At 49.5% G+C, this 118,089-nt stretch overlaps 1 protein-coding gene across 1 annotated transcript; it reads left to right on the forward strand.

Moving 5' to 3' along the window:
• The first annotated feature begins 16,648 nt into the window (after nucleotides 1-16,648).
• Nucleotides 16,649-108,925, forward strand: MAST1 (microtubule associated serine/threonine kinase 1). Its single transcript, XM_048488372.1, has 26 exons — nucleotides 16,649-16,875; nucleotides 33,070-33,158; nucleotides 35,576-35,651; nucleotides 44,048-44,126; nucleotides 48,223-48,383; nucleotides 50,561-50,636; nucleotides 53,077-53,286; nucleotides 55,920-56,021; nucleotides 64,858-64,990; nucleotides 69,686-69,753; nucleotides 81,172-81,257; nucleotides 83,984-84,192; nucleotides 85,491-85,629; nucleotides 85,803-85,935; nucleotides 89,283-89,448; nucleotides 91,389-91,490; nucleotides 92,231-92,353; nucleotides 94,980-95,089; nucleotides 98,077-98,240; nucleotides 99,162-99,430; nucleotides 101,588-101,791; nucleotides 103,341-103,570; nucleotides 104,451-104,573; nucleotides 104,695-104,831; nucleotides 105,581-105,768; nucleotides 105,861-108,925. Exons 1-26 carry the CDS (start codon nucleotides 16,793-16,795, stop codon nucleotides 106,961-106,963), a joined length of 4,563 nt encoding a protein of 1,520 aa, XP_048344329.1. The 5' UTR covers nucleotides 16,649-16,792; the 3' UTR covers nucleotides 106,964-108,925.
• The last annotated feature ends 9,164 nt before the right edge of the window (nucleotides 108,926-118,089 follow it).

A 118,089-nucleotide genomic window follows, 5' to 3' on the forward strand; every position in this document is an offset into this window, starting at 1 on the left:
ACAAGGACGAAAGAGCCGCATGCGGCTCCGGAGCTGCAGGTTGCAGACCCCTGATTTAGGGCTTTGAATGTTAATACAAGAACCTTGAATCTAATTTGGTGCTCTACCTGGGGCTAGTGCAGCTGACGGAGCGCAGGTTGTGTGTGCATCCGCCAAGAGGATACTGTAAGAACCCTTGGTGCCACATTCTGGATCAGTTGGAGCTTCTGAAGTAGACTCTAGCCGGGGGTAGAGCAAATTGCAGTAGTATAGCCTAGAAGTGGCCATTGTGTGGATCACTATGGCTAGATCAGTTTATGGAAAGGTAGGGCGCCAACTACTTCACCTAGCATGGATGAAAGAAAGCTACTCGAGCAGTATGTGCTATCTAGCGACTCCATATTCAAATAACTTCTGTTTTTGGTTGTGGTGGGTTTTCCGGGCTGTGTGGCTGTGGTCTGGTGGATCTTGTTCCTAACGTTTCGCCCGCATCTGTGGCTGGCATCTTCAGAGGTGCATCACAGAGGGAGGTCTGTCACACACTGTGTCCATGAGATTGGCAGACGGCTCGATCTCTCCCCCACCTAGGGAAAATGGATCCCGGGATGGGGGGGGCTCAGATTTTACCCCGGGCTCCATTTTCCACAGGTGCGCCTCTGCCCCACTGTGTAGCTAAGAGCCCCGAGGTAAGCGTTTCATGCGTAATGAGCCATAATTCAGGGACTCAGTGTGTCTTAATCCAGCTCTGCACCTCATGGTTCTGGGTCGAGCACTTCTGCATTTGCCTGATAATGTGGATGTAGCTGTCCCCCTCTTTAAGCTGAAGTCTCAGGGCTGCCCTTCTCCGGAGAGGCACAGCAGTTACCGAGCATCATCTGAAGGATGCCCTTCGCACGACACACTCTGCTGCCCCAGTTTTCACTGCAAGCTGACGGCTGGTTTGATTTTCTCAGTTTTCATATGCACAACTGATAGAGTGTTGAATTGGTGCCTGTGTCTTTTTGGGTGTTATGTCAGGTTCTGGGGCGGGGGAAAGGTCAGTACGCCAACAGGGATGGTCTGGGCTAGCCTGATCTTGTCAGATCTGGGAAGCTAAGCAGGGTTAGTCCTTGGACGGGGGACCACGATGGAGTAAGCTAAGAATCACCACACAGAGACTGGCCAAGACGAACCACCCCTGAATGTCACATGCTTTGAAAACCCTACAGCACAGGTGCCAAACTCGCGGCCCTCCAGATGTTACGGACTACAGCTCCCATCATCCCCTGCCAGCATGATGCTGGCAGGGGATGATGGGAACTGTAGTCCGTAACATCTGGAGGGCCGCGAGTTTGACACCTGTGCCCTAGAGGGTTGCTGGAAGTCAGTTGCGACTTGATGGCTCTTCCACCACCACTGAGTGGAACTTTCCAGGCCCTTTCATTTGCGCCTTGAGAACTGGTGCTCGGAAGAATCGTGCACGTGCCATCCACTTGTGCAGGGCCGCTTATGTGATGTGACATGGATAACAGGAGGCTATTGATCTGGAGGGAGATCAACCGGGGAAAGGGCAAACCTTTTTTGCAAAAAGGATAAAAAACACTTTCACGGCTGGAATCAACTGGATGCCGTGGGTTTTCCAGGCTGCGTGGCCGTGGTCTAGTAATTTTATCTCCTAAGGAGCAGCAGTGGCGTAGGAGGTTAAGAGCTCGTGTATCTAATCTGGAGGAACCGGGTTTGATTCCCCGCTCTGCCGCCTGAGCTGTGGAGGCTTTTCTGGGGAATTCAGATTAGCCTGGGCACTCCCACACATGCCAGCTGGATGACCTTGGGCTAGTCACAGCTTCTCGGAGCTCTCTCAGCCCCACTTACCTCACAGGGTGTTTATTGTGAGGGGGGAAGGGCAAGGAGATTGTAAGCCCCTTTGAGTCTCCTGCAGGAGAGAAAGGGGGGATATAAATCCAAACTCCTCCTCCTCCTGCTCCTGCTCCTCCTGCTCCTGCTCCTGCTCCTGCTCCTGCTCCTCCTCCTCCTCCTCTTCTTCTTCTTCTTCTTCTTCTTCTTCTTCTTCTTCTTCTTCTTCTTCTTCTTCTTCTTCTTCTTCTTCTTCTTCTTCTTCTTCTTCTTCTTCTTCTTCTTCTTCTTCTTCTTCTTCTTCTTCTTCTTCTTCTTCTTCTTCTTCTTCTTCTTCTTCTTCTTCTTCTAATGTTTCATCTGCATCTGTGGGTGGCATCTTAGAGGCATGTCGCAGGAAGATGTGTTTTCTGTGCCGTGGAGAGAAACACATCTTACCAGACCACAGCCCAGAAAACTCACAACAGCCAGATAAAAAATATTGTTGGGGAAGGGTTGGGATTATACAGTCTCAGTGCTCTTTACTTGAATGGGAGCGTCTCTGGTGTAATTAGAGAAACGTGAATTGAGGAGTGCTGAATGAAACTTCCGTTGCGCCACGACGCGCTGCCAGAGAAACGTTACAACGTTGTTGGGGCCCATTATTACCAAATATTGTTTTTGTTACCAAGTTGACATGGAAATTAGCGGAAGAAATGCTTGGTTGAATTGGGCGCTTGTTGTTAGGGAAGCTGCTTTGGAGAAGATGGTTATTGGAGCTAACCAGGGGTCGAGTGCTAACAGATTAGTTGAGCTTGATTTAACTGGAATGGCAAATGGAGCTTGAACTGCCGACGGAAGTATTTTGAGATGCTAAGAAGGTTAATAGACACATTAGCGTAAGGGTCCGGCGCTCTTGAGCACTCAACGGCAGCTAAAATGTCTTTCCGTCAACTATGCCTGGATTAACAACCACTTCTGTACCAAGGATAATTGCAAAGGGGTAGCCATGTTAGCAAAGTAAAACCACCATCCGTTGGCACCTGAAAGGCTAGCAACATTCATTTCAATATGAATTTTCGTGAATCACAGCTCATTTCTTCAGGTGCTGAGAAACGTATCTGGAGAAGTGAGCCGTGGCAAAATATTCCAATAAATGTTGTTCGTCTTTTAGAATGCTACTGGGTTTGGGGTTTTTATTTTCCATCCCTAGGACAATTCTCAACTTATCGAGTGCGCTGTGTTGAAAGGGATGATTTTGGAGGGGTCCCAACATGGAAGAGCCTTTTATGAAAGGATCACGGATCAATTACACACGAGGTGTTCGCCGCGTGTTGGAGGCGAATGTCGGCCGCGGCAAGATTTCTTGTGCGGATGTATTTCCTGTAGCCCCGCTTTCACTTTGCACTTACTCCATGGCAAGCAAATCCACTTATAGCACAATTTTAATTTTGCTTTGCTGCCAGGGCAGCTTTGCCCTGGACCTCTTCCCTCTACCTGCCTGGTCTCTCTCTCTCCCCCCCGCCAACTCCCTTGCACTGCTTTGCACATTTCCCCCTTGCCCTCTTCCCTGTTACCGACCTCTTCCCACATCTTGTCCTGCTGCATCACTTCTATTGCCCATGGCCTCCCTGCCCCTGCACATCTTTAGATCTTTAGAATTTTTAAAAAATTGATAAATTGATATTAATACTGAAAAAGTAAAAATAATAAGACTAGTCAATCAATCCAAACACCCTGCATTTGATCAACAAACGGGTGTTTCCAGCCTTGTAGTTTTATACACAAGCTGTCAGTAATAACAAACCCCACTGGGAAAAGCCTGTCTGTCTTGATGCTTGGGAAATGGACAGTTGGGAATCTGGGGGCCTGTGCAAACGGCAGCTCATATTGTCCTTTTCTGATTTTTGCTGTTTGCACACTGCCGTCACTTCTCCCTCACTTCCCGCCCTAAAAGACAATCGGTGTTCAGGCAAAATGTCCAGACGCCAAATTTGAGACTTTGTTTGGATAATTCCCCTTTTTGGATCTATCAGTAGATATAGACCTGTCAGTAGATTGATACATGGATACATTGATCTATTGATAAGATTAAAGACGAAAATTAAAGATTACATTAAAAATTAAAGCATGAAGGAGGGATAGAGAACCCATGTAACACACACAGACACACGCAGAGGTGGGATCCAGCAGGTTCTCACAGGTTCCCGAGAGTAGGTTACTAATTGTTTGTGTGTGCCGAGAGGGGGTTACTAATGGGTGATTTTGCCACGTGATTTTTGCCTTAGTTACGCCCCTCCTCTCAGCAGTAGCGTGCAGAACTTGAAGCCGTCTAGCAGGAGGTGCACCGGCGTGCGTGGCAGCCTGCGCCTGCGTGCATTCGTTTCCCGTCCAAGGACCGGCGCAGCGGCTGCATCCTTGCCACAGCCCCGCCCAGGAATGCCCCGCCCCGGAATGCCCGGCCACGCCCCCATTGTGCCCCGCCCAGCCCCATTGGCGCTACGCCACAGTTTGAATCCCACCACCATGGGAACCTGTTACTAAAATTTTTGGATCCCACCACTGCACACACCTCGGACCCAAATAAAAACCCAACTGACAGGTAATGCCAGCCCCAGTGCAAACAGGGCAGTGGGTAATAATGCCAAACACGCCCCAAAACAAAGACTTCTCAGGCAATTCCCTTTGAAGTTGTGGGAACTTTGCCATGCGTAATTGGCCGTAGATTTATCCTCACCCATCAGCCGAAGGTGGAACAAGGCCCAAGTGGCTCTGTGCATGCTGTGTTGCCAATCGTGTTGAGCCTATGGGTACCTTTGGTATTCTGATGTACTATGGTGGACGCAGCCACAAAATGGTTGCTGGAGGAGGCGGAGCCAGGCACCAAATGGCTGCTGCAGTTCTACCATCAGAAATTGAAGATCCGTGTGGTGTAGCGGAAGCTGCTACAGAAGCAATATTTTTTTTAAAAAAATTGTACAGTCGATCAGATCTCCAATGGCCAATTAAGAAGCATTGCTGGGAAAAAATCCTGTGTGCCCCGATCCACTTCTTAAAGACAGTTCGCATGTTTGGTGGGCACTGTGTTCACTACCTTTGACGCCACACAGTTTAGGCACAATCACCCAAGGGGAGTCCAAGTGGCACAGGAGAAAGTGTTGGAAGGGCTGAGTTTGAATTCTCGTCATTCTCAAAAAGCTCACTCGTGCTCGGATTAGAAGAAAAGGTGGCTCTTGTGAGTTCTCTGCAAGGTGCTCCCCTTTGTTTCCCTTTCCTTCTGGTGAACTATTCACACTGGTAGCCTGCTTCTTTAAAGTATGGTGTAGTGGTTATGAGCAGGTGGACTCTAATATGGAGAACCAGGTTTGATTCTCCACACCTCCCCGTGAGTGGCAGAGTCTTATCTGGGGAATTGGATTGGTTTCCCCGCTCCTCCGCATGAAGCCTGCTGGGTGACCTTGGATCAGTCGCAGTTTTCTCTCTGAACTCTCTCAGCCCCACCTGCCTCACCAGGTGTCTGTTGTGGAGAGAGGAAGGGAAAGGAGTTTGTAAACCGCTTTGGGACTCCTTACAGGACAGAAAAGCGGGCTATAAATCCAAACTCTTCTTCTTTCATCCAGTTTTACATTACTTTCTTTGGCTGCCCAAATTAATCTCCCTGGCTTAAGCATCTAACAGATAACGCCTTTCCTTATGCACCTGGCTCAGTTTCTGTTAGAAGAAGTGTTAGATTTATATCCCCCCTTTCTCTCCCGCAGGAGACTCAAAGGGGCTGACAATCTCCTTGCCCTTCCCCCCTCACAACAAACACCCTGTGAGGTAGGTGGGGCTGAGAGTGCTCCGAAGGACTGTGACTAGCCCAAGGTCACCCAGTGTCAAACTCTCAGTTCATAGAGCAACTCCCTTGATGGGTTCAAGGATTTTATTCATGATAGCAGAGTAACAGCAAAAGGCAGCGCTGGCCAGAAGGCGCCGAAGCTGTTGATAATATAATATAATATAATTTCATTTCATTTATTTGATTTATACCCCACCCTCCCCCGAAGGGCTCAGCGCGGCTTAACAACAGGCAAATCAAACAGCAAACAACATCAGTCATAACATGTCAAAAGTAAACAATATTACAAGACATCATAGCAAATTAGCAAAATAACAATCGCATCTTAACAACAAGAAGCAGCATTGTAACATCTCAAGCCTGACAATTTGCTAAAGCAATAACAGCAGCGCTAAGAACAAATCCACACCCATCCATACTAAACCTATCAATAGCAATAAATCAACAATACATTAACAGAGCGTATACATATCAAAAGGGGCAGTATCAAAATATTAACACTAAATCAGTATCAATACATTTACAACAATACGTCAATATATCAATGCATAACACTAGATCAATACACAACATTAAACTAAAACTACTGTAATTATGGCTGCTGCAAGGATAACCTAAAAATATTCCTAATTTCTCCAACAAGGCTACACCTGACCAGCCTACCTACTCTAACAGTATACAGAAAAACTAATTACAGTTCTTAACAGTATGGAAAGAGAAACTAACTAACCGTATACAGCATAGGTGTCAAACTCATGGCCCTCCAGATGTTATGGACTACAGTTCCCATCATCCCAGATGTTATGGACTACAGTTCCCATCACCAGCATGATGCTGGCAGGGGATGATGGGAACTGTAGTCCATAACATCTGCAGGGCCACGAGTTTGACACCTGTGGTATACAGGAAACTCCTACTCCTCCGTAGAAGTTGGCAACCAAAGTTCTTAGAAGGTTGGATGGATTGGAAGGCACAGCTTCTGTGCTGGTTTGGCCATTGAGGCCTGGTGTGGAATGGTATACCGTGTTGACTCCTGTGGACCCATTTCTGCAGCCAAGAGGCATGTTCTCCAGCATCTGGTGAAGGTACCTGGCTCTGGGGGAGGGGCCACCCTTTGCAGGACATACCCATGGGGACCAACACTGACTGAACAGATGGTAATGTTGCAGCGGGAACTTGGTATGGGCTTATGCCCCTTTTGATATGTTTTTCCAAGAGGACATGTGTGGCAGCTGCGTGCTTCCTGCCCTGACGTTGATGGCCCAGGCTAGCCTGATGTCAGAAACTAAGTGGAGTTGCTCCTGGGCCATCAGAATTTGCATGGAAGAACCCCAAGGAAGTCCGCAGTTGCTATGCAGAGGCAGACAAAAGGAAACCACCTCTTTATGTCTCTTGCTTTGACCTGGAAGGCCCTGGCATATCCCCTTCTCATCAGATCTTTGCGTTTATTCGTTTGTCTGTTTGTTTGTTTGTTTGTTTGTTTGTTTGGTTTGATTTGTACACCACTCTCTCCACAAGGGCTCAGAGCGGCTCACAGCAATAAGCAATACATAAAATCTGTTTAATAAACAATAAAAACAATTAAACAATAAAAACAGTCAAACAGTTAAAACAAGTAAAGCAATTCACAGTTGTAATTGTTAAAACCTAATCCAATCTAGTTAACATACATTTAAATGAAAATCGAATAAAAGCTGATTTCAGATCAAAGTTAAAATAAGGCTGGCAACAGATGCTATTAGAGCAGATAGGGAATTCAGATTTGAGCAGGCAACCAGTGCAATTGAGAATAGACAATTACAATTTTGACTTCAGTTTCTCGTTTTCAGCCTCAACCAAAAGCCTGGCGGAACAGCTCTGCCTTGCAGGCCCTGCAGAATTGCATCAAATCCCGCAGGGCCCTGATGTTCGGTGGCAGAGCGTTCCACCACATGGGAGCCAGGGTTGAAAAAGCCCTGGTTCTGGTTGAGGCCAGTTTGACAGAAGTAGGACCGGGGACCACCAAAAGGTTCCCAGTTGCTGACTTCAAGTTTGCTTGGGGGACATAATGCGGTTTCGAGGGTATGCAGGTCCCAGTCCGCTTATGGCCTTAAAGGTCAAAACCAATACCTTAAACCTGATCTGGATAAAGTTGGTCCTGGTTGGTGTGTGGATGAGAGGCCACCGGTGAAGTCCAGGGATGCTACACAGTGGCAAACCACCTCCTGTTCACCTCATTCCTTGACTTGGGTGACCCAGGCTATCCATGGTCAGTCAGGGCAAACAATCCGATGTAACTGCACCAAGGCAGACTTGTATATTCATAAGCAAGCTCCAAGTTCAGCAGCAACTTAGAGCCCTACAAAATGTTGGGGGCAAGGCCTTCAGGGAGTCAAAGCTCTCTTCATCAGATACAAGTCGGGATGAAAGATCCCTCAGGCCTTATTTCCCAGTAAGAAGGCGGGAGAAATGTTCCAAAGAAGGGGCTCAGGATAAAAAGGTACCAAGCAAAATGCAGCCATCTTGATTAGAAACGCCCTCCCGGCTTCTCACATGAATTTAGGGGTCGGGAATCTCCATTCCGACTTGTATCTGAGGAAGGGAACTTTGACTTTCAGAAGCTTAGACCCTGGGAGTCTTGGCCTTTTAAGATGCTTCCGGGCTTGGATCTTACTCGTTCACTCCGGACCAATATGGCTGCCAGCCTTCTTTGTTCATGTGGTCTGGCTCCCTGCAGACATGACCTCGCTCTCATTTGACACACCTCAATAATAGAATCTGTCTTTGTCTTTTGTTTTGCAGAAGGACCTCCCTCTGCCCAGAAAAAGCAGCAGGTAAGTATAGGATTTTTTTAAAAAAATGTGTCAGTTCTGGAGGCAAAACAGAGACTCACTTTTCCCTGGGGCATGCAGTAATGGTTAAGAGCAGACTTTAATCTGGAGAACTGAGTTCGATTCTCTCCTCCTCCATGTGAGCAATGGACTCTGACTTGGAGAACCAGGTTTGTTTCCTCCCTTCTTCTCATAAAGCGTTCTGGGTGACCGTGGGCCAGTCACAGTTCTCTCAGAACTCTCTCAGCTCCACCTGCCTCACACGGCGTCTGTTGCGGGGAGAGGAAGGGAAAAGGAGTTTGTAAGTTGCCGTTGAGTCAACTTACAGGACCGAAAGGCAGGATATAAGTCCAAACTCTTCCAACTCTTCTTCCACATAATTTATACCCCACCTTGCTCCTCAAGGGGGATCCCAGGTGGCTTGCATCAGTCTCCTGTCCTCTGTTTTATCCTCACAACAACCCTACAAGGTAGATTAGGCTGAGAGTGTGTGACTGGCTCAAGGCCACTTAGCGAGGTTCCATGGCAGAACCGGAATTTGAACCCAGGCCTCCAAGATCCTAGTCTCACACTTGAGCCAGTACTGGCTCTTAATGGTATTTGTTAAATTCATGTTGCTGTTTCCCAGCTTAAGAGTCAGTATAGATCAGTGGTGGCGAACCTATGGCACGGGTGCCAGAGGTGGCACTCAGAGCCCTCTCTGGGGGCACGCGCAAACAGAGTCGCCCCCACCCCCACATCTAGGCTGGCCTGGGCCGCTGGGCTCGATTATTACCATTAAACCTAAGACCTAGTTTTGGGGAAGTAGGTAACCCTGTTAAACACTGTTAAACCCCACTGATTTTCATGCGAAGAATTAAAGCGCTATTCTTTACCTGGGAGTAACGTATTACCAACGGGTGCCTTGGTTGCTGGCAATGGGGCTTGCTTCTGAGGATCGTGATTCACCCATTGGAAGAGTTGCATGGTTGCTTCAAAGCAAAGCTACTGACAACCACCAAGCTTATTCCCGAGTAACACACGCCTCGGAGCCAACCGTTTTTTCCATACTAAAACCTGAGTATTCAGGCTAAATTGCCATGTTGGCACTTTGCAATAAATAAGTGGGTTTTGGGTTGCAATTGGGGCACTCCGTCTCGAAAAGGTTCGCCATCACTGGTATAGATCGTGGAGAGTGCCAGAAAGCTCTCCTTGTTCGTTTGGCCGAGATACTGTTGAAAAGCTCCTTCCTATAAGCCCGGGCTCCATTTGCATGCTGGGTGTCTCTGGTGGAGGCAGAACTGGTACACAGACATTGTAGATGATTGGCGTGTGAGTGCGGACCTTTCAAAACGTAACCCCTGTTGTGTAAAGCACTCCTGTGGGAGAGAGCCTTCTGGCAGTTTCCAAGAGGAGGACGTCATCAGGTGTCAGGGGTCCCCATGGGCCCCATAACAGCTACCTTTCCTAGTGCCAAGTACTTTTAGAAAGTGGGAGGGGCTAGGTGGGGCATTTGCCCAGCAGGGCTTCGGATTGGCTGTGCCAATTAAAAGGCACTCTGTTAGACAGAACTTCTGCTTGAAGGTTTACTATTAGAATTGTATATAAGCTCAACCCTGACAATTTGCAGTTGGCTCCGCCTCTTGTGGCAGCCATGTTGTGGTTTCGCCCACCACCCTGTGTCAAAAATCCAGAAGCGCCCACAGGCACATAAAGGCGGGGGACCTTTGGACCATAAAATTTTTTAATTGGACCATAAAAATTGCTTTTAATTTTACTGTTCTTGAAATATTCACTGTTTATATCTTAGTAGGATGGATTCCATTTTCAAACGCCCGCAAATTTATTTATTATTATTATTATTTATTTGATTTAATATACCGCCCTATCCCCAAAGGGCTCAAATGCCAGTTCTAACTGTCGTTCTGCGTTTTGGACAAAGATTCCTTTTTGGCTTATTTTTTTTCCTAATTAATAAGCTTGTCCTAATTGGCAGATTATACGCTTTGCCCCAAATGTCTCAAGTTACTGACCCTTATACTGGAAGCTTTGTAGTTTATCTGTAACTGTCATAAGAACATAAGAACATAAGAACAAGCCAGCTGGATCAGACCAGAGTCCATCTAGTCCAGCTCTCTGCTACTCGCAGTGGCCCACCAGGTGCCTTTGGGAGCTCACATGTAGGATGTGAAAGCAAGGGCCTTCTGCGGCTGTTGCTCCCGAGCACCTGGTCTGTTTGAGGCATTTGCAATCTCAGATCAAAGAGGATCAAGATTGGTAGCCATAAATTGACTTCTCCTCCATAAATCTGTCCAAGCCCCTTTTAAAGCTATCCAGGTTTTGGACTTATATCCATGTCAGCATAGGGCAGGGGCGTAATGAGGCAAACTGTAGCCCTGGGCAAAACCTGAGTTGGATGCCCCCCCCCCCCCCCCATGGGCGGCCACTCCACCACGACCAAATTTTTTTTTGCACCAGGACATTGGTGCCTGCAGGCCAAAAATGGAAAACCACTAAAAATACCCCCAAATGAACCCTGCATTTTGATGCCCCCCACAAGGTGGTGCCCTGGGCAGCTGCCCACCTTGCCCAATGGGCATTACGCCCCTGGCATAGTGATAGTCCAGAACTGGAGTAAGAGAAGATTGTTCCGTTAACCAGCTGTGTTGAATCGTTTTTCATTTCTTGCACAGGCTCAAAATACTTTGCCAACTACAACTGAAACTTCCCATATAACCAGAGACTTGTTAATTGCATGTTTTTATTTAGCATTTCAGAGGTCTGACAGTGTTTTTTTTAATTTTTAGACTCTGCTGCTTGAGCAGGGTGGCCCGGCTAGCCCAGACTTGTCAGAACTTGGAAGTTAAGCAGTGTGGGTCCCGGTTAGCATCCAGATGGGAGACCACTGAGGAAGTTCTGTGTAGAGCCAGGCAATGGCTAACCACCTCTGCTTGTGTGTCGCCTTCATCTGGATGGCCCAGGCTAGGCTGATCTTGTCAGATCTTGGAAACTAAGCAGAGTTGGCGCTAGTCAGTACATGGATGGGAGACTACCAGTGAGCTGATGTGGTGTAGTGGTAAGGAGAGGTGAACTCTAATCTAGTGAACTGGGTTTGTTTCTATCATGTGATTTGTATTTATGTGCTCAAGATGCATTCCTACCTCAATGTAACTGCTTAAAGCTACAAATCAATGCTGCTAAAAGATATATGTAACCAGCCTGCTATGTGTTACCACTGCCATCTGGGCCATTCTTTCCTTGATGTTTACTTTATGGTTTCACATGCTTTGTAGATAACTAGGCTTCCCCCTGACACCCTGGTCCCATGAGAGGCAGAGCTACATCCAGTGGTGGGATCCAAAAATTTTAGTAACAGGTTCCCATGGTGGTGGGATTCAAACTGTGGCGTAGCGCCAATGGGGCGGGGCATTCCTGGGCAGGGCTGTGGCAGTTTCCCGCCAGTCCTTGGGCGGGAAACGAATGCACACAGGCGCAGGCTGCCACGCACTCTGGTGCACCTCCTGCTAGACTTCTTCAAGCTCTGTGCGCTACTGCTGAGAGGAGGGGTGTAACTAAGGCAAAAATCACGTGGCAAAATCACCAATGAGTAACCCCCTCTCGGCACACACAAATAATGAGCAACCTACTCTCAGGAACCTGTGAGAACCTGCTGGATCCCACCTCTGGCTACATCCATTATCTCGTGGGGGCAGGAAGCCAGATGGCTTTCTCTTAGTATCTGCCCCTGACTTTGGGGCGCCTTAGCTCAGGGGACTTTTTTCACAAATTCTTGGGAAAGTGGGAGGGGAGCTTGCAGTGCGATTAAAAGGATGGCTAAGGGCAGGCTTGTCATACCTGGCTTTGCCAAGGTTTGGTGCTTCGTTGTCTCAACAATAAATGCTGCTGATCAGCAACACAGAGTCCGTTTATTGGCTGAAGGTTCGAGACCAAACAATTTCCCCACACACACATACATGAAGCCTGCTAGGTGATCTTGGGCTGGTCACCGTCCTCACCGTCCTCTCTCAGCTCCACCAGCCTCACAAGGTGTCTGTTGTGGGCAGGGGAAGGGAAGGTGGTTGTAAGCCAGTTTGAAACTCCATACATGGAAGAGGCTGTAATAGTTATGAGTCACCATCCGTATGTTGTTTTATCTATTGTTTAACTGGTTATGTTGATTGTTATAACCCATATATATTGATATTTATTGGGGTTTTATAGTGTTATATGGAAAATTATTTGTACACCACCCAGAGTCCTATGGGGGTGGACGGTATATCAAACCAAACAAACAACTGAACAAATACTAAGTAAGTGGATGGATGGATGGATGGATGGATGGATGGATGGATGGATGGATGGATGGATGGATGGATGGATGGATGGATGGATGGATGGATGGATGGATGGATGGATGGATGGATGGATGGATGGATGGATGGATGGATGGATGGATGGATGGATGGGTGGGTGGGTGGGTGGGTGGGTGGGTAGGTAGGTAGGTAGGTGGGTAGGTATATCAAACCAAACAAACAACTGAACAAATACTAAGTAAGTAGATAGATAGGCACGTAGGTAGTAGGTAGGTAGGCAGGTAGGTTTATCAAACCAAACAAAGAACTGAACAAATACCGGGCGGGCGGGCGGGCGGGCGGGCAGGCAGATAGACAGATAGACAGATAGACAGATAGATAGAAGCAGGGTATAAAAACCAATTAAAAACATAAGAGCCTGCTGGATCAGACCAGAGTCCATCTAGTCCAGCACTCTGCTACTTGCAGTGACCCACCAGGTGCCTTTGGGAGCTCACATGCAGGATGTGAAAGCAAGGGCCTTCTGCTGCTGCTTGTGCTGCTGCTGCTGCTCCTGAGCACCTGGTCTGCTAAGGCATTTGCAATCTCAGATCAAGGATCAAGGTAGCCGTAGATTGACTTTTCCTCCATAAATCTGTCCAATCCCCTTTTAAAGCTATCCAGGTTAGTGGCCATCACCACCTTCTGTGGCAGCATATTCCGAACACCAATCCCGTGTTGCGTGAAGAAATGTTTCCTTTTATTTGTCCTAATTCTTCCCCCCAGCATTTTCAATGTATGCCCCCTGGTTTTAGTATTGTGAGAAAGAGAGAAAAATTTCTCTCTGTCGACATTTTCTATGACATAGTTTTATAGATTTCAATTATATCCCCCTTCAGACGTCTCCTCTCCAAACTAAAGAGTCCCAAATGCTGCAGCCTCTCCTCATAAGGAAGGTGCTCCAGTCCCTCAATCATCCTCGTTGCCCTTCTCTGCACTTTTTCTATCTCTCCGATATCCTTTTTGAGATGTGGCGACCAGAACTGAACACAGTACTCCAAGTGCGGTCGCACCACTGCTTTATATAAGGGCATGACAATCTTTGCAGTTTTATTCTCAATTCCTTTCCTAATGATCCCCAGCATAGAGTTTGCCTTTTTCACAGCTGCCATGCATTGAGTTGACATTCCCATGGAACTATCAACTAAGACACCCAAGTCCCTTTCCTGGTCTGTGACTGATAGCACTGACCCCTTTAGTGTTTATGTGAAGTTTGGATTTTTTGCCCCTATGTGGATCACTTTACATTTTGCTACATTGAACTGCATTTGCCATTTCTTTGCCCACTCACCTAATTTATCAAGGTCTGCTTGGAGCTCTTCGCAATCCTTAGCGATTCTCACTACCCCTACGTAATTTGCTGTCATCCGCAAACTTGGCCACCATGCTACCCACTGCTACTTCCAGGTCATTTATGAATAGGTTAAAGAGCACTGCCCCCAAAACAGATCCTTGGGGGACACCACTCTCTACATCTCTCCATTGTGAGAACTTCCCATTTATACCCACCCTTTGCTTCCTGTTTCTCAACCAGTTTTTAATCTATAGGAGGACTTCCCCTCTTATTCCCTAATTGTTGAGTTTTCTAAATAGTCTCTGGTGAGGAACTTTCTCTTCGATATTCTTTTTAGATGTGGTGTCCAAAATTGAACACAGTACTCCCAAGTGCGGTCGCACTACTGCTTTACATAAGGGCATGACAATCTTTGCATTTATTATCAGTTCCTAATTCTTCTTCTTCTTCTTCTTCTTCTTCTTCTTCTTCTTCTTCTTCTTCTTCTTCTTCTTCTTCTTCTTCTTCTTCTTCTTCTTCTTCTTCTTCTTCTTCTTCTTCTTCTTTCTTCTCCTCCTCCTCCTCCTCCTCCTCCTCCTCCTCCTCCTTCTTTTTCTTCTTCTTTTTCTTCCTCTTCCTCTTCCTCTTCTTCCTCTCATGAGTAAGATTCACCCTGGAGGAAGAAAATCATGGAGTAGGTATCGTTTTATTTTTTTGTGCACAACCAACTATCCAGTAGTTCCTTAATGTTCCTGAAGAGATAAGCCCCTGTTCAGTCTAGAACAGGGGTCTGCAACCTGTGGCTCTCCAGATGTTCATGAACTACATGGAATTGTAGTCCATGAACATCTGGAGAGCCACAGGTTGCAGACCCCTAGTCTAGAAAGTGTCTGGTCTCTTCAGGCCTTTTTGTGGCTGCAGAGAAAACGCTTAAAATGGCAGCCGGCTCAGACTGTGTTGTGGTTCCTTTGTTGTGCTTGTCCATTTTTCTTTGGCTTCGTGGCAGTCCTAAGTCTCTACAGCGGAATGTCCAGAAAAAATGTGTGTGAAAAATTCTGGAATGACAAATCTATGTGGATTTTCCAGGAAATGCTGACTCCTGGCAGCGCTGTCCCTGAAATTAATATGTGTCAAGCAAATGCAGGAATGAGGGGTTTTCTGTGCTTCCCGTCTTCTTGTTTCTGCTCGCCCACGTGTAGTCTTGATCCAGTCTTATTAAACATAGCAGTCATTGATGTGTGTTGGTTGCTAAGTGGACAGATAGGTCTGGAAGGGAGGCAGGGATTGGAGTAATGGCTGTTGATGTCGCAAAGGACGTTGGAGAAAGAGTGGTCATCTGTCATTCAGATCCTTGGGGACTTGAGATGTCTGCCTTAAAAAAAAAAAGTTAAAAGATTTTAGGTTCCACTAAAGCAGACAGTGAAGAAGCTAACCCAGAGCCTGAACCAGAGTCCCGGTCTTTGATTCATCTCTTGGTTTCTCGGTGACAAACCTGTGATGACTCCATATATTTCTAGATGGTCCTCCATATAGATACAAATATGCCTGCGTGTTCCTGTGAAGCAGGATGCCCCCTGGTTCTAGTATTGTCAGAAAGAGAGAAAAATTTCTCTCTGTCGACATTGTCTACCCCATGCATAATTGTATAGACTTCAATCATATCCCCCCTCAGACGTCTCCTCTCCCAACGAAAGAGTCCCAAACGCTGCAGCCTCTCCTCATAAGGAAGATGCTCCAGTCCCTCAATCATCCTCGTTGCCCTTCTCTGCACTTTTTCTATCTCTTCGATGTCCTTTTTGAGATGTGGCGACCAGAACTGAACACAGGACTCCAAGTGTGGTCGCACCACGGCAGTACAACTTAGCATCTGAAGTTGTGCTCTTCTCCACTTGTGGCACATGGGCTCGAAGATTTGCTCACCAGAGCAGGGAAATGCCACGAGTGCGCAGCTTCCCTTCACATTGCTCGTAGCAATTGGGTCATGTGTCTTGTTTCCGTTATCCCCCATTCATACCTTGGAAGCTTGTTGTGTGAACTTGGTCTGGTCGCAGTCAGCTTAACCTACCTTGCAGGGTTGTTGTGAGGATAAAATGGAGATTAAGGCTATTCAAGCCGCCCCTAGTAGGGGACCACGGCCTCGCCATTTAATTTGGGGCAGCTTTGGGAGGGCGAATTCCCCGCTGAGTTTCCTCCCCTCCTCTGATTGCACCTCCAAACCTCCAGGAATCTCCCACCTGGAGTTGGCAACCTTGCGCATAGCACTGCATCCTCCTAGGAAGCAGGCACCCTGTTGACATCAACAGCACACGGTCTGGCCTCAGGAAATGGTGTGCTTGCACATGTATTTGTATATACACAGCCATACACACACACGCCCGTGTGCAGCCAGCGCCCACAGGTGTATGCGCCCAGCCTTTTTGAAACACAAATGCGCTCCCGCTGAGCGGCGCGGTGGTATTCCTGACTTGCGTTGGCGCACGCCCTGGCCCAGGGACAGCGCCGCCCCCTCCCGCCTCCCCCCTCCCTGCTCTGCCTTTCTCCGTCTCTCTCTCTCTCTCTCTCTCTCTCTCTCTCTCTCTCTCCCCTCCACTCCAGTCCTCCTTTCTTCTCCAAAAGGGAAGGATCACCGCAGATCTCCCATTCTCTCCCACCTCCCCCCCCCCCCAGTCACATACACCTTTTCCCAAGGAGGGGCTTTGGCAGCCTGCGGCAACCCCCTTGGTCGCCACCATGACCCCCCAGGGGGATAATGTCTGAGTCCCTGTGGACGGCGCTCTCCAATTTCTCTATGCCCGATTTCCTTGACTGCAGCATGTTTCGTCGCACCAAAAGGTACCAAGACGGGGAGCATCTCTGCCTCCATCTTCTCTCCTTCCCTGTCCCTCTCTGGCCCCTCCCCTACTCCATTCTTCGCCCCTCGTCCCTCCTGCCTGCCTCTTTTCCTCCTTGCCTTCCCTCGCCTCCATCCATCCATCCATCCTTCCTCCCACCCCAACCCTGCTTTCTCCCTCCTGATGGATACGTGGCAAAAGGGTTCTCGTGTGCCTGGGGGGGCTGCAAGACCGAGGCGTGATCCTCCCCAGTTGTGGGCTGGCGACTCAGAATCTCTGGGGGGGGGAGGTGTCTGGAGGGGGGGCTGTTTGCAGCGGCTGGAAGGGTTGTGGCGCAGTTGGGGGAAGGGGAGAAAGATTCACGGGCAGCGGAGGGTGCCATGGAAACAAACAGGAGCAATGGCTGTCTAGGGAGAAAGTGGTACCCGGCTGAGGCTCCGGCTGGTCCTTGGGTTTGGATGCTGCTGCTGGGAGGGGGGGAGCCCCTCCCTCTGGGGCTGTTCTTTCGCCCAGCCTTTGACTGACAAGGCAGCAGCTGCGCTGGAGGGACAGGCAGGCGGTTGAGCGGAGAGCATGGAGAGTGAGCATCGGATGGGGACCGGGCGCATAGGATGCGGAGGAGCGAGCGCATGGCTGCATGTTAGTGAATGCAGACCCAGAGGTGGGAGACTGCGGATGGAGGCTGGACTCTAGAAGGACAGAGATGCCCGTGGGCTGGACCAAAGGGAGCCTGGCGGACCGGGCTGCATGCACCCTGGAAATGGGCTATCAGGTTGTGGTGCTCTGTTTTGTGCCCGGGCGATGCACGCAGCCGTTGAGTCGTTGGCACGCCTGCGAGCTTAAACCTCCGGGCTTGCACTGGATATCTTTTTTCTAGCCAAGGAGGCAAGTGAATGAAAACCAGAGAACACAAGGAATCCTACAGCGTTGCAGTAAACGGCTGCTCCGCGCATAACCGGTCCCAGCCGCCTCCTTGGTCAGCTCCCTCCCAGCCATTCCTGCCATGTTCCTAATGTCTGAAGCCCTCCCAGCCCGACACGTCTTTCCTTTCCCAGCCTTCCCAGCTCATCTGCATTTCAAAGTCAGGCTAAAAGACATGCCCAGAGAGGGGGGGGGGGGCAGAGCTGGCCGTTGGAAAATCAGCTCTCCCTGGCAGGTAGGCTCGTCAAAAAGACTGTTTGGGTTGGCTCAGTTTGAGAGGTTCGGCTCAGCTGTGTGGTTCGCAATGTTCCCGTGTACACCCCCAGTCCTTGACTTTGAATAGTGGTAGATGTAAAGTGAAGGGAAGAGAGCGGTTCATATGAGAAGGGTCGTGTGTATGAGGCACGGGTCGGTGCAGGTCTTTTTCAAGGATTGTGCATTGAATTTTCCTCGCTGGAAGACACCACGACATGTGCGGATTTACAGCAGGCTCTCTTCAAAAACCCCGAGAATGTTCCTAACAGAGAAGGGCAATTGCTGAGCCAACAGTGGAGGGAAACTAAGAACGGGGCTGTTTTGGCCCTGTTTCTCCATCGACGGGAAATGTGTGTTTGTCGTCCCCTCCATTTTAACCGTCCCTCCCTTCCTCCCTCCCAGGGGCTCAGATTAGAGGGGTCCTCCATTTTATCCACACAGCAACCCTCTGAGGAAGATTAGGATCTCTGGCGCCTTGGCATTCAGGTGATTTTTGTGGCAGAGCGGAGAATATAGGGAGTCTTTTAAGAGCGTGGATCTCGCGACTTGTTTTCAGGAAACCTACTACTTTCCCACTGTTGGCCGTGGTTTTTCTGAAGCGCTTTAGGAGGAATCGCTTCACTGTGAAAAGAGAGACGGGTCTGGGGGTGTATACCTGAACAAAAGTCAATACGAATAAACAAACATGGCTGCCCCATCCATGTTGAGCTTGGCCATAACGCTGAACCAGAATGGGACTTTTGTGACCGGGTTAGCTCAGCCCTGTGGGCAGGAGTCTCCCCTTTTTCTGAACATCTCACAAATCCATGCACATTTTGTCCATGTGGAAGATCTTTGGTCACACTTGTTTTAAGTTACATCCCATAAACTATCCCTTGTGAAATGTTCTTACCTGGTTCATTAGGCCACACTTAATTTACTTCACTGACAATTTAGTCAATTGGGCACCTTTTCCCCCATGGGGACCTAAAACGGCTTTCCTTCTCCTCCTCCCCTCTGTTTTATCTTCTCAAAACAACCCTGTGAGGTAGGTTAGGCTAAGAACGTGTGACTGGCCCAAGGTGACCCCGTCAAGCTTCCATGGTAGAACAGAGATTCAGACTTGGATCTCTGAGATCAGGGGTGGCCAACCTATGGTGCTCCAGATGTTCATGGACTGCAATTCCCATCAGCCCCTGCCAGCATGGCCATAGGTTGGCCACATGTGTCCTAGATCCTTGTGTTACACTCTAACCGCTACGCTATGCTGGATTGAGATCCTAACAGATCTGAGTTCCAGAATTCCCAGTCAGACCTCGGGCTGGTCTCCTGCAAATGTCTTGAAGCTTCATGAATGTTCAAAGGAGTACACTGTTTTTTATTTGTGTTTTGTGGATATGCGTGGCAAAGAATGTGGAATTCCTTCTGTTTCACTTCTGCTTCAGGGCTGCATCATCATTGGCATTTTCATGCGCCTGTATAAGAAGACATTTTCATGCGCCTGTATAAGAAGACATGCGCATGTATAAGAAGACAAGAGCCCTTCGAGGATAGGGCGGTATAAAAACCTCAAAAATAAATAAATAAATAAATAAATAAATAAATAAATAAATAAATAAATAAATAAATAAATAAATAAATGTGCATAAACATAAATCACAATTGGTTCTGGTGGGTTTTCCGGGCTATGTGGCCGTGGTCTGGTGGATCTCACGAGCTCCACCAGACCACGGCCACATAGCCCGGAAAACCCACCAGAACCAGTTGAATCCGGCTGTGAAAGCCTTCGACAAGACATAAATCACAATGTTTACATCAACTACATGCAGGTACAGAGAATGCGCAAATGTGTGTGCCAGGGAGCCAAAATTATCTATACCCAACACATTCACACAAAGGCAGTTGTGCTTGTAATCAGGTATTTAATGTTGGTAGTAATCACGTGCGTTTCTTCCAGCCTGTGGTTGCTTCCCCTGTAGCAGGCGACCTGGCTCCGACAGAGCTTGACTGTGCACGGATGCTGTGGTAATATTCCCATCCTGTGCACATGAAGAATGCATGCAGACTGTAGTGCTGGGTGCAGAATTTTGGAAGAGCTCTTTCGTTAAGCAAGGTTTTTTTAACCCATATGACTGCACAGATATGCCTAAAACTTGCAGGGAAATTCACAGTACATTTCTGGCGCGGGAGGACTTACTGGTCCCTGACAGTCAAAAAGCGTGACGTCAGACTCATTCCTTGCTTCTTGCCCCTCCCTGTGGTTAGCAGAGCATAAAATAATGTACGGTGCAGAATAAATTATGCAAAACAGGAGAAAGTCTGCAAATGGATTTAATTTGCATAATTTATACAGGTCGCCGTACAGGGCTCCTTGTCCCTGAATTATTTTTGCCTGTAGTGTGCTATAATGGCCCTTGATTAGAATGATGTCCATTATGCCTTATTCTCTAATAATACCCATCACGGACAGACCGAATGCCGTCTGCCGGCAGCTGGTGGTTCAAAAGTGGGGCATGACCTTTGTTCCTTCTCAGTACAAGGTCAGCGTTCAGTTCAGCGAGGTGGGCGCATGTTGCAGGCAGTGTTTTTAAGAACCCACACCTGGGAAGAGGTTTCTAATGGCAGAAGCTGCCTTGGGATTCATGACCTTTTTGCATTGCTTCTGGTCACAGAACCTGGTTCATAAATGGGCTCTCTCTCCCTCAAAGTTCTGGTGCAGAGTGCCATCCATCCTGAATTGCTTGTACAAACTGAGCAATCTTTATCTATTTGTTGTTGAAGAAGAAGAAGAAGAAGAAGAGGAGGAGGAGGAGGAGGAGGAGGAGGAGTTTGGATTTATATCCCCCCTTTCTCTCCTGCAGGAGACTCAAAGGGGCTGACAATCTCCTTGCCCTTCCTCCCTCACAACAAACACCCTGTGAGGTGGGTGGGGCTGAGAGAGCTCCGAGAAGCTGTGACTAGCCCAAGGTCACCCAGCTGGCGTGTGTGGGAGTGTACAGGCTAACCTGAATTCCCCAGATAAGCCTCCACAGCTCAGGCGGCAGAGCCGGGAATCAAACCTGGTTCCTCCAGATTAGATACACGAGTTCTTAACCTCCTACGCCACTGCTGCTCCTATGTTTACTATGTTTATTAGCCACCTTTCATCCCTACAGAGCTCAAGGTGGCTTCAAACGTGAATGAAATATACAGAATAAGAGAACATAAAAGCGTGTGAAACCAACATTTAGAAAAATTTAAATCACAAATTAGGACCTCTGTAATCAAACGCAGCTCCGAATAAAACTGTGTATATCTGCCTCCTAACTAAAGGTGCCAAGCGCACCTCCCTGGGGAGGTAGTTCCATAATGGTGGGGCTGCCACTAAAAAGGCCCCATCTTGTGCCCCACTGAACGAGCATCTTTGATTGATGGGAGGCCCCTTTGGTGGGTGGAGCTGGCCACAGAAGGAGGAGGATGGATTCATATCCCCTCTTTCTCTCCTGCAAGGAAACTCAAAAGGGCTTACAAACTCCTTTCCCTTCCTGCCTCACAACAAACACCCTGTGAGGTTGGTGGGGCTGAGAGAGCTCCGAAGAACTGTGACTAGCCCAAGGTCACCCAGCAGGCATGTGTTGGAGTGCACAAACTAATCTGGTTCACCAGGTAAGCCTCCACAGCTGAAGTGGCAGAGCGGGGAATCAAACCCGGTTCCCCAGATTAAGAGTGCTCTTAACCACTACGCCACTGCTGCTGCTCATCATGGTAGATGTCTGGTTCTCCACGGCACCAGACCACGGCCACATAGCCCGGAAAACGTTTCGCCTGCATCTGCGGCTGGCATCTTCAGAGAATCCTCTGAGGATGCCAGCCACAGATGCAGATGAAACGTCAGGAGACGACTGGAACACGGCCATACAGCCCGGAAACCCCACAACATCCCCCCCCCCTTTTTCAGTTTGTGCTTTGTAGGAATTTTAATTTGCACTGCGAGTTGTAAGGATACTGCCAAGCAACAGTGCACTACAAAAGGGTGCAATCTGGCTGCGATTGAATCCTCACTGAGAGCTGCTCTTTGGACAAGCAACTTGGTCACAGAGGTTTTTATCAGGGGGGCTCTGGGGGCCTAGGTAGATCCCCCCCTTTCACTGTCTCTCCATCTCCCTTTTGTAAGCTCGGGACTGCACCCACTGATGGGTGTGAATAAACCCTTTCCATGCTGCATCTCTTGCAAACACAATGGAGACAGACACAAGTCATGAGAAACTAAGCATTCAAGAGGAGAAGAAGAATTTTGGATTTATATCCCCCTTTCTCTCCTGTAGGAGACTCAAAGGGGCTTACAATCTCCTTCTCCTCCCCCCCCCTCAACAAATACCCTATGAGGTGGGTGGGGCTGAGAGAGCTCAGAAGAACAGTGACTCGCCCAAGGTCACCCAGCCAGCATGTGTGGGAGTGCACAGGCTAATCTGAATTCCCCAGATAAGCCTCCACAGCTCAGGCGGCAGAGCGGGGAATCAAACCCGGTTCCTCCAGATTAGAATGCACCTGCTCTTAACCACTACCCCACTGCTCCTCAAGGTGTCTGTTGTGGGGAGAGGAAGGGAAAGGAGCTTGTCAGCTGCCTTGAATCTCTTTACAGGAGAGAGAGGTGGGGTATAAATCCAAACAACTCCTCCTCCTCCTTCTGTGAACCAATCCATAAATATGCTATTGGTTCTTCACGACACCATGTCATCCGGGAATGACTCAGTTTGCCTTTGTCTGTGTCCTGTGCATAACAGAAGAATATTTGGTATTCCTTCTCTGGTGCTGACAACAGTGCCCTGTTTTTATGCCAACTCCACAATGAGAAATACTTAAGTGGATCTTGAAGGCGCAGGGCTCATCTGGGAGTTCGAAGGGTGGGCCAGTTTAGTTCTGTTGGGCCCATTGAAACTGGCCCCAGCTGTCGTGTGGCTCTTCAAATTACCAGTGTGGGGCGGCGTTTAAGAGCGTTGGACCAGTATCTGGGAGACCTGGGTTCGAAATCCCCCCTCCCCACTCCTGCCGTGGAGGCTTATTGGATGACCTTAGGCCGGTCACATTCTCCCAGCCTAACCCACCTCGCAGGGTTGTTGTGAGGATAAAGTGGAGGCGTGAAGAAAGATGTAATCTGCTTCGGGGTCCCATTGGGGAGAAAAGTAGGCTAAAAATTAAGTAAGTAGATAAAAACCTGTCTGGCTTTCTGGAACAGTGAACTGTCCCCCCCACACCCAACATTGGTGGTGCATGTTAAAGTTATTTTGGATCTGAGTGGCATTTTTGTCAGCCGGATGGCTAAAGAAATCCACAATAATCTTATGTTTGCCTGACTGGCATGAACCTCAGTCACGGCTTCCACGTCCTGATGGCTCAGTCAATAGGTGGGAGTTTGTGATTCCCTAGTTTAATTGAGCTGTCTGTAGACGTGACAGTCACATCCTATTCTGTTCACTGGTAGCCTGCCATCTATGCATATCAGAAATCTGGTAGCCTGCCATCTATGCATATCAGAAGCTCGTAGGTTGCTGTGATGAACCTGATATGTGCAGGTCACCTTCTTGCCTGAACTGGGCAACATGTGGATTTTCCAAACACATCCGATTCCTCTCCTTGCAAACCAGAACTCACAAAAAGGCAGGGTTCGGTTTGCATGAATTGACACTTTACCTGTGTGGGAAATCCACACATTGCCCTATTTGTATGCCAACTCCAGGATGAGAAATACCTGGAGATTTTTGGGGTGGATCTTGAGATTTGGAGAGCTGACGGCCTCAGTGGGGTATAATGCCATAGCCCCCACCTCCCAAAGTGTCCACGTTCTACAGCTGAACTAATCTCTGTTGCCCGGAGATCACATGTCTTAGCAGGGGATCTCCACCCATCTCCTGGCAGCCTTGTTCTTATGAGATGGAGGTTATGGCAGCTGATGGGTTTCTGCAGAGGCGCAGCGTGGGAAAGTGGCACCCGGGGCAAAATGGTGGCCCTGCACCCCCCCGCACCCCATGGAGCTATGGCCCCCGCTCCCCACTTAGCTGAGCCGGTGGCGGTCCCAGCAGCCTGGCAGGGTGGGGCCGAGGGGTGCCCTGCTGCGGCCCTGCTGGGCCACTCCTTCAGCCTCCACCGGCAAGCAGGTGCAAAAAGTACAGCACAAGCACGTCAGAAAACATGCAGCAACCTAGAAGTAGGTCCCATTTCAAGCAGTTCGAGAAACTCTGGCATAATATTTGTAGTGTATGTGATCAAAGCCCTGATCTAGTGGCCCAGGCTAGTTCAATCTCATCATAACTCAGAAGATAAACTGGGCTGTTCCTGGTTAGTACTTGGATGGGAGACCACCAGGCCCAGCATTTCTATGCAGATGGCAAACCACCTCCGTTCACCTCTCATCTTGACCAAGGATGTAGGTAAGGGGGGGTTCCCGGGTCCAACCCCCCATTACATGTCCGAAGCTCTGCCTCCGTTTGTGTTTTTTTGTATTTTTAGTGTTTTTTCAGTTTTTGGCCTGCAGGGGGCACAATTTTTAGGCTAGCAGCACTACAATTTCAGGGATTTGTTGGGAGACACTCCTGATGATATCAACCAGGTTTGGTGAGGTTTGGTTCAGGGAGTCCAAAGTTAAGGACTCCCAAAGAGGGTGCCCCATCCCCCATTGTTTCCAATGGGAGCCAATAGAAGATGAGGGCTACACATTTGAGGGTCCATAACTTTGGACCCCCTGAACCAAACCTCACCAAACCTGGGTGGTATCATCAGGAGAGTCTCCTAAAGATACCCTGAAAGTTTGGTGCTGCTAGCTTAACAATTGCACCCCTGACAGCAGGTACCCGCCAAATTTCCCCAGATTCTCCTTTTAAATCCACTTCCTTCGGCATGGATTTAAAGGGAGAATCTGAGGTCCCCAGTTTAAACATTGAAAGTGATGCTGTTTAAGGGTGGGGGAGAATCCACCCCCAAACAGCATCACTTTCAATGTTGTTTTAACTGGGGACCCCAGATTCTCCCTTTAAGATGGATTTCAAAGGAGAATCTGGGCTCCCTAGTTTAAACACCATTGAAAGTGATGCTGTTTGGGGGTGGATTCCAGCATCACAGTGGCTGCCCAATGGGGGGGGTGCAAAACAGATTTTGCACCAGGCTCCATTTTCCCTCTATGCCTCTGCCCAGAGGGGAGGGGCAGGGGACGGCAGGGCAGGGGAGTCTGTCATCCCCGACCTCGGACAGCTGCTTTTATAAGCGCTAGGCCAGGGGCGGGGCTTGGGGAGGCGTGGCCATGCCCTAGGGGCAGGTGGGGGTTTGGACCCACCCCCGAACCCCCCCATAAAAAATTTATACCTACGTCCCTGCAGGGCAGGGAAAGGAAATCTCCTCCTCCTCCTCCTCTTCGAACCCTTATGCTGTTCTTCAGTGGTTTCTGGTGGCTCCAGACTACTACATTCCTAATACATTGGTTATTGAATGTCTGTGGTTATTGGTTATTGAATGTCTGTGAGCAAGGCCGACAATAAATAACAAACAAAATAAAATAAGGCATGCTTTAGTGTGTCGTCTGAATAGAAAGTTACAGACTATCAGTGTTCAGGGCCTTGTTTTGAGATTATCATCACCATGAAGAATACACGTGACGCCGGAAATGTGATGCCAGAAATGTCAGAAGCTGTGGGTCACATGGGGAAGATCTTGGATGTGGTTCCAGCCCACATCCATATTACCCTGGCTAGAAATTATGGCAGTACCGATGTGGTAAGGAGCAGTGACACAGGCCTCTACTATGTCACCCAGGTTTTCACTGTGCAATATAGAAAGGGGGTCACACTGGAGCAGGTCCCGCAACATGAACATAGCACTGCATTCTGGCTGGAGATTCAGCTGCAATAGCCTACCATTTCAGCCCAGTGGCTGTGAAGTACAAACTCTGGTCACCAGGGGCGTACCTAGGCAATCTGGCACCCAGGGACAAAACCTGAGTTTGGCGCCCCCCCCCCCCGCCTGGCGTATGGGCGGCCACCCTCCCCCACCATGACCAAACAATGATTTTTTTGTACCAGCTCACAAAACACCTCCCACTCCCATCAAAACATACATGGCTCTCTCCCCACCAACTCTTTTCCTAATTTCCTAATCACAACAATCCTATGAGGTAGGTTGTTAGCCTGAGAAACAACTCCAAGCCAGTGCAAGTGGGTATTAAGCATGTCAATCTCTCACAAATCACCCCCAGCAAAACATTTACCAAACAAATGTCAGCATCATCTCTCACAAAAGGGGGCGCCCGGGGACATAGGGTACCCCCTGTCCCTAGGCAGGAACGCCACTGCTGGTCACAGTATATCCAGCATGGAGAGGAAAGATTCCAGCACATGAACTATGAGTTAAAGGCAAAACCCCTACTCTTAGGCACCAGGTTTTGGGTTTTTTAAAAAATCCATCTTGGACTGTTCATAGTTCCTTTTTTTTCAATTTGCACGCATGAAACTGCCTTCTTCTGAATCAGCCGCTCTGCATGGGCCAGTCAAGTAGATATAAGGGTTTTAGTGAAGCACTTTAGCACAGTGCGAGAAATGGGACCCGCTCGTTTTTTTGTCCGAGATCCTGCAGAGACCACAGCAAAGGATCCCAGAGTGTGCCTCTTAGATGGTGCAGTATCTTCATGGACCAGCCCTAAGAACAAAGGCTGCTAATGACAGCTTGCAATAGTTTGATTTTTAAAGTTTTTCTTTCATTGATGCACCAGGCCATTCCGGACACTAGGATGGGGTGGGGGGTGGGGGGAGGTTATGGATCTGTCTCTGATCTAAAGTGTCACTTCGGAAGTCACAAGAAGGGAAGGAAACGCACTGTTGACAAGGACTCAGAATATTCATGCAAATGGAAAATGGCACTTCTACCCCTGGGAATCGCAAACACTACATCAGGGGTGTCCAACTCTGGTGGCGCTTCAGATATTCATGGACTACAGTTCCCATCAGCCAATTGGCCATTGCTGACAGGGGGTGATGGGAATTGTAGTCCATGAACATCTGAAATGCCAGCGTTGGACACCTCTGTGCTACATTTTATGGTTATTTTTGTGTAAGTAACATGAGCCAGATCTAACACCCAGTTTGAATGCCTCTCCTGTCACCACTGTACACTTCTCTTTATGGGGATTTTTTGTCAATGTGATCTAGTGGTTGAGACAGTGTCAGGCTAGGATCTGGGAGGCCCAGGTTCGAAGACCCACGCAAGCCATGGGAACTCACTGGGGGAGCGTGGGTCAGTCACATTCTCTCAGTCTAACTTACCTCACAGGGCTGTTGTGAGGATAAAACGAAGGAGAGAAGAATACTGTAAGTTGCAGTGGCGTAGCCGCCATGGGACAGGGGGGCACCACACCCCAGGCATATGCCATAGGGGTCACATGGGGGTTAGGGGTTTGGATTTATACCCCAACTTTCTCTCCTGTAAGGAGACTCAAGGGGGCTTACAAGCTCCTTTCCCTTCCTCTCCCCACACCAGACACCTTGTGAGATCAGTGGGGCTGAGAGAGTTCTGAGATAACTGTGACTAGCCCAAGGTCATCCAGCAGGAATGTAGGAGTGCGGAAACACATCTGTTGGAGGAGCGGGGAATCAAACCCGGTTCTCTAGATTAGAATCCGCCTGCTCTTAACCACTACACCATGCTGGTTCTCTTGTCGTCCTGCATGCCTTCTATGTGGGGGGCAAATTATGGCAAAATGGGTAGGCCTCCAATGGCAACTGAGGCCTTACCTGAAGCAACGAGACCATTTATACACAGAAACAGCCCAATTAGGGTTGCCAACTCTGGGTTAGGACATTCCTGACGCCTTTGGGGAAGATCCTGGGTTAGGTGGGCTTGGGGACTTTGGGGCGTATAATGCCATAGAGCTCACTGTCCAGAGCAGCCATTTTCTCCAGAGGGACTGATCTCTGTTGGCTGGAGATAAGTCGTGATTCCAAGGGATCACTAGAAGAAGAAGAAGAGTTTGGATTTATATCCCCCCTTTCTCTCCTGCAGGAGACTCAAAGGGGCTGACAATCTCCTTGCCCTTCCCCCCTCACAACAAACACCCTCTGAGGTGGGTGGGGCTGAGAGAGCTCCGAGAAGCTGTGACTAGCCCCAGGTCACCCAGCTGGCGTGTGTGGGAGTGCCCAGGCTAATCTGAATTCCCCAGATAAGCCTCCACAGCTCAGGCGGCAGAGCAGGGAATCAAACCCGGTTCCTCCAGATTAGATACACAAGCTCTTAACCTCCTACGCCACTGCTGCTCTCTCAGGGCACATTTGGAGGCTGACGCTTCTAATAGGTCTGATTTCGGAGCACATGGCAAGACATAGGTGGCACAGGTGAGATCCAAGTCCAAGAAAGCATGGCGCATCGAAGGCTGACAAAACGAGAGCAGCATCAGCGTTGAAAATAAAGTAACGTTCAGGCTATACTTGCAGTGGTGGCGAACCTATGGAACTCCAGATGTTATGGACTACAATTCCCATCAGCCCCTGCCAGCATGGCCAATTGGCCATGCTGGCAGGGGCTGATGGGAATTGTAGTCCATAACATCTGGAGTGCCAAAGGTTCGCCACCACGGGGCTATAGTTTGGGATAGCAAGCGCTTCCCACTTTAAAACAATTCCATCCCTAGAAAGGCTGGATTCTGTGGCGTGCATAAATTATGCAAATCAAGCAAAAATTGCCCGTAGTTGTTTATTTTGCATAATATTTATGTTAATCATGCGGAGTGAGAATGAGGATGCAGGAGATGAAATCCTCCACTCCCTGATCTAAGAAAATTTTATTCAGCTCCCCTCTGTCTTTTTCTAATTCACAATTTCATATCTACCCGCATCTATGAGAGCCAGACATATGCATTGATTTTTTAATTAGTTCACAAGACATTTTGCCTTGCATTTAGAGGAAGAAGAAGAGTTTGGATTTATACCCCCCCCCTTTCTCTCCTACAAGGAGACTTAAAGGGACTTACAGTCTCCTTTCCCTTCCCCCCCCCCCCAAAAACACCCTGTGAGGTAGGTGGGGCTGAGAGAGCTCTGAAGAACTGCAACTAGCCCAAGGTCACCCAGCTGTCTTGTGTTGGAGTGTACAAGCTAATCTGGTTTCCCAGATAAGCCTCCACAGTTGAAGTGGCAGAGCGGGGAATCAAACCCGGTTCTCCAGATTAGAATGCTCCTGCTCTTAACCACTACACCACGCTGGCTCTAAGGCACACTTGGGCAAATATGTTTCTGTCTTTTACAGTTGTAATATTTAAACAAATGGGGACCTGCAAGAAACTTGTGGGAGCAGCTGTCCCATTCACCCCCTTCCTTTAGCTTCCTCCCCTCTCCCCCTATTTCTCTTAGGCCCCTTCCACACATGCAGAATAATGCACTTTCAGTCCACTTTCTCAATTGTTTGCAAGTGGATTTTGCTATTCTGCACAGTAAAATCCAGCTGCAAAGGACATTGAAAGTGGATTGAAAGTGCATTATTCTGTAGATGCGGAAGGTGCCTTAGTCCCTCACTCTTTCTTTCTCCTTCCACCCCTTTTCTTACTCTTTCCTCCAATCCTGTCACTTCCTCTTTCTGCCCCTCCCACCCCCTCACTCTCTTTCTGTCCCCATCACCTGCTGGGTTCCCACCTGTGTTCTCTCCCCACCAGAGGCGGGGCCACCAGGGGGGGGGTGCACCACGCACCGGGCGCACAATTTTGGGTCACGGGGTGCCACCCCTCCCCAGGTATTCCTGCCCTTCATTCTCCCCACGCACCTTTCCACCTCATTCAACACTTCTAGTTCCTTTCCTAGAACTTTTTCAAGCTGAAAAAAAAAGGCCTGTTCACAGTACAGGCTAAAAACGGCCTGAGGAACTGCAGTTCCCAGGAGACCTTGGGGCTCACAGTGTCTCCTGGGAAGTATAGTTCCCATCAGGCCATTTTTAAGCCTGAACTGTGAATAGGCCTTTTTTTCAGCCTGAAAAAGTTCTAGGAAAAGGAAAGGAACTAAGGGAAGTGTGGGAAGGGGGGCGGCGCGGGGGGCCATGGGGGGCAGAAAATATAGACTGCGCACCAGGCACAGTTTGGCCCAGCTACGCCTTTGCTCCTCACCCTCAGCAGCTGCTCTCCTGGAACCATAACAGATCACTCAGCTCCAGAGATCAATTCCCCTGAAGGTTGCCAGCTCCAGGTTGGGAAATTTCTGGAGGTTTGGGGGGGAGGGGGCCTGGGGGGGGGGTCAGGTTTTGGGGAAGGATGCAGCCTCAACACAAGATAACGCCAGAAACTCCACCCTCCAAAACAGCCATTTTCTCTAGGGAAATTGATCTCTGTCATCTGGAGATCAGTTGTAATTCTGGCTGATCTGAGGCCTTCACCTGGAAGTTGGCTACCATGGTTCGCCTGGAGGAAATGGCTGTTTTCATTAGTCTCGTACAACAACCCTATGAGGTAGGTTAGGCTGAAAGTGTGTGACTGGTCTGAAATGACTTCAATGAGCTACCACAGCAAGACAGGGGGGTTGAACCAGATTCTCCCAGACTCTGCTGTGAAACTGTAACCGCTCAACCATGCTGGCTTTGATTGGGTGGTTGCTGTGAAAGAGTCGAATAATGCGAGTCAGGCTTCTGCCTGGATTGGGAGCCCTCACGGGAGGTCTGGAGATCCCCTGGAATTACAGTTGAATTCCAAATGACAGAGGGTTTCCCCCCTGCTTTGGATAAGGTGACCAAATTTTTACTATTGAAAAGCGGGGGGCGCGCACCCTCAGGAGCACACTGCCTTTTGCGGCGGCGCTCCCCACTCGAACAGGGAATTTCAGAGTGGCAGTGCATGGCAGCGCTGAGGCGACGCCATCACAGGAACACATTGCCTAATCGGGACAATTTTAAAGCTCCGCGGGACACATTGCACAAAAGCGTGAGTGTCCCGCGAAAAGCGGGACGGCTGGTCACCTTAGCTTTGGAGAGTGGACTCTGCCATTATATTTGTCTGAGGCCTCTCCCCTTCTCAAATACTGTCCTTCTCAGACTGCTCCACAAAGTCTCCAGGAATCTCCCAACCTGGAGGTGGCAACCCTAGTCAAGCCTGGCCTCAACATGTCCTCCCTCAAAGGCCAAACTAGGCCTGGAAAGGGCTCTGCCCCCCTTCCCTGCCTTTTACTCACAGAAACTGAAGCCAAATTCTGTGGTTGCCTAGCAATAGCCACCGAGTAGATCTGTTGCTTAAAACTACAGATGCTCCTTTTATCATTTTCATTTTTTAACTACACTGTGTGTGTGTGTGGTGTTTAGATTTCACATTTTTCTACAAACCTGGGTCCCTTTTCATGTTTGTAGAAAGATCTGTCTTGGCCATTCACAGCTCCAGTCATTGGATTTAAGCATCCAAAGATTTGTCCAACCACTGTTAGAATATAAGATGTTAACAAGGCCTGTGTGTCTAGTCCACCACTCTTTGGCAGTGTCGCCAACTCTGAATTGCCTGTGAGCTTCCACAGTGGAGTGGTGATTCAAACCTGGGACTCCTAGATCCTAATCTGAAACTCTAACCACTACACAACACTAGCTTTTCTGGCAGCTGTTGAACAGTAGCAAGCGAGGAGGCTTGAGTGAGTCATGCCAAGAGGCTGTGCCCCTCTCCTCCCTTTTACTGATAGCAAACAAGGCTTGAAGCCTGGCACTGTTTTTTTGTGGGCGCCTAGCAACCATAATGGAGAGCATTTATCTCTTAAAGCTACAGCTTCTTTTATTTTAAGAAGTATTAATCCTTCAGTCAGTGCAGCTCAGTCAGAGTGGGGAATGAAACCCAGGTCTCCTGAATCCTAATTCAATACTCCCAACGGTTACACCAAGGTGGCTGTTTGTGGCCTCGCTTCTTTTTGGTTTCTGTGGAGGCGCACATAGTTCTGGTGTCTGCGCAAAACATACCATGAGAACTCCCAGAGCCCCAGCCAGGGTGCTGGGGAGGCAGAATGTGTGCATGATCCATTCTCTTTCAGAGTAGCAGGTTGGATCTGGTCAACTTTTACAGTTCTCTTCTGCCCTGTAGCCATTGTGGCTTTAGTCCACACAAGTCCCACAAACAATAACATAGTTCAGTGATGGCGACCCTTTGGGACTCCAGATGTTATGGACTACAATTCCCATCAGCCCCTGCCAGCATGGCTGATGGGAATTGTAGTCCTTAACATCTGGAGTGCCAAAGGTTCGCCACCGCGGGTATATGAGTAATACGACCTGATCACAAAGTGAAGAAGATCCAGGGTTTGGAGCCAAACGGCCAGTCTCTGGTTCCAGGGGTGGGTGTGGGTGTCGCACTCGTAGGCACAGCAACAAAGACGGAAAGGTGTCAGTGGTGGTGGCAAAAATGGTCCGTTTGGGTAAAGATCCGCCTCTGGGGGTGTCAGGACAACCTCTGGGGGGGTGTCCAGGTGGATTGTTGGAGAAACAATGGAGTGCACTGTAAGGCGGTCGAAAGAAGTTAGTTACAGAAGGGAGTATCTGGGTTAAGATAACCGGGGAGGCAGTGACATCAAGAGTCTTCTTTGTGGCTGAAAATAAGTATTCAGTAAGGCTATTGTGTCATAGTGAGAACATATTCTTCTTTGGCTGTACTGCTAAAAATGTGCTGACATGACAAGCAGGATGAAAGCATGAGAACCGGCTTCTCATCTCTGCAATGCCAACATCGTCCTTCTCAGGTTGGCAAGTGGGCAGGGGTACCTGAGGAGCACCCCCCCTCCCCCCTGCTATGCCAGGTTGGTATGGTAACTGGCCGGTGATTGAGTAGAAGCTGAGACTTTCTGCTGCTGGACAGTTTGGGTCCTTGAGTCACGCCCGAGGCAGAGGGGAACTGGATTAGAAAAGGCAAACAAAATCTTTGGCTGTGATTTGAAGTAGTCCATGTTGACATGGGAAAGCAGGTTCCGCTGCAGAGAGATTGATCGGCCAGACTTTCCAGCTCCGATCAATTAGGAGCAATCTGGACTCCTGTGTCTTTGTAGACCCCTGACTTAGGCCTATCTTCTTTTCCCCTCTTTCCTTACAGCTGCCGAACCAGTAACAGGAAGTCTCTCATCCTGACGAGTACGTCGCCGACGCTGCCACGACCTCATTCTCCACTTCCCGGTCATATCGGTGAGTTCAGCTCTTTACCTGTTTTCTTCTTCTTCCAAGCATCTCATCTTGATTGAGCCCCAGCCAACACTGCATGTAGTTTTGGGCCCTGCCTCTGTTTCCCTGTCCAAGGGGTGGCCTTCAAGTTCTTCAGAGAAGGCTTAGTGGCCAGTTAGACTGCCTTTGAGAAAGCACGGGCGCTCAGTCCCAGTAATCAGGACTTGTAGGCCTTTCTGATTCCTAACCAGGTCACTCCAGTAGAAGTCCTCCATTCTTGATTTCCCCCTACCTTTTGAAATGTTGAAGTTCCTCCACAACTGACCCAAGATTGCTTGAACACTGAGGGATGTTTCAAGGCTAGTCACTCACATCTATGTTTTCGACAGTGGGGCAGTGCCACCACATAAATCCAAAGAGAAATCCTGCTGTCCTAGTTTCAGGGTTCTTGTACACCCAGTCACCATCATGGACAAGCTCCAGGCCACGTCACACTGGGCTCCTCCAGAATCAAGTTGGCCCTGTCGAGGTTCATCCATCTTCCAGTCAACTTCTGGGGAGGAGTTGTGGTCATTGGTACAGCATCTACTTGACATCCGGAAGGTCCTGGGCTCAGTCCCCGGCATCTCCAATTGAAAGAACCAGACATTAACAACACAAGCCTTTATTGGCATATAAAAGAGGACAAAATTTTAAAACAAAACAAGGTTAAGAAATACAGTTAAGATTGCTAAAATTACTAATTTCCAGTATAAAATTTGCAACAGTTTCACAAAAGAGCACATCAGAGCTGTTCAGGAGATTGGGTATCTTATAACACTCATGCCACTGAGAACATTGCAAGAAAATGGAATTCGTGTATTTCATGCGTATCTTATTGTATTTAGGGCATACAAACAGAGAATGGTCAAATGTTTCAACCGTAATCAGATCACATGAACAAACTCTCTTTAGAACTGCTCCATATTCTTTTTAAACCTTTCCCTCCAGCAGAGCTGATGGCGGCACATTACATCTTGCAGTAGCCAAGGCTCCTCCTCTTGGCGGTGGGATTAATCAGCAGATCTAAGATATGTTGTTATAATCTCCACGCCTCGCGTGGGATTAATAATGTAGCTCGGAGAACAAGTTGTTCCCATGCAAGAGTCAAATTATGAAAAATCAAGATCCAAGAACCTATTCTTTAATCTCAGTCTGAAGGCTTCCACCCTTTGTGAGCATAAGGGAGTGATTCCAAGGGGAAACCAATAGCTTCAACCTTTCTTAAAGATCAAAGTATACCATTCTTGAAATAAAGTGGATCTGATAGCAGAGAGGGGAATATAGCTATTGGATCCCACTAGAAAATGTATGTGCAGCCAATATTTTATGGCCCTTATCCATGCCAAGGTTTCTAGAGTTGTTTGGCCAATCTCAATGCACAAAGCAGCATAAGGCACACATCTAGGGAAGTCCCCATTAGTTTCCTCAAGGGAATTTGGAATGTAATAAATTAAATGATTTATTTATTGTCAAATCCAAAATGGGGAACCGCATTAGTAGCAAGAACCAGACATTAGATGATGTGAAAGATCTCCCACGAGCATGTGGCGTAGCGAGGAGGTTAAAAAAGCTCGTGGTGGCCCAATCTTGGAGGAACTGGTTCTGATTCCCTGGCTTCCGTCACTTCCGAGTTGTGGGAGGCTTATCTGGGGGATTCAGATTAGCCTGTGCACTCCCACACACGCCAGCTGGCTGACCTTGGGCTAAGTCACAAAGCATCTTGGAGCTCTCTCAGCTCCCACCTCCACCTCACAGGGTGTTTGTTGTGAGGGGAAGGGCAAGGTTGGAGATTGTCAGCCCCTCTTGAGTCTCCTGCCTGGGAGAGAAAGGGGGGATATAAATCCAAAGTCTTCTTCTTCTTCTGCCCAAGACTCTGGAGAACCATTGCCAAACTGACCAGATGATCCTGACTTTGATGGGCAGATGGCCCTGTGTGGCAGAGGGCAGCTTCATGTATTCTTCATCCAATCTGTCTTTTCTCCACTGATCTGTCTTTTTGTTTGCCTGTGCATCTCAGCCATCCTTCTTTCCATCTGCGCATTCAGCAGTTATAACATTAAAACCACTCTCTTCTCTTCCCATCTTTTTATCCATCTGTGTGGTCATTTGTGTAACTCCTCATCTTTTCCTCTGGGTGATTAGCTAATTGATCATCAACCAACCTATTGTGGTCTATCCATCTTTCCCACTTTTCCCCCAGCTCTTTTTACCTGCCTTACCTGGGTCTCTCTCTCTCCACCCAGCATCCTGTTTCTTAGCATCTTTGTGTCTTCTGTTTCGAGATTTAACGTGCTCCTTTGTATCTCTGGTCCGAAGGGCTTTTTGTTAAGGTTGCTATGACAACTTGAACCTGCAATATGTGATTTCTTCTGTGTCTCCTTTTCCTGCCCTGTTCACAGGTAGCAGCCCTCTCGACAGCCCTCGGAATTTTTCCCCAAATACGCCAGCCCATTTTTCCTTCGCCTCTTCCCGCAGGTAAGATCAGCTTCTGAGCCCTTAGGGGGAGGGCGGTCTATAAACCGAATATATAAATAAATAAATAAATAAATAAATTCTTAGGGACTCAGACATGAAATGGGTTTTGTGGATTTGGCATCTGGACACCTTTGGATCTCCTTTAGCAGCAGGAGGGTCTCCTTGGGATTCTCCAAGTTATGTGGACTACAATTCCCATCAGCCCCTTGCCAGCATGGCCAATTGGGAATTGTAGTCCATAACATCTGGAGTTGCCAAAGGTTCGCCACCACTGTCCTAAAGACTAACAAAGGGAACTTTTATTCTCTTGAAAGCTGATTCCCACCCCCACCCCCAAAAAATCTTGTTGGTCTCTACCAGACTGGAATCTAGCCCGTTTCCCCAAAAATAAGACAGAGTCTTATATTAATTTTTGCTCCAAAAGATCCGGTAGGGCTGATTTTCAGGGGATCTTATTTTTCCCGTGATTTTGCAACCCCCACATGACCAGATCAGCTGCGCCGGAGAATCTGTAACTAGGGCTTATTTTCGGGGTAGGTCTTATTTTTGGGGAAACAGGGTACATGGTATTCCACCAAGGATAGAAATTGGGGTCAGAATTCGGGTGAGCGAATATCTGTCTGCAGGGGCTTGATCAGCAATAAACATGCATTTTTAAAAAGGAGAGAGAAAATAAGGATTTTTCAAGTTCCTACAAAATAAGTAAATATTCCAGCTGTCAGGTCTAGGATTCATTCAATCGCAGACGCTGGGATTTATCCTGCAGTCGCCTATTGAAAAGAACACTGAACTCCTGGCTTTTGCAAAGCCAGTTCTAAAGCACCCCCCAGATGCCCATAGCTTTATTACCTCTGTGGTTCACTCCCTCCCCTGCCCCCAACTACGTAAAAGGAAAGTGGGAAAAGTGAGGGGAAAGCAAAAGTCCTTTCCCAGGGGTCAGGGGAAGATATGGAGCCATCTGGTCACCCCTCCCTTTGCGGAGAAGGCCAGCCTCTGTTATCTACTGTTGCCAGCAAAGGGAGTACAAAGGAATGAAGGAAGACTCAGAAACCCCAAAGAGGCCCCAGACATTTAGCGCACCCTGACACCAGCTCCCTTACCTTATCTACACCAGTCAGATGAAAGACAATAGATATGCCATTTTTTCACGCTTGACTCCAAATAAAAATATTGAGAATGATTTCCTCTCCCTTGTATCTGACGAAGGGAACTCTGACTCGCAAGAGGCCATCTTGTTGGTTTTTAAGAGAGCCGCTGGACTTCTATTTCCTTTTCTCACAGCAAACTAATAGCCCCATCCAGAGGGTGGGGTGGGGGAAGGACTCGAGGGAGTAGCAGGGCCACCCACCCCTCAGCCCCGCCGCTGAAAAACCCAGAAGTCTGGACCATGGCGGGGTTGTGCTGGCAACCCAACCAGATGCCCGTGTATGTGTGCGCGTGCATTCCCAAGGTCGGGGCCAATGTTAATCAGCTCCTGCTCAGACTGTCCTGTAATCCATATGGAGGGCTTTCTGGTGGTGGGAGAGGTTTTTTTGGCCTTTTCTGCCCCCCATGCTGCCAGAAAGCCCCCCTGGAAGGGGTGGGGTGCCACCACGGCAGTGCCCCATCCCATCATCGAGGGCTTTGGATGGGGCTGCCAAAGACAACCTCTCTCTAATTTCCATACATATGGGCTTTGCCCAGGGTCTACAAGAGCAAACACGTAGCAACCACATCAGTTGTGTTAGAAGAAGAAGAAGAAGAGTTTGGATTTATATCCCCCCTTTCTCTCCTGTAGGAGACTCAAAGGGGCTCACAATCTCCTTGCCCTTCCCCCCTCACAACAAACACCCTGTGAGGTGGGTGGGGCTGAGAGATCTCCGAAGAATGGTGACTCGCCCAAGGTCACCCAGCTGGCATGTGATGGAGTGCACAAGCTAATCTGGTTCACCAGATAAGCCTCCACAGCTCAAGTGGCAGAGCAGGGAATCAAACCTGGTTCTCCAGATTAGAGTGCACCTGCTCTTAACCACTACACCACACTGCTCTCAAGGAAGGAGGCCGACCCACACCCCCATCCCGTTTGCCTCCTTCCCATCTCCTGCACAAACCGTGGCAAGATCACGTTCTTCTCATGGACACGGGAGATATGTGGGATTCTGGCTGTCAGTCTGCAGTTGGTTAGCTGTGCCAGGACCCACGGACAGAATGTGGCGGCTCAGGAACATGTAAGTGGGTGGTAGCATTTACAGCTGCCACCCCCCCACTCCCCATCTGCTCCCTGTTCTTTTTATAGACGTCCGTGTCCCACATGTCCCTCCCACCTTGGCCCCACAGAAGCAAGGGAACAAACTGTGAAGTTACACCTTGCATTGATAAAGTGCCAATTAGATCTACTCGAAGCTGTTTACATCTTTCTGTTCTGTGATATAAGGAGAGGGTGATTGCAAATTACTTGGTGCCAGGGAGGCTCCTGCTATCCTGTGTGCGTGCGTGCGTGCGTGTCTGTGTGTGTGGGGTAGGGTTAAGTGGACAAACAAAACTTACCTGTTACAAAACTTACCTGTTACAAAACTTACTTACCCAGTTGCTGTGCATACAGTGGAAGCACTCTAGTGATCCAACATAATTTAATGTTTTAGAGTTGCAGGAAGGTTCTTATAATTCCAGATGTTATGGATGCCCCGCCAGCATGGCCAATTGGCCATGCTGGCAGGGGCTGATGGGAATTGTAGTCCATAACATCTGGAGTGCCAAAGGTTCGCCACCTCTGTTTTAGAGTGTTTTAATCCTGTTGTAACCCGCCCTGAGCCCCTCGGGGAAAGGGAGGGATACAAATATGAAAAATAAATAAATACATACATATGCATACCCTAAACAGGCATTATGTTGCCATGCTTACAATCACACATGTACACTCCAAGTTGTACATCCTGCAACATCGCACAAGTCTTGCCAGCATCATGTTTGAAGTGGCTTTTATTTTCAGGGCTAGCTGAGAACTATTTGGGAGTGAACAGGCTCTTTGTAACCAATGGTGGGAGAAGGCGGCAGTATTCCAGCAGTCACTGTCATTTCTTAATGGCACGTTATACATTCCTGTTTCCTGTGCAGAGATTAATCGGCATATGTGAAAGTTCCATGCGATTGCAACAGGGAATCCTGGGATCCAGACGTGCATTGCGAGTTGCAGCGCCCGTGGGTTTATGAGAGCCAGCGTGGTGTAGTGGCTGAGAGCAGGTGCACTCTGATCTGGAGAACCGGGCTTGATTCCCCGCTCTGCCACTTGAGCCGTAGAGGCTTATCTGAGGAGCCGGATTAGCTTGTGCACTCCAACACATGCCAGCTGGGTGACCTTGGGCGGGTCACAGTTCTTCGGAGCTTGCTCAGCCCCACCCACCTCACAGGGTGTTCGTTGGGTGGGTGGGTGGGTGGGGAGATTGTAAGCCCCTTTGAGTTTTCTTATAGAAGAGAAAGGGGGGATATAAATCCAAACACCACCACCACTTCCTCTTCCTCCTCCTCCTCCTCTTCCTCCTCCTCCTCCTCCTCCTCTTCTTCTTCTTCTTCTTCTTCCTCCTCCTCCTCCTCTTCCTCTCCTTCTCCTTCTCCTTCTTCTCCTCCTCCTCCTCCTCCTCCTCCTCCTCCTCCTCCTCCTCCTCCTCCTCCTCCTCCTCCTTCTTCTTCTTCTTGGGGGACAGGGTACCAGTCTTGCGTAGCAGCTTGCCAAAGTAATTCCAGACTCAGTTTATTAAGCATTAGATGCCCAGTTTGACGGGAGGTGCTGCTGGAGCCTTTGAAATTCAACCCAGTGCTCCGTGTCACATCCTACATGTTGTAATCTTAGTCAGTGACAGAGATCACACTGAACTTTTTGAAAACGTTTTGAGCTTGTTGGCATATTTGGAATTCTGACACGGCGTGGTGAGCACAGCCACAAAATGGCGGCCACAGCTTATCTTCAGACTCATGGTAAAGATTCCCGTAATGTGGTAGCGATTACTGCCAAAGCAACACGTTTTAAAATTTGCTCAGCCAATCAAATCTCCCGAGGCCAAGACAGTTGATGCCAGAACAGCTGGCACCAGGAACAGTCTTGGCAGACCCAGGGTCCGATTCAGTAGAAGGTAACTTTGTGTGTGTTGGTTGATGACACTGAGTCCCTGGTCTTCTTCTCAGAACAACTAACACTTGGCTTCCAACCGGTTTCCTGGGGAGAGGCCATGGCTCAGTGAAAGAGCATCAGCACTCTCACACGGAAGGTCCCCAGGTTCAAACCCCACCAAAATTAGTTAAAAGGATTGAGTAGCTGGTGATGAGAAAGAACTCACGGAGAGATTCTCCCAGGCAGAAGAGATGGTAAAGAACTTGACCTTGAATGAGAAGGGTCACCAATTTTAGATTTGAGAAATTCCTGGGAATTTGGGTTGGAACCCGAGGAAGGATCTCAGCTGACTATAATGCCCAAGACTTTACCTTCCAAAGGAGCCATTTTCTAGAGGGAAACTGATCTATGATGGGGTGTTGCGGGGTTTCCGGTCTGTATGGCTGTGTTCCAGTAGCATTTTCTCCTGTTTCGCCTGCATCTGTGGCTAGCATCTTCAGGCGGTAGTAAAGCAAGTGGAGTATATATACCTGTGGAATGTAGATATCTACATAAAACCTCCAATCATCACCAGGAGAAAATGCTACTGGAACACGGCCATACAGCCCGGAAACCCCACAACACCCCAGTGATTCTGGCCATAAGAAAGCCTTTGACAATACATTGATCTATGTTGCTTGGAGATCTGCTATAATTGTGGGAGATTTCCAGCCCCCACTCGGAGTTTGGCAACCTTATATGATCCAGTGGTGGCGAACCTATGGCATGGGTGCCAGAGGTGGCACTCAGAGCCCTCTGTGGGCACGCACAAACAGAGTTCGTCATGTGTGGGGGAAATCCCCCCCCACACACACATCTTGGCTGGCCTGGGCCGCTGGACTCGATTATTAGCATTAAACCTAAGACCTAGTTTTGGGGAAGCAGTGTAGGTAACCCTGTTAAGCGCTGTTAAACCCCACTGATTTTCATGCGAAGAACTAAAGCGCGACCTGGGAGTAAGCTCGGTTGCTGGCAATGCTTCTGAGTAAACCCTCCCAGGGTCGTGATTCACCCGTTCGAAGAGTTGCATGGTTGCTTCAAAGCAAAGCCACCGACTACTTACTCCCGAGTAACGCATGCCTTGGAGCCAACCATTTTTTCTAAACTAAAACCTCAGTGTATTGTCGAAGGCTTTCACGGCCGGAATCACTGGGGTGCTGTGTGGTTTCCGGGCTGTATGTTCTAGCAGCATTCTCTCCTGACGTTTCGCCTGCATCCGTGGCTGGCATCTTCAGAGGATCTGATAGTGGGAATGGAAAGCAAGTGGAGTATATATACTGTGAGGTCAAAAGGTGAGGCCATCTGAATAGAGTAGCCTGGCATGTGAGTCACAGAGAAGTCTGTAGCATGTGAGTAACAATGAAGATAGCAAGGTCAATAGGTGAATGCATCTGAATAGAAGTATCCTGGTCTTTGTTCCCTTTGATTGGTCCAGAATTTCTGTGTTTTCAAACCCGAGAACCCCCCCTACCTACATCCATGGAGCCCACCCCCTCCAAAGCAGCCATTTTGTCCAAAGGAACTGATCTTGGTTGTCTGGAGATCAGTTATAATAGCCGGAGATCTCCAAGTCACACCTAGAGGTTGGCAATCCTATCCACTGCTGGTGAGTTCCCCCCCCCCCAGCCAGTTGCCACGGGATACTTGGCAACCATAGCTACCATTCTAATGTTTCTGTCCTTCTGTGATGTCATTAGTTGACATAGTGAACTCATGCAGTTGGTCAATTAGTTTCAGTCCAGGTTTGAGAGAGGATGAATCTCTTATTTCTGGTTTATCAGAAACATGTTGATTAACTGGTCATTGTTGAATGCTTTGATACAGAAAGTTTTGCCTCTGTAAGTATGTGCGGGTGTGTGTGTGTGTGTGTGGGGGGGGGGGGTTGGTTAAGACTGCCCCTGTGGGTGGTTTCCAGCTTGCTAACTTGGAGATCGCCCCAAATTACAACTGAGCTTAAGATGACCGAGATCAGCTCCCATAGATCAGGGGTGTCCAACTCTGGTGCTTCAGATGTTCATGGACTACAATTCCCATCAGCCCCGCTGGCATGGCCAATGGGGAGTTGGACACCCCTGCCCTGGAGAAAATGGCTGCTTTGGGGGGTGGGCGAGCTCCCCTCCCCACTCCCCAAATGCTGCCTTTCCAAGTCTTCGCCCCCAAACCTCCAGGAATTTTCCAGCCTGGAGTTGGCAACGCTGAGTTATGATATATGACCAAAAGTCAGAGAAGTTGAAACCTGTTCTCTGTGTGGAAAGGTTAAGAAGTTGGGAGCATTTTAGTGGGGGGGCTTTTTGTGGGGGGGGGCTTTTTGTTGGGGGGCAGAAGGAGACACCAAAGAAGTTTATTTCCTTGCTGTTGTGGGTTTTCTGGATTGTGTGGCTAGTTTTGTGTGGCTGGATTGTGTGGTAGTTTTCGCCCGCATATGCGGCTGGCACCTTCAGAGGCATGCCTTTAAAGACACCAGTCAGAGACGCGGGCCAAACTTTAGGAGCAAAAGCTGCCAGACCACGGCCATACAACCTGGAAAACCCACAACAGCCAGTTGCTTGCAGCCGGCTTTGACAGTACACTGAAGTTTGTAAAGCTGTAATAGGTGTTGAGTGCTCGGTTTCTTTCCCCTCCCCTCCCCAGACCCGAAAAAAGCGGAAAGGATGTAGATTTATGACAGACAGGAGGAAGTACTTTTATGCAGCACTTAATGTAGTTAAGTTTGGAATTCCCAGCTTGAACACACCTTGGTCACAAGGCGAGATTGTTGCTTTTTTAAAATCTTACATCATCATCATCATCATCATCATCATCATCATCATCATCATCATCATCATCATCATTATTATTATTATTATTATTATTATTATTATGATTATTAATTGGGTTTATAGACCGCCCTCCCCCGAAGGGCTCAGATTCATCACATTCATGATGGGATAACCCTAATAGTTATTAGCAGCAGAGTCCTGGGGTTGGAAGGGACCGTAGAGGGCATTGAGTTCAACTCTCTGCAGAAAATCTGAAGCCAGAGCTGTGTTAGTTCAAACTTCAGACCTTTTAGCTTTTTCTTCACCTTGAACCCATCTAAACATGGCTATCATGTCACCTCTTAACCTACTCTTCACTAATGCTTTTGTGTACCCCCATATGTGGAAGCAGTGTACCTTTGGAACATAATTTCAGCCTGTAATTGGATGCGTAATATAGCTTTAGCATTAAAAGCTTTACAGAGGTGTAGCAGGGGGAAATCATGCCCTCGCCCCGTGCCCCGCAGTGTGGCGGGGCCTGGCGGGGCGGGGGTCATTGGGTGCCTGGCTGCAGCCTCCCCCAGGCCTGGCAGGGCCAGCCGAGAGGGGGAGTGGGATTTTCTGCCCTCACGTGACCTAATGGGGCCCCGCCTGGGGCATTTGTCCCCATCTGGTCCTGTGGAAGCTACGCCACTGTCTCTCGGACACTAATAAACGGCTCGGTGTGTCTAGAGAAGCTGTGTTTGAGATGTAATACGGAATTTGGCGTTCAGTGATATCTGTGTGTTCTACATCTTTTCTTCCTCGGGTCTCAGCACGGGCTTATTTTCCGCACGGTGCATTTCTCAAAAAAGACAACAAATATTGGATTTTTGTTGGAACTTCCTCTGCCTTTCTCAGGGGTCTGCAACTTGTGGCTCTCCAATTGGCCATGTTGGCAGGGTCTGATGGGAATTGTAGTCCACGAACATCTGGAGAGCCACAGGTTGCAGACCCCTGCTCTGAGCCAACAGTTTCAGGTGAGTGCCCACATTGGTCTGCAGTAGAAGAGCCAGATTCAAGTCCAGGAGCACCTGAGAAACCAATAAGATTCTGGGGGCGTAAGTTTTCGAGAATCAAAGGCTGCCTGTCTCCATCTTTTTATTTTGGTTGGGAATGATCCACAGATAACATCGCGGGCCCTACCTATCTCCTCCCTTCCTTGGCTTTGGTTCGGGTGCCTGTTTTAAACAATTTTTGTTTTAAAATACTTTTGCTGTTTTAATTTATTGCTGCATAGGTTTTAAGGGATTACGTTTTTATGTTGCTGATTTGTTGATTTGCTGATTTGCTGTTCGTTGGAACAGCCATATGCCAGGAGCAGCCCTGAAATTCTCGGGATGAGGCGGCCTATAAGTTTGTTTGTTTGTTTGTTTGTTTGTTCGTTTAATAAATAAATAAATAAATAAATAAATAAATAAATAAATAAATGAATGAATGAATGATCTCTTCATCACAAAAGCTTGGAGGCTCTGAAAGTTTGTTTCGATTTTCAGGGCAGACGGTCGGCGCTGGTCTTTGGCTTCCCTGCCGTCGTCCGGATATGGAACCAACACTCCCAGTTCCACTGTCTCGGTAAGATCTTTGTTGGAGGGAGTAGACCACTCAATCAAGGAACTGTCCACGGCAGCACCAGGGTAGAAGGACTGGCTTGGATCCAGGCTAAATTTTCCACAAATGGAAGGAGCAGGGTAGCTTCCGCCAGTTCTCTCTTCCTGATTCTGATTCCCAGGTGGCATTTTGTGCCTTTTCTGTACCCCAGGGGCTCTATTTTGGGGAGATCAGTGGGTCTGCAGTGGAGGGTGTGGGGGAGAGACAGGAATGTCTTGTTTTACTGACAGGTATCGTAGAATCATAGAGTTGGAAGAGACCTGAAGGGCCACCAAGTCCAACCCCCTGTAATGCAGGAACACAAAATCAAAGCACTCCCGACAGATGGCCATCCAGCCTCTCTTTAAAAACCTCCGAAGAAAGAGACTCCACCATACTCCGAGGCAGTGAATTCCACTGTCGAACAGCCCTGACTGTCAGGAAGTTCGTCCTAATGTTTAGGTGGAATCTCTTTTTCTTCACCTTGAACCCATCTAAACATGGCTATCATGTCACTTCTTAACCTTCTCTTCACCAAGCTAAACATCCCCAGCTCCCCATGTCTCTCCTCATAGGGCATGGATTCCACACCTTTTACCATTTTGGTTGCCCTCCTCTGGACCTGTTCCAGCTTGTCAATATCCTTCTTGAATTGTGGTGCCTAGAACTGTACACAACATTCCAGGTGAGGTCTAACCAATGCAGAATAGAGAGGTACAATTACATCCCTCGCTCTAGACACTATGCTCCTATTGTTACAGGCCAGAATCGCATTGGCTTTCTTGGCTGCTGCATTACACTGCTGACTCATGTTCAGTTTGTGGTCTACTAAGACTCCCAGATCCCTTTCGCATGTAGTGTTGTCATAAGAACATAAGAACATAAGAACAAGCCAGCTGGATCAGACCAAAGTCCATCTAGTCCAGCTCTCTGCTACTCTGCTACTGTAGGATGTGAACGCAATGGCCTTCTGCGGCTGTTGCTCCCGATCACCTGGTCTGTTAAGGCATTTGCAATCTCAGATCAAAGAGGATCAAGATTGGTAGCCATAAATCGACTTCTCCTCCATCAATCTGTCCAAGCCCCTTTAAAGCTATCCAGGTGAGTGGCCATCACCACCTCCTGTGGCAGCATATTCCAAACACCAATCACACGTTCCGTGAAGAAGTGTTTCCTTTTATTAGTCCTAATTCTTCCCCCCAGCATTTTCAATGAATGCCCCCTGGTTCTAGTATTGTGAGAAAGAGAGAAAAAATTCTCTCTTCTGTCAACATTTTCTACCCCATGCATAATTTTGTAGACTTCAATCATATCCCCCCTCAGCCGCCTCCTCTCCAAACTAAAGAGTCCCAAACGCTGCAGCCTCTCCTCATAGGGAAGGTGCTCCAGTCCCTCAATCATCCTTGTTGCCCTTCTCTGCATTTTTTCTATCTCCCTCAATATCCTTTTTTGAGATGCATGACCAGAACTGGACACAGTACTCCAAGCGGTCAGCACTCACTGCTTTATATAAGGGCATGACAATCTTTGCAGTTTTATTATCAATTCCTTTTCTAATGATCCCCAGCATAGAGTTTGCCTTTTCACAGCTGCTATGCATTGAGTTGACATTCCCATGGAACTATCAACTAAGACTTCTTAAATCCCTTTCCCTGGTCTGTGACTGATAGCACTGACTCTCTGTAGCTTGTATGTGAAGTTTGGATTTTTGCCCCTATGTGCATCACTTTTACATTTTGCTACATTGAACTGCATTTGCCATTTCTGAGCCCACTCACCTAATTTATCATCAAGGTCCGCTTGGAGCTTCAAGAATCCTTGTGGTTCTCACCACCCTACATAATTTGGTATCATCTGCAAACTTGGCCACCACGCTTACCCACCCCTACTTCCAGGTCATTTATGAATAGGTTAAAGAGCACTGGTCCCAAAGCGGATCGCTTGGGGACCACCACTCGACATCTCTCCATTGTGAGAACTTCCCACATTACACCCACTCTTTGTTTCCTGTTTCTCAACCAGTTTTAATCCATAGGAGGACTTCCCTCCTCTTATTCCTTCATTGCTGAGTTTTCTCAACAGTCTCTGGTGAGGAACTTTGTCAAAAGCCTTTTGGAAATCCAAGTAGACAATGGCCACTGGTTCACCCCTGTCCACATGCCTGTTTACACCCTCAAAGAACTCTAGTAAGTTTGTAAGACAGGATTTGCCTCTGCAAAAGCCATGCTGACTCTTTCTCAGCAGGTCTTGCTTTTCTACATGTTTTATAATTTTATCTTTAATGATAGATTCTACTAATTTACCAGGAACAGATGTCAAACTGACTGGCCTGTAATTTCCCGGGTCCCCCCTAGATCCTTTCTTAAAGATTGGTGTGACATTGGCCATCTTCCAGTCTTCAGGGATGGAGCCTGATTTCAGGGATAAGTTGCATATTAAAGTGAGAAGATCAGCAATTTCATGTTTGAGCTCTTTAAGAACTCTTGGGTGAATGCAATCTGGGCCAGGGGATTTGGTAGCATTTAGTTTATCAGGTTGTCAAGCCAGGTGTCACCTATCCTATATCTATTCATTTAATTGTGCCTGGTGCAAGTGGAGAATTCAGTTTGTATCTGGCCTGTTCAGATCAGCTGCACCATGCAACTGTGAGATATAGGAGTGAATAAATAGATAAACTTCTGCACAGTTCAATGGATCACCTGCCCAAAGTGACTTTATTTAGCAGAGAAGGGAAAGGGTTTGGGTTTATAAACCGCTTTTCTCTCCTGCAAGCAGTCTCAAAGCTGTGACCTGGATATGAGTAGCCAGACTCCTTCCCTTCCGCACTCCACAACGGACCCCTTGTGAGGTCGGTGGGGCTGAGAGAGTTCTGAGAGGACTGTGATTGATCCAAGGTCACTCAGCAGGCTTCATGCAGAGGAGTGGGGAATCGACCTGGTTCTCCAGACCTGGTCCTCCACTGCTCTTAACTGCTATGCCCTGCTGTCTCTCCAGCATGGACTGCTTTGGATTAATGTAGGTTTTTAAAAAAACCCTCCACCCCTCATTGTAATTTTAAATTGTGGGGTTTTTGTATTTTTTGTTTTATTTACATTGTATGCTGCCTTGAGTGCCGCGAGGCAGAAAGGCCGCTAATAAATCTTTTAAATAAATCTTTTAAATAAATCCCTTGATTGCACTCATTCAGGTTTATTCACCTCACACACACACACACACCAATAGACCCCTGAGTTTTCACTGGCCAGAGCTGGGGGAGAAGGATCTTTGAAGAAGAAGAAGAAGAAGAAGAAGAAGAAGAGTTTGGATTTATATCCCCCCTTTCTCTCCTTTAAGGAGACTCAAAGGGGCTGACAATCTCCTTTCCCTTCCCCCCTCACAACAAACACCCTGTGAGATGGGTGGGGCTGAGAGAGCTCCGAGAAGCTGTGACTAGTCTGAGACATGTGTTGGAGTGCACAAACTAATCTGGTTCACCAGATAAGCCTCCACAGCTCAAGTGGCAGAGCAGGGAATCAAACCCGGTTCTCCAGATTACAGTGTACCTGCTCTTAAGGCCAGCACATTTTCTTGCTTTCCGGCTGCTGTGAAAGAGAGACCTACATGACTTGTCACTGAGATGATGCCAAATTTTGAGCCATAGCTCTTCACCACAGCCTTTTAGGAAGCTGTCCCATAAAGCAGGGAATTGTGGTGTATGTGTGGGGGGATTATGGGGGCAGCATGCAAGTCCTGTGGACTCCTGTGGAGTGGGTTTCCTTCTTTGACACCACTACATTTAACGGACCATTTAAGTTACAGTTTATTTTCTGCATTGGAAGACTTCTTAGTCCACACAACAAAGTTGGGCCGCACGCCGGCACTGCTGTTAGTGCCAGACGTGCAGTGGTAGGGGTGCCCCATTGGCAGCTGTGTGAGCTCCCAAAGGCACCTGGTGGGCCACTGGGAGTAGCAGAGTGCTGGACTAGATGGACTCTGGTCTGATCCAGCAGGCTCGTTCTTATGTTCTTACTGGAGCTGGTGGCCCCTCAGCGTCAGGGAAGGTGTGGCAGAGTGGTAATGACCGTCCTTCTGTTCTCCTCAGTCCTCCTGCTCTTCCCAAGAGCGCCTTCACCAGCTGCCTTATCAGCCCACTGTGGATGAGCTGCATTTCCTGTCCAAGCATTTTGGGAGCACAGAGAGCATCACTGATGATGATGGGGGCCGGCGGTCCCCGGCAGTGCGGCCCCGCTCCCGGAGCCTCAGGTGAGTACAGTACAGCTGAGAATCCTGCAACCACAATTCCATTGTTGTGAACCTGATTATGAGTAGCCGTGTTGATCTGCAGTAGAAGAAGAGTTGGATTTATGTCCCCCCTTTCTCTCCCGTAAGGAGACTCAAAGGGACTGACAATCTCCTTTCCCTTCCCCCCTCACCACAAACACCCTGTGAGGTGGGTGGGGCTGAGAGAGCTCCGAAGAACTGTGACTAGCCCAAGGTCACCCATCTGGCATATGTTGCAGTGCACAAGCTAATCCGGCTCACCAGATAAGCCTCCACGGCTGAAGTGGCAGAGCGGGGAATCAAAAGAGCTAGGTTCGAGCCCAGTAGCACCTGAAGAGACTGACCAAATGGTGGGGGCATTTGAAGGCTCTCGGTAGCTCATACCCCAAAAATCAGGCTGGTCTGTAAGGTGTGAGTGGACTTGAAACTAGCTCTGTATTTTTGCATGGAAATCATTATGCTAGACTCCAGTCCCATGGTGCCTTGCCTCTCATTCTGGAAACAGAAAAAAAAAAAGGGAGAGGCTTAACCACAGGTGAGCCATCGGAAACTCCTTAGTGGAGGATCTGCTCCTAACTTCCAGATCCTATTGGGAGCTCGTCAAGCTATTCTTTTTTTTTTTTTAAAGGCTTTAATTTAGTTAAGAGAAATACCCCGACTGTTATATAGGAAAATGATAGATAATGTTGCCTATAACCTGCCTATGATAGATAATATTGCCTATAAGCTACTCATATCCCTTTGTTTCACTCTGTGGCTAACTGACAGTCCTTCAGTCATAAGAATAAGAAGAGTTTGGATTTATTCCCTGCTTTTCTCAGGTGTAAGGAGCCTCCAAGCAGCTTACAAACTTCTTTTCCCTTCCTCTCCCCACAACAGACACCTTGTGTGGCAGGTGGGGCTGAGAGAGTTCTGAGAGAACTGTGACTAGACTGAGGCTGCATGCGGAGGAGTGGGGAATAAACCCAGTTCTCCATATTAAAGTTTGCCGCTCTTAACCACTAAGGCGGTGTCTAACAGCCAATCTTCAGTCAAAAGGACAAAAAGAAAAGCCCTGTTCGATTAGACAAAGGCCTATCAACTCCAGCTGTCTGTTCACACAGTGGCCAACCACGTACCTCTACGAAACCCACAAAGAAGGCCATTGTGGCAGCTTTCTCCAGCCTGTGTTCCACCACACCTGCCATCTTGCTCCTCTGATATAGGTGTCAGGTCTAGGATTCATTCAATTCCGGACTCTGGGATTTATCACGCAGTCGCCTTTATTGAAATGATTACTGAAAAGCCGGTTCTCATGCACTCCTCAAATACCCGTCAGAGGCTTTATGGTCATTCTACTGTCCACTCTCCTCCCTCTGCCTCCCCCAACTCACGTAAAGCAAAAGTGGGAAAAGTGAGGAGAAAGCGAAAGTCCTTTTCCAAAGGCTAGGGAAAGATAGGGAGCCATCTGGGTACTCCTCCCTTCGTGGAGAAGGCCAGAGATGCATCTGTTATTTAGTGTTGCCAGGAAAAGGAGTAAGAAGGAAGGAAGGAAGGAAGGAAGGAAGGAGAAGGAAGGAAGGAAGGAAGGAAGGAAGGAAGGAAGGAAGGAAGGAAGGAAGGAAGGAAGGAAGGAAGGAAGGAAGGAAGGAAGGAAGGAAGGAAGGAAGGAAGGAAGACTCAGAAACCCAAAGAAGCCCCAGTCATTAAGCACACACTGACAACAGGAAAGGCTCCCCCCCCCCCAAAAAAAAACCCCCATCAGGCCCATCTAAGGTAAATCAGGGCAAGTTCTGTACAACATCTAACAATAAATACATATTTAAATAAAAATAATGAGAAGAATTCACCTGTATGGGATTGAGGACCAAAGAGGGTGAGAGGGATCTGGAAGTTGATTTAAGCTACTGAGGCAATTGATCGTTAGTATTCTGTGTAGGTTTTCCGGCTGTGTGACTGTAGTCTGGTGGATCTTTGTTACACACAGTGTGTAACAACAGACTTCCCTCTATGATACACCTCTGAAGATGCCAGCCACAGATGCAGAAGCGAAACGTTAGGAATAAAGATCCCACCAGACCCACTGCCACACAGCCCGAAAACCCACAACAAATCCAGTTGAATCCGGGCCGCGGAAAACCTTTCTAACAATAAATTGATGCCTTTTTCTTCCATTACAGCCCGGGCCGGTCTCCCTCTTCCCATGACAATGAGATAGTGATGATGAATCATGTTTACAAGGAACGATTTCCCAAGGTAAGAGCTTTTGTATCAAAGCCCCGGGACGACTGGGGGGGGGGGCTGCCTGGAAACCTGAGAAATGGCCGAGCGCCTTGCTAGTGGGACAGCAGGAGGTGAGACAGGTACTGCCCGGAACCGCTGTCTATTGGCAAGACCAAGAGAGAGGTTTCAAAATGGTGAATTCCGTTGCCATGGAGACAGCACCTCATTTTCTTTGTCTCATTCTCTTATAACTATATCAATATTTTGCAAAAAAAAAAAGAGAGTTCAGAATGGTTAAAAAGGGGAAAAAAGTCAGGACCGAGTCTGAATCAGTTCCTCAACAGGTGAACTCATAATTGAATGCAAAATGATTATTACTTGTATCAGGGGTTCCCCAACGTAGTGCCCGTGAGCGCTGAAACACCTGCACGCACCTTTCTCATGGCCTGCCCATTGCTGGGGTTTTTGCCTCACAAGGCTTTTTTTTCAACACTCAGAATTTGATTGGCCTTGTTTTGGCTGCCACCTAATCATAAGGATCTTTGCTGTGGCCATTCTGTGGCTAGTTCCACCTCCCATGGCCACCATTTTGTGGCAGTCCTTTTAATGGCTGTGCCCCAGAGGCGTATGGGGGGGAGTGGAGCCTGGGGACAAAACGTCCTCCAGGTGCCCCCCCCCCCCCGCGGGTACCTGCTGCCGCCTTCTCTTCCCAGGGCCTGGGGAGGGCAGAAGGCTGCCTGCACAGACCCCGAGAGAGTGGAGCAGAGGCATATCTAGGGAAAATGGAGCCCGGGGCATAATCTGAGTTTTTCGCTGCTCCCCCCCGCCCCACTCCATTTTCCCTAGATGCAGTGGAGGGGGGAGAGAAATTAAGCCGTCTGCTGATCTCACGGAGGAGTGCCCAGGTTTACCGCTAGGCAGGCAGGAAGGGTTTGAGTCAATGTGCTGACACGGGCTCTTGCTTTGGAGGGTCAGTGCCCTCCCTCGACCTTGTAGTGCCCACCTTAAAAGGAGAATCTGGGCTCCCTAGTTTAAACTTACCACATTGAAGTGATGCTGTTTGGGTGTATCCTCTCAAAAAAAAAAAAAAACTGCATCACTTTCATCAAAGAGTTTAACTGGGGACCCCAGATTCTCTCTTTAAGGTGGATTTAAAAGGAGCATCTGGGCTCCCTAGTTGAAACACCATTGAAATAGATTCTGAAATCCAACCCCAAACAGCATCACTTTCAATTGTGTTTAAACTAGGGAGCCCAGATTCTCGTCCTATGAAATCCAATTCCAAAGTTGGAGACCTGGGGTCCCTAGGTTGAGTCAACAACATGTGAAAGTGATGCAGTTTTTTGGGGTGGATTCTCCCTCACCCTTAAACAGCATCACTTTCAATGTTTAAACTGGGGACCTCAGATCTCTCCCACTTTAACTACATGCCCTAAGGGGGGTGGATTCTAAAAAGGAGAATCCTGGGGAGGGCTCTGGGGAGTGCCACTGCTTTCAGAGGTGCAATTGTTAAAGCTAGCAGCACCAAAATTTCAGGGCATCTTTAGGAGACTCTCCTGATGATACCACCCAGGTTTGGTGAAGTTTAGTTTATGAGGTCCAAAGTTATGGACCCTCGAAGGTGTAGCCCCCATCTCCTATTGACTCCCATTGGAAACAATGGGGGATGGGGGCACCCCTTTTGGGAGTCCATAACTTTGGACCCCCTGAACCAAACTGAACCAAACCCTGGTGGTATCATCTGGAGAGTCTCCCCAAATTTTTTGGTGCTGCTAGCCGAAAACCTTTGCCCCCTTGCAGGCCAAAAATGGAAAAAAGACTACAAAATAAAACACACACACAAATGAATCTGATTTTTGTGCGCCTCCCACGTGACTAAATGCCTGGGAACATTTGACTCCCTGTGTTCCCACGGCAGATACGCCCCTGCTGTGCCCAGTTGTTGTCCCAATTCCAGAGGGGCCCACATGCTCAAAATGTTTGGGGACCTCTGACTTTTACGAATGAATATGACGGATAAAGAGGGTTTTCCTCCAAAAAAACAGAAGAACATCTGAGCCTGGATGCTCACTGTAGGATGCTTTAGAGCAGGGGTATCCAACTCTGGCCCTCCAGATGTTAATGGATCATTTATCTCCCACTTGCCTCCTTGCTAGCATCCAGGGATAAGTTCACATGGGATTCACATTCCCAGCAAGCTGATTTAGAGCCAGAAAGAGGACTTCATAAAGCTAGATGATCTATTGATGTTTTCATCTGGACTGAGGAGCAGTTGTGACCTATTGAGTGTTTTACTTTAACACAAAGGCTCTCATGAATCAGATTTTCATTTTTTTAAAAAATTGAGGAGCGTAGAGGGTACAGAGGATTGTTTGGAGTCTGCGTTCCCTGGCTCTTATGGGATTGGAAAGGGAACTTGCTTGAACAAATCCTGTTTTCTCCCAACACAGACCTTCCTTTCTTACCCAAACAGGCCACGGCTCAAATGGAAGAGAAGCTGAAAGACTTCACCAAGACCTACGAGCCAGACAGTGTGTTGCCTTTGGCCGACGGGGCCCTCAGTTTTATACATCACCAGGTCATTGAGTTGGCCCGAGACTGTTTGGCCAAGTCTCAGGAAGGCCTCATCACCACTGTCTATTTCTACGAGCTGCAGGAGAACATGGAGAAGCTCCTGAAAAGAGCGTGGAGTGTAAGGAACATTTCCCATGGAAGGGGTGGGAGGGCTCTGTAACAGTGGGTAAGTCCTCGTGAAGCACACCCCACTGATGCAAGCCATTGAGGCTAGGCTTGGAGGGATGTTTCTTTGGAGGGAATGTTGTTGGATTTAGGAGTGGGTGGGATCATAGAGTTGGAAGGGGCCATGCAGTGGTGGGATTCAGCCGGTTGTTGAAATGGTGCTCGTAAACAACCAGTTGTGAAGTTATTTGAATCCCACCATTGGGGCCATGCAGGCCATCTAGTCCAGATCTTGCATCATCCCAGGCAAGTGTTAAGAGGCGTATCTAGGGAAAATGGAGCCAGGAGCAAAATCTGAGTTTTCTGGCCCCTCCCCGGGCTCCATTTTCCCTGGATATGGGGGGCGGGAGAGATCGAGCCATCTGCTGATCTCACGGAGGAGCGCCCGGTTGTCGACAGCACCCCAGGTTCACCGGGCCGAGAATCTGAATTCGTGAGGGCTTCCAGGTCTACCTCCTTAAACTCCAGCCAGGTGCCCAGGTCTACCTCCCAAACCCAGCTGCAGGAGGTGCTCCAGGAGTCTACTCCTCCAGGGAAACTCCAGCTTAGGTGCCCAGGTCTACCTCCCGAAACCCAGCGAGGTGCCCAGGTCTACCTCCCGAAACCCAGCGAGGTGCCCAGGTCTACCTCCCGAAACCCGGCGAGACACCCAGGTCTACCTCCTGAAACCTGGCGAGACACCCAGGTCTGCCTCCTGAAACCCGCAGAGGCACCAGGGTCTACCACTCAAAGCCGGTGACAGTGGCCAGGTCTACTGCCCAAAGCTGGCGAGCATGGCCTGGGCACGGAGGGAGCTGCTGCGTGCCGTGCCACAGGAGAGCCTGGGCGCAAGGACCCAGCCAGCGGCCCCCTATGTGATTAGATGGCGTGCGCCTGGGAACAGGTGACACCACATGTCCCCCTGCAAGGGTTTGTCCAGCCCCTGCTTAAAGACTGCCGGAGCGGGGGAGCTACACCACCTGTTGCACGGCTGCACAACTCTTACTGTAAAATCCCTCCCTGATACCCAGTTGGCACCTCTTCCCATCATTTAAACACATTATTGGGAGTCTGACCCTCTGTTGCTAACAGGAACAGCTCCCCAGCTCCCTCCCACCCAAGTGACGCCCAGCCTCTTCCAAACACCTCTTCCTGAGCAGCCATATCTCCCTTCCATCCACTCTTCTCCAGATTAAGCATTCCCAAGTCCCTCGCCCCAGTGTGGCCTAGTGCTTAAGAGCAGGTGGACTGTGGAGAACTGAGTTCAATTCCCCACTCCTACCAGGGGCGGAACGAGGCAAACTGTAGCCCTGGGCAAAACCTGAGTTGGATGCCCCCCCCCCCCCGGGCGGCCACTCCACCACAACCAGGACATTGGTGCCTGCAGGGGGTGCATTTTTAGACATATCAGCACCAAAATTTTAGAGTATCATCAGGAGACTGTTCTTATGCGACCCCCCAGGTTTGGTGAGGTTTGGTTCAAGACATCCAAAGTTATGGACCCTCAAAGGCGGTGCCCCATCCCTCATTCTTTGCTAAGGTGATGGGGGCTACCCTTTTGCCAGCACCCAGGTTATGGGACTTCCTGAACCAAGCTGCACTCGCACCAAGCTTGGGGAGTCCCATCAGGACAGTCTCCATATATGGTATCCTGAAAGTTTGTTGTTGATGATATGTCCAAAAAACGAACCCCCTGCAGGAACTTATCCTAGAAATTTGCCTTAAGAATCTGTTCTTTGGTGCATTTTCATTGCAGGTTTTCTGCATTGCTGTCAATGGAATGCAGGCTGTATATGGGGACTTAACATGTCAAGGCACAATCTCAAAACTTTCATAGTCTCATCAGGAGACTGCCCTGATGATACTGAGTCCCAATTTGCTTGCGTAGTTTGGGCAGGGGCCTGTCTGTGGACCATCAAAGTTATGGGACCGCAAACTGTAGCCCCCATCTCCTATTAGCTCCCATTGGAAACAATAACAATGGGGGGGATAGGGGCACCCGCTTTGGGAGTCCATAACTTTGGACCCCCTGGACCAAACCTCACCAAACTTGGGGGGTAGCATAAGGACAGTCTCCCGATGATACGCTGAAATTTTAGTGGTGATATGTCTAAAAATGCACCCCTTGCAGGCCAAAAATGGAAAACCACTAAAAATACCCAAAAACGAACCCTGCATTGTGATGCCCCCCACAAGGTGGTGCCCTGGGCAGCTGCCCACCTTGCCCAGTGGGCATTACGCCCCTGACTCCTACACATTCCTGCTGGGTGACCTTGGGCTAGTCACAGATCTCTCCGAACTCTCTCAGCCCCACCTACCTCACAAGGGGTCTGTTGTGGAGAGAGGAAGGGAAAGGAGTTTGCAAGCCCCTTTGAGTCTCCTTACAGGAGGGAAAGGTGGGGTATGATTCCAAACTCTTCCTCTTCTCTTCTTCAAAGGTCTCCATGATGGTGGAAAACTTGTAAGAAAGAAGCCATAGCGATGCAAATGAAGCATCTGGGATGCCAGGGACTTTCATTCAGAGGGCCGTGGAGGGAGGGGCCTGGCAGATCCGGGGAAACTCCTTCTCTAACCAGCTGCCGCTTCTGTTGCTTGCAGGCCTACGAACGATCCGAGAGCGAGGAGGTGACCTTTGTCACTCAACTGGTGAAGAAGCTGCTGATTATCATCTCCCGTCCAGCTCGGCTACTCGAGTGCCTGGTGAGCCATTGGAAGATGCTGGTGGGGCAGGGATGGGAGGAACAGGCGGAACCAGAGGCGTAGCTACAAGGGGGCCGGGGGGTGCATGTCACACCGGGCTCCCACATGGGGGGGCACAACATTTTCAGGTTTGTTTTTTGTATTTTTTAGTGTTTTTCAGTTTTTGGCCTGCAGGGGGTGCAGTTTTTAGGCTAGCAGCACCAGAATTTCAGGGAGTTTTCGGGGGACTCTCCTGATAATACCACTCAAGTTAGGTGAGGTTTGGTTCAGGGGGTCCAAAAGTATGGACTCCCAAAGGGGGTGCCCCCATCCCCCATTGTTTCCAATGGGAGCTAATAGGAGATGGGGGCTACACCTTTGAGAGTCCATAACTTTGGACCCCCTAAACCAAACTTCACCAAACCTGGCTGGTTTCATTAGGAGAGTCTCCTAAAGATGCCCTGAAATTTCCCTAGCTATGTTTCTGGGCAGAACAGCTCAGAAGGATCCACTCCACTAGCAGAATGGCTAGATTCAAGTCCATTAGCACCTTAGAGACCAACAAAGCTGGGGGTGGGGGTGGTTATGAGCTTTTTAGAGAGTCAAAGCTCCCTTCATCTGATACAAGTTGGAATGGAGATCCCCGAGTCCTTATAACCCCATTTGAAGGCAGAAGTGTTGCAAAAAACAAGAAGCTTGGGGTGCAACTAGGTATGTTTTTTCCAACACCTGTGGACCCTGCCGTTCCCCCCTCCCTCTTCCTCCCCCCTTTCTTAGGGGACCATGAGTAGGACTCCATCAGTAATTCTGATATTAAGATGCTGCATTTAATTGGGAGTTGATTTTAACATATAGAGCCATATTTAATGATTATCTATAACTTGTTTTTATTGTGCTCTATCTATTTGTTTGTTCACCGCCCTGAGCCCTCTGGGGGAGGGCGGTTTATAAATACAATAAATAATAATGATAATGATAATGATAATGATAATGATAATGATGATAATAATAATAATAATAATAATAATAATAATAATAATAATAATAATAATAATAATAATAATAATAATAATAATAATAATAATAATAAGCTAGATTAGAGCAAAGGAGAAATGCTTAGGGGCAGAATATTAGCATCTGTAGTAAGAAAAGAATGGTTCTGAACTAGTGAATAAACTCACATTCTGCAATTTCACAATGTAATCTCCCCTTGAAGCTTTTCTAAAGACTACCCCTAGTAAAGATGCATCCCTTCTGAGAGTCTTGCGTCAAGGAAGGTTCCTTCTGCCGTAGGAAAATGCCTGCACCAGCAGAACCCGTACGCAGAATCAAACCCCGAGTCCACAGACTGATTGCTTCTCAGGATTTTTTCCCAGGCTCCCCACACTGACCATGTCACAGACATGTTTTCCCGATAGCACACCTCTCCCACAAGCGACATCAGTGGGCAGACCTGTGGTGGAATTAATGAGGGGGGGGGAGAGTTCTTCTTTTGTCCTAATCTATGGTTGGCATCTTCAGAAGCAGGTCATAGTAAGCTGTGTTTCTCTGCCACCAAAAGAACTTGCCGTGACATGCCTCCGAAAATGCCAGTCATAGATGCAAATCTACCATAGTAATAAGAACATAAGAACAAGCCAGCTGGATCAGACCAGAGTCCATCTAGTCCAGCTCTCTGCCACTCGCAGTGGCCCACCAGGTGCCTTTGGGAGCTCACGTGCAGGAGGTGAAAGCAATGGTCTTCTGCTGCTGCTGCTGCTCCCGAGCACCTGGTCTGCTAAGGCATTTGCAATCTCAGATCAAGGAGGATCAAGATTGGGAGCCATAGATCGACTTCTCCTCCATCAATCTGTCCAAACCCTTTTTAAAGCTATCCAGGTTAGTGGCCATCACCACCTCCTGTGGCAGCATATCCCAAACACCAATCCCACGTTGCGTGAAGAAGTGTTTCCTTTTATTCGTCCTAATTCTTCCCCCCAGCATTTCCAATGGATGCCCCCTGGTTCCAGTATTGTGAGAAAGAGAGAAAAATTTCTCTCTGCTCAGAGCATTTTTTCTACCTCCCATGCATAGTTTTATAGACTTCCCAATCATTATCCCCTCAGACGTCTCCTCTCCAAATTGAAGGGTCCCCAAATGCTGCAGCCTCTCCTCAAAAGGAAGGTGCTCCAATCCCTCAATCATCCTCATTGCCCTTCTCTGCATATTTTCTATCTCTCTGATATCCTTTTTGAGATGTGGCGACCAGAACTGAACACAGTACTCCAAGTGCGGTCGCACCACGGCTTTATATAAGGGCATGACAATCCTTGCAGTTTTATTATCAACCCCTTTCCTAATGATCCCCAGCATAGAGTTCGCCTTTTTCACAGCTGCCATGCATTGAGTTGACATTCCCATGGAAATATCAACTAAGACACCCAAGTCCCTTTCCTGGTCTGTGACTGATAGCACTGACCCTTGTAGCTTGTATGTGAAGTTTGGATTTTTTGCAGGTGTTGTGGTTAAGAGCAGGTGGATTCTAATATGGAGAACTGGGTTTGAATCCCCACTCCTCCGCCTGGGTGGCGGAGGCTTATCTGGTGAACCAGACGTGTTTCCACACTCCTACCTTCCTGCTGGGTAACCTTGGGCTAGTCACAGATCTCTCTGGACTCTCTCAGCCCCACCTCCCTCACAAGGTGTCTGTTGTAGGGAGAGGAAAGCAAAGGAGCTTGTAAGCCACCTTGAGTCTCCTTACAGGAGAGAAAGGTGGGGTATAAATCCAAACTCTCCACCTCCTCCTCCTCCTCCTCTTCTGAGTTCATGCAAGATCAGGCTAGCCTGGGCCATCTAGCTCAGGGTAGAAACGAGCCCCTGGCATGTGCAGGAGTGCACAAGCTAATCTGGTTCACCAGATATGCCTCCACAGCTCAAGTGGCAGAGCGGGGACTCAAACCCGGTTCTCCAGATTAGAATGCACCTACTTTTAACCACTACACCACGCTGGCACAACAGTTTTAACTCTGAATGGGAACCGCCGGAACCTTTTCCCTTTATTAATGACCTTCCCAGCAATGGACCGCAGGAGATGCCAGCCCCTTTTATCCCCAGCTTCTGCACCGTTCCCAGCATAACCCTTCCCTTGTAAAGGCAGAAAGGTGAGATAGAAATTTTGTAAATACAAACAATAAACAGTTACCCTTTTCATTGAATTGTGAGCTGTACCAGCCCTGACCTGAATAGCCCAAGCTAGCCTGGTCTCATCAGATTGCAGAAGTTGAACGGGGGTGAGTGAACCCTGATTAGTACTTGCACTGGCGTAATGCCCATCGGGCAAGGTGGGCAGCTGCCCAGGGCACCACCTTGTGGGGGGCATCAAAATGCTGAGTTCGTTTTTAGGTATTTTTAGTGGTTTTCCATTTTTGGCCTGCAGGGGGCGCAGTTCTTAGGCTCATCAGGAGACTGCCCTAATGATACCCCCCAGGTTTGGTGCAGTTGGTTCAGGGGGGCCAAAGTTATGGACCCTCAAAACTGTAGCCCCCATCTCCTATTAGCTCCCATTGGAAACAATGGGGGATGGGGCACCCCTTTTGGGAGTCCATAACTTCGGGGGGAAGCATAAGGGCAGTCTCCTGATGATACACTGAAGTTTTAGTGGTGATATGTCTAAAAATGCACCCCCTGCATGCACCAATGTCCTGGTGCAAAAAAAATTTTGGTCATGGTGGAGTGGAGTGACCATGGTGGGGGGGGGCATCCAACTCAGGTTTTGCCCAGGGCTACAGTTTGCCTCCTGAGTACTTGGATGGGGGTCCACCAAAGAAGTCCCGGGTTGCTGCACAACGGCGGACAATAGAGCCCTTCGGGGACGGGGCGGGATAGAAATTTGAAGCATAAATAAATAAATAAATAAATAGCAAAGCCCCTCTAGGCATTGCTTGCTCTGGGTGGCTCAGGCTAACCTCATGCCATCAGAGCTTGGAAGCTACGCAGGATTGGCATTGGTGAGTTCTTAGATGGGAGACTCTGCCCCCAAATCTCCAAAAATTTCCCGTACTAGAGTTGGTAACCCTGTTCCTGCCCCATGCTGAGTGAATAGAGGTGTGTTTCATCCTTTAGGGTGCCCAGTTCGCCCACATTCTTAGCTGGTACAAGGGCCAGTATGCCACCCCTGGTATTTAGGGAATGGATTCTGACCCCAAAATAGCTATAGCTGCCATTCTCCCTTCTGGAATTGAGAAGGCATTCTCTCTCTGTCTCTGCCTGTTTCGCGGATTCGGTCCCCACCTGCCCCTTCATGTTCTCTCAAAGTCCTGGAGACAAACTGTGGCCCAGGAAAAGCACTCAGTTCATGCTCAGAGGTCCCTCCTCTCCCCAAACCACAACCTCCCCAGGATCCAAACCCCACCCCCAGCCTCCAGGAATTTTCCCAGCAGGAGTTTGCAGTCGGAGGCTTTCACAGCTGGATTCAGCTGGTTGTTGTGGGCTTTCCGGGCTGTGCGGCCGTGGTCTGGTAGATCTTGTCCCTAATGTTTTGCCTGCATCTGTGGCTGGCATCTTCAGAGGTGTATTCTGTCTGTGATACACCTCTGAAAATACCGGCCACAGACGCAGGCAAAACATTAGGAACAAGCTCTACCAGACCACGGCCACACAGCCCGGAAAACCCACAACAACCAGTTATCCTGTACCGTTTGATTGCATATTGTACATCTGGGCTATCACGCTGGGAGCAGAACATACACTCCCCCCTCTCCAGTACTTCGCACAGAGAAAGCCCCGTACTGGCTCTCCATCAGGTCCCTCTACCTGCACCAGTCAGCTTTGAAGGTGCCTGCTGGTTTCCCTAACAACCCTCCAGCCAACCACAAGGCATGCTCGCTTCCTTGGCCCTGCCAATCACCGTCCAGCTTGAGGATACATTGCATTGGCCCGGCTAAGGGAATGGCTGTTGCTGTGCTTGCAGGCATCGCTTGCAAATGAATGAGGCGGGTAGCAGAGAAAAAGAGATTGGAGCAACCCCTAGCTCCCAATTGCCTTTGCCTTCCCTTCCCCGCTGAAGGGTGATGGGATGGGAGGGAGGGAGGGATGGATCCAGGAATGTATTTTGAACATCTTTAGCTGTCAAATGTTTCTTCCCAAATGAATAAAGGAAGTACTTCCACCTTCCCTGTTTGCATTGTCAGCACCCTTAATAATTGTTAAACTATTTCTCAACCCTAACTATTTCTCAACAGCCTCATCCCTGGCGGATTTGTCCTTTTATCTTCTGAAACTTTCCATCCTTCCACTATTTATCCACTCCATTTCCTCAAATTCCACCTACCTCTGTCAACTCCAGTCTTGCATTAAAATCACCAGTAATAATTATATTGGTCTTCAGGAATTCATTATGGAAACTGTCAATGTAGTTTTTCAGGGCCTCCCATTTTTATTTCGTTAGGTGATGGCGGGGGATGGTGGAATACAGACTGATTGTAATGTTTATATGCTATAGTTTTGCATTGTAGTAAATCCAGAGGTGATAGCTCCTGTAGACTGTTGCAATGCTTTGGGGCACCTTAAAGGTGTAAACATCCAAAATATACATAAAATAATGGCATGCTGAGGCATAAAATAATGGCATGCTCATCGTATCAAAGTGGGCAATGCATACTTTTGCTGAAATAAAGACCTACGGCTCTTTGTTTTGGGTGACTGAATCTCTCCTCTCTCTCTCTCTCTCTCTCTCTCTCTCTCTCTCTCTCTCTCTCTGCCTGCTGTTAGTTTACAACTCATTACTCAATGCAGTTAGCCCTGGATTTGAGGGAAATGACTTTAGGTGGTTAGTGGTATGAGAATTTTCCACATTGATTATCCTTGGAGATCAGTCTTGGAGAACCTGGTGGCAGCTTCCAGTAATAAATGATAATGGATTACCACATTGCATCTATCTGTCCATCTGTCTGTCTGTTATATGATTGCATTTGCATTTCCGCATTCCTGCAAAAAAGTTTAGGCAGAGTTCCCCAAGTTGGTGCCTGCAGGTTTCATGGCGCCTGGCGTTACTCCCCGCCAAGCTTTTCAGGAAGTGGCCAGGGCCGTTGAAGGTGCGATCATTATTGCCTGACCTCATTCAAATAAAAGGGTTTCCCACTGAAGGATCAGGAGAACCGGTGAGCACTTGAGCTCTCCTTTGTCAATATGTGGTTCTCGTTTTCCTTGAGGTTTTCCTTCTTCCCGGAAGGAGGGAGAAGAGAGGAGTTTGCTTTTGCCTAAGGTTGGCTGGTGCATCTGCTGTGTCATTTTGTGGGTCAGTCAGATCTAGCCCCAGCGATCCATGCCTTAGTTATGTCTAGGTTGGACTACTACAATGCGCTCTACTTGGGTCTACCCTTGAAGAGTTTTCAGAACCTGCAGCTAGTGCAACAGCAGAACACTGCGATTAGATTGCTAATTGGGGCCAATATCAAGAAGATGTTACCCTGATATTACGGCAATTACGCTGGCTACTGATCTGCTCCCTAGACCAGTTCAAGATGTTGGTGTTGACCTTTAAAGCCCTTCATGTCTTGAAGGGTATCAGAAGAAGGAGTTTGGATTTATATCCCACCTTTCTCTCCTGTAAGGAGACTCAAGATGACTTACCCGCTCCTTTCGCTTCCTCTCCCCACAACAGACACCTTGTGAGGTAGGTGGGGCTGAGAGAGTTCTGAGAGAGAACTGTGACTGGCCCAAGGTCACCCAGCAGGAACGTAGGAGTGCGGAAACACATCTGGTTCACCAGATAAGCCTCTGCCCCTCAGGTGGAGGCGTGGGGAATCAAACCTGGTTCTCCAGATTAGAATCCACCTGCTCTTAACCACTACACCATTCTGTCTTCTCTCATACGTTGCTGCCTGGGAGGTAAGATCTCTGCCCCATCCATCAGGTATATCTTTTGGGTGAAAACAAGGCCTTCTCAACAGTTGCCCCAAGATAATGGAACAGCCACTCTCAAGAGGCACGCCTCCCTTTTGATCTTTAGGAGTCTGCTGAAGAGTGTTTAATTTAGGACTGTGCTTAATTAATACAGTCCTGAATTGTGATTTTCAATGTTTGGTTATATGATTTTCAGTGTATTTCATTAACATTATCAGCAGACCTGAGATCTGTAGGAAGAAATGCAGCTAACACATATTTTAAATAAATACATAAACATGGCTTGGGACCCACGTACCTGCGGGACCGTCTTACCCCATATGTCCCGAATCGGTCTCTGCGTTCGGCAGAGGCCAACCTACTGGTGATTCCTGGCCCCTCAATGATACGGCTTGGGACCCACGTACCTGCTTGGGACCCAAATACATGGCTTTACAGCTCTGGCCCCCGCCTGGTGGAACGCTCTCCCACCAGTTGTTCGGGCTCTGCGGGATCTGGTTGAGTTCTGCAGGGCCTGCAAGACAGAGGTGTTCCACCGGGCCTTTGGGGAGCCTAGCCGTCGATAGGGGCCCCCTCCCTCTCCTCCCTCTCCTTTATTATAACATCAAGTGGATCCACCGCCTCATCCCCCCTCTGGGGCTCTGGGTGAACTGAAGCTGGCGCCATCTTGTTTTAATGTTAGTTTAATGCTAAGCTTAATAATGTTGTATTTTTAATAAGATAGGGTTTATTATTAGAGCCATATTAACTTATATTTATTGGATTTTAATTTATTATTGTGCTCTGTTATATGTTGTTCACCGCCCTGAGCCCTTCGGGGGAGGGCGGTTTATAAACCAAATAAATAAATAAATAATAATAATAATAATAATAATAATAATAATAATAATAATAATAATAATAATAATAATAATAATAATAATAATAATAATAATAATAATAATAATAATATTCTGTTTTAGATTTTCCTCCGCCTCCTGCAACAGCCATTTAGGAATGGGGCTCACGCCCCCCCCTTAAAACTCCAAATGTGCCTGCAGACTCAGAAAGGTTGGGGTACCCGTGAGCCCTAAATAATTGCATGAGTTCTGGGGGTGGAGGGTGTTTTTTGCAATACTAGGCAAGGGTCAAATGCTGGTAGGGGAAACATTTTGATGTTCCTGGCTTTATTATTTTATTTGTATGATTAATACAGTTAAATCAGTTGGGGGGGGGATACCCCAAACATTCTCAAACTATTATATATTCATAAGACATTTGTTCTTTCTTCAGTAGTGTGATAACCCAGCGGTCTTGGATAGACAAAAGACATTTTAGAAAATAAATGTTCAGGTTTTGTTATCCAAAATGCATTTGGATTGTGTGATGAACATTTATAGTTGGTTTGGCCCAAAAGGTAGAAGAAAAACTTGCCCGAAATTAATTTATGCCAGTTTCTCATTTTAATGCTAGTGCCACCTTGCATTTTATTTTTTGACAAATGAAGCTGTAAATAATTTAGGTGTTCCTTGGTTGTTTCCTAACATGTGAAAAGTTTGTTAACCTGTGTTAAGAATTCGGAGGTTTTTTACACTTGTTTTGGAGGGATATGCGCAATTGACTACCATTAAAGACTTTTAAAGAAATAAAATCTTGGGGGAGGGGGGCAGAGAAGACAGGTTGGGGCCCCCTGCTTCAGACAGTGCACACAGAGAGAATCCTGTTTAATCCTCAGTTACCCTGTGAGATGATGAATTGGACTGAGAGAATGACCAGGCCAGGCTTACCTGGTGAGCTTCACAGCTAAGCGGGGTTTTGAACTCGGTTCTTTTCCAAGTGCGACTGTCAGAGGACGACACCCACATAGCTTCTCTTCTCGATTGCTTCCCCAAAGGAGCCGCTACTTCTGCAAAGGGGAAAAGTGTTCTGTCGCTACCGTGCCATCTTGATGGAACAGCCCTGAATTCTAATCCTGACCACTCCGTTGCATTTTTAGGAGTTCAACCCTGAGGAGTTTTACCATTTGTTGGAAGCCGCTGAGGACCACGCCAAAGAGGGACACCTGGTGAAAACGGACATTCCCCGCTACATCATCAGCCAGCTGGGCCTCACCCGAGACCCTTTCCCAGGTAGCACAGCAAACCCCGCAAAAACCCCTCTAGGCAAGCAAGCAGCCTTATATGAACATGTCTGGGCCACAACGTGTGTTAAGCGGTACATTGTCCATGTTTCCATGCATGTTTCAGCATGCGTGCCTTGTGACTTCTGTGAGTACACGCAAGCTGTCCTTCATTCTGGCTGTTGAGTGTGGTGTGTCGTTGATTCTGAAAACTGCAAACTCTCCCCCCTCCCTGGCCCATTCTTCCTCCGGAGGGTGTCCTTATTGTCCCAGCGGTGCTCAGAAGTACAGTTGCCAACCTCCAGGTGGGGCCTGGAGAACTGGAATTACAACTGAGCTCCAGATGACAACGATTATCTCCCCTGGAGGAATGGCTACTTCGGAGGGTGGGATCTCATGACGTTATACCCTGCCGAGGCCCCTTCCTTCCTCACACCCCGCCCCCTTAGACTCCACCCCCTAAATATCCAGAAATTTGTAACTCAAAGTTGGCAACCCTAGCTTGGGACAATATATAAGAACATAAGAACTACCCTGCTGGATCAGACCAGAGTCCATCTAGTCCAGCATTCTGCTACTCGCAGTGGCCCACCAGGTGCCTTTGGGAGCTCACGTGCAGGAGGTGAAAGCAATGGCCTGCTGCTGCTGCTGCTGCTGCTCCCGAGCACCTGGTCTGTTAAGGCATTTGCAATCTCAGATCAAGGAGGATCAAGATTGGTGGCCATAGATCGACTTCTCCTCCATAAATCTGTCCAAGCCCCTTTTAAAGCTATCCAGGTTAGTGGCCATCACCACCTCCTGTGGCAGCATATTCCAAACACCAATCACACGTTGCGTGTGATATGACTGATTCCGCACAGCAAATGTATAATGGGTTGCGGTCATTATAAAGGAACTCATTTTCCTGTTTTCCCATTCACATGTGCACCTTGAAGGCAACAACAGTCCCGAGTTGCTTTCGCGCCTTCGCACAGAGACGCCTCTCTTCTGTTTTTAAATTTCTAGCAACACACGTGTAGCTGTGCAGGCAGGCAGAAATGAACCCTCACAGCCATACCGATCGTCCCGCAATACAGCCAGCTGCAACTGCACAGCTACACAGATGCAACCCACAAAATTAAAAAAGGGGAGCCAGGTGAATTTTCCTTGACCGTGGAGGATGGGGTGGAAGGGAGGGAAATGAATCGCCTCCCGCCTGGCTGTTCCAACTCCAACCAAGGATTTTTCAAAAGGACCGCTGGTTTAGCGATTTCCGGAAAACTTGGATTGGGGGTAAGGAAATGGGGAAGGCTCGTTTTGGGGGTGGGACCTGTGCAAAGTGTCCCCCCCCCAAACTCATACAGCGTCCTGCACCCCTTATATTTGCCTTGTGTGGCATTGATCGATAACTTTGTTTCTTAACAGAAATCCAAACAGAGAAGCGCGAAAGGGTTGGGTGTCAAAACAGAGCTTCAGAGTCATCGGATATTTCCGAGGCCTTAATGAAGAAATGACTCCAATGGGGGCCTAGTTATAAGCGGGGAAGAATGCAAATGACAGGGACTTGGCGTCTTTTGCAAAAGGAACAAGTTCTGTAGAGCAGGATCTTCCTTGAGGTATCGCCCACTCCCCAAACATGCACAGATGCACGCACATACAACACAGCAGGTGTTAGGCGAGGACTGTTACACTTCCACTACCGGTATCTCCCAGCACAACTTTGCTTGGCTCCCAGACAACCCAATCCCATGATTAAAAAACAAACAAACTCCCGGCCCCTTCCTCTCAGCAACTCAGCCACGGTGAATTGGACACCGTGCTGGATCTAACTGGCTACGAGTGCTTCTCTTCTCATGACGCTAGTTCTCAATGGAGTGAAGCCACCAAGTGGAAGCACATATTGCCGATTGTTTCTCTACAGATATACGTAGAGCTGCACGCACAGAAACAGTAGTAGAAGAAGAGTTTGGATTTATACCCCACCCTCTCCTGTAGTATACTCAAAGGAGCTTACAATCTCCTTTCCCTTTCCCCCCTCACAACAAACACTCTGTGAGGTGGGTGAGGCTGAGAGAGCTCCAAAGAACTGTGACTAGCCCAAGGTCACCCAGCTGGTGTGTGTTGGAGTGCACAGACTAATCTAGTTCCCCAGATAAGCTTCCACAGCCCAAGCGGCAGAGCAGAGAGAGAGCGCCTGCTTTTATCACTACGCCACTGCTGCCCCTAGTAGAATATTAGGGAGAAGGTTTCTAGTTGAGCGTTCTCCCAGGAATACAAGATATATTGTTGGGACGGTCTGGAGATGTACGCGATGATACGAGCCCCAACCTGCACCCTAAAATGGTTTTGCCAAGATGGAGGTTTGCCACCTCAGTGAGGACTAGAGGCCCCCCTGGTGGCTAGCGCAGGAGCCAAACTAGACATTCACTCAGATTTGGGTTCAGGTTCCCTGCAGCTATGCAGCAGCTGTGGGCAGTGGCCATTAAGCAATAACGCAGGAGCCCATTTCGGCTCGGAACACCATTGCGGGAGGAGGAAGGGTTCCTGCTCTCTCTCTCCCCCCACCTCAGCCATTTTCCAGGCTAAAACAGTACTGGGTGGAAGGAGTTATTTCCCTATTTGTGCAGCTCCACGGAGCACACCAGAGATTATTCCGGGAAACCGGCACCCAAGCTGTTGAAGCAAACGTCTAGTTTGGCCCTCAGCTGACGCCTGCGTGCCACAGTTTTCCTCTTCGATTCTGTGAAGCTAAAAGGGTGCTGAGGCACCCACCTTCCAGGTGACTGAAAGCACGGAAATCGGTGGCCAAGCATCAGGGACCGTCTTCCTGTGTTTACATCGAATCCACCCTTGCCTCTGCCTCGTGCCTCGAGATTTCTTTTCCCTCAATAACCTTCATGCTGGCTGACCTCTAAACCAGGCTCAAGTGGCTGCATGATAAGCAGAAAGAGTTAGCTTTGGGGATGCTTTCATTCAGGTGATGGTGCAGACCCCATATAGCAGTGATGGCGAACCTTTTTGGGACCGAGTGCCCAAATTGCAACCCAAACCCCAGTTATTTATCGCAAAGTGCCAACCCGGCAATTTAACCTGAATGCTGAGGTTTTAGTTTAGAAAAAACCGGTTGGCTCCCTCTTCCTCCACCCCACCTGCTTGAGCAGGGATCACTCTGCTCTAGCCTCCAGCAAGTCCTTCCAGCGGCAGCGACCGGGCTTCATGGCGCCCCCAGCATCTTCTGCCTTCGCTGCCCCTTTGGCAGGGTAGCAGCCACCCGGAGCACAGGCACCAGGCCCGCCAGCTGGTGTCCTCCCTGCTCACCGAGGTGCACGCATGCCGTGCTCAGTGGCCCAGACCAGCCTAGATGTGTGTGTGGGGGGGTGATTTTCCACCCCCCACATGTCGAACTCTGTGTGTGCGTGCCCACAGAGAGGGCTCCGAGTGCCACCTCTGGCACCCATGCCATAGGTTCACCATCACTGCCATACAGGGTGCCACTCAAGATTCGGACGTGCTGCTTCCTGCTTCCTCTGGGCCAAGCTATGCATGATGAGCAAAATCACTGGGGTGCTTCTGGCTTGGTTTCGTCAAGGTGGAAAGCCCCAAATCTGGTCAGAGCACTGGCATGGTGGGGGCGGATACCTTGCGTGGTGGAAATCAACACTCCCAGCTCCTTTTCTGTCTGTGGAAGAAGGAAAATGTGTACCTCTCCTGTCATGTACAGGAGATCAGACTACTGTTATGTCAGGAAACATTTGCCTGAAATCAGGATTCTGACCTTCAGGGAAGTAGAGGTCTGGTTTTGGGGGTGTTGAGGGTCTTCCAGGGCGGATCCCAAAACTGCACATTGAAATAGTAAATGTAAACGAACCACTATGCCAATCTGCCGATATAAATTTCTGGCTGTGTTTGTAAGTGTGCGTGTTTGCATTTACGGGCCCGCAATTTCTTTTTTTTTTTTAATTGTTTTTTTAATGATAGTTATTTCATACGGGCCCCGTGAATTTCTTTTTTTTTTTTTTTAATTGTTTTTTTAATGATAGTTATCATTACGGGCCCGCAATTCCTTTTTTTTTTTTTTTTTTTTTTTTTTTTTACCCTTGGTTTCAATGATAGTTACTCCGGCTACGGGCCCTCGCGAATTCTCACGGGCGCTGTGTCTGTGTTCCAGCGTGAGTGAAATGGCCGTGACATGAGCTAGGTTCGAGCCCAGGAGCACCTTAGAAGTCAACTTGATTTTCAAGGTGTGAGCTTTCAAAAACCAGGAGCCCTGTCATCAGGTGCAGACTCTTGAAAGCTGGCTGGTCTCTAAAGCGCTGCCGGACTTGAAACTAGATCTCTTGCCCACAAACTCTGAAACTCGGCCATTATATGAACACTTGCACACGGAGCTAATTGATACTTCTTACACTGTGTCAGCATGCACAAGAGCATGTTTTGCCCAGGGTTGTGTGTCCGCAAGCGCATGAATTGCTTCTCCCGATTTACCAGCTAAATTTACCAGTAGCACGCCGGTTGGCAGCATGTGTGCGTCTCTTGCCCGCTCGTATTAGCATGCTGAGTATAAAAAGCGCGGTATCGACCACATGCATACGCATTCGTGCGCATGCATGGCTGCGCACAGGTCTCGGTTTCGCCCTTTCTGTGCTTTCATGAATGACAACGGGGATGCTAAAGTCTTGTTCCCTTGGCTCTCCCCTTGGCTCTTTCCAAACCCTGTTGTCGTCAGATGTCCTGTATGTGGAGGAGAACGATAGCGGAGGATCCAACACTCCAGAGACAGAGGAATTCACGGAGGTCAGTACGCTGGGCTCAGTCCTGGCAGCTCCGCTGCAGCCCTGCGCCATCCACTCCAGCCTTTCACACGTAACACAGCTTGTGGAGTCGCATTCACCTTCATCCCTGTTTACTGTTTCCAGCTTTGCTGTTGCAAACAGACCCATTTGGGGAAGAGGGCGGGCGGAGTGCAAGCAAGAAGAAGAGTTTGGATTTATATCCCCCCTTTCTCTCCTGCAAGGAGACTCAAAGGGGTTTACAGTCTCCTTTCCCTTCCGCCCCTCCCCACAACAAACACCCTGTGAGGTGGGTGGGGTTGAGACAGCTCTGAAGAACTGTAACTAGCCCAAGGTCACCCAGCTGGCATGTGTTGGAGTGCACAAGCTAATCTGGTTTGCCAGATAAGCCTCCACAGCTCAAGTGGCAGAGCGGGGAATCCAACCTGGTTCTCCAGATTAGAGTGCACCTGCTCTTAACCACTACACCACGCTGGCTCAAGTGCCCAGGCTGTTCCTCAGACATACACCTCATTTGGCCAATCATGTGCTCTGGCCCAGGAAGATCACAGGGAACCAGACTCCAGGAAATAGGTTGCAGAAATTGTCCATTTCCCTGTGATTTCGTCTTTGAATGTGGAGCGTTTATCTTACAACCACCACCACCCGCCAAAAAAATAAGGTGGAAGAAAGAATGAAATCTGTTGCAATAACATATGCAAATCCTAGAAAAACAACAGTGCTTTAATAAATACACTTGTAGGAACGTAAGTTAAAAAGCATACCAAAATAAAAATGTCATAGGGACCACAGCAGGGAAAAATTTTGAAAAAGATCACGTGGACCAGTGGACACCCCTGATGTAGACCAACTACGTATCGACTACCAAGTCTTCCTCAGCGGTCTCTTAAAAAAGGGTATTGACTCAAAACATTTACTTATTATTTCACTGATACCCCAGCTTTTTCCTCAGTAGGGACCCATGGTAGCTTACATCATTCTCCTTTCCTTCACCTTATCCTCACAACAGCCCTGCAGTGTAGGTTAGTCAGAGAGTGTGTGACTGGCCTGCATCCACCCAGCTAGCTTCCATTTTCCATGTGGTTTTCCCCCATTGGGCCACCAAGGGGCTTTTTAAAAAAAATCAGTAATTGGTACTGTGTTACAGCACTCTGTGACCATGATTATTTTTCAGCGTATGAAAGCTGATGATTCAATGGTCCTAGCAGATTGCACCAATAGATTGGTTTAATGGGGTGCTGTGTGGTTTCTGGGCTGTATGGCCACATTATAGCAGCATTCTCTCCTGACGTTTCGCCACTGGCGTAAGGCCCATTGGGCAAGGTGGGCAGCTGCCCAGGGCATCACTTTGTGGGGGGCATCAAAATGCTGGGTTCGTTTTTGGGTATTTTAGTGGTTTTCCATTTTTGGCCTGCAGGGGGCGCAGTTTTTAGTCTAGTGGCACCATAATTTCAGCGTATCATCAGGGGACTGTCCTTATGCTACCCCCCCCCCCCAGTTTGGTGAAGTTTGGTTCAGGGAGTCCAAAGTTATGGACTCCCAAAGGGGGTGCCCCTATCCCCCATTGTTTCCAATGGGAGCTAATAGGAGATAGGGGCTACAGATTTGAGGGTCCATAACTTTGGCCCCCCTGAACCAAACTGCACCAAACCTGGGGGGTATCATTAGGGCAGTCTCCTGATGATATGCTGAAATTTTGGTGCTGATATGTCTAAAAGTGCACCCCCTGCAGGCACTAATGTCCTGGTGCAAAACAAATTTTGGGTCGTAAGTGGAGTGGGTCACCATGGGGCATCCAACTTCAGCGGTTTCTTGCCCAGGGCTACAGTTCTGGCTCCAGCAGGGCTTTGCTTCTGCTATTTCAAGCTGCGCTTGGCTTCTCTCTCTTCTGCATCTGTGGTATTTCTTCGGCATCTAAGCTTTCCTTGTCCTCTCGAACATGAGAGAGGACATTGATTAGATCTTTCTGGAAAGAACGCAGTCGAAACACAGAGTCTAGATTGGTGGTGCTGGCGGTGCAAACCACTGTCAAGTTGAAGCTGGATTATGGTGACCCCACCATAGCTTTCTCTCTGGGTAAACCGCTGCCACCACCTGGCCGATTTGAGGAACTGCCCACTGGGGAAGGCCAGGATTCCCCAACTTCCTTTCCAACCGGGAGGCCTTGCCTCAGTTTCCCTTGGTTCCCTTCTCCTGGGTTCCACAGGGCAGATTGGAGGTCGTGGAGGAAAAGCTGCTCACCAGCTTCCAGCCTTCCTCCCCCCTCATATTTAAATAGCGCATCCAAGACAGCGGGGCATTTGTGGTACAGAAAAGTGTTCTCCACATCTAAGGCTTTAAAAGCATTTGTTAAAAATGAAATGGTTACCAGTATATTTTAGCACTGCACCAGATTGAGCAAGGGTTTCCAAAGCAAAGGAGATACAAATGCAAATCCTCTGTCCCTCTCCCTAAACAGACCCTTGCAGTTGTTGAAAATAGGGTAGGCCCTTAAAGCTCAGAAGGTTGCAATTCTCAAAGAGTTCTCATTACCTGGCAGGCTGAGGGAGCTCCCTGGATGAGCGCGTGGTCCAAAACATGGCTGCTGCCTGCACAGCCCCGACAAAAGGTCTGTTCCCTTCTGTGACCCAGCAGAAAGAGCCAGAGAAAGAGACCTCGCCCCTCTCTTCCCAGAGTTTTATCAGATCCCAGACCCCACCCTCTTTTGACCTGGTCACGCTGGGTCAAGATATCTTTTCCCCTTAGGTCAGATAGCTCTTCCTGATGTCCCTCTGGCATTGTTTTTAAGTCCTCCAAATCTATGGCCGTTTCCGCACGGCGGCGGAAGGAGTCGGGTTGGCGTAGATGACGCCTACCCGACCCCTCTGGGACGTTCACTCCGGAGTCGCAGGGCAGAGGGGGCGTGTCCCCAGGCCTCGGCGACGCACCGGAGGGCCGCAGGACAGGTAGGTCGACGGGACATGGGGGGAGGGAAGGCGCCTCGGAGCTGCTGTTTTCCATAAACCTCGCTTGGCAAGCGAGGTTGGAAAATGGCGGCTTCGCGCCTCTCGGGCGGAGCAGCTGCACCCCCTGTGCAAACGGCTCCCTGGGGACGGCGTTTTTGCCGTCCCCAGGGCCCCGTATTCCGCCCGTGCGGAAGGGGCCTATGATACCTGATGGAAGAAGGGGAGGGAAAAAGAAAAGGGGAGGAGGAGCTATTTCTCCATAAGAAGTTTTTTAAAAATACAAAAATAAAGCATAGCAAACTAAAAACACATTGCAATGCATAAATCAAAACGAACTATATATCGAAATTGGATATTGAATGGATCTGTTTTCATAATTAACAAAAAGAGGGATAACATTCATTTTTATTTACTATTTATAACATTCTGCGATAAGTTCTTCCGTCCATTTTATCTTAAAACTGCAGATATTTTATTCGAAGTGAAGGTATTTTAAGTAAAAATAAATATAGCATTATAAATCATTATAACTCCTTCCCATTTTCATGATGAAAAGCAAAAAATCCAGGAAGGGCAGTAGGTGAAGAAGAAATATCCATATAGAGAGGATCTGAGAGCAAGGAGAAAAGCAGGGCACCCCATGAAGGAAGGCAGAAGGACTTGGAAGAAGCATGGGAGAAGGGTTAGGAATGTGAGAGGCGAGCAGAGTGGAGGGAGAAAGGTTTGATAAGGCATGCAAATGGGGGCAGAGAATGGCCATTTCCACACTGTCCAAATATCCTGGGTTGAGCAGGAAAAATACCCCGTTCTGTACAAGAATATCGCACGGTTCCTGGTCCTCAAGTGGGTTTGCCCCGCGATATTTCCCTCGTTCCAAGGTATTCAAAAATCGCCAAATTGGCAATCCTTTTCCAAAATCCTGGTGTTACCCCACTACCGTGCGAACACCACGAACCAGAACCAATTTATTTTTCCCACCCAGCTGCCTGATCTCCCCACCCCTCCGCCCGCCCCCCCTGACGTTCATTCAAGCTGCCACTCAAAAACAACAGCCAATCAGAATGTGGGACACCGGGCATGGGCAGATATGCTTGTGGCATAAATACAAAAGATCTGGGCTCGTGCAAAACAAACTGGAGTATTCCCTCTCAGTCATCACTCGATTCCTTAACAGAAACAGGCAGCCATGCGAAGGGAGAAACTGGGATGTAACAGACTCAGATAGTAAGAAACTGGTTGTAACCAGGTATGATTGTGCTGTGCGGAAACAGCCAATGTTGTGGCACAGAAAATGAAGGTAGTAGGGCACTAGGCTGAAAGTCAAGATTGGGTTGGGATAACCAAAGATACCCTTTCATCTTAAATCCCTATCATTAGAAAGTTCCTGAATGCTAGCAGTGGACTGCATAGATTTGCTGAATTTTTAGGTATATGTTCCACTTTCCAACCATGAGTTCCTCCAAGCCGCTTACAGTATGAAGCCCACCAGCCCAACTTGTCTCTCGTTTCGCTTATTAAATTGCTGCTTAGAACATTTCTGTGCCACCCCTCCGGGATCCTACCCAAGGCATCTCACAAAAAAACTATAATAAAATATTAAAAGCTATCTGTGACATCCAGCATTAGAAAACAGCCTATAACATAGACCCCAAAAACAGATCACAGGCCACTTAAAATGAGTTTCCAGAATAAAATGGTATTTTAAAAAGTTCTCAATTGAAAGTCTGGCTGAACATTTTGACCTGGTGCCTTAAAGGGTAGCGGTGTCGGCAACATGAAGGAATCCAAGAGAAAAGGCATTCCACAAGTCAGTTTCCACTACTTCAAGGGCCCTGTCTCTTACCATTTGGGGCTGGCTTGTTTATGAATGGAATGAAAATCTCCTTGAATAATAAGTGAACAGGCCCTAATGGCCCTTTCTGCACCTGCCCCTGAAAACATTTTGCAAACATTTTCAAAAATGCTTCCTCACAGCCATTTTGTGGTCATTCCATTTTTAAAACTTGTTCTTAGATCCATGGCTATGAAGCTTCAAAGCCTCATTGCTCCTATTCTCTAGGGCAGTGATGGCGAACCTTTTCGAGACCGAGTGCAGCCCAAATTGCAACCCAAAACCCACTTATTTATTGCAAAGTGCCAACAGGGCAATTTAACCTGAATACTGAGGTTTTAGTTTAGAAAAAACGGTTGCCTCCAAGGCACGCGTTACTCGGGAGTAAGCTTAAAGAAGCAACTGTGCAACGCTTCCAAAGGGTGAATCACGATCCTAGGAAGGTTTACTCAGAATCAAGTCCCATTGCCAACAACCGAGCTTACTCCCAGGTAAAGAATCATGCCCAGGCCAGCCTAGATGTGTGTGTGGGGGGGCGGTGTGATTTTCCACCCCCTCCCAAATAATGAACTCTGTGCACGAGTGCCCACAGAGAGGGCTCTGAGTGCCACCTCTGGCACCCGTGCCATAGGTTCGCCACCACTGCTCTAGGGGTTGTGTCAAATAGCTACATAGACCTGACCCCCCCCCCCCCAATTTTTATTTTTAAACTAGACAGAAGTGTAGTATGGATGGCGGGCACAACTCAGAAATTGGTGCCGGCAAGAAAGTCCAGGGACTGCAGAGAGGCATGGGGGAAACGTTTTCAAGTTATTTTCACAAAAAGAATACCTAGGGAACGGCATGCAAATAAAATGTTTTCAGGTAGGAACTAAAACATTTTTGAGATAAAAACTATGCGGAACTCCATGGTGGAAATGTTTATTACCTATCTGAAAACATGTTATTTGTGTTGTGCGGAGAGGGCCAATATGGGCCATTATTGCAACCCAGAACCTTGAATAGTTGTACAGTTATTTCTACCACAATATTCTACAGAAAGTGGGCACTTAAAGTAGTGCATTTAAAAGTTAGGTAGAACAGCTAAGGAGCGATGGTTAGTCTGAATCAGGGGTCCCTACACTTTTTGAGCCTGCAGGCATCTTTGGAACTCTGACACAGCGTGGAGGGTGCAGCCACAAAATGGCCGCCACAGAGGACAGAGCCAGCCACAAAATGGCTGCCCGTGCTTACCTGCAGTCACACAGGGAAGATCCTCTAGCGACCATATTTAGTTTTAAATCTGCACAGCCAAACACATTTCCAGTGGCCAGTGAGAAGCCTTGCCATGCAAAAGCCACGCCTAGCTCATCCACTCCCGAAAAACGCGGCAGACACCAGGAAAGTCTCTACCCCCTGAAGATTAAAGAGGAGAGTTTATGCATGGGGGTACACAGAAAGATGTTCTTAGTACCCATTCTGCAACAAAGGAGTTTCCTCTACTTTCTCCCTCTTCAAAACTCAGCAAGGCTTGGAAACATCTTAAGATCCATTCGGCACTAAGTTAGAAATGGTTTGGGGCTTTTTAGTGTCGTTTCCATGTGCCGGTTTTAGCGGTTCTTGCTGTATGCAAACGGCATATTTTACACAGGCTTTTCAAGCTGTTGTCACTCGTGGGGAGCTTTTGGCATGGTTGCAGGTAGAGGTCAAGAGGGCCAAAATTTAAAAGGAAGAAACAAAATGGCCTCGGGGAGCCATCCGTACGTGCCAGGCTTTTGGGCTGTTTGACCACAGAAGCAGAGAACTTGGGCAACGTCCCTCTTGGGCCATCTTGAACACGGGCTGCTGCATTTTATCGTTGGGAAAGGGGGCAAATTCTTCAGGGGCAGCCAGAACTGTACAGTTCTTCATAATTTGTGTGAAGAGTGGGTGGTCCAGCTGCAGCTGTTTACAATGTAAATATGTGCCTGACTGTCTAGCTCAGGGGTAGGGAACCTGCGGCTCCCCAGATGTTCAGGAACTACAATTCCCATCAGCCCCTGCCAGCATGGCCAATTGGCCATGCTGACAGGGGTTGATGGGAATTGTAGTTCCTGAACATCTGGAGAGCCGCAGGTTCCCTACCCCTGGGCTGGTCTAGCTAGCCCTAGAGGAGAATGTTTGGAGGGTGCATGTATGGAGCTGCTTGTTTGCTCACCCTCCCCAACACTCCAAGAAACTCAGTTGCTGAGGATGAGCTGAAGACCTCTCCTCATCCAATCTTTTCGTCAAAGGGTTCATAAACAGGGACTTTTGCAAACACAATCGTAGCTCCAAACACAGTTGTCCAGACGAAGTTCGGAGATTTATTGGCAAAAGTTCCCGAGGTTGAATCATCAGCTCCCCGTACATTATATCAAATTTTGAAAGAGCTAACGAATACAAAATTAACAGTCCAAGCCACGGAGGCTTAGGGAGCTTAAAAAACAACCACCACTACTCCCAGTTAAAACACAGCCTCCTCCCTCATACTTCCCAGCTCTTTAAAAGTCAGATTACTCCCTCAAGGAAAGACCCTCCCATCACTACAGCCAGTGATAACCATTTTCAGGTGCCATTAGGCAAGGAGCAAGGTTGCAGGAGACAGTTCACCAGGTAAAGTCAACTCCCATACAGTGTGCCTGTGTGGAATTCCCTCCACCCATGCCCCCACGGAACATCTTTCGTTTAGAAAAGAGTTGACTTAAGAGGGTGCACGATAGAAGTTTATAAAATAACGCCCAAGGTGGAGAGAAGTGGACAGAGAGGTTTTGGGCCTCTCCCAAAATAGTAGAACTTGGAGGCATCGGATGAAGCCGATGGGCGGTAGATTCAAGACAGACCCAAGGAAAGGCTGCTTTTCACGCAGCAGTTTAAATGTGGAATCCGCTCCCAGAAGATGGCCGCAGGCCTAGATGGCTGTAAAAGGGGGATCAGACGGATTCGTGGAGGAGAGAGGTCTGTCTGCGGCTACTGTCCACGGTGACCTCTGCATTCAAAGACAGTGAACCTTAGGCCCCTTCCGCACACACAAAATAATGCATTTTCAAACCACTTTCACAACTGTTTCCAAGTGGATTTTGCCATTCCACACAGCTTCAAAGAGCACTGAAAGCAGTTTGAAAGTGCATTATTCTGCATGTGCGGAATGAGCCTCTGAATCCCAACGCCCGACGCAGCATCCCAGAAAGGCGCCTATGCGCCATTCCAGATCCTTCAGAGGAACTGGTTGGCCATTTTGTGAGGGAACCACGGCCCAATTCCCCTATACCTCATTAGAACTTCTCAACAGCCCGGCAGGATGGGAACGAGGGAGCCAGAGACGATCCTTGTGGAATAGAAGAAAGCCAGTAGGAGAAAGTCCCTTCTCTTCTAAGTGGCTTCTTACAAGTGTGATAAGAATTCTTAATGAAAAGCGATCACGATCTTTTAAAGAAGAGTTTGGATTTATACCCCACTTTTCTCTCCCATAAGGAGACTCAAAGGGGCTTACGAGCTCCTTTCCCTTCCTCTCCCCACAACAGACACCATGTGAGGCAGGTGGGGCTGAGAGAGTCCTGAGAGAACTCTGACTAGCCCAAGGTCACCCAGGAGGAATGTAGGAGTGCGGAAACACATCTAGTTCACCAGATAAGCCTCTGCCACTCAGGTGGAGGAGTGGGAAATCAAACCCGGTTCTCCAGATTAGAATCCATCTGCTCTTAACCACTACCCCACGCTGGCATGGAGTGCATTTGTGCTCCTGAAATCAACCCACAAGAGACCAGCAAGATTTATGGGGTAAAAACGTTCAATAGTCAAGCTTCCCCTTGCCAGGGATTTGATGAAGAGAGCTTTGAAGAGAGCTGATAATTTTGTTAGTCCTGAGGTGCTTCTGGACTCGAATACAGCCCTTTCCCCTCCTAAGGGCACATGGGGGATGGACTGGCCTACTTTTTGGGCAAACACAGTAAGTGTCGAAACAGGGTTTTTGTGTTTATTAGGAGCTAATATCTTATTGTTGCCTCAGAAAGCTCACAGGGCTTTCAGTGGCCTCCTGTCCAGATACCAACTAGAAGACACAAGCACCATCCTTCTCTAATGGGGAAAGCTGCTGTGACATGGGCAAGTGGCGTACAGGGCCTAGATGGGCATGACTGGCTCCCCACACGCTCCACCCTGCTCATCTCCCTGCGCCCCACTTACGGGGGTTTGGGGGGCAGCTCAGACGGGTGCTCCTGGGCCACCCTGCCGTGCCAGCACCCACCTAGGCCCCCTATTGAGCCCCAGCCTCCCTGCAGGCTGGCTCCTGCCCTCCCCAGAGCCTGCAGAGGTGAGGCTTGGCGGCCCAGGCAGGCACCATGGTGGCAGGTTGGCTCCTGCCCTCTCCGGCCTCCCTGGGGTGGGGCAGGAGCCAGCCTGCAGCCATGGCAACCTGCTCAACCAGCAAGTGGTGCCCCTGCATGGGGGAAGCTGCCTGGCACCGGCCGGGTCACCGCACTACAGGAGAAGCTGGGCACGGGGACCTGGCTAGCGCCTGGTGCCACCCCCACCCCCCACATAATGAAGCAGTGTGTGCCCGGGGACATGGGATACCCCATGTGTCCCCATGGGCGGTATGCCCGTGGTCATGGGAGTTTTCCCCATTCCTGGTGGGTGCTCACAAAGCACCCATGCTATCGGACGGCCACAATGCAACATGCTTCCACATCGGTTGTGCTTTCAGTTCAATAGTACTATGATCAGATCTGCTTCCCGACCGTTTACATTCTGCCCGCATGTAGTGGTTAAGAGCAGGTGCACTCTAATCTGGAGAACCGGATTTGATTCCCTGCTTTGCCACTTGAGCTGTGGAAGCTTATCTGGTGAACTAGATTAGTTTGTGCACTCCAACACACGCCAGCTGGGTGACCTTGGGCTGGTCACAGTTCTTCAGCGCTCTCTCAGTCCCATCTACCTTATAGGGCAGTGGTGGCGAACCTTTGGCACTCCAGAATTGTAGTCCATAACATCTGGAGTGTCAAAGGTTCGCCACCACTGCACTATGCTGTGGTGGCGAACCTTTGGCACTCCAGATGCTATGGACTGTACTTATCCGTAGCCCCCTGCCAACATGGCCAATTGGCCATGCTGGCAGGGGCTGATGGGAATTGTAGTCCATAACATCTGGAGCGCCAAAGGTTCGCCACCACGGTTATAGGGTGTGAGGGGGGAAGGGAAAGGAGTTTGTAAGCCCCTTTGAGTCTCCTTACAGGAGAGAAAGGGGGGATATAAATCCAACTATTCTTCTCCACCTCCTTCTTCTTTCTTCTTCTTCATCTTCTCCTCCTCCCCCTTTTCATCCTTCTTGGGGACATTGCTGTATAGCATTGTCAGATTCACATAGCCTAGGCAGGAAGACCATCCCTTCATTGAAGCAGCCAAGAATAAAGCATGGACGGTCCAGACTGGCAGGTCTCTGTCTGCCAGTCAAGAGTCTTCTTTTGCTGATTGCAAAGTTTCTCTTATCAATTAAGGAGTCATCATAGTAATACTTATTTAATCAGAGTCCCTAACCTTTTTTCAGCCTGTGGATAACTTTGCAGTTCTGCCAAAAAAAATAATAATAATAATGTGGGGCGCAACCACAAAATGGCTGCCATGGAAGGTGCAACCAACCACAAAATGGCTGCCATGGAAGGTGCAACCAACCACAAAATGGCTGCCATGGAAGGTTCAACCAACCACAAAATGGCTGCCATGAGTAGGCTTGCCAACCTCCAGATTGTGGCTGGATATCTCCCAAAGTTATAACTGGTCTGCAGCCAACAGAGATCCGTTCCCCTGGAGAAAAGAGCTGCTTTGGAAGTTGGTCTGTATGGTATTATTCTCTGCTGAAGCCCCTTCCTGGCCCAAAGCCCTCCCCTCCCAGATTCCACCACCACCCCCTCCCCAAATCTCCAGGAATTTTCCAACCCAGAGCTGGTCACTTGAGCAGGGAGACGCAGAGCTAAACACAAAGGAAGCCCATCAGCAGAGGGGAGGAGTAATTTTAAAATATATGTTCAGAAAGTTCAATGATCCTATTCTATCTGGGCCTCCTGTGGGCCTAGTTGGGGGAGGGAGGTGGGGGGTTTTATTGCCATCTGTCTGATGCAGTTCCTATTTATAGTTTTATATTTATAGTTTTATTGGCTGTTATGGGTTTTAATGTTGCTTAACTATTATATTGTTAGTATTTTTATGTTGTTCGCCACCCTGAGCCCCTCGGGAGAGACGGCCTACAAGTTTAAAGTATAAATAAATGAGAGAGAGAATAAAACCTACACTGTAGAAGCAGCTGCCGCCAAAATATTCAGGCAATCAGATCTCCCTGGGCCAGTCAGAAATCCAACTGGGTAAGAGCCCAACCTGGCCCAATCCTGTTTCCAAAAACCCTCGATAGGTTCCGGGATTCAGCAGGTGTCCACGGGCAGTGTTAGAGACCCCTGACTTGCCGTGTGTCGGTAGCCATTGCATTGCATTTACAAGCATTCCAAATGCCTTCCCGGAGAGTTGTCTTGTTTGTGTGTTGTGCCCTGTAAGGTAGCTGTGCGTTGTCACCCCAGATCACAACGGCCGCAAGATCCGACTCTGTGTCTGCCTGATGAAGTGCTTATATCTTCTGACCCAACACGCTTGCTTATTACAGAGCCGAGGGACAGCTCCGAAGCCGAAGAAGCCACCTGGAGAAGGGGACTTTGAAACCATTAAATTAATCAGCAATGGGGCATATGGGTAAGTCTGGGAGACCAAACTGCTTGGTCATGTTCACACCTGAGGTTCCCCTGGTTTTTGGTTCAGCTCCAAGACCGTGCCGAATATCCTGTCGCCAGGTAGGAAAGCTGCAGTACTGTTTTCACCATGTACCATGTGATACCAGAAGAAGAGTTGGATTTATATCCCCCTTTTCTCTCCTGCAAGGAGACTCAAAGGGGCTTACAATCTCCTTTCCCTCTCCCCCTCACAACAAACACCCTGTGGGGTGGGTGGGGCTGAGAGAGCTCCGAAGAACTGTGACTCGCCCAAGGTCACCCAGCTGGCGTGTGTTGGGAGTGCACAGGCTAATCTGAATTCTTTATCTTTATCTTTATTAACCTTTAATAGGCATAGATAGGTCAAGATTTACACAGACACATTCTGCAGTCTCAAGTATAGTTCAATAGCAAGAAAATAGTCCACATAACTTGATGGTTGACTTCAAGGGATTCAGATCACTTCAGATTTTTTTTAAAGAAATAGCCAGAGCAAATGACAGTAAATACCCCTACACATCAATGTAAAAATACAATATAATATAAAATTGCAATATAAATAGATCTGTTTAGCAAGTTAAAAGCAAAATAATACAGCAATAGGTATCCTACCATGCCTAAATATTAGACAGTGTGTATCAGTTAGATTGGAGAAGATACCTATCTTTTATAAGAAGTTCTACGTTTGTTTTATGTATCATATTTGATATTTAAAAATTTGATTCTGTGCCAAATAATAATGAACCAATTTGGTTTAGTGTACTGGTATAGTATATTTTTAAGAAATACAGTTAAAAGTAATAAAATGGGAATAAGTTAGCACTTTAAAATGGTTGTCAGGTATAAAGCTACCATACGTGTTGTATGAGCATTGTAATCTCCAAGAAGAAAACGAATGGCATCAGTAGGGTTAGAAATTTTCCTCGCCACTAATAAAGGGTGGATTAATTTAAGACGCGCTTCTGCATTTATTTGGCACTCTAGGAGGACATCTGAATTCCCTAGATAAACCTCCACAGCTCAAGTGGCAGAGCAGGGAATCAAACCCGGTTCCTCCAGATTAGAGTGCACCTGCTCTTAACCACTACGCCACTGCAGCTCCTTGTAGACACCCAACTCATGTGGACTACAAGAGGTTCTTGTAGACACCCAACTCCCCGTCTCCCAGTCTGAGGTGAAAGAATCCGGAGATTTGGATGTCTGTGTGAAGCAGCCACATCACACATTAGGTTGTGGGGTAACGAAGGTGGAAGGTGCATGAAATCCACTGCTCCACTGTGGAAACCCGGCCTGTTTTATTCATAGTCCCCCTTTCTCGCTGAGAGTCAAGGTGAATTACACAGCGTAAGTCAAATTCAATCAACAGGAGAGGACATCCTATGAACAGTGCAACTGGGTCTGGTCTACAGAAAGCTGAAAGTGAACAGACGCCGAAAACTGAAATGAAACAATCCTGGAACAAAGCATTAGCATGATACGTGAAATAATGCTGGCAGGGGATGATGGGAACTGTAGTCCATAACATCTGGAGGGCCGCGAGTTTGACACCTATGGTCTACTTGGACTGCCACCTGCTCTTCAAGGCATCGAGCAAGCTCTTTCACATCCCTGACCACCAGATCCTTTCAATGAAGCCAGAATCGTGGTGTAATTGGGAGCAGGGAGTGCAGACACGAAAGGGATGTCACAAAATGGCTGACAGAGGAAGTGCAGCTCGCCACGAAATGGCTGCCATAGTGTACCTTTAGCCACTCAATGAAGATCTTTGGGCTGTGCAGCAGCTGCCAAAGTAACATTTTTTTAAAAAATCTGCACAGTCAATCAAATATACAATGGCCAATCAAAAGCCCTGCTGGGCAAAAGCCTCACTGGGCCTCACCCACTTACTAAAAACATTTGGCAGGCTCCCATGGGCACCATACTGGGGTTAAGAATTCCAGACTAGGATCTGGGAGAGCCTGGTTGGAATTCCTACTCTGCCAAGGAGGCTTGCTAGGTGACCTTGGGCGAGGCCAGGGGTGCCCAGCTCTGGCGCTTCAGATGTTCATGGACTACAATTCCCGTCAGCCGTTTGCCCATGCCAGCAGGGGCTGATGGGAATTGTAGTCCATGAACATCTGAAGCGCCAGAGCTGGGCACCCCTGGGCTAGGCACACATTTTCAGCTGACCTACATCGGAACGATTAACTGGAGAAGAGGAGAGCTGCCGTGCGTGAGCTGCTTTGGACCCCCATTGTGCAGAAGGGCAGGGTGCAAATGAAGTAAATATTGATAAAGAGGTGGCATTACTGAGGCACAGCTGTGCACGAAGACTCTGAGCCAGCGTGGTGTCGTGGTTAAGAGAAGGTGGATTCTAATCTGGAGAACTGGGTTTGATTCCCCACGCCTCCACCTGAGGGGCAGAGGCTTATCTGGTGAACCAGGTGTGTTTCCACACTCCTACATTCCTGCTGGGCGGCCTTGGGCCAGTCACAGTTCTCTCAGAACTCTCTCAGCCCCACCTGCCTCACAAGGTGACAGTTGTCAGGAGAGGAAGGGAAAGGAGCTTGTAAGCCCCTTTGAGTCTCCTTACAGGAGAGAAAGGTGGGATATAAATCCAAACTCTTCTTGTTGTTGTTGTGATTTCGGGAGGAGCTGTAGAGTCTGATTGGCATGAGCCCAGGGAGCCATGCCTGCTGACCACGTCTCCTTTGCTTCTTCCTCTCTCAGAGCCGTGTACCTCGTGCGGCACAAAGAGACCCGCCAGCGCTTTGCCATGAAGAAGATTAACAAGCAGAATCTCATTCTGCGGAACCAGATCCAGCAGGCCTTTGTGGAGCGGGATATCCTGACGTTTGCTGAGAACCCTTTTGTGGTCAGCATGTTCTGCTCTTTTGAGACCAAGCGCTACCTCTGTATGGTCATGGAGTACGTCGAAGGTATGGATTGGAATGCTCTAGTGTCAGGAACTATTTGTGATTGTCTTTTCTTAGGGGTTTTCCACATTCTCATTTTCCTAGCTTGCGTGTTCCTATAACTTCCCAGGGGAGTTTTTTTTCCTGCATATGTTTTCCTCCCTCTAGTGGTTGATTTGGTGTTACACCAATTTATATGTAGCCTATCTCTCTGTAGATTAAAACTGTAGGTTTCTATGCTGGATATAAAGCAACGTAATATCAAATCAACCACTAGAAGGAGCAAAACACATGCAGAAAAGAAAAAAAGAAGATGACACAGAAACACAAAAGTAAGGAAAATGAGAATGCGGAAAAGTCCCAAGATTGTCCCAGGGCAGTGATGGCGAACCTTTTCAAGACCGAGTGCCCAAATTGCAACCCAAAACCCACTTATGTCTCCCAAAGTGCCAACGCGGCAATTTAACCTGAATGACCCCCTCGAGCAGGGGCCAGCCTGCTGTAGCCTCCAGCAAGTTCCACATGTGCCGTTCTGCGCCTCTCTAGCATCTCTGCCCACCCCCACCCCCCGGGCAGCAGCCACCTAGAGCACAGGCACCAGGCCCACCAGCCGAGTCCTCCCTGCTCACTGAGGTGCATGCACATCAAGTCCAGGGGCCCAGGACAGCCTAGATGTGTGTGTGTGTGGGGGGGGGGTGATTTCCCCGCCACATGATGAACTCTGTGCACGCGTGCCCACAGAGAGGGCTCTGAGTGCCACCTCTGGCACCCGTGCCATAGGTTCGCCACCACTGTCCCAGGGGGACAGTGGCGAAGGTTCAAGGAGCCGTTGCCTTGGGCTGGATCCAGAAAGTTGTTGGGGTGCAGGATTTCACAAAGTAATTTCAACATCACCTTACAAAAAACTTCCCTTTTTAAAAATCAAACATCAACTACATTTTTTTCATTTATTTTTTTATCTACGCTATGAATAGTCTGCCTTTCTCTGTGGGACTGAGCGTGGATTACCAGAGTGAGTCTAATCCAATCAGAAAAGAAGGGGCATTCAGTAAAAAAATGCAATAGGATTAGGGCTGTAGAACCAATCAGAAATCTAATAAACAGAATTGAATTTGCCATTCCACGTATCTGGCCCTAGGACCTGCTTAAATTAATGTTATCGCAATCTCACTCGCACCTACAGAAACATCATTTTATTGTATGTCGAATACATTTGTGCTTCAAGCAAAGTCCAGAACTGCAGGCCCACGCCCACTGCGCCCATTTGCACAAAACACCAGCCCTGGTCCTCTTCCCTAACCACTGGGCCTTCCTTCCGGCAGGTGGGGATTGTGCCACGCTGCTGAAGAATATTGGGGCCCTTCCTGTCGAGATGGCCCGCATGTACTTTGCTGAGACCGTCCTTGCCTTGGAGTATTTACATAACTATGGGATCGTTCATCGGGACCTGAAGCCAGACAAGTACGAGGCGGAGTGGCACCCCCCCCCCCCAGTTCTGTTCCTTAAGGGGAGGCAGCACTGCTATGTGCTGGGGCGTTTGGATCCCCTCTCCCCCATTCCTCTGTCACTCCTTGGCCGAGGGGCTGGTCATGATGTGTTCTCTGCCTTCTCTGATTCTTCCGTTTCCTCCCCAGCCTCCTCATCACTTCCATGGGACACATCAAGCTGACAGACTTCGGTCTCTCCAAGATGGGTCTCATGAGCCTCACGACCAACCTCTATGAAGGCCACATTGAAAAGGACGCCCGGGAGTTCCTGGATAAACAGGTGGGGGACCCTCGGGGTGAACATGGGATTGTGACTGTATACGTCTCTAGAGCAGAAATTCTGCTGCAAGGTTTTGTGGGGCAGTCCAAAGAAGGGGTACTCAGTAACCTACACAGTAACCTACACAGGTCTAGTGCACCTTACTCTGAGAAAAGTGTTTGTAGGATTGCACTGCTAATTACGGGCAATACAAGAAGAAGAAGAGTTTGGATTCATATCCCCCCTTTCTCTCCTGCAGGAGACTCAAAGGGGCTGACAATCTCCTTGCCCTTCCCCCCTCACAACAAACACCCTGTGAGGTAGAAGAAGAAGAGGAGTTTGGATTTATATCCCCCCTTTCTCTCCTGCGGGAGACTCAAATGGGCTGACAATCTCCTTGCCCTTCCCCCCTCACAACAAACACCCTGTGAGGTGGGTGGGGCTGAGAGAGCTCCGAGAAGCTGTGACTAGCCCAAGGTCACCCAGCTGGCGTGTGTGGGAGTGCACAGGCTAATCTGAATTCCCCAGATAAGCCTCCACAGCTCAGGCGGCAGAGCTGCGAATCAAACCCGGTTCCTCCAGATTAGATACACGAGCTCTTAACCTCCTACGCCACTGCTGCTCATTCACAAATGAACGAAGTAAATTCTTTAATAAGAGACGTGGAATCTGGAGTTAATCAGGGGGATTTCTGTGGCTGAAGAAACCTGTGCGCTCTCCTCTCCTTCTGTGCATATCTTATTTTATTTGTCTGTGTTTGTGCGGATCCTCCATTTGCAGAACTGGGAAGAACTGACATGTGGTTCTAGATTCCCTTCCACCCTAGTAAGGCTGCTGCGCTGCTTGTTTAGGCGTGACACCGGGTATGGAATGAGATGTTTTGCTCCTACCTCCAAACAGAGAATCTGGAATAATTCGTCTATAAGAATTACAGCCCAATCCAGGGGGGTGGGAATGAATCTCGCTCTGAAGCCAGCGCGCCCCTGCACCAGCAAACCCTTTGGAGCAAGTGGAGTGGTGCTAAGCATTGTTGTCCCCGCAGTGGCGTAGGGGGAGAAAATGGCGCCCAGGGCAAAATGGCGCCCTCCCCCCCTCCCCCCCGTGCCTCCCCATGGCGCCCCCCTTGCCCCCGCCCCCCCCCTTAGTTCAGGCTGAAAAAGCGACCTAGTGGGATCTACACTTCCCAGGAGATTCCAATGACACGCCCCCGGGGCACAATACCCACCACCCCGATGTAGCCCCACCTTTCTGAATTGGGCTGTTAATCTGTTAAAATATGTACCCTGTTTCCTCGAATATAAGACATCTCCTAAAAATAAGACATAGTAGAGGTTTTGCTGAAGTGCGAAATATAGGGCATCCCCCGAAAGTAAGACGTAGCAAAGTTTTTGTTTGGAAGCATGCCTGACGAACAGAACACAGAAAAATAAGACATCCCCTGAAAATAAGACATAGCGCATCTTTGGGAGCGAAAATTGATATAAGACAGTGTCTTATAATATAAGACACTGTCTTATAATATAAGACACTGTCTTATATAAGACACTGTCTTATATTCGGGGAAACACGGTAGCCTCAGATATCCCCAGGATCTATCAAATAAAAGTTGTCTTGCAACCTTTACTTTTTTAGTACCGCGAATGAGTGAGATGTGAATTCTGTTCATAGAACTGACACCAGCAAACTAGACAGAAAACCTTCAGAGAGGTTTATCTTGTACTGGGAAAAAATATTATTAGATGTTAAGAAGTAAAATACAAACATGTGAAAATTAACCCTACAGCTACTGCAAAAACTCTGTGCCAAATTTATCAAAGCTGTTACAATTTCTCAACCAGATTAAAATGTAAACAAACCAGCTTTCGGGTTATTGTCTCACACAGCTTTGAGGAATTTATTGTCGAAGGCTTTCACAGATTCAAGTGGTTCTGGTGGGTTTTCCGGGCTGTGTGGCCATGGTCTGGTGGGTCTTGTGTCACAGTGCGTAGCAGACTTCTCTCTGTGATACACCTCTGAAGATGCCAGCCACAGATGCAGGCGAAACCCTAGGAACAAGATCCACCAGACCACGGCCACACAGCCCGGAAAACCCACCAGAACCAGCTTTGAGGAAATTTTGTATAACCCAAGTTACAGACATGCAAATCTTAACTAAAGTCTTCTAGGAGTTCCAGCCACAGAAATCTGATCTGCCACTCACATCAACACATTTTTAGAGAAAAATAGCAGTCATCTGTTATGCTAAATCTCTTCTAACTTCAGCATGTGATGATTGCGTAAACAGATTCTTGGTTCTTAACAATTGATGTGATAATCAAATAGGTGCACTTAAGAATACATCTGATACGTGCTCGTCAACTGAAGCAAGATCAGGAGGCCAAACATAAGTCATAACTCTTGGCCTAATTTACTGTTAACAACTCTTGGCCTGCTGCCTTTTAGTAAAGGCAATCTCTAATATGGCCCTAACTTTTAATTCGCTGTCAAAGATAAAAGCAAACCCTTGTGCAATCAGAGTTCACCAATAGTTGAATCTGGTATGAGCTCACGCTACAGGAGAGCAGGCATGATCAGCAAAGAAAGCAACGATATCATCAAAATATTGGTTTTACGCCCAGTGGCATAGCTATGGAAAATGGAGCCCGGGGCAGACTCTGATAATTCCGCCTTCGGCGCCCCACTCACCTTAGGTGGCAGTTGGGCCTGGCGGGGCGAGGGGGGGAAGGAGGAAGAAGGAGAAGAGTTTGGATTTATATCCCCCCTTTCTCTCCTGCAGGAGACTCAAAGGGGCTGACAATCTCCTTGCCCTTCCCCCCTCACAACAAACACCCTGTGAGGTAGGTGGGGCTGAGAGAGCTCTGAGAAGCTGTGACTAGCCCAAGGTCACCCAGCTGGCGTGTGTGGGAGTGCCCAGGCTAATCTGAATTCCCCAGAGAAGCCTCCACAACTCAAGCGGCAGAGCTGGGAATCAAACCCGGTTCCTCCAGATTAGATACACGAGCTCTTAACCTCCTACGCCACTGCGTGACGTCGGCCAGCCTGGTGGGCTGTGGGTGTGCTCCCCGAAACGGAGAGCACGCCGTCGGCCCACCAGGCCACCCAACAGGCGCAGGTTTTGTCCCTGGTGGCATACTCACGGCACACCCAGGCCCAGCCACGCCCCTCCTTCCCGAAAGTGTGGGGGGATTTTCCACCCCCCCATGACGCAACGGGGGCCGCCTGGTGCAAATGTCCTCACATGTCCCCATTGCAGCTACCTGGAGGCTGTATAGACCTGAAGTCTCATATTTGCCAGAGAGTTCAGTAGAATTGCCCCAGAATTGAGCACGAGATCTGAGCGAGCCAAACGAACACTGGCCTTTTGACAGGTTTGTGGCACTCCGGAGTACATTGCCCCTGAAGTAATCCTTCGCCAAGGCTACGGGAAGCCGGTGGATTGGTGGGCGATGGGCATCATCCTATACGAATTCCTGGTGGGCTGCGTACCCTTTTTCGGAGACACGCCCGAAGAACTGTTTGGCCAAGTCATCACCGGTAGGTGGAAGGCGGACGTTAGTCCCATTACTCATTTCGGTGCAGCCAAGAGCAGGGGTCTGCAACCTGCGGCTCTCCAGATGTTCATGGACTACAAATCCCATCAGCCCCTGGCCGTGCTGGCAGGGGCTGATGAGATTTGTAGTCCATGAACATCTGGAGAGCCGCAGGTTGCAGACCCCAGGCCAAGAGCAACTAACCAGTCTTAGAATTGGCTTGAGGTGTGGCTGAGGGGGCGAGGGAGCCCTTGTGCTTTTCTGGTTGTGAACAAGGGATTGAGCCAGGACAGAGATGTGGTTGTACCAAACTGGAGAAAAGAAAGAAGGGAAACGGGGTGTGGACTGTTGGGATGGGGGCGTCTTTTGACTGGCATGCCCTCCTGTTTCCTCCTGGGATATCGGTATAACATTTAGGCTGCACCAATAAGTATTTATTTCTCAATTGATTGGAAGCCTTTATAAAATTGCTGTCAAGCCTCGGATCTGTTACCAATGACGAACTCCGCGATTTCGGTCAGAAGCTTTATTGACAGGCAACGCTTTGGCCATACAGAGTGAAAGCCAGTACTAAGGCACTGGCTTTCCACATCCCCAACATATGGTCGTTTCCCCACTTCTCTTTTGTTGCGCGCTACTCGCGGCAAGTAACGCGGGGTCCTGCTGCACTCCCCACTGTGCCAGTGGCGACAGCGCAGCAACCCCGAATCTTCCGCTCTCCTTCCCCCTCAGCGTTCAGAATTTCTGTTCCTGGATGGAACAGCACCTTTTTGAACACCCCGCGCAGAGGGGGGAAGCCCGGGGGTGTGACTGCCGGTTTCAAGACGGAAGCTTCGGAGGCTGCCCCCAAACGCTCCCTTCCCTCCCTCTGCCCTTGCGCCCTGCTGCAAAATGGGGACAGAAAAGGGTTTTTAAAAAAGAAGACAGGAGGTGCGTTCCTGCGGTGGGGAGTAAGACTTTGCGCTCAAAAGCGGTGATTCAAAGAAGAGCGGTTTGCCTCAGCATTTTTTTTTAAGTGGAGAATCGGCCTATGTTTACCACTCTGCCCCTCCTTCTTCCCTCCTTTCCAAATGCCCAGGCAGAGCTTTGCGCGGGAATGCACTAGCTGTTGTGCTTCAAGACCAGAAGTACTGGTAAGAGGGCATTCTAAACCACCACGTAGTATAGGCATGGAGACAGTGGGAAAATGAAAGAGAGGTGAGCACCGTTAGCAAAACACAAGCCAGATCTCAGTTAATGCCAGGCTCCTGTCATAAGAACATAAGAACATAAGAAAGAGCCTGCTGGATCAGAGCAGAGTCCATCTAGTCCAGCACTCTGCTCCTCGCAGTGGCCCACCAGGTGCCTTTGGGAGCTCACGTGCAGGATGTGAAAGCAGTGGCCTTCTGCTGCTGCTGCTGCTGCTCCTCCTGAGCACATGATAGCAGAGAGTTGGTTGGTTGTCAATTGCCTTGCCCCAAAAATGGTGCTTCGGCCCATCGATGCAATAAAAATTGGTTTAAACACACCAAAATGGAAACCACTGCATCAACACTGATTTAAAACAAAACAAAACACTGGAACCCAACTGACCGATTGTAAAAGTTCTTTGTGACAAAGCGGTTCTGCACCCCTTGTGGAAAATAGCTGGGGGGGGGGGGGGCGCACTGCATATCTTCCAGTGACAGACAAAGACCTGCAGACAGTGAGGAGAAACTCTGGCGAAGGGCATCACTGTCAGATGGGCACCTAGTGAGAAAGACAGTCCCTCTGATTAAAAATCGAACGCAGTCTCTCCCTTGGCGAAGTCACCTGTTGCAGAAAACCCGCATACCACAAGAACACCGGATTAGCTGTTCCTGACGGGGCTCTTCTCTCAGCTGGAGCTGGGCAAGACGCCACTTTCCGGGCTCCTGCCACATGTGAACTCTCCCAAGAGTCTTCTCTTTGCTCTGCCACTTTCAGATGACATCCTGTGGCCGGAAGGCGAAGAGGCACTTCCTGCTGATTCCCAACATCTCATCTCCTGCCTCCTGCAGACCAGCCCCCTTCTGCGTCTGGGTGCAGGTAAGGACTGGTAGTGATAGATGGACTATTGTAGGCAGAGGCGTAGCTGGGCCATACTGCGCCCGGTGCGCACTCTGTGTGTGTGTGTGTGTCCCCCTGGCGGCGCCCCTCCCCCACCCACACACTTACCCTAGTTCAGCCTGAAAGTGCAGGCTGGAAAAAGCGGCCTGTTCACTTGAGGCTGAAAACAGCCTGGTGGGAACTACACTTCCCAGGAGACCTTGGGGGCTCGCAAGGTCTCCTGGGAAGCGTAATTCCCACCAGGCTGTTTTCAGCCTCAAGTGAACAGGCCGCTTTTTCCAGCCTGCACTTTCAGGCTGAACTAGGGTAAGTGGGGGGGGATGGGGCGGGCGGGGGGGGGAGCCGTGGGGGGGATTTTCCACCACCCCTTGCCCCCAGGCATGCGCCCGGTGCAGTGTGCACCCTCTGCCCCCTGGTAGTTCTGCCTCTGATTGTAGGAGATGACCCTTGTAGGGACTCCCTAGTTTTCTATGTATGAAATTTCTCAACGTAAGACACCAAACTATTGACCAACTGGGTTTGAAAAGCTCCCAAAGCACTTGGGACATGCCATATTTTCACTGTTTAGGAGGTGTATCACTGTTTTCCAGGCAAGAGTACCCTGTCGCTACACACCCTTGCCTGTCTGTCCTGTCCCCAGTGGTCACACACACACACACACACACACAAGTTTGACACACACACACCCAGAGAGGACAGCAGTGTTGATTATTTTGCAGGTGGAGCCTTTGAAGTGAAACAGCACTCCTTCTTCAAAGATCTCGATTGGAACGGGCTGCTGAGACAGAAGGCCGAGTTCATCCCCCACCTGGAGTCGGAGGAAGATACCAGCTACTTTGACAGCAAGTATCACAGGGGGTAGCCGTGTTGGCAAAAGGGAATTTAAACAAAACAGGAGTCCTGTAACTCCATAAAACAGGGTTCCCCAACACGAGGCCATCCAGTATTTCCCTTGGGGTCCCCTGAGTTTTTCAGGCAATGGGTGGGGCCATTGTTCATTTCTGACTTCCTTCATTCAAATGAAATTGTTCCCTTATGCCTAATAAAGGTTTTATGTATGTATGAAATTGTACCAGTGCTGGTTCCATTCCCTCTTTAGGATTTCCTTCTTCCTGGGGTATGTGAGGAGGGAGTTATTCCATTTGGCTCTGCCTCCTGAAATGTCCATTTTGAATTTGGCTCGGCTTCCGTGGCTGCCGTTTTGGGATGTCACTCACCATCCTGTCCAAATTGCAAAGGTGCCCGCAGCCTTTAAAAAGTTGGGGAACTTTGCCTTAAAGGCTATCCTGACTCTAGTCCCGTGGTGGCGAACCTTTGGCACTCCAGATGTTATGGACTACAATTCCCATCAGCCCCTTCCAGCATAGCCAATTGCCATGCTGGAAGGGGCTGATGGGAATTGTAGTCCATAACATCTGGAGTGCCAAAGGTTCGCCACCACTGCTATAGTCCTTGAGACCTTGGCAGTCTTTAGGCTGCATTCCTACACTCTGAAGGAGAAAGGTCCCACTGCAAAGGAAAAAAGTCAACAAAAAACTAGTTAGTGTTCAGGGTACCAGCAGACTCCTGTGGCATTTTGACAGCAAGCGCCGCCCCTTTTGGCTTCCAAGTACTCCATTAACTGATGGAGCAAGGTTGGTGATGATCTTCCACCATTTATTTATTTATTTGTTTACATCTGTATCCCACCATATTTCCGAAGATTCAAGGCAGCTCACAACAATAATAAATATAATAAACGTATAACACATTTTCAAACATCGTAAATAACATAGTTTTAAAAGAACAGTTACAAAACAGATGGTGTAAAAACGGAGCCTAACGGGGTAGCGTAGAAAGAAACGGATGCACGTGCCGTAATCAAATGATTTAGTCAGAAAAGGGATGTCCGGCTGGCTCGGCAGAGAAGGCCCGGCGGAACAACTCTGCTTTACAGGCCGTCTGCTGCCTCTGTGCCTCCCTTCCCCACGGCCACCTCTTTACCTTCTTAGAGACATTCACCAGCGGCTTGCAGAGCCTGTATATTTTCCGTGGCAATGGTAAGCAGGGAAAATAGCCTCAATGGGACTCACTGCCCCAGGAAATTCACCAAAGGACAAGACCCGTTGGTTCTCTGGAGGAACAACATTACCCAGAATATCTGTCCAGCCAGTGGCATTATTGCTATTTGGACATTCTCTTTGCCAGGGGATTGAGCTGAAACCCTTTTCAGAGGGCCGCTGTGTTGATCTGCAGTAGAAGAGGTCAGTTCAAATCCAGTATTATTATTTTATTATTATTTATTTATTTATTTAATATACCGCCCCATCCCCGAAGGGCTCTGGGCAGTGTACAGCATAAAAACCACACATAAAATCATCAAATCCGACTTCCATAAATATAATAAAACAGGAATTGTATCCTAAAAAGGCATCTCACCTGACCTAATCCCCTTAGAAGGAGGGGGGGGCAGATGGTCTTGATGGCATTAGAGCCCCATATGTCCCAATAGTGGGTCCCAATGTCTTTGGGGACCCATGGACTGGGGGGGGGGGGGGCACACTCAGCGGCTGGTTTCTCCAAAGGCCCGGAGGAACAACTCAGTCTTACAGGCCCTGCGGAAATCACCAAGGTCCCGCAGGGCCTGGGCAGCTGGTGGTAGAGTGTTCCACCAGGCAGGGGCCAGAGCCGTAAAGGCCCTGGCCCGAGTGGAGGCCAGCCGCATCATTGAGGGGCCAGGGATCTCCAGTAGATTGGCCTCTGCTGAGCGCAGAGGTCAAGCTGGGACGTGTGGGGTAATGCGGTCCTGAAGGTAGCACCACAGAGACCAACAAATCCCAGGGTATTTCAAGGATCAAAATCTGCTTGTGTCAGATTCATTGTGCCTGACAAAGGGAATTTTGATTCTTGAAGATTTATATCCTGGGAATCTTGGTGGGCTCCTGGTTTCCAATATTGCTTTTTTAGAAGAAGAGTTTGGATTTATATCCCCCCCTTTCTCTCCTGAAAGTAGACTCAAAGAGGCTTACAATCTCCTTTCCCTTCTCCCTCCCCCCCCCATCAACAAACACCCTGTGAGGTAGGTGGGGTTGAGAGAGCTCCGAAGAACTGTGACTAGCCCAAGGTCACCCAGCTGGCATGTGCTGGAGTGCACAAGCTAAACTGGTTCCCCAGATAAGCCTCCACAGCTCAAGTGGCAGAGCGGGGAATCAAACCCGGTTCTCTAGATTAGAGTTCACCTGCTCTTAACCACTACACCACGCTGGCTCTTATATGTTGCCTTCCGATTTGAAATGGGATTGTTGCCCCCAGTACATGAATACAGCAGTTTGCTGACTTATTTAAAAGGCCGAGAAGCCCACTTCTTTCTGGACCCATTCAGGGGTTCCTGCTTCCGCAGCTTGGGCCAGGCTTAGCTGGGATGGAGAGAGACACCCAACACAATGCCAAGGGATTCTGTGAGCTTCAGAGGGTTTTTCTCTTCCTCAGCCCGCTCTGACCGCTACCACCACACCACCTCCTACGATGACGAGGACACCACAGAAGATGAACCGGTGGAGATCCGGCAGTTCTCATCTTGCTCTCCCCGATTCAGCAAGGTGGGGTCCTCGCTTGTTGCAACTGGTTTTAATGTTGTGGTTTAGTCTTGCAAACGAGAGTAGGGGTAGTAGCCACAGAGCAGGAGCTGGAAGGTCCCTGCTTCTAATTTCGCTTCATTTAAGAAGGGGCAGTTCTTTTTTTTTAACTTTTTTCAAGCTTCGGATGATAACTGTGTAGAAAAACTAGATTTGAGAAGAAGAAGAAAAGTTTGGATTTATATCCCCTCTTTCTCTCCTGTAAGGAGACTCAAAGGGGCTTGCAATCTCCTTTCCCTCCCCCCGCCCCCCAAGAAACACCCTGTGAGGAGGGTGGGGCTCAGAGAGCTCTGAAGAACTGTGACTAACCCAAGGTCACCCAGCTGGCATGTGTTGGAGTGCACAGGCTAATCTAGTTCCCCAGATAAGCCTGCACAGCTCAAGTGGCAGAGCGGGGAATCAAACCAGGTTCTCCAGATTAGAGTACATCTGATCTTAACCCTGCCAGCATGGCCAAGTGGTCAGGCTCATGGGAATTGTAGTCTATGAACATCTGGAGGGTCAGAGTTTGAAGACCCCTGCAGTAGCATCTTAGAATTTGACAAGATTTAGGGGTTATAAGTTTTTAAGAGTCAAAACTCCCTTCATCAATTCCCCCCTCTCCCCCCAGTGTATTATGTATCATAGAATTATAGAGTTGGAAGAGACCCCAAGGGCCATCCAGTCCAACCCCCTGCAATGCAAGAAGACACAATCAAAGCACTCCTGACAGATGGCCATCCAGCCTCTGTTTAAAAACCTCCAAAGAGGGAGGCTCCACCACTCTGTGAGGTAGTGCATTCCACTGTCAGGAAGTTTTTTCCTGATGTTTAGTATCTATTTAGATGAGTTTACCCCCACTTTTCTCCCCAGGGAGAATCCAAAGGAACTTACCACATTTCTCTCCTCTCTTGCATTCTATCCTCTGCGGAGTAGGGTGGGCGGTGAGAACATAAGAACATAAGAACTAGCCTGCTGGATCAGACCAGAGTCCATCTAGTCCAGCACTCTGTTACTCAGTGGCCCACCAGGTGCCTTTGGGAGCTCACAGGCAGGATGTGAAAGCAATGGCCTTCTGCTGCTGCTGCTGCTCCCGAGCACCTGGTCTGCTAAGGCATTTGCAATCTCAGATCAAGGAGGATCAAGATTGGTAGCCATAAATCGACTTCTCCATAAATCTGTCCAAGCCCCTTTTAAAGCTATCCAGGTTAGTGGCCATCGCCACCTCCTGGGGCAGCATATTCCAAACACCAATCACACGTTGCGTGAAGAAGTGTTTATTTTTATTAGTCTTAATTCTTCCCCCCAGCATTTTCAATGAATGCCCCCTGGTTCTAGTATTGTGAGAAAGAGAGAAAAATGTCTCTCTGTCAACATTTTCTACCCCATGCATAATTTTGCATACATTTTGCATAAATTAATGCATAATGAGGGAGTGCCTGGGCCAGAGGTGCCCAGTGGGCTTCCAAGGCAGAATGGGAATTCACACATCCTGGTCTGATGCTCTAACTACTGTACCACACTGCCTGTCAACCACTCTGCACATACAAAGATAAATGCTGGGGTGTTGTGGGGTTTCCGGGCTGTATGGCGGCCACAGATGCAGGCGAAACGTCAGGAGAAAATGCTACCGGAACACGACCATACAGCCCGGAATCCCCGCAACACCCCAGTGATTCCGGCCGTGAACGCCTTCGACAATACAAAGATGAAGGCATTTGCATGTACAAATGGGCAGCAGATTTAGAGAACAGTAGTGCCTCAAGTTAATTTGCCATTTACCGTGTTTCCCTGAAAATAAGACCTACCCCGAAAATAAGCCCTAGCATGATTTTTGGGGATTTTTTGGAGGATGTTCCATGGGAATGTCAACTCAATGCATGGCAGCTGTAAAAAAGGCAAACTCTATGCTGGGGATCATTAGGAAAGGAACTGAGAATAAAACTGCAAAGATTGTCATGCCCTTATATAAAGCCGTGGTGCGACTGCACTTGGAGTCCTGTGTCCAGTTCTGGTCGCCGCATCTCAAAAAGGATATTGAGGAGATAGAAAAAGGGCAGAGAAGGGCAACGAGGATGATTGAGGGACTGGAGCACCTTCCCTATGAGGAGAGGCTGCAGCGTTTGGGACTCTTTAGTTTGGAGAGGAGGCGGCTGAGGAGGGATATGATTGAAGTCTACAAAATTATGCATGGGGTAGAAAATGTTGACAGAGAGAAATTTTTCTCTCTTTCTCACAATACGAGAACCAGGGGTCATCCATTGAAAATGCTGGGGGGAAGAATTAGGACTAATAAAAGGAAACACTTCTTCACGCAAGGTGTGATTGGTGTTTGGAATACGCTGCCACAGGAGGTGGTGATGGCCACTAACCTGGATAGCTTTAAAAAGGGTTTGGACAGATTTATGGAGGGGAAGTTGATCTATGGCTCCCAATCTTGATCCTTCTTGATCTGAGATTGCAAATGCCTTAGCAGACCAGGTGATCGGGAGCAACAGCCGCAGCAGGCCCTTGCTTTCACCTCCTGCACGTGAGCTCCCAAAGGCACCTGGTGGGCCACTGCGAGTAGCAGAGAGCTGGACTAGATGGACTTTGGTCTGATCCAGCTGGCTTGTTCTTATGTTCTTATGTTCTTATGATGCTTGAAATATAAGCCCTACTCCAAAAATAAGCCCTAGTTACAGATTCCCCGGAGCAGCTGATCTGGTCATGTGGGGGTCGCAAAATCATGGAAAAAAATAAGGCATCCCCTGAAAATAAGCCCTAACGCATCTTTTGGAGCAAAAAGTAATATAAGACCCTGTCTTATTTTTGGAGAAACACAGTAGTTGTGGCCGTTGAAAACGTCGTTTCCGGAATCCATAGTATCGTAAAAGATGGTTTCAGAGGGCAGCCGCGTTCTGTGCGGGCGAAGACCTAGACTCGAGTCCGGTCGCTCGAGTCTCTTTTTACCTGTCCCGTCCTGCTCCCAGGTGTACAGCAGTATGGAGCACCTGTCCCAACATGAGCAGAAGGCGCCCGTGGTCACAAAGCGAGACCAGAGCAACAAGCACAAGGACGAGAAGATGGGGAAGCGAGAGAGCTTGGGCAGCTTCACGCTTCGGGACAAAAGCTGGCGCACGAACTCGCCGGAGATGTGAGTCTCCCTCTGTGGATTCCTGCCACGGCAGCTTCTTTCCTAGAGACGGAGGAAGTGGTCTTCCGTCCGAGAGATAAACACGGGGTTTCTGAGATGTTGAAGGGATGCAGCCGCACCTTCCGTCTCTCCGCTCAGAAAGCCCCCTCCGTAACATTAATTCACATGCCCACGGGGAGGTTTATCCATGTCGGCTGATTTTTAAAGGCCTGATTAATTTGTCGTCTTTAAAGCCTTGATTAATGCATTTGTTTTGATCCAGTTATTAATGTTTAAAGAACTGGGCATTTTACAAAACCATCAGAGCTTTGCTGAGGCATTGAAGGAGATGTGACATTATCCAGATTGACAAATGAAAGCTTTTGGGTGTGTGGGGGGGGGGGGGATGGAACTGTCTTTCTCCATCTATTATTTTCTTTTTCATTCATTTTTACAGTAACACGTCGGACAGAGGAAAGCCTCAAAAATAGCTTCAGCTCCCGCTGAAAATTTGAATTCTCCAAGCCTGTTTTTCAGGGGTGTCAAAACCTCTTTGAGTCTGTGGGTGTCACAAAATGGCGGCTTCAGGGGGCGGAGCTGGCTGCAAAATGGCTGCCCCACCTTGCCTTCAGTTGCACAGTGAAGATCCTTGTTCTGCGATGGCTGTAGCTTATGTTTTAGACTACCTGCACAGCCAATCAAAGCTCCAGGGGCCGAGCAGATGCCTCGCTGGGCCAAAGGCACACCTGGCCCTGCCTATTTTCTAAAAACATTTGGTGGGGGCCCAGAGAGGAGCCCCCAAGTGCCATGAAGTACCATATTGGGGACCACCGCTGTAGTTGATTGGACAACAGATCTCAATTGAGCCCCAGCCAAGAGTTTGGCTCAGGTTTGGGCCTTGGGGTGGCTTTTGAGTTTTAGCTGCTTGCTTCTGTCTTGCAGGAAACGCCTCTCTGCCTCCGAGTCGTCCTACCCGGAGAGCGACTCCAGCCCCCCTCTTGGCGCACGGCGGCGCTTCTCCGCCTTGATGGACACCAACCGCTTTGCTGTGCCCCTGGAAACGGATAGTGAGACGCTGGCCAAGGGGCCCGTGAAGGCTCCTGCCGAAAATGTGGCTTCAGGGGCCACCCTGCAGGCCGAAAACAAGGAGAGCAAGGAAGGAGCGACTGCCAATCTGGGGCAGGGTCCTGTCGCTGGGGAGGTTGAGGCAGGTGAGCAGTGCCGAAGGTCAGGTGAGAGAGCCTCTTAGGAAAAGCTGCCACGCTGGCAGGTCGAGGGAGTGACGGTCAGAGACTGTGATAGGAAAAGTGGGCAATGCCCTAAGTGCGGGTAAGAAGAAAAAAATCCTTCTGCCCCTCCCGCCTCCTTTGTGGGGATCTTCATTTGGGCCCGGAAGGAAACTTCACACCTCTTGGGGGGAGAGAGAGAAGAAGAGGGCGCGACACGCCCTGAAGCATTAAGATTTCTACCGAAAGGTTCCAACATCCCAGGCTCCCTTTTAATTTTATTGTGAACCTCAAGCAGACGTTCGACTCACAAAGGCCTTCCGGTAGACGCGCCATCACGAAATCCTTGCCAGCTGGTGCTGGGGACTCTTGGTTCAGCTGACAGCGGCAGGGGAATTCCGTTTTCCTAGCACTTGCGGCAGCCAGGTTTTGGTGCCTCGAAGATGCTCGCTCGCTCTCTTTCTCTTCTCTCTCTTTCTGTCGTTTCCTTGGGGGCAACACCTCTTGCCGTTGTGTTCTGCGCTGCCTGGTTGGTTCGGTGTCAGGAGCAAACATTGGGTACGGGCCTGGGCCATAAATATTTTTGTTGTATGAGGCAGGAGATCAAAATGTGGAGTCCCTCCCCACTAATCCTGCCACTCGTGCAGGGTCCAGTCTTCACTGTGGACCGTCAGCTGCAGATCTTCCCAGTCAGTGGGATGTTCCGTGGGTCAGATCTCTCCGTCTCCTGTTTGGGGCTACCTTTGCTTCCTTTTACTTTGTGCTTTGCATTCGAGTGGAGGGGTCCCCCTGTGCACTAAAGCATGTGCGGAGCTCTCTCCAGTAACGGGTAGTCATCTCGCTGACTATTTTCTTTTATCAGGGTTTGTGTGTGTGTTTGGGGGGGGGGGGGCAGTTATAACCAGAGGCATATCTAAGGAAAATGTAGCCTGACGCAAAATCTGAGCCCCCCTTCCAAATGGGTGGCCGTTCTCCCCCACCATGACCAAACAATTTTTTTTGCACCAGGTCTTGAAGTCAGTGTATGGGGGGGGCGGGGGGGGGCGGGGAGGAGAAGGGGGGGCAATTTACTGTGACTAAATGGCTGCAGCTTGTGGACATTTGCCCCCTGGTTATAACTGTTCTTTGGGGGTCGTACCCCATTACCCTCCACCGATGTTTGGAGGATGCTTATTTCTTCCTTGAGAAAAGAAAGTGGCAGGAAGATCCCTTTCTCCCATCTGCATTCTGTAGGGTTGGGATTTGGGTGCTGCCGGCACGGGGCTGAGGTCAGAAGCAGTCCTGTTATGCTCAGAATATAGCCGTGTGAGATTGTTTCCAAGTTTTGTTGGGGGTGTCGTAGCTGCAGATGTCACGAAACGCCTAAAATGTGCAAGGTGTGTAACAACACAGCTTTGTGCAATAGAGCTATGCTCTCAGGAGAACAAAGGGTGAAGCAGTCGGGTTCTCGTATTCGTGGCACACGGGCCCCGCAGTGGACAGCATAGAGCCACTAGCCCCTTGCCTCCCCCATAGCCTTTTCAGAGGGAGGGGGATGAAGATGGGGCTCATGGCCTCTTTTGCCTGGCTCCCTGCCAGCTCGCTGGTTTTGGCTACGAAGGTAGGGGGTAGCCATCTCCCAGGCGACACGGCCTGACCTGACATCCTGGATGCCCCAGCTGTGTCGCTTCAATCCCCCAACCCCCAAGGGTGCCCCAGTGCTGCTTTACTGATCCGTGGGCTCGGATCGCCAGTCACAAGAACGGGTAACTTGGCATTAGCGATCTCAGGTTTGCCGGGCCCATTCAGCTTGCAGGGCGCTGGGTAGCCATACTTTCCGTTTTCCTTTTCCCGCTGTACTTGTGAGGTTCTTGGCCAAATCGGGATTTGAGCCCGTGGTCTCTGACCTCCTGCCAGGGTACACGAAACGACCCCCGCCCCGCACACATTCTCTCCATGTTGAGAAGGTACGGCCAGGTCGAGTTCCCCTGAGAGGCGAGACGTCTGGCAGCTGTTTGAGAAGGAAAGGGGCCGCGTGGGCAGAGCCCTTGAGAGGTCTTGGGGCGGGCGGGCAGTGCCTGAGGTGGATCCCGAGGGTCCCCGGCGGGGGCTCCTGTGATGCAGGGCTGGCGTCATCACCCCTCTCTCTCCACTCCCCACTAGGCAATAAATCAAAAGCGGGTGAGCTGCAGCCCCCAAAGGAGCTGGACCCATCAGCCCCCAAAGCTACCAATGACTTGGTGCTGCGTCGGGCCCGGCACCAACAGTTCTCAGGGGACTCTACGGCTGAGAAGCGCAGCCCCCGCACTGGGGGCAAGGTCATCAAATCCGCCTCAGCTACTGCGCTGTCCGTCATTATCCCCACAGGTACGGGCCTCCTCCTCTTGCCCCCCCCACCACCGTACATCTGCCCCCCAGGCTGACAAGCAAAGCAGCCATCCCGTCACGCTTTGAGTTTGACCTCCAGAAAGACTGCCCTCCCAGCCCCCTCCCACCCCCCTCTTTTCCCACAGTGTCCTCCCCGTGTTTCACGCACCATGCACAGAACTCCACCCCCTCCTCCTGACCAGCCTGATTCCAAGGGGGCATTCTGATGGACACTGTCCAGCCCCGCAAGGGCGTTTTATCCCCACACTCTCTGTCCCGACAGGCTTTTTCCTCCTCCCCTAAACAGGCCTTCTAGCAGATCGATGCCTCGTTACCCCGCATGCTGCAACCCCCCTCCCCCCACTATAAGTCACATAGCTGCTGGGGGCTATGTGTATTCTGCTGTGAAGACCCTGCCGCCAGAAAAAGAGGGAATTCCGCAATCCGCATAAATTATGCAAACGATGCGCCTTTGCACAATATCTTTTGTTTTGCATGACTGTTGTGCGGATCCTGCCGTTTTGCATAATTTGTTCTACTTCTTCTACTTTTGCGAAAAGAAAGGAGTTAACCAGGGCACTGAACATTCCCCTCCCCCCCGCCCCCCGTGCAGCCATTCCCGCTGGCTTCTGGGATTTCACCCGCTCTTGTCCGTGCTTTTCGAAGCATCTCTTCAAAACTGGAAAGGACTAGAACCTTCCTTTTCATTTCACATGAAATGTGAGATTCTGGGGAAGCCAGATTTTGTGCCACATTCCATGGCTTAGAGTCGCTGGATGGATGTGGACAGTTGGTGCTGTGCGCCTAAAGAGAGCCAACATGGTGTACTGGTTCGGAGCAGGTGGATTCTAATCTGGAGAACCGGGTTTGATTCCCCACTCCTCCACCTGAGTGGCGGAGGCTTATCTGGTGAACCAGGTGTGTTTCCGCACTCCTACATTCCTGCTGGGTGACCTTGGGCTAGTCACAGTTCTCTCAGAACTCTGTCAGCCCCTACCTCACCGGGTGTGTCTGTTGTGGGGAGAGGGAGGGAAAGGAGCTTGTCAGCCACCTTGAGTCTCCCTACAAGAGAGAAAGGTGGGGAATAAATCCAAACTCTTCTTCTTGTTCTAAAACTGAGCTGGGGAAGGTCCTGCGGAGGCGCCGTAGCCAGGCACCGATTTCCCTCTTCAGCTCAAAACATATCCACAGCCTCACTTGCCTTCGGGACAACCAGGAAAGCTCATTCCTGCTTTGCTGGACACTCGCCCCAAAGTATTGCTCTCAAAACTGCAGGCCCAGCACCCTCTTTTGGCCCCGAAACAAGCCCTCTCTGGCGTGGCCTTGCTGTCAACAGGCTGGGGAGCAGCCGAGTCCTCCGAGTTCAGAGGCCTCCCCTAGTCTGGCTGTGGGGACCAGAGAGCAGCAGTGGGCTAGAGCAGGGAAGCGCAGGAGGCTGGACTCCCGAGTTCTTTCGTCCTTCCGGGGAGGCCAGAGGGGCCAGTCAGTGTTTATGCCGTGCACCTGCGGAGGTCTTCCTACTGACTCCTCATCCTTTTTTCCCCAACAGTGGAACAGCACAGCAGCTCTCCGCTGGCTAGCCCCATGTCTCCCCGGTCACTTTCCTCCAACCCGTCCTCTCGAGATTCCTCACCGTCCCGAGACTATTCGCCAGCGGTCACCAGCCTTCGCTCGCCCATCACCATCCAGCGCTCTGGGAAGAAGTATGGCTTCACGCTGCGCGCCATCCGAGTGTACATGGGGGACAGTGACGTCTACAGCGTGCATCATATTGTCTGGGTAAGCATGCCTGGTATGAGAAACCTCTGGGCAGGTGGCGCTCAAGCAGCGCCGTGGGGGGGACTGTACAGGTAAAGAAGAAGAGCAGAAGAGTTTGGATTTATCCCCCGTCTTTCTCTCCTGTAAGGAGACTCAAGGTGGCCTACAAACTCCTTTTCCTTCTCCTCTCACAACACCCTGTGAGGAGGGTGGGGCTGTGAGAGCTCCAAAGAACTGTGACTAGCCCAAGGTCACCCAGCTGGCATGTGTTGGAGTGTACAGAAGAAGAAGAGGAGGAGGAGGAGGGGGGGGAGGGGGGAGGAGGGGGGGAGGAGGAGTAGTAGTTTGGATTTATACCTCATCTTTCTCTCCTGTAAGGAGACTCAAGGTGGCCTGCAAACTCCTTTTCCTTCTTCTCCCCACAACAGACACCTTGCGAGGTAGTTGGGGTTGAGAGAGTTCCGAAGAAACAGGATCAGGAAATGAGCATTTAGACCAGAGGCGGAGCTACCAGGGGGGCGCAAGGCACCGGGCGCATGCCTGGGGGGCAGGAAATCCCCTTCCTCACAGCTCCCCCGCCCCATCACCCCACACTTGCCTTCGTTCAGCCTGAAAGTGCAGGCTGGAAAAGCGGCCTGTTCAATTGAGGCTTAAAACGGCCTGGTGGGAACTACACTTCCCAGGAGACCTTGTGAGCCCCACCTGGGTCAAAACAAGCTACATTCCACATGGAGGAGGGAGCTGCAATAGCAGGTGCCTCAGGAGCTGATAACAGGACTGAGAAATGGGGAAGAAGGGGTGGCTTGGACAGGAGCAGGTGCCCAGGTCCCCGGCGGGAGGGGACACATGGCAGGATCGAACCGTGGCTGATCATGACAAGCTCTGTGTCTTTTCCCGGCAGCACGTGGAGGAAGGCGGTCCGGCTCACGAGGCGGGTCTGTGCGCAGGGGACCTCATCACCCACGTCAACGGCGAGCCCGTGCACGGGCTGGTGCACACAGAAGTGGTGGAACTCATCCTGAAGGTATGTGCCCGTGGGCGGGGCGGTGGGTGCTCTACCCGGGGGGGCTTGTTCATGCTCTGCCACCTGCCCCGGGGGGGCTTGTTCTTCAGTCTCACAGCCCCGTCCCTCTCCCCTTCTCCAGAGCGGGAATAAGGTGCTGGTGACCACCACCCCCTTTGAGAACACCTCCATCCGGATCGGGCCGGCCCGCAAGAGCAGCTACAAGTCCAAGATGGCCAGGCGGAACAAGAGGAGTGCCAGCAAAGAAGGACAGGAGAGGTGAGGGGGGGGCGGCGAAAGGGAGGCGGGGCCGTATCTCACAGGTGGAGCATCTGAGTCGCATACCAAAGGTGCCAGGTTCAAATCCCGGCGTTCCATCCTGGTCGAAAGGACCAGATGATGTGAAAGACTGCTGCCAGTCAGAGTAGGCAATACTGACCCTGGTGGGTCAAGGGCTTGATTCAGTAGAAAGCTGCTTTGGGGGTGCGGGTGGGGGTGGCTCAGTGGCTTAGCCTCTGCTCGGCAGGCAGAAGGCCCCGGGTTCTATCTTCAGTGCCGAAAATTAGCAGGACCAGGGAGGAGGAGACAGAAAGCGCCACTGCCTGAAACCCTGGAGAGCAGCTGCCAGTCTGAGTAGACAATGCTGATCTTGGTGGGCTGAGGGTCTAAATCTGCAGAAGGTGGCTACATGTGAGAGTTCCTTTCAGGGGAGGGTCCGTGGCTTAGTGGCAGAGCATCTGCTTGGAATGGGCACGGTCCTAAGTTTGATCCTCAGCATCTCCGGCGTGAAAAACCTCCGCCGGAGACCCTGGAGCGCAGCTGCTGGCCAGAGTAGGCAATACTGACCTTGATGGACCCCAATGGTCTGATTTGGTACACGGCAGCTTTGCGTGTGTCCAAGGGAAATGCAGGAGGGAGGGGGGCTCGGAGGCAGGGGGCCATTCTAGTCATGGAGCAAAGCACGCTGAGAGAATGGACGCCTCTGACTAAAGCCCCGCCCCCCATTCTTTTCCTTCCTTCTCCAGCAGCAAGAAGCGCAGCTCCTTGTTCCGCAAGATCACCAAGCAGTCGAACTTGCTGCACACCAGCCGCAGTTTGTCATCACTGAACCGCTCGTTGTCCTCCAGCGACAGTCTGCCGGGCTCGCCCACCCACGGCTTGGGTGCCCGCTCGCCCACCCAGAGCCTGCGCTCCACTCCTGACTCTGCCTATCTCGGTAGGGAGCCCGGGACGGTGGGAGGCGGCGGAGGGGCCGTCTGCTTCCATGGGGAGGAGCGGCAACCGTTCTTCTCTTTGTCCCCCGCACAGGTGCTTCTTCGCAGAGCAGCTCCCCTGCCTCCAGCACCCCCAACTCGCCGGCCACGTCGTCGCACCACATGCGCCCCAGCACTCTACACGGCCTCTCCCCAAAGCTGCACCGGCAGTACCGCTCTGCCCGCTGCAAGTCAGCCGGGAACATCCCTCTCTCCCCTCTGGCGCACACCCCCTCCCCTACGCAGTCCTCACCGCCACCCCTGCCCGGCCACACCGTGGGCAGCTCCAACACCACCCAGAGCTTCCCGGCCAAGCTGCACTCCTCGCCACCCGTGGTGCGGCCCCGCCCCAAGAGCGCCGAGCCCCCTCGCTCGCCCCTCCTGAAGCGGGTGCAGTCGGCAGAGAAGCTCGGCTCCCCGCTGGGCTCGGAGAAGAAGGTGGTGGTGCGGAAGCACAGCCTGGAGGTGGTGCACTCGGAATACCGCAAAGACTTCTACGGCGAGCCCGGCCTCCACAGCCTGGCTGAGTCGGATGGGGAGAGCCCCAGCGAGTCCGGCGCTCCCAAGCCGCTGGCCACCCGGCGCCTCGGCCGGCAGGAATCCCCGCTGAATTTCGGGGCGGCCGAAGGGGACATCATCATGGAGACCAGCAGCAAAGCTAGGGGGTCGGAAGCTCTGCTCGGAGACTGCCGAAGGAGCCAAGCTGTGCAAACGGAGGAGGCGTTTGCAGGAGCAAATCGGACCCTCGCGAAAGCCCTGAGCCCCGTTCAGGAGCACGAGCAAGGCCGGAAGGGCAGTGTCGAGGCTGAAGTGGCCCCACGGGGGCCCGTCCCGATCGTCCTGGAGCCCAAGGAGAGCCAGGAGTGCGGTCCGCCGGGTGAGCTTGCCTTGGACCCTTCCCAAGACAAGGCCGGGTCCCCCAAGGAGAAGTGGATCTTGGAGGTGGTGGAAGAGCACACCACCCTGGGGATCTGCGCCAAGACCCCCAGCTGCCTGTGCCCGGAGGGGACCAAGAACGGACTGAAGCGGACCTCGCCGGAGGTGAAGGGGAAGCGGGGCAAAGAAGAGGTGCCTGTGTTGGGGTCAGGGGGCAAATGTGCCGGAGACGCCCCCCGGCCCTCGCCCCCTGCGCTGGAAAAAAAGGGGGCCGCGCACTGAAGGATCGGGGGGTCGCCTTTCTAATCGTACCAGCCGCCCGCACTGCATCCCTCAAACCCCTTCCGACTCTTTGCCTTCCAGCTCAGTGCTCGTAGGGTTGCCCTGGGCCACGTGGTTTGCGCTGGAAGGCTCGGCCTTGACCGATTTGTACATACGAAGAGCAGAGGCAGTAACACCCCCTCCCTCCCCCCCACACACTCACACAAACATCCCCTCCCATAGCCATCTCCCTGTGAATGGCATGTCCTGTGTTAGGCCTTGTAAAGTACCTATACATATCTCTCTATATATATATTATATTATATTATTTATATAAATATAAATATATATATATATTATATATATATATATGAACAAGACTATGCTATACATGAAAAGGTTAATACTGTGATCACTCCCCCCCCCCCTTCCCACCGATTATTCAGGGTCCTCGTTCAAGGGAATGGATCCGTAGGAAAACAATATTAAGCGTTTAGAAGATGTTTAGAAAACCTAAGGTTGGACGGAGAAGATTTTTAACTTCGCAAACGTGCAAAAACCAACATCCCGTTCTTCTCGCATCGGGATCTTGGCGTGCAAAGCCGGCCGTGCCCAGCTCTTCGGGTGAATTTATTGTGGATTCATTGGGCTTTTGGCGCGGCAGAGTGCCCCGGGGCCGAGGCAGCATCACTATGTAGGCGAACGAGAGAAAGCACCGTCCTTCGCAACCGGAGCGAGCGTGTGCCGAACCGGGGAGTTGAGAGAACGGCAGAAGCCGTGAATCTGTTGTTTTGCTTTCCCAGTGACCCCCGAGGAAATGAGGTGGCAGTTGTGACATCCTGCTAAAATGGGCCACTGAAATATCAGAGTGGCACTTCTAGCCAAACCGGTTGGGCCGTCCGTCAGCTCCCGAGCTTGTAATCGTGTTCCAAAGACAACGAGAGCTAGGATTTGGATCTGAGGGAAACAGCTACCTTGCTTCCAGCCTTTGAAAAGTCCCCGACAAGCCATCCCATGAGGATAGAAAGGTCCGGCAGTGCTTTGCAGGTCCCAAGAAAGGCAGGATGGGGGGGGGGGGGACGACGACAGACATGACCCATGAGGAACAACCGGCTCATCCAAGGAATTCATACCAGTGGGCCTCAGATTCCAACTGAAGCCGTGGGCGGGGATGCTTTCTTGATGTTCACAGCAGCCAAAGTGTTCTGTGCTGGCCTCAGTGATCCCTGAAAGAACGTGTACCGCCTCCCCAGATGTTGTCCTCTCCTGACGGCTGCCCCCCTTCCTCGCAGGCCTCTTTGTGAGCCCCATATTTTCCATTTGAGCTCAGCGAATCATGCTCGCCAGCGAAGCTTGGGACCGTGAGTTCAACCGCTTCCCGAAACCTTCATGATTAAAGTTGATTTGAAGAAGAGGTCTCCAATGTTGCCTTCTGAGCTCCTGGTGGTAAAGGAGCAAGCCCATTTTTTTTTGGGGGGGGGGGGGGGGTTTCCAAACTGCTGCTTATTTATTATTTGACTGTTGTTGTCCTTGTGTGTAGCCTATCTAGGAAACTCCAGAACAGTTTAGATGTGTGTGTGGGGGGGTGTTTCCTAGCAGTCCAGCGATTGATCTGACCCACCCCGCACTTAGCTTCAAAAACGCTAGAGCAGCAGGTGCCCCGAAGCTGTTCTTCAGACCGGCCATAAACATGGTTTGAAAGAGAAGTATGAATGAATGAGCAAGTGAGCGAATTGGCCCACAACTGGGTTGTCAGTCAGCTTTTTGGTATTTAGGAGCCCGGCAGCAGTGAAACATGGTTCAGTTAACAATTTAGGGTTATTGGGACACCCGAACAAATTTCAAGTCCAGGTCAACCTTGCAGTGGAACCTCGGTTTTCGTTGGTAATCTGTCCGAAAAGAATCGATGAAAACCGAAACCGATGAAAACCAAGGCCAACTTTTCCATAGGAATCAATGTACATCCAATTAATCTGTTCTAGGCACTCAAAAAAACATACCAAAGACACATTTTTGGTGAACAAACATAGTGTTTAATGCTGAAAACAGTAACAAACAATAACACTAGGACCAGCTTCAGAGCCAGTGGACCAATGTCGCACCAGAAAGCTGTCCAAAGAGGTCTGTTTCTGACGCCTCTTTAAGATTTGTCTGAAATGTGGCAAGACTTTGTCATTAAACAAGTTGCAGACACGGCCTGTGAAAGCTTTGTCCGGGTGATTTTTCTCCACAACCCCTGCACCTGACTGCAAATTGATGAAAACCGAGGCAAATCGATGAAAACTGAGACAAATTTTCACTGAAAAAAATCAATGAAAACCGAAACCGATGAAAACCAAAGGCAATGAAAACCAAGGTTCCACTGTATTTTCCTTAGAGACCAACATTTTCCAAGGGATAAACTTTGTGAGTCAAAGCAAGCTGAGCTCACAAAAGCTTACCCCCCTGAGAAATGTTGCTAGTCTGTAAGGTGCTGAAGGCCTCGAAATTCATTCTGCTAGTGCTCTACCTGAAGAACCCCAGCTTGGCCTGGTTTTGTCAGATCTTGGACGCTAAACAGGGTCAGTCCTGGCTAGATTCTGGAAGGGAGGTCTCCAAGGAATACTGGAGTTGTGACGTTGGGGCAGGCAGTGGCAAACCACCTCTGAAGGCCTCTTGCCTTCAAGACCCCAAGGGTCGCTGTAAGTCAGCTATGACTTCATGGCAACCCCCCCCCCCCAAAGCTAAACTAGTAGAGTGACTCGGTTTGCCACCTGAAATTGTCTTTCAGGGTCCTGACAGAGGGAGGTGAAGCCTAGCAAGAGGAAAACAACGGAAGATTTGGGGGGTGGAGCCTGGGGGAAGGCGGAGTTTGAGGAGTGACCTCAGCCAGATATGATGCCACAGAGCCCCCACTATGCAGCATCCGTTTTCTCCAGGGGATCTGGTCTCTTTGATCTAGAGATCAGTGCAGTGGCTTACCGGGCAAAAATGACATCCAGGACATGACCGGCTCCCTGCGCCGCCGCCACCCCCCCGCCGGTGACCAATTGGCGTGTGCCCAGGGGCATGGGTTACCCAGGGATACTCCTGGATCAGTGGTTATTCTGGGATATCTCCAGGCATCATCTAAAAATCAACAGTTCTCATATCCAGCTCTGCTGGCACATCTATCTTGTAGATGTGTGTTTGTGTGTGTTTGTGTGTGTGTGTATGTACCTGGTGCCTCTGGTTCTTGAAGATCAGAGAGAGGAAGCCGTGGTCGGGGGTTTGGGCTACGAGAACTCATAGCTTTTCCTCCTTTTGCTTATGACCCTTTTCCTGGAGACCTTGGGAAAGCAGGTAACTTTGAGTCAAAGCCTACAACTGGACAGTCCCGCCCAAATGTGACCACAGCGTGCCCATTAGGACGGCACCAAATGCGGTCCAGACGGTAACTTTACTGCACTGTTGCTACTTCTGCCTGGTCCATCTCTCACAGCTTTTCCTGATGGCGTTCTCCCATTCCCGTTCCCTCTAAAGGGAGAGAGAGTCTATGCAATTCCAAGCCAATGGCAAATGCCTCCCGCAAATATGGTTCCTCTTGTCCCTACAACAGCTGACCTGCCCAGCTTGGTTTCCTACAGAGAGCCGGACCCAGAGATGTTGGATTTGCTTGCTGCTTCTGGGCAGGGTGAGCCTTCATGGAGAATTTCAGGGCAAAGTCAGCTCTTCCTCCGAACTCTCCGAACCAATGTGGTGTTTCATCTCAAACATGTCCTTCCACGCAGGGGCCCAAGTGAAGCTTGGACAACCGGCCGCCTGCTTGCCACGGATTGAAGCATACAGGTTTCTGTGTGTGCGCGTGCATGAGTGTGTGTGTCCAATACTTGAAAAAGTCACAGTAGGTGGGCTGCGGTGGGTGCACCGGGAATTGCTGGGACAAATGGTGCAGCTCCACGTGCATTCTCTCCCCAAATTCCTCCCGTGTGATGCTGCAGCTGCTGCGGAAGAGCAAACTGGGTGGGTGAGTCTACAAGATGAAAAGGAGGAGTTTGGATTTATACCCTTCCTTTCTCTCTTGTAGGAGCCCCAAAGTGGCTTACAAACTCCTTTCCCTTCCTCTCCCCACAACAGACCTGTGATGGGCCCAAGGTCACCCAGCAGGCTTCATGTGCAGGAGCAGGGGAACAAATCCAGTTTGCCGGATAAGCGCCTGCCACTCATGTGGAGGAGTGGGGAATCAAACCCAGTTCTCTAGATTAGAGTCCATCTACTCTTAACCACACAGGCTTTCAGATGTAGCGTCATCTGAAAACCGAAGGGAGCGCAACTCTTCACCTGGAAAGGAGAGGCCACGGAAAGATTTATCCTTAAGATAAAGATATTAAGACCTTCTTTCCCAATCTGGAGCCTTGTGCAAGATGCTGCGCTTCTCAAGATCCAACTTGTGCCAGAGCTGGATGAGGGACCCCCACCGGATTGACATCTGTTGTGTATTGTGGTCATCAGCCTGTCACCCGCTGCCCGCACCAGGAGATCAGAAGCGAGCAGCCGCCATTTTCTTGTCTGCAGGTGTGACCTGTGGCCTTTGTAACTCCTTGCCAGCCGACTAAGGCGGGCACGTCATGTTAATAAACCAACCTGTACAGCTTGCCTGGTTCTTCGCTTTTCTGTGTCTTTAGTGTTGTTTCTTGAGCCAGAGTTGATCTGGGAGCCACTGACCGTGGCACAGTTGGCTGACTCGCCTTCGCTCACCCCACTCAGATGGTAGCCTGTCCCTCAGATGTGATGCGTGGGTGTCAGGACCACCGGCAGCCACCCAAAAGGTGAAGTTGGGAGCCAAAAGAGTCAGGAGTTTCTGATCCCATCACAGGAATTCCAGAAAAAGAAGCCAAGAAGAGCAGGATTGGGAGGAAGGGTAGGGAATCCTGATAGAATCCTAGAGTTGGAAGAGACGCCAACGGTCATCCAGTCCAACCCCCTTCCATGCAGGAACACACAATCAAAGCACTCCCTAACTCCGTGGTGGCGAACCTTTGGCACTCCAGATGTTATGGACTGCAATTCCTATCAGCCCCTGCCAGCATGGCCAATCCAGTCTCTGTTTAAAAACCTCCAAAGAAGGAGACTCTGCCACCCTCCGAGGCAGCGTACTCCACTGCCAAATAGCCTTGACTGTCAGGAAGGCCTCGATCCAGTTGATGCTATAAAATATGATTATAAGAGTTGCCCCTGCTAAGCATAAGTGGAGGACTGCCTGGGGAAACAGGTTTGTTAGCGGCCTTTCTTCTAGCTAGAGTTGAGTCCAGGGGCACTTTAGAAACCAACAAGATTCGGGGGGGGGGGGGATGAGCTTTCGACAGTAAAAGCTCCCTTCATTGGTATCAGACAAAGGCCCTTTCCCCACTTACCGTTTGCTGTGCCTACTGCCCCCAAATAGCGCGTGGTCCAGCGGTGCTCCCCACGAGTCCGGGCGGCAACAACGCAGCCGCCCCGACTCTGCTCTCCAACGTCCCTTCAGCGCGCGTCATTTCTGACGCTGAAGAAACGGCACCTTCTTTCTGCCCCGCGCAGAGCAGAAATTGCTCACGCTCAGAGTAGTGTGCTGCAAAACGTACGTGGGGAAAGGCCCCAAGTGAGTTTGACACTCAAAAGCTCCCCCCCCCCCCAATATGTGCACAGGTCTCTAGAGTGCCACTGGACCCCAGAACCACCTGCTTAGACCAGCAGCTGGCTAAACTCTAGAGCTTCTTCCTTATGGAGCATGAAGTGCCTTCCAGGGCAGATAAAGAAGACGAAGAGTTTGGATTTATTCCCCACCTTTCTCACCTGTAAGGAGTATCAAGGTGGCTTACAAGCTTCTTTCCCTTCCTCTCCCCACAACAGACACCTGGTGAGGCAGCTGGGGCTGAGAGAGTCCGGAGAGACTAGTCCCGTGGTGGCGAACCTTTGGCACTCCAGATGTTATGGACTACAATTCCCATCAGCCCCTGCCAGCAGGGCCAATTGGCCATGCTGGAAGGGGCTGATGGGAATTGTAGTCCATAACATCTGGAGTGCCAAAGGTTTGCCACCACGGGACTAGGCCAAGGTCACCCAGCAGGAATGTAGGAGTGCGGAAACACATCTGGTTCACCAGATAAGCCTCTGCCACTCAAGTGGAGGAGTGGGGGATCAAACCCGGTTCTCCAGATTAAAATACATTTAATACATTCTCCAGATTTAAAATAAATTTTTAAAAAATTCAGTTCACAATTTAGGGCTTTTAGATAAGAATCCAGCAGCACCTGAACAGATGCACAAGATTTGTGAGAGTCGGCATTCCTTTCATCAGAGACCTTCCTATCTGACGAAGGGCACGGTCACCCTTGAAAGTTCAAACCGCAAAAATCTTGTTTATCTCTCGGGTGCTCCGGGACTCGCACCGAGCTGTTCTGCAGACCTACACGACCGCTCTCTGAAACTGCCTTCAGCTCAGGCCTGCTACCAAATTGAATCCAATGAGACCCTAAATCACAGCACAGTGCAGGGGGGGATGATGGGGAGCTGTAGTCCTGTGCTTGCATCTGGAGGCCCCTTGGGTTTGTACACCTATGCCCTAAATGATAGAGCAAGCCTTGTTTGGGGGGACTTCCCGGTGCAGAGTTCCTTCTCCTTGTGTGTGCCTCCCAAGTCACACGGCTGCCTGCACACACGTCATCCTGTCCCGGGGCCTCCTTCCCACTTAGAGAGGTCTGGAATCCTTCCAGCAGCCTCCCGCCTGGTGCTTACATAACAGCATGGGCCCGGTGCCAGGAGGTTAGTGTTACGAACAAGGCAGCCGTGGCACACGTGAAGCCCGTCTCACACTGCCCCTGTGGCAGGACAAGGAAACCAGAGCAAAGCCGTGTCCGCTGGGGCAAAGGCACACCCACAGCCCCGCTTCCTTGCCGTCGGTATGCAGCTGGGGCTTAGTCAACATGCTGACTTGATAAGCATACGAAGCCAGGCTTTGGTGTGGGGCCGGAGAGCAGAGGCCCCAAAAGTCAGCCTTTGGAAATAAGGTGTGGCTTGCTCGATCGTCTAGGGTAGGGGTCTTCAAACTATGGCCCTCCAGATGTTCATGAACTACAATTCCCATCAGCCCTGCCACTTGGCCATGCTGGCAGGGGCTGATGGGAATTGTAGTCCATGGACATCTGGAGGGCCATAGTTTGAAGACCCCTGGTCTAGGGCAGGGGTTGTGGGCCACGCCCGGAACCCACTGGTCTGCGAGAAGATGATGCCAGTCAGATGACATCCGAGTCACATGGGTAGGAAGAGGAGCTAGAGCTGTCACCTCATTGGCTTCGATGCCAGGCCTGCGGGCAGCAGGGCGAAAGAACCAGAGGCAGGAAATGCAACTGAGCACCCAGGGGTGGGTGGCGGAGCGGGAGAATACCATGATGAGGTGCAAACCGAGGGTCGCAGCCACAGATTGCTCTCCACTGCGGAGTGACCTCATCTCATGATTTTGCGCCTCCTCCCCGAGTGAGACAGGAGACACGATGCCTTTGCTGTACACAAGCGCAGTAACAGCAGGTCCTGCCCAGTCCAGTTCAAATGGCTCTGCAGGAGCTTGGGACTCAACACGTGAAGATTCGCCATCCTCGCCACTCCCTCGGACCTTGGCCCAGTTCCTCCTTGGCTTAGGGCAGGGGGCCCCAATGTTGTGCTGTTGGCTGCCCGGGTGCCCACCAACCCCTCCAAGTGTTCTTCAGGCAGTGTGTGGGGCCAGGCAGGGCCCAGCAAGTCTTCTGATTGGCCATTGGGGATTTGAAGAAGAGGAGTTTGGATTTATACCCCACTTTTCTCTCCTGTAAGGAGTCTCAAAGCGGCTTACAAACACCTTCCCTTCCTCTCCTTACAACCTTGTGAGGCAGGTGGGGCTGAGAGAGTTCAGAAAAAACTGATAAGCCCAAGGTCACCTAGCAGGCTTCATGTGAAGGAGCAGGAAAACAAATCCACTTCTCCAGATAAGAGTCCACTGCTCATGTGGAGGGGTGGGGAATCAAACCCCGTTCTCCAGATTAGAGTCCACCTGCTCTTAACCACGATACCAGGCAGGCTCTCTTGACTGGCTGTGCAGGGTTGTTGTTTTTTAAGTTGGGGAGCAGCTGCCACCACAGCATGACTATCTGCACTGTGTGACTGAAGTTAATCCAATCCAATCCAAAAACCTTTATTAGGCATAAACCAGGAGTACCAGACATTCCAAATACAAAAACAGGATCATTGTTATATATCATGTAGAACATGGATTAAAAATGTAGCAACTGCTTCAGAAATTTCTACATGAGGGCTGTTCAATCACTTAGACATTTTTAGTTTGTCTGAGAGAAACATAACTTCTAGAGGTAGTAAAGCTCCCAGATCGGTTCTAATATAATTATACCTCGAACAGTAAAGCAGGATATGAGGGATGGAGTCCATACTGGGACAGTACCGACAGCGACGTTCACTTTGTGGGATGTTAAGGAAACGACCTTGAAGATAGACAGAGGGGGATGAGTTGCACATACTCCTGAGTCATGATTATCTGCACTTATACTTAACAAATATTTCTAGAGTATACCACTGAGGCTAGATTCCGAGGGGGTGTGATCCCAAAGTATAGAGGGGAACAGGAGCTTTGTGCAGCACTCAGGAGAGATTGGTATTCCTGGTCGTACAGTCTGATCTTTAGATGATGAAAGAGTAGAATTTCAGAAGTGGCCCGGTGAGCATGTAGAGAGAGACTCCCACATGAGGAAAGGCCCAAGGAGAAGATTTTTTTTTCAATATGGAGCCACCACCTGAAGTTAATCCATGGCAGCCATTTTGTGGCTATGCCCACCGTGCTGTGTCAGAATTCCAGATGTGCCTGCAGGCTCAAAAAAGGGTGGGGGCCAATATTTCATTTCCCACCACGGCCTGCATAAGCGTGTTTCTTCGTTCTTCAGTCAGCTCTTTCGTTCCCCCGTTTGCTTCTCAAGTGGATTTCTTTCACCCGTGCCCCAGAGGAGGGCCAAAACATTTCACATTTCTTCCAGGGAGGTGTTGTTGACGTGATGGAGAGTTCTGCAGAGACTCATGCAGGACGGCAGCTCCATAATAGTGCTGTTCACTCAGCATTTCTGTGTTGTTCCTGTCAGCTCACATGAACACATGAAGCTGTCTTCAGGGGTCTGCAACCTGCGGCTCTCCAGATGTTCATGGACTACAATTCCCATCAGCCCCTGCCAGCATGGCCAATTGGTTCTCCAGAGTCTAAACCAGGGGTCTTCAAACTATGTCCCTCCAGATGTTCACAGACTATAATTCCCATGAGCCCTACCACTTGGCCATGCTGGCAGGGGCTGATGGGATTTGTAGTCCATGAACATCTGGAGAGCCGCAGGTCGCAGACCCCTAGAGAATAAGACCATTGGTCTGCCAAGGTTGGTGTTGTCTGCTCAGGGTGGCAGCCGTTCTCCGAGAATTAAATAAACCAGGGGTGCTGAAGCTACCAGAAGCCCCTCCAGATGTTCACCAGACTATAATTCCCATGAGCCCTGCAAAAAGCTTGGTCTGCTCGCGATGGCAGGGGCTGATGGGAATTGTGAGAATCCCACTCGAACATATCCTGGAATACCATGGATTGTTGAAGACCCTGGTAACGGTCGTGAAGGTCTCACACATCACCTATAGCCGAGCCCTTTTGTTTAGAGCAGTGGTTCTCAACCTTCCAAATGCCGCGACCCTTTAATACAGTTCTTCATGTTGTGGTGGCCCCCAACCATAAAATTGGTATATATAAAATATAAAAAAGACCATTTTCTGATGGTCTTAGGCGACCCCTGTGAAAGGGTCATTTGACCCCCAAAGGGGTCGCAACCCACAGGTCAAGAACCACTAGTTTAGAGATTCCAGCGACTCAACCTTCAGCATTTGAATCAGATGCTCTCTCACTGAGCTGCTTTCCAAACACATGAAGCGTCCTTCTACTGAATGAAACCATTGGTCCATACTGTCTACACAATACAAACATGGGGTTTTTTGGGGGGGGAGACTTCACACAAGTCCCCTCCGCCATTTTATTTGCTCCATTTTACTTCCCTCGACGTGGGATTTTCAAAGATCACTCAGCCAGCAATCCTTTTGCACAATCCCAGGTTGGAGACGCTCCTGCATGAACTCAACAAGCAGGAGACGCTTAATTTCCCTTCCTTCCACCTGTTCGCTGTGGGTCAGAGGCGTACCGCCTATGGAGACATGGGGCCACCCATGTCGCCGGGCACATGCCTGTGGGGCACCCAGCAGGCTCCTGCCCCCCCTCGCCCACCCACTGACTGCCACCACCGCCACTCACTGGCCGTCCGGCCGTCGTCCCCCCTTCCCCACAGGCTGTATGAGGCTTGGATTCAGGGAAGCAGCCTGTCTCTATGATTTCTTAAAAGGGCAATGCTCCAAAGAGTGCTTAAGCCAGGGTCTGCAACCTGCGGCTCTCCAGATGTTCATGAACTACAGTTCCCATCAGCCCCTGTCAGCATGGCCAATTGGGGGGCGGTGGAGGGTTTTTAGTCTCCAGGCGCCATTTAGACCCGGTACACCACTGCTGTGAGTTCTGCACCATCGACAGTCAGGTCGCCCAGCAGGTGGGGTGGGGGGGCAGATTCTCTGAGCGCCTGACAGCGGACAAAGTCCCCCAACCACATTTTCTCCTTGTGGCAACACGCTCAATATTGCTTGGCCGTTGCAGGGAGGTCCCCTTTTTTTGCATTTTACGTTTTGCCGAAATTTGCATCATTTTGCACATGCTTCAGGCTACACAGAGTGCAGCAGATGCAGTCTGCTGGACGCACGGCTGCGTTGAGTTCATTTCCATGTATCCTCTGCTTTGCTACACGTATGTATTTTACTGGGGGAAATATTTTTTTTAAAGAGAAGCGTCTCGGTGTAAAGGGGGCGGGGCCGAGGCAGCATCACTATGTAGGCTCCAATCGCTGCTTGCGCAGCACGCAGCACGCATGTGAACGGGGAAAAGGAAAACAGGTTCTTTGGTAACAATTGCAACCTGTTATACATCTGCTGTGCAGAATTCATCTCTGCCTGCAAAACAGATGTGACGCTGAGCCACACTGCAAATCTTTCTTCCCAGCAGGGGGTGCAGGAGGGGAGCCCTCGGGACGCCTCTTTGCCCTGCCTGG

The sequence above is a fragment of the Sphaerodactylus townsendi genome, linkage group LG03 (genome assembly GCF_021028975.2).
Source record: "Sphaerodactylus townsendi isolate TG3544 linkage group LG03, MPM_Stown_v2.3, whole genome shotgun sequence".
Taxonomy (NCBI): domain Eukaryota; kingdom Metazoa; phylum Chordata; class Lepidosauria; order Squamata; family Sphaerodactylidae; genus Sphaerodactylus; species Sphaerodactylus townsendi.

Bases quoted from the DNA above. Each gene is read 5' to 3' on its own strand.
- MAST1 (XM_048488372.1), top strand. From the start codon at position 16,793: ATGTCTGAGTCCCTGTGGACGGCGCTCTCCAATTTCTCTATGCCCGAT. The intron at 64,991-69,685 runs GTAGCACAGCAA...TGTTGTCGTCAG, and splicing joins CACCCGAGACCCTTTCCCAG to ATGTCCTGTATGTGGAGGAG. The intron at 103,571-104,450 runs GTAAGCATGCCT...TTTTCCCGGCAG, and splicing joins GCGTGCATCATATTGTCTGG to CACGTGGAGGAAGGCGGTCC.